At 43.2% G+C, this 144,179-nt stretch overlaps 7 protein-coding genes, 3 long non-coding RNA genes and 3 pseudogenes across 16 annotated transcripts; 5 read left to right on the plus strand and 8 right to left on the minus strand.

Moving 5' to 3' along the window:
- The first annotated feature begins 4,292 nt into the window (after window positions 1–4,292).
- Window positions 4,293–8,207, plus strand: LOC133917146 (uncharacterized). 4 transcript variants are annotated; one of them, XM_062361145.1, is made up of 5 exons: window positions 4,293–4,486; window positions 4,641–4,770; window positions 4,959–5,075; window positions 5,167–5,524; window positions 6,507–8,207. In XM_062361145.1, exons 2-5 carry the CDS (start codon window positions 4,651–4,653, stop codon window positions 7,886–7,888), a joined length of 1,977 nt encoding a protein of 658 aa, XP_062217129.1. In that variant the 5' UTR covers window positions 4,293–4,486; window positions 4,641–4,650; the 3' UTR covers window positions 7,889–8,207. The 4 variants fall into 4 exon arrangements, with proteins under 4 accessions (XP_062217129.1, XP_062217131.1, XP_062217130.1 ...); XM_062361147.1 differs by having other exon boundaries at window positions 4,294–4,486; window positions 4,641–4,764; XM_062361146.1 differs by lacking the exon at window positions 4,293–4,486 and having other exon boundaries at window positions 4,493–4,770.
- Window positions 8,208–24,270: 16,063 nt separating this feature from the next.
- On the plus strand, window positions 24,271–30,702 carry LOC133917147 (oxysterol-binding protein-related protein 2A-like). The gene is made up of 10 exons (XM_062361149.1): window positions 24,271–24,838; window positions 26,440–26,790; window positions 27,461–27,554; window positions 27,837–28,273; window positions 28,385–28,540; window positions 28,868–29,035; window positions 29,214–29,354; window positions 29,439–29,675; window positions 29,759–29,872; window positions 30,182–30,702. The coding sequence occupies exons 1-10, from the start codon at window positions 24,557–24,559 to the stop codon at window positions 30,362–30,364; spliced, it is 2,163 nt and encodes a 720-aa protein (XP_062217133.1). The 5' UTR covers window positions 24,271–24,556; the 3' UTR covers window positions 30,365–30,702.
- Window positions 30,703–42,691: 11,989 nt separating this feature from the next.
- LOC133914926 (uncharacterized) lies at window positions 42,692–54,531 on the minus strand (annotated as a pseudogene).
- A 2,475-nt stretch (window positions 54,532–57,006) lies between these two features.
- On the minus strand, window positions 57,007–58,644 carry LOC133914546 (GATA transcription factor 4-like). Its single transcript, XM_062357640.1, has 2 exons — window positions 58,000–58,644; window positions 57,007–57,807 (listed from the first exon to the last, which is right to left on the minus strand). Exons 1-2 carry the CDS (start codon window positions 58,291–58,293, stop codon window positions 57,343–57,345), a joined length of 759 nt encoding a protein of 252 aa, XP_062213624.1. The 5' UTR covers window positions 58,294–58,644; the 3' UTR covers window positions 57,007–57,342.
- A 9,663-nt stretch (window positions 58,645–68,307) lies between these two features.
- LOC133917149 (S-norcoclaurine synthase 1-like) lies at window positions 68,308–70,810 on the minus strand (annotated as a pseudogene).
- Window positions 70,811–70,964: 154 nt separating this feature from the next.
- Window positions 70,965–72,448, minus strand: LOC133917150 (DNA-directed RNA polymerases II, IV and V subunit 9A-like). The gene is made up of 4 exons (XM_062361150.1): window positions 72,271–72,448; window positions 72,059–72,134; window positions 71,610–71,768; window positions 70,965–71,246 (listed from the first exon to the last, which is right to left on the minus strand). The coding sequence occupies exons 1-4, from the start codon at window positions 72,297–72,299 to the stop codon at window positions 71,166–71,168; spliced, it is 345 nt and encodes a 114-aa protein (XP_062217134.1). The 5' UTR covers window positions 72,300–72,448; the 3' UTR covers window positions 70,965–71,165.
- Window positions 72,449–72,802: 354 nt separating this feature from the next.
- LOC133917148 (coatomer subunit alpha-3-like) lies at window positions 72,803–80,023 on the minus strand (annotated as a pseudogene).
- Window positions 74,732–75,222, plus strand: LOC133917152 (uncharacterized). 2 transcript variants are annotated; one of them, XM_062361152.1, is made up of 2 exons: window positions 74,732–74,902; window positions 75,004–75,222. In XM_062361152.1, exon 1 carries the CDS (start codon window positions 74,732–74,734, stop codon window positions 74,900–74,902), a length of 171 nt encoding a protein of 56 aa, XP_062217136.1. In that variant the 3' UTR covers window positions 75,004–75,222. The 2 variants fall into 2 exon arrangements, with proteins under 2 accessions (XP_062217136.1, XP_062217135.1); XM_062361151.1 differs by having other exon boundaries at window positions 74,732–74,898.
- Window positions 80,024–86,428: 6,405 nt separating the features above from the next.
- LOC133917153 (uncharacterized) lies at window positions 86,429–88,595 on the plus strand. Of its 2 annotated transcripts, none has more exons than XM_062361155.1 (4): window positions 86,429–86,870; window positions 87,018–87,244; window positions 87,616–87,873; window positions 87,943–88,175. In XM_062361155.1, exons 1-4 carry the CDS (start codon window positions 86,507–86,509, stop codon window positions 88,027–88,029), a joined length of 936 nt encoding a protein of 311 aa, XP_062217139.1. In that variant the 5' UTR covers window positions 86,429–86,506; the 3' UTR covers window positions 88,030–88,175. The 2 variants fall into 2 exon arrangements, with proteins under 2 accessions (XP_062217139.1, XP_062217137.1); XM_062361153.1 differs by having other exon boundaries at window positions 86,434–86,870; window positions 87,948–88,595.
- Window positions 88,596–108,293: 19,698 nt separating this feature from the next.
- Window positions 108,294–109,905, minus strand: LOC133914547 (uncharacterized). Its single transcript, XR_009909267.1, has 3 exons — window positions 108,826–109,905; window positions 108,408–108,747; window positions 108,294–108,332 (listed from the first exon to the last, which is right to left on the minus strand). It is a non-coding gene; the product is annotated as an uncharacterized LOC133914547 (long non-coding RNA).
- Window positions 109,906–111,842: 1,937 nt separating this feature from the next.
- On the minus strand, window positions 111,843–114,490 carry LOC133917156 (uncharacterized). Of its 2 annotated transcripts, none has more exons than XR_009909575.1 (3): window positions 114,351–114,490; window positions 113,130–113,450; window positions 111,843–112,398 (listed from the first exon to the last, which is right to left on the minus strand). It is a non-coding gene; the product is annotated as an uncharacterized LOC133917156 (long non-coding RNA). The 2 variants fall into 2 exon arrangements; XR_009909576.1 differs by lacking the exon at window positions 114,351–114,490 and adding an exon at window positions 114,204–114,340.
- Window positions 112,250–115,640, plus strand: LOC133917155 (hexose carrier protein HEX6-like). The gene is made up of 3 exons (XM_062361156.1): window positions 112,250–112,387; window positions 113,120–113,442; window positions 114,336–115,640. Exons 1-3 carry the CDS (start codon window positions 112,255–112,257, stop codon window positions 115,422–115,424), a joined length of 1,545 nt encoding a protein of 514 aa, XP_062217140.1. The 5' UTR covers window positions 112,250–112,254; the 3' UTR covers window positions 115,425–115,640.
- A 5,448-nt stretch (window positions 115,641–121,088) lies between these two features.
- Window positions 121,089–122,180, minus strand: LOC133914548 (uncharacterized). Its single transcript, XR_009909268.1, has 2 exons — window positions 121,932–122,180; window positions 121,089–121,814 (listed from the first exon to the last, which is right to left on the minus strand). It is a non-coding gene; the product is annotated as an uncharacterized LOC133914548 (long non-coding RNA).
- Between the last annotated feature and the right edge of the window lie 21,999 nt (window positions 122,181–144,179).

Below are 144,179 nucleotides of genomic sequence, written 5' to 3' on the forward strand. Positions count from 1 at the left end.
GTTAGTTATTTGTGAATTAGCGACGCGACTAAGCAGGACCCTATATGTTCACGGTTATCCTCCACTTGTGTGAACTGTCTATAGGTTTTTCAATAATGTTTGATAAGACATGTGGTGGAAGCTGTTTTATTGAACAGGAAGGAAGCATGTTGAAGTTATTCATTACATTTTGTATTTCAGTGTTTATTTGCTAGTGTGCAGGGACTCTGGAGTATGCCGACTTCCTTCGTGGTGACGACGATGCAATCCCTTGGGACGACGTTGTGCCGAACACCCAAGAAGGCATCATCGGCACATAGCCTCTGTCGGTGTATCAGGAACCAGGGGTCCCTGAGTCCCGAGACCAGGCCGGCCGTCCGCCACGTGTCACCATCCTGTGAGGTCCACCCTGCAGGATGAGAAGAAACTAAAGTTCCGGGAGAAGGCGCTCGGGGCCGCAGCCTCTGGTTCCCGAGCACCCCAGTTCCCCGATGACCCGCAGGGTCCCAGGACCGGGAAGAAAGTTCGCGCAAGATCGTCCGACGACCCGAAGGGTCCCATCGGCGAGGTGTCAGCCAGTCAAAAAACCCCAATGCCGCATTCAATAGGCACGCGCGGCCTGACATCCTGACATTTTCAGCTGCCCACGCCCTAGTGTCAGACCCTGCCATGCTTTGGCAGGGGGGCGTGGGTCCATTAAATGCACGGGTCCCGTCCCGTTTCATCCGGGTGCCTAGGGATAACGTTGCCAGAATCGAAGCGCTCCGCCTGCCACCCTGCCCCGGCAGAAGAACAAGACAGGGTGGGCGCACCGGGCACCTCTATGGCTGCCCGGTGGGCCCTCTTAATGGCGCCGGAGGACATCCACAGTGGCGGGTGGTCGGATGCACGACGCATTATTCCACCGCCCCTGTCACTTCGCCAAAACGGAATGATGGCACCTTTCTCCGTGGCACCTTGGCACTCGCGCCCCCTCTTTCCCATTCAGGATAAGTCGAGGTCGGCGCGCCTATAAAAGGAAAGGATGGAGAACACATAAAAAGAGAGCCCCAGTCGATGATTCAAGATTAGAAGCCAGTCCAGATCAGACGAGACAGCATAAACAGGAGACATAGAAGAAGTGCGACGGGCACGATAGAACAAGAACATCGCAAACAAGCTCGAGCAGAGCTAGAACACAGGAGCCTCAAGCTCTCTGTAGACAGCACACCCTTGTAACCAGATACATCCTTGAAGAATTCCCTTCAAGGAAAGATATAGCGCTCACACAGGAGTAGGGTGTTACGCCCCCGTGCGGCCCGAACCTGTCTAAACCCCGGTGCATCCATCTTTTTTGCACTAGGTCGATCATCCCCCACCACCAGCCGCTGCATTTATTTCCGTTCCCATTTATTTCCCCGACGAGCTCGTTCAGGATCATCCCCCCGGCCGAATCTTTAAAAAGGGGTCTCTCGGGATCCCTGCGACAGGAGTTCATCCTCCGACAGCCTCCTTTGGTTGAGCTGCAGTCTCAAGAAGCACCGGCAGAGATGGCAACTGGGGGTGGCTATGGACAAAGCTATACCATGAAGGAAGATCTACTACTTGTGGCGTCATAGCTGAATATGAGCATGGATCCCGTGGTGGGGTCGAACCAGAGTTTAGGAGCTTTCTGGCAGAGGATCGAGTCGTACATCCACGAGAACAAAGACTTCCCATCTACCCGCAATAAGAAGTCGCTGTAGGGGAGGTGGACCTTCATCAACGTTATGGTGTAGAAGTTCTGCATTCACTACGCTAGGGCCATGCGTTCTAGGAGGAGTGGGATGACCGAGGGCGAGACTGTATGATGTTTTTATGGTTGTGATTTATAGGATATCTTGCTTTGTGATATTATGATCTTGCTTATGTTAAGGATACCCTTACTAACATAGAACTAGAGGAGACTGCAAGTACTCACCCCCCGTGTATCTACCAAAGATGTTCAACTAGGTCGTCCCGGAGGTGCTGATGCCCATGCCTGCTTCGTATAGCATTGTACTGTTGGCTCAATGCCACCAAGGGAGGGGTTAGGTCGTGCGACGGCTGCACGTTCTCACCAGTACCCTTGTACATGTATTCGACTTTGTCATCATGTCACTCATCTTCGATTATCATGTTGTGCATGATAATGCAGGTGGTCATGATGAAGCTAAGGATGTCCTCATCCCATAACCTCATTGCCCCCCTGACTATGGGAAACCGGGACTGCAGGACTCCGAATGTGTGCTCCACATCCTTGCGTGCAACCGTCTAATGAAGCACGAAGTGTTGCCGCTTCCTGCTAACTGGCGATGGAATGGGCTTCACAAACGTGGTCCATTCCGGATATATGCCGTCTGCAAGGTAGTAGCCCATGATGTAATGGTGCCCATTAATGCAGTATTATACCTTTGGGGCCTCGCTTGCGGTAAGGTCGTCGAGGAGATGTGACCGGTGCAGAACATTAATGTCGTTTAGCGAACCTAGCATACCAGATCCACAGGTCCTGCGATGCAACCGCCTCAAGAATGATCGTCGAAGCGTTGACATGGCCGGTAAAAGAACCCGACCACGTCGTCGGATAGTTCTTCCACCTCCAATGCATACAATGAATGCTTCACAGCATCCCTAGAAACCCTCTGCGCTCATTGGTAGCAAGCAAACGAGTAGTGTCCTCATCATTCGGAGAACGAAAGTACTCATCGCCAAACACATCGACGACGGCACGGACATACCGTCTCATGCTTTCAATGATGGTGCTCTCCCCTAGACGGAGGCACTCATCCTCTACAAGCTCGCAAAAAAACATGCCAACAAGTTTGGTCCCGCTACACTAAATGACTGTCAAAATTTGTCATGCAACAGTCCCTACGGAAAAACAAATATTTATTTCTGAAAAAATAAAAAGTAATTAACGTCCAACCGAATTTTTACGGTACCATTCAATCGTCGTTGCAACAGGAACATGTAAAAAACAATGCTGCATTGGCGGTTATGTCGGTTGGAGAAAAAACCATTTACTATAGGAGAGAGAAAATAGTGAATGAGATATAAGGTTTCTGCTGTAGATGGAATGAATAAGGTATGCTGTAATAGTGATAGGGAATACTGTAATAATATTTTAGAGTAGCTGCCGAAGATGCCTAAGGAGAGAAGAAAAGTGTGCATGGCAGCCCTTTCTATCATTCAAAGGGCACCCTGGACTGGAGCATCAAGAAAGAATATAATCCACCAAAAACAAAACAAAAGAAACAAATGATGAAGTTCACCAAGAGGGAAAGAAAAACTGATGAGAAGGGAAATGGAAAAGGACTTGCTCACCTTTGTTTTGCTTGTGGATCCCTGAATCCAGATAGAGAGGCAGACAGGATCTTGTACAGGTTCTATCATTCAAATGACGCAGGCAGTCGTGACTTACAAAGTTGCCAATCTAAAAGCAGAAATTAAGAAAAAGACAGCTACCATGAAATACTTTGGTTATTCATTCCACCTTTAATTTAGTTACCAAAACAGCTTGCGGTAAGTCCGATGGCGATGACATGCATGGTCGGCTTTCTTTCTCGACAGCTTCGACAGGTGACAGGCAAACACACAAGCAGAGATAAGGACTGTCTAATGATTGAGCTAGCTATTAGTTTTTATTTTATAAATGTAGAGAGAAAAATAAATGAATACGAAGATAAGAGCTAGCTGCTAGTTTTTATTTTATAGATATGAAGAAAAATCTTATAAAAATATCTCTTGCTAATTAAGAAATACTCTAAGCACGAAACAGATCTCATCTTAACACCTCTTACGCTATAAGTATGAGTAAATAGAAATGATAGAACTTATATAATTTAAACATATACTCTACTAATTAAAACTAGTAGTTAGATCTAACTATTAAAGATGTCTTAGGCAGAGAGCCAGAGAGAAGATAGTATCTAATGGAGTATAGTATTGTTTACATGGAATCAATCCCAATTCCTTATGTAAGACTTCACTAGATTGGTAAAAAAGCGAGTGAGACAGACAGCAGTAGTTGAGGGCTGAGGGAGACAGACAGCAGCCAAAACAACCACATCCCCTTCCCAGTCCAGATCGAGCCGAGAGAGAGAGCGAAGAAAAGAAAACAGTAGTCCTTAATGCTTTAAAATTCATCTTTTATAATATTATTATAATACGTATTTTCTATTTTTTATCTAATCATTGTCTTATTTTCTACTTCTATTATTTTTTAGTTTTTCTAGTACCGTGATCCAAAAATGCTACAGTGATTCCACAATGCGGATGGGAGGAGGAAACAAATTCACGACACAGTGATAACAGGGCTTTTGCGGTGTCCGCTGGAGACGGCTGCAGAGGAGAGAAGAAGGGATCAAGGGAAGAAGAAAATTGTGCCAAGGAAAAGGAAAGAAAAACAACAACCATCCCAAAAAAAAAACAGTATACAAAAAGGAGAGCAGCAGCCCCTGCCCCTCCCCTCCCCCCCATAGGACTCCAATTATTTCCTCCCTTCCTTCCTGTATGTTCTCCCATCAATTTCCTTTTCTTTTTTATGTTTCTTTCTTGCACCTATGCTGTTTACTTCTCCAATCACTTGTTTTTTCTTTGTTCCCTGATTTGTTTGTTCTCAACTTGTTCTTCTGTCGGGTGGTTTGGGGATATGACGGGCACAGTACAAAAGTCATGACGGCGGTGATGGATTTGGATCTCAACTGCTTGCCGCCGTCGCCGGAGCACACCGCCCAGGAGGACCTCAGGCGGTCAATGCTCCGTCAAGAACACGCCTTCCGCGATCAGGTTCGGGTACAAACTGTTCTCTTGCTCTTGCGCTCCCACCACTAGTCCATGAAATAGTTAATTACTTTACGTTTTTTGGGGGCATTTACTTAACTATTATTATTTAGCTGAGATGCAGATTAGATTAGTTTTCCTTTTCCAGGTTGTTGTATTGCGTTCGTTATGATGAGGGATTGCGTCGGTGTTTGTTGCAGGTGAAGGACTTGCACAGGCTGTATTGGGCTCAGAAGAATCTCACGGATGTGCCGCCATTCTGGAAACAGTCCGATGATGTGCTGTATGCTCACCATCCGCACCATCGTTCTCACATGGTGAGCTCACGCGTTTGTAAAAAAGATCTTATTTATTTATTACCCAAGTCATTCCAAATTTGTGATAGTAAATGAGGTTCTGCTGTCACAGGTGGATTTGGATGACACAGGGAATCCTGGCGTTTTTAGTCATTTTTATGGGCAAGGCGAGCAGGGCTGTGGACGTGATGACGATGAGGTTGCAAGGGAGAATTTTGATGTCAAGGGTTCAATTCGGAGAAAACCTGATCCTCCTAGCGTGCAGGGGAGGTCTCGTTGCCGCTTTGTGATCGATTTAGAGAAACCGGCGACATTGGATGATGATGTGGAGATTGTTTCTTCACCAGGCTTCGTCAACTATGCTACCTGCAGTGGTGTTTCCTCGTGTCATTCCCAACGTGTTCCACTGGAGAGCTCTCCGGTGATGCGTGATCTGTGCAGAGATCACAATACTCCTTATGTTAGTTCTGGTCAGTTCATGAAAATTCCTCCTCGTCCTTGCCCTGCTTAGAGTATTATGCTTGTTAATTGAAGACATACCATCTTCTGTTCATATTATATCTCCTAAATCTGAATGCTCTGACAAAGGTAGCACTAGGATTCGTATATATGTCTATTGATGTTCTTCTGCAAAACAATTTCCACTGAAACTCGTAAATGCAGAATCGATCATTTTATTCAATGACACTTGAATTATACTTTGCAACACCATTGTCTGATTGTAGGCTAAATGGCTATATGGAACAATACTGAATTCTTTCTCCTAACTTGCAACCTTTATATTGGGTTTATGTGCTGTCACATGACACCTTTTCTGTTCTGCTCATTACAACACATGAAAGTATTAATCAGATATGTAATGTGTGCAGAATGAACACTGGGATGTTCCTTGCTCTAACCAAAGATGATCATGAATTCTAAAATGAATATGATTGGATGAGGGGGTTGAGATTACATCTATTGTACTTGACCCTTGTATATAATTTTGGTTTCGTTTCATTTATAATAGTGTACAAGCACAACCAGAATTAATACCCTGATGCTCCTTGGACATCAGTGATTAATACCCTGATGCTCATGTACACCGTCCTAACTTTATGTGTTCTACCATCTTGAATTATACTTGCTTTTTTGTGAGTTATAACTAAAATAACTCTCATTTCCCAGTAAAATTCAAGTAATTTGGTGTCAGAATTGTAGATTTGTTATAATGATGTCTTTTATCCGTAAAACAGTAATGATTGGTTTGATCTCCCTAAAAAGAAGCTTCCTTTAATTCTTAACTCTTAGTTAGTTATTCCATGCTACTTGTCAAACAGGTTATTGCTAGAATGTGTTTTTATGCTTTCATCTGCTTCTCTGCTCTGCATGCTGTTCATTGTTCGCTAGAACTTGATAGTGTGAGCTTCTCATGGGGTATTTGCTCGACTCTTCAAATCTTCTATATGTCAGGTTCAACTGGTTCTAGTGATACTCCAGACAATCATTCACCTGCGAAAGCAAAGACTACTGTATCTGGGCGCATGTTTATTGACCTGAATGTAGCTCAGGAGGATGATTTTAGTATTCGCTCTGATCCCTCTGAAGTGTTGTGTTCTCTTTTGGCTAGTTCTACTAAAGAACAATCTGGAGATTTTTGCAATATTTCCAGCAAAACATTCCACAAGGGAAGTGAATCTAGCATTGGGTCATTGAAAGGATCATCCATCACAGTTGTCACAACCATCTCTGCTCCAGACAGTGCAAGGGAAGGGGTGGCAGCAGGTTTATTTTGTGATTTTCAGAGTCACCAGCCTTACCGTGTGGAAGATAAGATTTTTGGATCGGATTCTCAGGGCTGTATGGAAATACGGTGGAATTTATCCTCAGTTAATTCCAACGGTGGAAATAATTCTTCTTCAGGCTTATCCAAATTGGGGGACACCCAAACTGCTAATTTAATAGGACAACCAGTTCTTGCTGTGCATAGGGAGCCCCAAGAGGAGACTATAGCAGTAATATCTGATGATGAAGTGGAAGGCATTGACTTAAATGTAGCGGTTGAGAGCATTGATCTGCCGTCAAATGTAGCAAGCAATTCTAGAGAGGAACTTGTAAATAATGATGGAAGTGAAGAAAACTCATGCAACAATTGTTTTACTCAAAATGAGGGTCGACAAAATGTTCCTTCCGTTGAATGTCCAGCTATTAGAAACAATCACATGGCTGAGAGTCAGGGTGGTGAGGATGTACAGTCTCCATGTTCTGGAATTGCCATGAACAGGTCTGTTTTTATCCTGGAAAATCCTCAAGGTCACGACTATGCTTGTCCAAGCTTGAGATCATCAAGTAATGGAGTATCAATTCCTCTCGATAGTGTCAGCATTCGTCAAGCTGAGATGGGAGAGGATGAAAAAAGTACCACTACAGCAGCTGAGACGCTTCTTTCCATATTCGCGACCAATTCTGCATGGATGACAGACAGCCATGGAAACAACAGTCAAACAGATGCTCAGGTTGGGAACCACAAACCTACGCTTCCGTTGGATTCTTTCGAAGAAAGTGTATTGAGCCTAGAGGAGATGAAAGATGATGGGGAATCAATCCCAGTGAGGCCACCTGATAAGGATGGGCCTTCCTGTGGGATTAAGCTGAAGAGAGGGAGGGGGCTGAGAGATTTCCAAAGGGAAATATTACCTGGGCTCGTCTCTCTGGCGAGGCACGAGATATGTGATGACTTGCACACCATAGGGTATGAAATCAGAAAAAATCGGTCAAGGAGAACCTCTGGTGACCAGTGTACTCCAACACGAACAAGACTGCCTAGGCGCTGTTCTACTGCATGGAACCTATGAGCGTCTTCAACGTCACAGCTCCAACGTGCAGTGCCAAGAAACATGAAAGGCGGCCGGAACTCTAACAAGCTTTGTGAATATTGCTGTGTACTAAGCATATCCGGAAACCTGGTTCGTGTCAGTAGTCATTTCATTGGAGAGATTAGTTTAGCCATTTAATCGGCGAGCTTGGAGGAAATGTTGAGAATCGTTAGATCGTGCTTTAGCAGATGCATATTTGAATTTAGCAACTGGCGGTAAAGCTAACCATTTCTTTTCCCTTTCCCCCTTATGTACTAAACCCGGGATCTGCGATGAATGGCTCCATAGAATTGAATAAGATTGGCTGTGTGTGTGTGTAACAGTGTGCATCTTTTACTGCAGAATTTTCCTTGAGGTGGCTACTGATTTGCCATGCGAGTTTAACTTGACTGAGTGAATGGATGTATTGCCCCCAAAGATTTACATTCTGCTGTATATGCAAAGCATGCATATTTGACATGTGTGACCCATCCAACCGGAAAGGCTATTAATAACGGTTACATTACGTTAGTGTGAAGTCAGATTACATGGCGTTACATGTCAGTTGGGCACCATGACAAATGCGGAAGCCCTGCCTCTGCCTGGCATAGATAGCTGACTGAGAGACTGAGCAGCTGAGGCCTGCTCTTTTCAGTTCTCTTCATGCCTGCATGCAATGCAATGCAGTGCTGCTGAGTTGCAGAGAGGATGAAGGAAGCAAAAAGGAGACTGTCTGGATTTGATGTTGCAAATGTAGGACCAAGATAGCTGATTAGAAAAGGTGAATAGTCATCTTATAATTATTTTACAATAAATGTTCTATTTCTTGTTAACCTAACGCTTCTAAAGAATATAAAAATAGAAGAAAAATTCTATTCAAGACCATTTCATATATCTTTGTACATAAAAGTTTAAAATTTGAATAAAGAACAAAACAAATAACAATTACCGAAAGAAGTAACTTTCCAAGCTCCAAGTTGATAGTTTAGAGATAAAAGGGATTCAAGATCACCTAACGCTTCTAAAAAATATAAAAATAGAAGCAAAAACTCTATTTAAGACAATTATGTATGTTTTTGTACATAAAAGTTTAAAACTTGAACGAAGAACAAAATAAATGACAATCACTGAAAGAAGTAGCTCTCCAAGTTGATAGTCTATAAATAAAAGGGATTCAAGACATTCTCAAATACATGAGAATATGAACATTTATGACTCTAGCAATAAGAAAAACAACTTTTTAAGGTTGAAAAATTACAGCTCAAAAGAAAAAAAAAATCGGGGTGTACTTTGGGAGGTCGTGACAATGTCGTGCACTGGGATAGAGGGTGGCATGGTGTGATGAGCACGACTATGGCGACGAGTGCGAGCATGGCGGAAGCCATGGTACTGACGATGTTCTTGGTCACGACGTGTGTCATAGCTTCCCAAACCGAGGCGCCGGTTCATGGGGCGTCGTTGAGGAAGGTTCGACAGAGGCATGATGAAGAGTATCGACATCTCTTGCGACATAGGGATGAAAGGTACGGGGCTTCCATAAAGTGGGCAGTGAGGGGAAACCATCATGCTAACCCTAGATGTGGATGTCGAACTTCCTCTGTTGTTGGTCAATTAGCAATGGATGGAGAGCAACTCGTGCTGATAACATATTGCAATAGAATTAGAGGGATAGAGATAGAGTAGAGAGAATGATTGCTTGTATTATTGATAAAAATTAGTTTATAATATATGGTACATGAACAATCTTATTAGTGACCGGTGTATTAGTAACTGCTAATTAGTTACTTCTTTAATTGATCACATGACTAACACCTAAAATGTGTATATTCGTAACATCCCTATCTCACCTACTAGAGTCAGAGTTAGAGTCGTCTTGGATCTAGATGGAGGCGGAGGCAGCATAGCATGTGTGTGGATGGGCCTCCCTCCATCCCGAGCCAGAGGGAAGGGGATAACGGGCCTCTATTGTTGCTACTCCATGGGTCATGACACTTCTCAATAGACCTGGCCAACTGAGCCTGATGGATCGGCCCAACACGAGCATATTTAGGCACAAGCCATCAGGTCTGGCTAACTAAGCAAACCGTGTTGTGCCGGTCTGCGTGTTAGAGGCTCGACCTGTGACACAGTCCGTGAGAGATCGTACCTTGCCGGGCTAGCCTTGGCACGGATGCGACACGAAGGGGTGAGGCAGTAGGGCGGGGTGTGCCTGGCCGTGTCGTCCTTGTGTCAGCACGTCATGCGGAGGCATCATCACAAGCACAACACGGCTAGACTAAAATCGTCATGCCTTGTATTGGTCCAGTTGACCAGCTTTACTTCTCATCCAAATAGATGTATATCGCACAAGGAATTTTTTAAAAAAGACTATTTTTTCTTATAAAATTTGGCCCTGTTTGCAAATTTTACGCATATACACCCCTATTGCCCAATCACGAGGCGACAAGACAAAAATTAGAAAAAAAATATATCGTGTTCTTTTGCTCAGCTTTGAAATATCATCCAAGTAGTCACAAAAATTCTAAAGCTGTTTGGTAGTGCAGAGTATTCTACCTTCAAGTGCTACACAAAATTTCATCCCAATCATTGAATTATATAATGAGAAGCAAAAAGAACAAATTTCAGGAAAACAAAAACTTGTTTTTTTTTTGTTTCTTATTGTACAAGCTATTATTTGGGATGAAATTTTATGGACAATCGGAATATATTATTCTCTACACCACCAATTTTTTTCTCACAAGTTTTCGTGTCTATTTGTATAGTGTTTTGAAGGTCGAGAGCAAATGAAAGTAATATTTTTGTTCTTTGCAAATGCGCACAAAAAGTAGGGATTTTTGCCAAAAAAACAACCCGTTGGTTGGGCGATAGGGCCATGTCGTTCATTGGTCAGACAATGGGTCCATTTCTGTAAAGTGTACAAATAGGGACCTAATTTGCAATATTAATAAACAGTAAACATATTTCTGAAAAAATCATCGCATAAGCATGAGTGAACCTGCTTAAAAAGCATCAAAGAATCTCCATGACGAGAATTTGATAATTAATGATTAAGAATTTATTAAAAATATGATATATCTTAGAGATGAATATTCACTGTACATGTGCCCTTAGTCTGATATCGTAGGTTTCATAACTGTCATGAGGTAAATAAGTAATGTACCGATATTCTAAGCAGATCATCATGTTCTACGCAGAAACCATCCTAAATTAGAAATGAGTCCTCCATATATTCCGAAAATAATACAATCCACGAATGTTATACTCGAGACTTCGAGCACCGTATGTCTCTCGGATCCAATTATATAAGGAAGTAAGGAAATACTCATAGAGGAAGGAAAAAAGTGAGATCAAGTCAGCCAAAAAGACCAGCCAGAAGTCGGATAGACAAAACAAAGCATGTCTAGTTAAATAAAAAATAATAATATTTATTAGGATCTATAGCCGATTCGAGTCACAATTAATTTTTTTTAATATCAATTTTTAGATTTAGAATAGGAGAGAACTCACTAAATTTTTTTTTGACTAAACCTAGATACATTTTTATTATAATTGTATTTTTTAATTAATCAAGACGAAACATGAAGTATGACTATTATTTAAAAAAAAGTCTAAACCTATATAAAATTTAACATCCTTCTATTTAATACATACAATTAATAATCATATATATACTTACTTTAAATAAGTATTTAAATAATCAATCTTACCGATCCTCGGAGACTCCCTATTACCAATAGCATACAGCTTGCTTAATTGCTTGGCCCTCCATCTGAAAAAACGAAGAAGCTTAATTGCGTGGCACAAAGCTGAGGGTCGGGAGAAATGCTGATTAACAGCTTGACACTCGTACATGAACATTATATTGTTGAAACCAACCACCATTTTCTGTTCTGTACTTTTCCTTGACGCTGATTATTAAGATTATATAATCGACGTGGCGGTTGCTACAACGCAGAGGCGAAGATTCCCCCCCCCCCCCCCCAGTTCTGTAAGTAGCTGAAATCTCTTAAAAAAGAAGAAGAAAAAGAAGCTGAAGAAATGAGGTGACGCGCTGCCTGCCGGGTTGGCTCTTGGGTGGTTGGTTCACGACTTCACGTGGGACGGAGGCGGACAAGCGCACGGACGGGCGTGAATGCCACGCGGGAGCACGTGTGGTGTGGTCATTCCTTTTCCTCCTCCTCCGACGATTCCTTCCTCCCTTTCAGCAGCAGTGCACTTGTCCTCTGCCAAGCTCAACCTCCAACAGTCGGAGCTGAGCATTCTCTTCCTCATCGATCGCAGATTAACGACCGACGACGACCTGAGCATTATAGGTCCAGAAGTTTCGAATCAGTCGTACGCCTTTGATTCGATGGCAGGCATTGCCTTATAATTTGTGGCTGAGGTAAGGAGGTTGTGCCCTCCCAAATGGCCGGTCAAACAGAGGAAAGAGCTAGCTGACGATGGAGCATGGGGAATCACATGGGGTGCTTTATTTTGCCAATGATATATATATAGGCGTTTAGTTGCATGCATGATGCTTCTTAATCGCAGTAATTTCATTCGTTCCTCTGCCTGTCTATCCAAACCGTTACCATGTGTGAGCAATACTATAATATATATATGCAGCCTCCAATTACTGAATACTCCGGGGTGTAGATGATAAATAAATACTATGCATCGAGAAAGAACAGGAAGAATGTAGCCAATATAATGTACTACTGCATGTGCCGCTTAATACTGTACCTTTTAGCAAGCATGCAATGCAAAAGTACCTACTTGGAAGGGAAAAATTGAAAAATAGATAATATACGTCACCCGTATTTACTAAAAGAGACAATATATCAGTGTATTTATAAATCTAGCACTAGTATTCGATACCTCAATTTCCGAAAAAACCTTGTAACAGTGGGCCCAGGCTTCGGCACCTCAGGCGCTGAATACGGTCTAGCCTGCTGCGCGGTCACGTCTTGTCTATGCTTTCGACGTGCGGTCACGTCGAGTCCTCTCGCCGTCACTTCGTGTCTCTGCTGTCCCAGATAATTAGTGATCCTCATGCTATCATTTTTCGCTATAAATGATAACGCGCTTATGAGGAGTAGCATCAGCACATGCACAAGCCGCAGCATAAGAGGAGAGTAGAAGCGCAAGTAAAAGAGGAGAGGAGAAGCAGCAGTGCAGCGTGTGGAGAGGAGAGGAGAAGCAGCGCGGGATGAGGAGGAGCAGCAGTGTGAGGAGAGGAGAATCAGCCCGAGGTGAGAAAGAGCAACAGCGCGATATACAATAAGTACTTAAATTATATTTTTAATTAGTACTTGCAGCAATAATAGTAATTAAAGTAGCAGAATGTTTAATCAGTTTAATTACATTTGCTTAGTTTTATTATATGAATATGATTATTTGCTTAGTTAGTGTAATAGTAATTAGCATGAATTTGTATAATAGTAATTAGCGTGATGTTGTGTAATAGTAATTATTTGATTAGGTTAGTAGATTGTATAATAGTAAGTAGCGTGAATTTGATTCGTAAATTTTTTTGGATCGAACAGAAAGATTTGATTCAAATCACAATGTGCCGATAAATTGTCAAATTGATATTTTTAATTAATAGTGGTGTGCGTCGGTTTAATTAGTTTTTTTAATGCAATACATTAAAATAGTAATACACATATGAACTCCTAACCTTAGTTAAATAAAAGAAGCAGCTATGAAGTCAAATAGAGAAATATTTTTAGTGTCTTGTACTCACCGTAGACTCCATTACTCCCCTAAGCTCACTCAGCACAAAAAAATCTATAAATAGATTAATAGTGTAGTGTTAATTTATAATGAGATTGAATATTTGCTTAATATAACTTGCATGTTAGTTTAAATAATATTTTAATTCAACATTGAATAATAATTATTTAATTTTTATTCAATAAGAATGATTTAATAGCATTGTTAATTACTTAAATGTTTAGCATGTGTATCGTGCAAACATCTAAGCAGTAATTTTATTAGATAAACCTTTCTTTAGCAGATTCGATATGAATTTCCATATTTATTATAAAGAACGTCCAGCAGTTTTGCACAGGAGGCTCGTAACAATTCAGAACTGCTAGCATATAGAGAGTTCGATTGAGGTACCTAATGACCTAGATGACCTAAAATCATATGTTATGATCCTTTACGTGTAAACCAACAATCTCATATTGTTGTCTTGGAGGGTGTGCAACCACGGGTTATTCCAAACAGCTCGGTCGTTGTCCATACGTTGTTCGAGATGAGAAGGAATAATGCATGGACTTTGTACTCATGCAAGGCATTGGAGGAGAATTTTGATATGGGGGTGTATGTAAACATAGTACCATGGCTGGTGCATGGTGATGCAGTGACTACTACGGAATGGTCAGGTCAGCAGGTGATGCATGAAGAGTATAGAGGGCATGTAGGGGAGGGCAGTTCTGATAGAGAGGGAGCTAGAGTAGACCCTTCTGATGTAGATGTAGGATGTATGGATGATGAAGCCGTGGTAGGGAGATGAAGAAGATGCTGACATTGATAGCCTGGTGCTAGCGATTTAGTACTTTCATGGTGCTGATTTGTTGGATTGTGTCGTCGTTGAGTATAACACCCTATCTAACTGGAGATATCAGAATAGTGACATCCAGGTTGGGCAACAATTTCGTAACAGGGGGAGGTCGTCCACTTTATTAGCAACTATGCTATAATGACAAGAAAGAACCACAAGTACGCTCGATCTAACCCTACGAAGTATGAGGTCAGGTGTATCAAGAACCTGATTTGTCCTTACTTCGTACGAGCACATAAGCTGAAATATGAGAACTATTATGTAATCAGTAGACACACCCCACATACATGCAGCGAAGAGGCTATTAGGAATGTGAGCCATACCATTGATTTTGTTTGTCGCCAAAATCTATTAGGGAGGAGGTGCAGAGTAAGACGGGTATGCTGATCAATTACCACATCGCGTGGCGAGTAAAGCAGAAGGTGTTGAAGATGCTATTTGGAAACTTCGAGGAGTCTTACAACTATGCTCTGATGCTACTACAGAAGATTGCCATGACGAATCCAAGGACTCAGTGGGTGATGGCGAATGAGCCGATCAAACTATAGGATGGGTCATACAACACCATTGACCGATACCTCATTAGATTATTCTGATCCTTTGGATAATACATCGAAGCTTTCAAACATTGAAGGCTGGTTCTTTGCGTTGATGCCACATTTCTGAGTGGCAAGTACCATGGTACCCTTATGATAGCGATGGTGGCTGATGCAAAAAATCAGATAATTCCTCTCACCTTTGCAATAGTTGAGAGTGAGAACAATGATAGCTAGCTGTGGTTCCTCATTTTGTTGAGGACACGTGTCGTGGACAACAGGGAATGAGTTTGCATCATCTCTGGCCGCAGTAAGGGCCTTCTGTATGTGTTGAACGTGCTGCATGATAGCAAAAAGTACTCCATTACATGGCCTGATATGGAGAGAAGGTGGTGCATGCACCACTTGGGAGCGAACCTGTACACAAGATACCACAGCAAGTCTCTTGTAAAGAGATTCAAATGTTTGTGTCTGCAGAACCAGTATGCGAAGTTCAACGAGATATGAAGAGAGTTAAATGAGACCACTCACAAGATGATGGCAGATCAACAAGAACAGGAGGACCATCTGTGAACGCAAATGGTTAGGGGACAAACTATCGTTAGCCGTTCACATGCTACATTTAGGCAGTGGATAGCGGGGAAGCCAACAGAGCGTTGGGCCCTAATCCATGACACTCATGGTGCCATATTAGCACTTAGAATTTAAATGATCATATTGAACCCTATCTTATGCAAATAGGCCTTCTAAATTTTTCATATCCCACGTTAGGTACACCATCATGACAACGAACATAACAGAGGCGTTCAACAATGTCCTAAAGGGAGTACGGAGCCTTCCATTGTGTGCCATCATTGAGCTTATATTCTATAGCATAGCGGACTACTTTCAAGACTGTGGTAATACTGCTATGAATTACAGCACAAGGTTCGCACCTAAGGTGGAGGCAATCTTATACAGAAGAAGGAACAAGGTACACTTTCATCGGACGAAAATCTACGACATGGCCAACAATGACTTCGAGGTCATGTGCCGCCGTAGGTATGCTTCAGGGTATAGCACGGGGGACATCGTGCAACAATATCAACTTGGGCATCATGAGGTGAAATGCACATGCAATAAGCCAAAACCGCACCATATCTCGTGCTCGCATGTTTTAGCCACTTGCAGGGGCATGGGCGTTAATGATGGATCACTACGTACTTCACGATAGATGCATTGAGGAGCACATAGCTTCCAAAGATGCGGTTCTATAACATTAGAAGCAGCTACAAAGCGATTGAGGGGCCTACGTGGGTATCTTATCCTTGAGCACGATGCACGAATCCTGGAAGGCCTAGATCCACAAGGCTGCAAGGTGATATGGATGAAGTAGATACTGTTGATGGCCTACGCAAGTGCAAACTTTGCAAACAATCTGGCCATGACAGGAGGACATGCCCAACCCGGCAGTAAACTATCACGCACTATCAAATTGTAGTATTTTAGAGCTGTTGCATTTGATTGAACCATGAAGCTTGTTTTTCACCTATTTATTGAACCATGAAGCTTGTAACATATTCTAATTTGGTATTCACATACTTATTGAACCATGAAGAGTGTAGTATATTCTTTTTTGTTATTCACATACATATTGGACCATGAAGCTTGTAATATATTCATATTTGTTGTTCACGTACTTATTGAACCATGTAACTTGAAATCATTATCATAGCTCATGCTGGTCTTCCCGAGCTTCTTCAGCAGAGATGCGGCGAGAACCATAGGGGACGGATGATTTTCATAGTGCAGTAGGTACCACGACTATATGTGCTTTTAATTGCCAAGATAATTTTCTATTAACTCAGTACATGTATTGGATATTTTTTGCAGTTGCTTCCGTTGCGAGCCCGGAATGTCTACACGATTAAGGAGTTGGACCCTTGATTCACGAGCCACTCGCACGAGCAGGCTTACTACCTTTCGATCTCATAATGACTGGAGCTCTCATGGCGGGTGATGGCAGGACACCTCTCCTGCCATTTGAGGAATCACCGCTCATGGGTCTCGTCGACCGGTGGCGTCCTGAGACGCACACGTTCCACTTTCCTTTTGGTGAGGTGGTCCTAACATTGAGGGACATGGTCATGATAACCAGGCTGCCACTCAGGGGCGCCCCTTTAGAAGTTTCACGACTAGCGAAGGAGCAGTGGAAGGGTTAAGTTGAGGAAAGGTAATTATTTTTTATGTACTGCACTTCAAATATTATAGTGCTATTGAAGCTTCATTGACCCTCTGCATCTTATAGGTTTGGTGTGCCCTATGACAAGAAGGATGTTGGCCTCTCCATGTTCTGGATTCATGGGCTGCCACGGTTCGGTCTATGCCCATCGGATACGGACGAGGCTACGGTTATATAGCACTATAAAGTGTATTTGTACGTCCTGCTAGGAGACATCATGTTCTGCAACACTACATATGATTATGTCGTTCCCCATATTATATGGTTAACGAGTCAGCTCGTTTCACATCCTTATGAGCCGACATCTTACAGTTGAAGATCTATTGTGCTGGCTGCCACCTACAGAGGATTGTGTGATGCAACCCAGTGATCAAAGAAGAAAGGACTTGTAACATGCTGCCTACACCTCTTACAGCTATGGGAGTACATCCCGATTTGTTGGCCTTAGGTGCTCAAGAGCTACTATTCAGTCCCCATCTTCAATGGCATTGCAGATGATATGAGGACTACGATGGGGTATCGATGAATGCATGCTAGGCTGAGATGGAGTCAGCAATAAGACCATGATAACTACTTCTGGGTGATCAGTGATTTAGACATCCTTAGCGCAGATCTCATGGAGTGGGATCCATGGCGTATGATAAGAGTGGCCGAAATTGCGACTGGCGGCCTTATCGCATCATATTGTTAGCTTGACTTGGGCTTATGGATGACAGATGCTTCTTGTTGTACATGAACAACATGGAAGTATATTCTTCTGAGCGTATACATAGGCAGTTCGGGTAACGACAGGTGGTGCCAGTACCTCCTCCATGGGACGCCGGTCGGGCGCACGAGTAAGTGTGTTATTGTAGGTCACGTTGTATCTTAGGTGATCAAGCATCTTAGTTGATCAATGTTAATATATTATGACAGTGTATGTCACATACAAGAGGAGTGCACAGGGGGGCGGAGGCATGCGGAACTGGACATCCGTGAATATCGAGCACATACAGAGGTGAACGGAGTCAGCCGTGGTAGATGTCATCGTTCCTGCTAGACAATACGACGATGGCACCTACTGGAAGTACCTTTCGTGGTACTGTCCAGGCACGTGTGCCACCTTACTCAACGGACTTATACAGCCAGCCACCAAACCGTTCCCCGAGAATCATGCCCGCCTTCTTCATGTTATGGTAGGTGATGTGGTACTTATAACGATTTCCATTGGTTAAACCTCCGTATTACTAACATGACCCTCATCTTATATAGACCGAAGAGGCGTACGCGATGCATACACAGGCGGAGCAAGCTTGTGGGGAACCAAATGGGTCATCAACGTGGAGGGATTGGAACCCTCTCCGGGAGTACATAAGGACAAGAGGGTCCCGTTTCCTATCCGCTATACGTGGTCTAGGTGGTTGTGACCCGCATTGGAGGGGGTATGACATACCAGTAATGGACGCGTAACGTGCCTCCCATAGCAGGTGCTCGTCCAGTACCCGTGACAAACCAGTTCGCGCACAGTCGTGAGAGGCACCTTTGGCTTCGGAGCATCATGTGTCATGTTCCGGTGCTGAGACCGAGGAGTGCACGTATGCGTCTGAGCCTGAGCAGTGTACATTGGGTTTGCAGTCCCCAGTGGACACAACCTCCTCATACTACGATGACACCTCCACCTGTAGCTTCAATGCATCATGAGGACGTCGTTGATTGTACGCAGTAGATGCCTAACTGGAGCGGTACGCATGATTTTGACTGGGCTGCTGCAATGCAGGCCGCAAGCTTCACCGATCTCCTCAACAGACAGTACCCCCAATATCCCAATGCACCTGGGGGTTCACATTGGTACCAGCAGGGCGAGCCTTCAGAACACCGGACTCCATTGGAGCACGCTCTAAGGGCGTCAACACTTCCTTATGAGGATCCGTCATCATGGTACATGTAGGACCGAGTTAGCGGGTCTGGATCCACGTTTGGTGGGGGTCACACAAGGCAAGATGATGGCGACGACGAGCAAGGGGACATGAGGTAGGGGCCAGCGCAAGCAGCTGGGATGAGGGTCACACACCCGTCAGATGCTTACACTCATGGGGATTGCGTGCGTCGTCGTCGTTGTTATCGTTGAGGAGACAATGCTGTTGTTCGGTGTACTTGTAATTCTTTATGACACATATACTATTCACTATAATGTAGTAGTCAGTCATATTATGTCTTATTCATTGTATTATTGTTGTAATTACTATTCATTGTATTATTTTTGTAATTACTATTTATTTATCTAATGTTTGTCAAATAATTTTGGCACGTAACTTTATTTAGTAGTTATTTCTTAAGCATTGTTATATTTCAATTATGATATTTAATACTAGTTTAATGTTTCTTAAATAATCTGGGATTCGTGCTTTTATGTGGAGTTAGAACTTTGCAGTTAAGAATCAATAAATCTATAGCGGGATCTTCTACTACAGGCTTTCCATGGATACCTACAATGATCGATATAGTACTTAATGCCTCATTGCAGGTTGTGCGTGGAGGGAATGATGATCCCTTCAAGGAGAACAACCAAATCAAAACCGTGTTTAAATTGCATGCAAGATCATTCTACTTTGCATTAACCGGCCCGCTCCAACATGTAACCACCGACGACCTTAGGGCCCTCTTGCACGAGCGCCGTCAAAGGTATCTAAGGGTGTGCGAACTAGCCAACCATCCTTCTGTACTAGGTTTCTCTAGGAGGTAAAGAAGGATGGCGATGTTGCTCGATCAGTATGCATCCCATATTCAGGTTTGCTATTTTCTATTTGATCTCTCTACTTATCTTTTTTTATTGATTTGAATGCTCATCTTTTGCGTTAGGTGTTCCCGGAAGACGCATAGTTAATTAACCAAGAAACTCCAAACTTCTTGGCGATGTATATGCTCTTCGGCGGTGTTGTGATGTCTGGTTCGTGTAGAAGATGACAAGGATCAGCGATCTTAAGGGGTACAGGGCCGCTCTCTACTATTCACGCAGAAAATGATGAGGATGATGATTTTATGCCACTAATGCATCGACGTTCAAGCAACAATATAGAAGAAGGTTCAAGAAACCGTACAAGAGGACGTACGTGCACCTCATCGAGATGGCATACGACCAATATCAAAATGGGACGTGCTCATACATTGATCGCTCAAGATGATGATAACAATGATGATGTCATGCCACAACAACGCCTCCCTCCGAGGCCTACAACTCCGTGGGACACTGATGACCCTGAAGATGATGGTGGATTTGCTTGTACCCGTCCTTGCAACTACCCATCACCACCTCGGAGATGACAACCATCTTACCTTGACAGCATTGACTGACACAATGAGCATTCTTCCACTATTTTTCGTAGGAACTTTCCTCCATCATTTTGAGATGATCTAGGTATTTAACATCTATGCACTATGCACTATGAACTATGCAAGTGCTCATGAAAAGTCACCACTCCGTATATATTATTTCCCCTCTATGCAAATGGACATGTACAAATCAATTATTGCTGCTGAGACCCGTGACCTTATCCTTTCTTCTATAGTACCATGTATCTTTCTCTCTCTGCTGTAACATCGTTCAAAGCATCAAATGCAAACACAAACTTCTGCAACCACACCCTACTGCCAGCACAACACCTCTGTCGTGAGTCTGGCTTTAGACATAAAGTGACCACACGATGCAGCTTGAAGCATGAAATGATAATACCCTGCTGCCAGCACAACATCTCTGCCGTGACTCACACTTTAGCTAGGAAGTGACCATATGACTCACCTTTAACCATGAAATGACAACACCTCAGTTCTGGCTAATGCTTCATACATGAACTGATCACATGACTCAGCTTTAACCATTCACATCGGATTCCATCAAGCATGTCTTGGGTTTGATGATAGTCACAATTCTGACAATTACGAGACTTATCTGCTCCACGAATTGCTTGATCTTGATGTTAGTGACTACTCTGATACTTCTACGTACCAAGTCTGCCACTTATCTGATTGAGCATAATAGTCAAAACATTCGGAGGAATAGATGGTTGCACCATTAAAGTCCTTCAGCGAGGTCATATACACAGAGACAAATCGACCACACGAATCTACTCTTCAAGTAAACCTAGCCATGCTGGGGTACCACACATTCTTTCTTTACATTGTTTTGCAAATTAGATGCAATCAGATGTATACTCAACTTTCTGTAAATATCATTTATCATTGAGTAAAAATGCATCACCGTCAAAGGCTCCAAACAAGAACATGGTGCTTTAGACATTAAGTGACCGCACGTCGTAGCTTTAAGCATGAAGTGATAGCATCCCTGCTAACAACATAGCATCTCTGTCGTAAATTACACTGTACACACGAAGTGACCATACGACACAGCTTTAAACATGAAATAACAACACTTATGTCGTGAGTCAATCTTTAGACAAGAAATGACCACACGTCTTAGCTTTAACTATAAATGATAACACCTCTATCCTGACACAGGCTTTAGACACACCAATGCTTGTGCTAGTGTCCTCTTATGACTAATGTTGCAGCACGAGCACCTTGAGAACTGGCATAGACTGGGGTTGTATTACCAGCACCTCGAGGACTAACATTAATTATAGCTCTAGCATTAACCATGTGATTGTATGAACCATTCAACACATAAGGATTGTTTGCTTTAGGATGAATGCTTAAAGCAGCCTTTGACTTTGGATTAAGATCAAAGGGATATATGTTACTTCCACACCCACTAAAAATCTATTCTCTAAGCAAACGGGCCTCCAAAATCACGCAGTCATAGTCAACTAAAACAAATTCTCAACCTTCAGGGACGAACATTAGTGATAAGAGGACACCAGTACAGTATCTCTGTCTTGAATCAGGCTTTAGACATAAAGTGACCACACGACAGAGCTTTAAGCATTAAATGATAACACCTCTATCGTGAGACAGCAATTAGACATGAAGTGACAGAACGACTCAACTTTAACCATGAAATGATAACACCTCTATCGTGAGTCAATCTTTAGATAAGAAGTGACCACATAACGTATCTTTAACTATAAAATGACAACACATCTCTCATGAGTCATGCAATAGACACAAAGTGACTACACGACTCAGCTTTCATAGGAATCCATACCTCCATGCAGAGGCAACAATAACTCATACTAAACATTTGCAGAATGAAATGACCACATCAAGAAACAGCTTTCGCAAGGAATCTCTGTAAAGCATCAGTGTCACAACTTTTTCAGCTTTTACAGTGAATCCTATACTCCAGCCCCCAGTCAAGCCCATGCACTTAGTCCATGCGCTAGCCCCTAGCCACCATAAATAACCTCACTCTCATCCATGAATAGACCAGTCCTTCTTCAGTTCTCTCAACTGCAATATATTCCTTAGCTCCACCAAGCCCACATAAGAAACATTGAAAGATTTTCATCCCTTAGGGGGTCGAACTGCCGATGTGTTTCTGTAGTGACTCTTGCAGGCTTCGTTAGTCCTAGGACATCTTCTACACATATGGTCTACGCTTTTTCATATGTGCCAACTACCAGTACGACAATTCTCAACACGGACCATATGAGTACCCACCGATACAGCGATATACATCACTCATGTGGCACTTTCCATATGATTTCATGCATTGTCTTACTACTCTCTCATCTTCTTCATTTGTCTAGTCTCCTCCACCTCCCCGTGACTTTATAGAATGGCTGGATATGGAGCAAAGTGACGAACAAAAGCAGTGGATCCAAATGAGCATGCGGTGGAGGAGGAAAGCGTACGAACGCTGGGAGTACGAGCAACAACAGGAGGAACTATGGCTTATGCATCAGAAGGAGGAGTGTATGAGGAAGGCAGCGGGGGAGCGCGCCGTGGCTAAAGCTCGTGAGTATGAGAGGGAAAGGAAGTGGGAGAGGACCCGTCGCGCTAAGGCTTCGGGCCCCGATTCCCTGAGGAAGGGCAAATATCCCAAGTGCACTGAGTAGAGAGCATCTTTTGTAACCTGGTCTATTCCAAGGGTTTTTCAAAATTTGAGGTACCGAATACGAGTGCTAAATTTGTAAATACACCGATATATTATCTATTTTGACAAATACGTCGGTATATGTTGTCTATTTTTCCATCTTTGCCTCTCAAATGATGGCCTTGTGCTAAAAAACAAACATGTGAAGACAAAGCATTTTTATCATTTCATGTTGAGTTATTTTTATTCAAATTGAATTAAAAAGAGAATATCATATGAAATGATAAAAATGAGTATAAATAGAACATTACAAAGGAACTCACTTTTTCACCAAATAACGTAGGGTTGGAAATATTTTTATAAATTAGTACATCACATGAGAAGAATATTAGTGAATTTTTATAGATATTTGAGAATTTATTTGAGGTATTAAATATTGCTAGAATTTATAAAAGTTTACTTATTTGAAGAATTAAAATTAAATATTGGCTCAAGTTTTTTTGATCAAACTAATTATAATGGGTTGCTACTGATCTCTAGTTTGCTCATAAAAACGTTTAAAAATTTTGGACTATTTTTTATAAAAAAAATCATGAGTTAAATAAAAAACTTGCACTTTTTGACTTCTTAGTTTCTACTGTAGCTTCATAGCTTCTCGCAAGCACAGCGCACGACAGAGGTCGTATTCAACACTGTTAATCGTTTTTGGCACCTCAGACTGAATACATGGACTTTTCGGCACCAAATACGATGAATAGTCCTACATTCAGCAACTCAGATGTCGAATACAGTGGGATCGACCTTTTTCGGTGTTTGAGGTTCTGAATTCGGGTTTTTGGATTTTGAGTACCGAATACAGATGCTAGATTTATAAACACATCGATCTGTTGTCTATTTTATTAAATATACCGATATATATTGTCTATTTTTATATTTTCCTATATTGTCTATTTGAAAGGGAGAGGAAGAAAAAGATAAGTACAATCTCGGTCGGTTACACAAGCTATTTGGAAAAGAAAATCCACGTGTATGAACAATATGGTTTCTCTTTCTCAGAAGGGCTGCTGTGCTAGCCTTCAAATGGAAAGTGGGGAGAGAGAAGCACAAGCACAGCAGGGCAGACAGGGACGAGACGAGACGAGACGAATGGATTCCCTCCCTGATTAAGGTGAAGGCGGGGCCTGATCCATGATTAGCAAGACCACTTCCACTTTTGTGTTACGTAATTAACCACTTGCCTACTTGAGTGAGGGCGATGCGCAGCTCAGCTCCGTTCAAAGGAGTGTATAAATAGGATGAGAGGAGGAGGAAGAGGAGGAGGCGGAGGAGAGGAGTTGCGATGGTGCCCAAGCCCAACCCCTAGTTCCGACGACTCCCCTCGCCGACGCGGATGCGGCCCAGGGACTTGCACCCGCTCTGCTGCCTCCCCGTCGGGGACCGATGCTCTCCCCCTCCTCCGCAGCCCGAGGAGCCACCGGCCGTGGCCGGGGTGCTCTACAAGTGGACCAACATCGGCAAGGGCTGGCGCCCGCGCTGGTTCCTGATCCGCAACGACGTCCTCGCCTACTCCAAGATCCGACGCCGCTCCAGGCCCGCCGAGCCCGCCGCCGCCAGGCTCATTGGGCCCGCCGAATGCGGCGACGACCGCCCCATTGGCTTCGTGCATCTCAAGGTCTCGAATCCGTGCCCTTCTCAGCTTCCTTCTACTAGCTCCGCTAAATGCTAATGGCCCAGCACTACATAATTTTCTATGCCAAATTTCGAGTATCATTCACTAGTATGTACATTTCGTCTATACAAACATGGGCACACGGAAAAGCCAAACGATTATTTTTTTCTACCCAATTCGATCGCCCCTCCTCCGCGTGCAATCGAATCGAATCGGAGCAGCTGCAGGCTGCAGCGCGTGGAATGTGGAAGCATGCTACTGGAATAAATCGATCGAGCTGTAAAGTGGGTGAGGTTCACCAGTCACATCACTCACCCTACGCTGCTCAGTTCGCCCGTGTCGGCATCCTACCCTCAACTGTTCTCCTCTCCTCTTCTTCCACACCCCATCAGATTCAGAAGCCACATCTCCACGACGAGTGTTCACAAGTTTCCACATTTACAAAGATTGGCTAATGCCATGGTACCATCATTTTCCTCTTGGATAAATATTAGACATATACTTCTTTTCCTAAAAGATCGAATGATTAGAGAGAGACATGGGAATGACGAGGGGGTGCTTACTGCTTGATAAGGACTAGCTACTTGTGTTTCTCCTGGGAACCCAAAAAAAAAAAACCGATTTTTAGGAACTCTTTCATAGCAAGGAAACGTGATGTTTGCTGCAAATAGTGTGGGGGACCGTGGGTCCAAACACGGGGTTAGGGATGCTGATGGGCACTTCTCTGGAGATCACACACGGGCCAAATATATATAAGGTGTTCAATTTAACTTGCTCGGTGAACACTCTCCGTGGCGGGTTTTACATTTTACAACACGTGCGGTGAAAAATATCTCTCCAGCTGCCCATTCAGTGCTGGGCATGGTAACCAACCAACCAGCTAATTCTAGCTGTATTTCTTCTCTCGGCGTTTAAATGTACTCCTAGTTGCATGTTCTTGAGTAGTTGGGAATGTGAGGTGGTACTGCTCTACCATTTACTGCTGGTGAATCGGTGATGGGGCCTCGGCGTTGCATATTTTTGACTTGTTGGGAATGTGAGGGGCTACAGATCTCTTGGCATCCATTTACTGCTGGGAGACCTCTCTTTTCATATGAGTGTCACAAAAGGGTCTTGTCTGCTAGTATTGCTAGACTTCCTTCCTACAAGTACTAGTAGTATTGCACAATCACATTCGTTGATTTATCTAAGTGGGGTTGCTGATTCAGAAATCTTGCAGCTTTTGACGATAAACTTTGATTCATTCCATCCCATGATTCATCTAAATAATTACTCAATATGTTTTAAAACTGTATAATGGTTATATGAAAATTATATTATTAGATACATCACTGTTTTAAAAACACTTTCATAATATTATAACTTTATTAGGATATATTCATATAAAGTTGCAAAATATAATGGTCACAATCACGTCTGGGAGACCACGAAAAGCCAGTAACATCAAATAAAAAAGAACGTGTGGAGTGCAAAAAAAATATAGGGCTACCTCCCTGCCGGATTATTTTGATAAATTTCATCATTGACGTAGTGTAGAAATTCTGTACATATTTTTTAACCCACGGCTTTTAATTTCTAACATTATCATGTTTAAATATCTATAGAACTCCTCATTCCGTGAAAGTAAGTCAGATGATAGGCGGTTCTACATAATTACTCCGACCAAGACGCTGCAGCTGAGAACGGACTCTGCTAACGACCGAGTGGCTTGGATTGAGGCCCTTGTTTCTACCCGAGCTGAATCTTCTCCTAATGGGGGCTTATTAGACCAGAATGATGCATCATTTTCTGCAGTGAGGTTAAGGAATCGCATGCATGCAGATGGCCTTGGTGAGGAGATTATTAAAGATTGTGAACAGATTGTCCATTCAGAATTCTCTCAGTATTATGCACAGATGAAACAACGCTGTGAAGAATATTTGAGCTTTCTCGGCAGTCTTTCACGACAGCATAAGGTAACTTTCTAGCAGGATATGCCCACTGGTATTTTAGTAAAGTCATGTTGCCCCAGCTCTTTTCATAATTTATCAACTGTTGGATTAATGTGGACTGCAAAAGGAACTTGATGCCTAATTTACCACTTTAAAGTTTCGTTTAAACTTTCTGTGTTGCCCCCTCACCCTTTGGTACTTATGGTACCTTTTCCTCACTGCACAAACTAATGGTTACATCTATAAGATCTGTTTAGAATGGTAGATCCCCGCATTCCTTGTGAGTTATGTGATAACTGCAGTCCTTTGTTCCTACTTTGTTTTCATGATGCTGCTTGTTCAGAAGTTCAAACGTGCCAACTATAAGCCAAACATGGTATCTGCATATCTAGGAAAAAAAAAAAAAGAACTACTTTGACCTCACTGCAAGTTTCCTTCTACAAACGACAAGGCAGTGATTTCAACTTTCTATCTGTGCAAGATGTCTACTGACTTATTATTAAGCAGTATAGAGACCTTTTGATTTCTGTTAAGGATTTTCAGTAACATATTTCTTTCGGCCATATTCTCATCGTAGAACATGCATTTATGCCCTATCAACCAACTTGAAACTGACTGCTACATGTACACATTAACCTTGTTGATTATGTCACAATTTATCTTCATGGCTTCATGCTGATATACTGTTTTTCAGGCACTTAATGCAGATGATACTGCTAATGTCAGTGAGCCTCATCCACACTTGATAAAACCTGAGTACTCCTGCTCTGGACATGGAAAATGTAGTGGTACTCGATTTTTTAATTCTCTATTTTCCTTTATTGGTTATGCTTACTTTATTATCCCTTTTTATGTTCATGATGCATCTTTTCCCTGTATACTATCCTGCCAAAATGCAGTATGCCATATTTTTCAGTTGAGCATTAATGTTGAATAACATGTGAGCTTAAAATTAAAATTAGCTCTGTCTTCAAAAGATGCATGGTCGCTGCTCTTTGTATTTTCTGATTTGTTTCGTCAAGGTTTTATTTTCCCTTAAGCTTTAATATGTGTGCTCAACTTTTCATCAGAGAGCAGCAACACAGAATCTTCTGATGATGTTGGGCGACAAGAGTCAGATGAATTGTCGGATGAAGATGACTATCATTTCTATGATACAAGGCAAAGTTTCAGTGATTCAGCTGCAAGTCCTGATTTGAAGATGAAAATTTCAAATTCTAGCAAGGATGACTGTCTCTATGGTGATAAATTTGTAGAACCAAGGTCTGATATGGGAAATAGTGGGTGTTTGTTGCTGTCTTCAAAACACCGCACAAAGTTGCCCAAGCCAGTTGAGACGGAAAAGGGTGTTAGTCTTTGGTCAATGATCAAGGACAACGTTGGAAAAGATCTGACACGAGTATGTCTGCCTGTTTACTTTAATGAACCATTATCATCTCTTCAAAAATGCTTTGAAGACTTGGAATATTCTTATTTGTTGGATCGTGCATATGAATATGGCCTAAAGGTATTATTCTTCCCACCTGACAACTTATTAATTGAAGTTTGGACCTTTATTCTAAGTTTTCTTTAGCAGTTTTGACTTGGGCAGTAATCTCTATTGTGCTTCTGAATTCAGGGGAACAGTTTGATGAGAATTCTATATGTTGCTGCATTTGCTGTCTCTGGGTATGCTTCCTCGGATGGCCGCCCTTGCAAACCTTTCAATCCATTGTTAGGGGAAACCTACGAAGCTGAGTACCCTGAAAATGGAATCCGTTTCTTCTCTGAAAAGGTCAATTTGCCCTGCCTTTCTGTTAAATCGTAAGAGTTATGTTTGGTATCCTGGCACAAAGCAATGAACTGGCACTATTTAAATGAACAATGCAGATGTGTCGATTAGTAAGAAGTGACAAGAACATGCGCAAAACAAGTCAGTTTAAACATGCAGACCCTGTGACTAGTTTCTGAATCAGCATTTCTATTGAAAAGAATTCAGTGAGAATTGAAAGTGTTCTTGGCAACTAATTGTTGTAATTACATCAGTACAAATATCTGATTTTAGACCTGCAGTTATGAACTATACCTGGTGTTAATTATGTTGCTCCATTTCTGGTACCAGGTTAGTCATCATCCAATGGTCATGGCTTGTCATTGTGAAGGAAAAGGTTGGAAATTTTGGGGAGATAGCAATGTAAAGAGCAAATTCTGGGGGCAGACAATCCAGCTGGATCCTGTTGGTGTTTTAACTCTAGAATTTGATGATGGAGAAACTTTCCAATGGAGTAAGGTAAATATATGTTACTCAATTGTTGATGGCATGACTAGCAGACTGCTCAATAGATTCACCCATTTCCAATATCTAGTGTTCCATCTTTGTGCATATGCTATGACCTATATAATACTACCTTCAATTGGTAATGAGCTTCTTTAAAAACAAATAGTTCATCTTTTAATCTCTATACCAGGTTACAACAACAATTAATAACCTTATCATCGGTCGAGTTTATTGCCATCATCATGGCACGATGAACATAAGTGGGAACAGGGAATATTCATGCAAGCTGACGTTCAAACAGCTGTCTTTCCTTGAGCGCAACCCTCGCCAGGTAACATATCATAAGACCAGTTCCCATAACATTCCCATATCATATTGTCTGTGCGGATCTTACTAAAATATAGTTCTATGCAAGGTTCACGGATTTGTTAAGGATGTTAATGGTGCCAAGGTTGCAACCCTAATGGGAAAGTGGGATGAGAGCTTGTACTGCATCACTACTGATGATGCCTCCAGAGTAAACTTCAGTGCATTAGGTCCGAATGCAGATGCCACTCTGTTGTGGGAGAAAAATGAACCTTCAACTAATCCCACTCGATATAACTTATCATCATTTGCAATAACTCTTAACGAGCTGACACCAGAACTCAAGGTAGACCTGGTCACCTAGCATATTTAGATAATTATTAATTTTTTCTAAGCTCCACTCAAAATCATGAAATTTCAATTCTTTAGGAGAAACTTCCACCGACAGATTCAAGACTCAGACCAGATCAGCGACATCTAGAGAATGGGGAGTATGATAAAGCCAATGCTGAGAAGTTGCGGCTGGAGACAAGGCAACGGATGGTATATATTTCTTAACATTTTCGTACACATGTTCGTGAAGTATATGTCTTCCGATTTCCTAGTTCTTTAGTGTGTCAAGAGAGAGATTTAGTTTACATCTAAAATATACTAACTGAGACCCGCCCACCACTCTGCAATCGTTGGGAACATTGAATTGGATCAAATGTCTTATAACTCGCAAGTCTAAGTTACGCGGTTGGTGTGGTTTCGCATTGCTGGGAGCCAAGTAACTCATTGTAGGCAGGCTAGTTGCTTGCTCTTTCTGATGTTTGTCTGCTCTAACTGGAGCCGCTTTGTATACGTTTTCAGTCACGGAAGATGCAAGAATTCGGCTGGAAACCAAGATGGTTCCAAAGGGACACCGAAGATGGGACATTCCGCTATACAGGAGGGTACTGGGAGGCTAGAGAACAGGGGAAATGGGATGACTGTCATGATATATTTGGTGAATTCTCCGACAACCGAAAGTTGCAAGCTTCTCAGCCTGTTTAGCTTAAATATGTAGCTAATCTAGTACTCCCTCCTGTCATAAATACATATCGATATAGATAAGACACGGTCTTCAATATATAGCTTTAACCACTATTTTTTATTAAAATATATTTATAAAACCTATTGAATTTGTGATATTATGGAAGCATTTTTTAAAATAAATATATATATATATTTTAAGGTTTTCAAAATAAATATTTTGAAAGTTACTGTTAGTTAAAGTTTTAAAAGTTTGACCGAATCTTTTTCAAAATGATATGTATTTATTATCGGAGGGAGTAAATGTTATCATGAAAGAAATGAATCACTAGAAAATAAAATATATCTTATTACCGTCATATTGTTTCCTCATTTATGCAAATAGGAGCTCCCCCATGTTCTTCTTTCATATAGAACCAGGCGATATATGACTGAATGCGTATTTGTGTGCAAATTCTCCGGAGGTGCTAGCATTGTTGTTAAAGTTGTCAATAATATACATCTTTTTTTTCTTCCTCATGAGAATACTTCCCACTGTGCTCTTTTCCAATCCGTTCAATTCCTCTTTAGTATTGGATTACTAACTGTAGTTAACCTAACTTGTAGTGACTCTGTGACGATATCTTAATCAAGGCACATAAGAGCAAATAATCATCTCCGAGATGATATCATCATAAGATTCATTTGGTTTTTTTAAAGAAAAATGATATCATAATATTAATCGTAACTAAATAAGTTGAGGTGTTGGGAAACCAAACAGAGAAGTGGTTTGGTTTGTATGTGATGAGGTATTGATAACAGTCAATGTGTTTTGAACTTGGTTTGCATGTGTTTATGTATGTTTGTTCTTGTTCATGTTTAACTCGAGTCGGTGGTGTTTAGAATTGGTGAATTCTTCTCTGTACATAGAAGAATTACACGTATCGAAAGTTTCTGTGTGAACGTTAGATGTTCTGATGTTCATCGGAAGTTTCGGTGTGGGTAGTGTATACTCGTCGGATTATTTCTTGCAGAGAGTAATTTTCAGACGAAATTAGAGATCAATGCACCGGAAGGTGTGGTCAATGTGTTCGCTACACCGAAAGGTATTACCGGAGCATTTTTAGTGCCGAAGTAGAAATAAAAGCAAATATCGAATGGTCTGGTGATGGATTTTGAGAGTGCCGAAGTATTTTCTACATAGAGGAGATTTTTGGCATCAAGTTTTATTATATATGCTGGATAGTCCGATGCTGAGATTATGAACACTGGAGAATGCATCAGAACTTTTGTTGCAGAGATGTTGCAGAAGGGTGGTTCGATGGATTAGCACACACCGGATTATCTGGTGATAAACATGATATCACTGTAAACTTTCACCGGACTTTTTTTGAGCAAAGTTTTCCTGAAACAGATACTGTTACACTCACCGAATGGTCCGGTGTTCAGAAGCAGAACATACCGGAACATATGGTGTTCACTTTTTTGCAGGATGTGCTCTGAGTTGAAGTTTTTGATTTTATGCTAACCTGGAGATGTTTTGCAGTGTGGAGAAATGTGTTTGCTTGTTTTATGGTGTGCAGGTGACAGATCTAACTTGGTTGTCGACGGCGGGTGATCGGGGCTAAACGGGTGTTTGGTGCCAGATGATCGAAGAGGGCCGAGCAGAGTTAAAGGTGATCCTAGCTGTATACATAAAGGTCAAGCAAACCATTAAACAGAGGATGGAGATTGCGTGTTGACAAAGTCAAGTGAATGGGATACCGGTGCAAGTGACAAGACAACCCGAGAGATCGGGAGCGGGAGAGACTTACCGGCGGTCATGATCGCAAGACAGAGAACACGCGTCATCATCGGAGCACTTGCTTCAGGAGGAAACAAGTGGTGGCTAGTCACGCTTTGAGAAGCGTGTTAGGGGTTTTGTGGTTTGACCTTAAAATTGTGGGAGGACTGGAGGAGTACGTGGCACCATCGCGAAGCTTGCGTCGAGGTGAAGCTAAGTCCTAAAGGTGTCACGGCCGTCTGATGAATTCAGAAGAAAATAGACTAGAATGTCCTCGGTGGTAGTAGAAATATACCATAAGAGAGTGATATTTTAGGAAAAAGTTAGAAAACTTGGGGTTCAAATTTTTTAGGTCTATAAATAGAGGGGTGGGGCTATAGGAGAGGATGAACCATCCTTTGAGCCCCTTGTGCCACTCATATGATGCATCGTGTTAGGGTTTTAGTGGAGAGGAGGATGAGTGCTTAGCCTATGTAATAGTTGAGAGTTTTGAGAGGTAAATTTTTGTAATATATCTAAAATAGGGCTGATCTTTTTAAGTAATGAAGTTTATTTTGTTTCATATGTTTGAACTCTCCCTCTTCTAGTTTTCCTCTCTCGGTTCCCTTGCCTTGTGTGTAAGTTTTTCTTTTTCGGTTTTGATTTTTGTTTTTATTTTTGGGCTGAAATTTCAGCACAGTGTAAGTTTATTCTTCTTGTTGCTAGAGGTATAAAATTTACATACACACACTTATGTGATGAGGTCTTAAATTCTTCTACCTCTAGACAATCAATTTGGAGAGTTTAGTTGCTCAGTGTTCATTTTTTCTTGTTTTTTTTTAGTTATGATCTTTAGAATGCTAAGACATATAGATTGATCTTAAATAAAAGCTATGATTCATATATTATCCGTGTAGTTATATTGTATCGATTTTCTTTTATTAAAACTTCTCTCAATTTATACTTTAGCTTGAATTTTGAGGTGCGTTGGGTGATTCAAATAGGAGAAGGTCATCGATTTTGCAAGAAATTTGTTAAAATGCCTATTCATCCCCTTTATCGTCGTCAATTTAGTTCTTACACTTGGTATCAGAGTCAGTTTGTTCGTTTGTTGATCTTAACCAGCTTTGTGATCCGTAGACGACTGGGAATGTTCTGCTGTTTGATAATCGTGATTTTTTTACTGGAAGGTATGCATAGAGGCTTATCTTATATGCCAAGGAAGTGTAATATGGAAAGTAGTTGATTCCAACTATGAGATTCCTGCTGCTCGCACAACTCATATTCAAAAAGAACAATATGAGGCCAACAAAAAGGTCAAAAATATTTTGTTTACTAGTCTGAGTCGAAATGAGTTTGACAGGGTTCAGCATCTCCGTACTGCTTGGGAGATCTGGAATACTCTAAGTGTCTTTCATGAAGGTACTAATCAGATTAAGATCAGATATCAAAGCACATACAATCAAGAATACCAAATATTTATGCAAGACCCTGGAGAGTCTTTGAATGTGATGTTTGCTTGTTTTGATGGGATTATTAGCAATCTTCGATTAACTGATGTTTTGTCCTATTCTGATCATGAGATCGTCATCAAACTTCTCTATGCTCTTGACCGTAACATATGGAAAGTGAAGATCTCGAGCATTGAAGAGTCTCTAAGTTACGACATATTGACTTATGACGAGCTCTTCAGCAAGCTCAAATCCACCGAGATAGCCAAGGTGGCTCGGATCGGTCTCAGAAATCCCCTATCTCAGAATATGGCGTCGGTTTTTAGATCTGGTGGCAGCAATCAGTCTGCAGCTGGTTTTTCTTGTGCTAACACTTCATCGAGTAGATTTGCTTTGTCTTCCTTGGTTTTTGTCACAGGAGCAAGTGAACGCGCTGGATGATGAGGACCTTGCGCTGATCATGAAGAAGTTCACCCGCTTCTACAACAATCGCCGAGACCGGAGGAGGGTGGTTCTCGTGCCTGCTTTGAGTGCGATGACACTACCCACTTCAACGCGGACTGCCCTAAGCTCAAAAAGAGGGAGAACGGTGAGGACAACTACAACAAGGACAAGGAGAAGAATAAGAAGTTATTCTTCAAGAAGAACCGTGACAAGATGGCCAAGTTGGCTTGTAGGGCGTTCGTGGCGGCTCTCAGCGATATCGATACTTCTTCTAGCGATGTGGAGAGCTCGGAGGAGGATGAACCGCAAGCTCATTTTACTGATTCTGTATTTGTTGCTTTTTTTGAGCCCTATGATATTGGACATGCTTTATCTAATTTGAGTTGGGTCAATGCCATGCATGAAGAGCTTAAATTTTTTGAGAGAGATCAAGTTTGGATTCTTGTAGATCCACTCCTAATGTTCACACTATAGGCACAAAATGAGTTTTCAAAAACAAACAGAGGGAGGATGGGTCTGTAGTGAGAAACAGGACTAGACTAGTGGCTCAGGGTTTCACTCAGGTTAAGGGGATAGACTTTGGAGAGACTTTTACACCCGTAGCTAGGCTAGAAGCCATTATGATCTTTCTTGCATTCGCGGCATCTAAGGGTTTTAAGTTGTTTCAAATAGATGTCAAGAGTGATTTTCTAAATAGTTTCATTCAGGAAGAGATCTATGTTAGGCAACTCCGGGCTTTAAGCACCTCAAATACCCACATAGAGTTTACAAGCTTAGAAAGACTTTGTATGAGCTTAAGTAGGCATCTAGAGCTTGGTATGATAGGTTTAGTTATTTCTTGCTGGAATATGGGTATCTGGTGATGGACATGAGATCACCAGACCTCTTTTTTGAGAGCAAAGTTTTCCTATAATAGGTAGTGTTACACTCACTGGATTATCTGATGTTCAGGAGCAGAGCACACCGGAACATTCAGTGTTCACGTTTTCTAAGTATGGTGAAATATGTTTTCTTGTTTCAAGGTGTGCAGGTGACAAATGCAACTTGGCGGTCGATGTCGAGTGATCGTGGCTAAGCGGGGGCTTAGTGCCAGACGATCAAGGAGGGCCGGACGGAGTCAAGGGTGATACTAGTTGTACACATGAAGGTTAGGCAAAATATGAAACGAAGGATAAAGATGACGTGTTGATAAAATCAAGCGAAAGGGATACCGGTGCAAGTGACAAGGCGGCCCAAGGGGTCAGGAGCGAGACAGACTTGCCGGTGGTCAAGATCGCAAGACAGAGGACATGCGTCATCATCGGAGCACTTGCTTTAGGAGGAAGCAAGTGGTGGTTAGTCACGCTTTAAGAAGCGTGCTAGGATTTCGTAATTTTGTCTCAAAACCGTGGGAGAACTGGAGGAGTATATGGCACCATCGTGAAGCTTGAGTCGAGGCGAAGCTGAGTCGTAAAGGCACCACAGCCGTTCGATAAATGGAGAAAAAAATGGATTAAAATGTCCTTAGTAATAGGTAGAAGTGTACTACAATAGAGTTATTTGAGAAGAAGCTAGTAAACTTAGGTGAGAGTACTTAGCCTACGTAATACATGAGAGTTTTAAGAGGTAAATTTTTGTAATCTATCTAAAATAGGACTGGTCTTTTTGAATAATAAAGTTTATTTTGTTTAATATACTTGAATTCCTCTCTTTCTAGTTTTCCTCTCTTAATTCTCTTGACTTGTGTGCAAGTTTTTCCTTTCCGGTTTTGATTTTGATTTTTGTTTTGGGGCTGAAATTTTAGCATCTCGTGATTTCATTCTTGTTGCTAGAGGCATAAAATTTACAAACACATGTTTATATGATGGGGTCTTGAATTCTCTTGTCTCTAGACAGTCAATTCAGAGAGTTTCGTTGCTAAGTGTTCTTCTTTTCTTGTGTTCTTTGGTAGTTGTGATCTTTCGAGTGCTAATACATATGGATTGATCTTAATAGAACATACAGTTCATATGTCATATGTGGAGTCGTGTTGCCTTGATTTTCTCTTGTTAATTTTTTTTTAATTTTTGCTTTCGTTTGAGTTTTGAGGTACGTTGGGTGATCTAAATAGGAGAAGATCATTGATTTCGTAAGAAATTTATTATAGCGTCTATTCATCCTCCCCATCTAGTCGTTAATCTCGTTTCTATAATTAGTATCAGAGTCAATTTGATCACTTGTTGACCTTAACCAGCTTTGTGATCCGTAGGCGATATAAAGAGAAGTGGGATGATTCCGCTGTTTGATGGTCATGATTTTTCGTAGTAGAAGGCGCGTATGGAAGTTTATCTTCTAAGCCAATGAAGTGTAATATGGGAAGTAGTTGATTCCAGTTACGAGATCCCTGCTGCTTGTACAACTCAGATTCAAATCGAACAATATGAGGCTAACAACAAGGTCAAAAATATTTTGTTCACTAGTCTGAATTGGAATAATTTTGACAGAGTCTGGCACCCCCTACTGCTCGAGAGATTTGGAATACTCTGAATATCTTTAATGAAGACATTAATCAGCACATACAATTAAGAATATCAAATATTTATGCAAGGCCCCAGAGAGTCTTTGAATACGATGTTTGCTCGCTTTGATGGGATTGTTAGCAATCTCTGATCAACTGCTGTTTTATCATATTCTGACAATGAGAGAGCGATCAAGCTTCTCTATGTTCTTGACTGTAGTATATGAAAAGTGAAGATCTCGAGTATTGAAGAGTCTCTTAGTTACAACAAGTTGACTTGGAATGAGCTCTTCAGTAAGCTCAAATCCACCGAGATAGTTAAGTCGGCTTGAGCTGTTTTTGAAATCCGCTGTCTCAGAACATGGTGTTGATTTCTGGACCTGGTGATGATAATTAGTCTGCAATCGCCTTTTCTTGTACCAACACTTCATCGAGTAAATTTACTTTGTCTTCTTAATTTCTATAAAAAAGCCAATAAACACATTAGATGATGAGAATTTTACGCTTACCCTAAAGAAATTCACTAGCTTCCAAATAAGTTGAGGTGTAGTACCTAACTAGTACATCTATCGCAAGACAGGTTTTAAGTGTGTCGTGTTCTAGCTCCCAGAAGCTAGCTGGCAGATCGATGCGTGCATCCGTAGTAGATGGTTCACGTGAAGCCGTGTGGTGTGGGCAGCCCTTGACTTGGATGCAGTGCAATCGCTAGCACGACATGATTGAGAGAAAATAGAAACTTTCTATCCTCTGCATCTTTCGATGCACATATGACATATATATCATGTATGACATATCACTCAACACAAAGCATATTGCAACTATTTCTGGCGAAGAAATCCATGAAGATAACCTCCCATGCATATTACACCATATTTGTGTCCTTCCTTTCTTTCACCTTCAATAATTATATCTAAATATCTCAGTAAGTAGGTATCTATAAAGATCACTTGCATAAATGATATAATGTTCTTTTTATAAAAAATGATATTATTACGGTACAACCATATAACCTAATACAGAAACCTAATACAGAACGAATAAGATCTTTTTCTTTTATGTAAGACTATTTTCCCATATTAGTCCCCATCATATGAGATATGCTCTAGATCTATTACTCCTAGAGCCATCATCATAATCCGCCAAATATAGCAAACCAGCGGAAAGAGATCCTCTATTGTCAAGTTATCAATATAGGAATTGAACAATGATTTGCATTAAGAGGCCTTCTCAGATGTTACATCACTCGTGGATAGTAGAAATCGTCGGTACAGTAAAACAAATACTATTACCACATGAGTGTGCTACAGTATTACGCCAGAGAACTAGAGACCTCTCACAAATCACTGCAACGTATGCTACAGTGATATGCATTAACTTCGTTACTCCGTGTCCCAAACTAGCCACAAGCTACAGCTAGTTGCTGCTACTTTTTCCTGAATCTTGATTTCTGAGTAGAAAATTTTGCACATCTTACCTACCAACACTTGAACGTCATAAAGTAATTGTCGGTAGAAACTGAAAGCTTATCGATCCGCTTGTATCTTTTCAATTATTAGTGTGTTCTACTTCGTCAAAAAAATATTAATGTCATCTAATTGTTGCTTTTGTCTGCAGAAATGTGCTGTGCTGGAGCTGCATTGGTCATCACCATTATCTGGACTCTGGAGTTGGAGAGATCGGCCACCTGTGGTCTGGTGCCGTGTTGCTAGAATAAAAGTTGTGTGCGATCCGTGGTGATGGTGTGTCTGTGTCTGTTTAGTTTCAGTCGAGTCGGTCCTGCTTCTGTAAGCGAGAGGAAACAGGTTTATCTGCCTTTTGGTGAGCTACCTGATTGAGCATTCGCCATCTGTGCATGTTCTTCAGATGGGAATGGAGTGTACCTCTGTACTGTACTGGGATCCTTTCTTCAATCCGAGTGGCTTTTATATATCATCCATATATACGCTCTTGCTCTGCATGCGTGCATCTTTTGCGGGCGTTCCTCTTTGCTCCACAGCACACAAGGTGTCATATATCTGCAGGATATCTCGCATCAAATGGCCACATGAACATTTAGGCCTCTTTTTAGAACACAGAATTTTTTTCTCAAATTCTGTGTTTAATTAAATTGATTCTTGTAAAATTTATGTACGATTTATGTGAAATTTCTACGTTTCAAATGAGCCCTTAGTTTAGTTGAGCTTGCTCAATAATAACATGTCTAGTCTCACTGTAATTTTTTTTGTTAATTTTAATTATTATTTATTTTATTTTATTTGGACTTTTTATTTAGATATTTTTCTTCTCATACTGTATGGAAATCGAACCGCTAATTTCTCATAATTTTTAATTTCAAATTAGCTATTTATTAATCATATTTGATATAGACTCTTTAGTTTAATCTAGACCGTTACATGTTCATAACAATAAGTGGTCTAGATCTTTTTCTTTTTTTATTAACGTGGTAATTTTATGATTTTGAGAGAGAATGTCGAGGCTTCTTTTAACACTCAAATAATAATATAATATCGGCATAAAAAAAGAGATCACTACTGCGAAAAAAATATCATCACTGCCAGTTCAAAATTGGCATTACTGCTGGTTCAAAATTAGCATCACTGCCTGTTTTTGAACTAACAGTAATTAGTGGTAGTAATAATAAGTATCACTATCGGTTCTAGCCTTGAATCGTTAGTGACAATACAACGATCACTGTCGGTTCAACACTACAATCAACAGTGATAATCTATCCACATGTGCAAAAATACTTTAACGTGAACTTTTTCAGTATGAGGATCCGCATAAGTTTGATCTCAAACTTAGACAGAGATCTCATTCCAAAATGGTCGATATAGAGTATTTTATATGGCAAAATGTCAATTTTACATCTTGCGGTATTCGAGTGATAACAATATATCTAAATGAATGACAAAAACAAAATTAACTTGAAGAAAATGTATTTTATATCACTCATTTAAATATGTCTATTGCCACAATCTAGCTTGAACAAATGATAATATCTAAATATGCATTCGTAGTGATAATAGTAAGCCTAAATAAATGGCAAAAACAGAATCCATCTTCAACACATATATGTTTTTTGCCATTCTTTTAGATCTATCTATTACCACAATCATCTTCACACAATATTCGTGCTCGCAACGGAGACGGGGAGAGGTGATGAGGAAACAGGGAGGGTGTGTAGCCGCATGTTGACTCAAGCGAGGCCAGGCCTAAGGGGTAGAGTCGGCCGCAGTGGAGACGGTGAGCTGCAATGGAGGCTTCACTTCAGTCACCACTACCCCTTGGGAGCGGCATGTTGAGATTGGGAGCACAATGGAGGCCTAGGCGGTCACGAGGTGGCTACGACGACTAGCTCGGAGGATGTATGGAAGCCAGGCACAAGAGGTAGAGGCGGCTGAAGTGGCGATGGTGATAGCCGGACCACTTTGACCACCACTACCCCTTGGGAGCAGCTTCGATCGGGATATTGGAAGCGAAGTGAGATGGGGGTTGCGCGCTGAGGGAGAGGTGCTCTCAGTGGCGGACCCAGGATTTAGCGATTGGGTATTCAGTATTAAAAAAAATGTTCAATCTAAAATACGAGAAGTCCATAGTAACGTAAATTTTAAAGTATAAATTGTTCATAGTAGAGAAGTTTCAACTAATTAAAAGAAATTACAAAGCATTTAAACAAAATTACAATTTAACTTTGTGTTCCTTTATGGCTTGGAAGCGTTTAATGATGTCACTATCCTTAACTTGCACAAAAAATTTACGCTCAACTGCTGATTGCCGAACTGGGCAGTCACAACATAAAGATCATAAATACTTGATATTTGTTACTATGTGGGCTCTTTTTAGTTAGGGAAAAATGCAACCCCCCTAAAGTCACTTGGATTTTAACTTTCCCCTCCAAAAATTGTTTTGTTGCAAAAAAAAAACCCCCAAAGGTTTGATTTTGATGCAAAAACACGTCCAAAAATTTAAAAAATTAAAAAAATCACAAAAAATTTTAAAAAAAAACTAGAGACAATTATTAGACCTTTTGTGAAATTTGTTTTCAAAAATAATATCCTTTACATCATATTACATGAAGAGTAAGTTTGAAAAAAAAGAAAAACGTGCAACTCATTTATTAATTCGAGTTAAATGCATAGTTAATTATTTACTAATCCAAAAATTATGAAACAAAATTTTTTAGTCTTCTTACATGATCCTCTATATTGTAAAAATACATGAAATCTTGAAATAGTTATTGTAACGTGCAGGATTGAGTAAATATGTTGCAGATAGATTAATTCATAACTAATCCATAACACCCCCAAAATTAGTGAAATCACTTTTATTAGTTTACTAAAACAATTAGTTTACAATTTGCTAAGTGGTCTGATGAATTGAAGCAGCAAAGATATATATACGTAGTATATGTGCTATATACTTAATTTTTTTGCAAAAAAGTTGAATACCCATGCATCATGGTGGGTCCGCCCATGGGTGCTCTATTTATAGATATATTATCACTGCTGGTTTGGAATATGAACCGACAATGATAATAATTAACAACGTCGGTTCGTCATCGTCAATTATTGCTCTATTGGTGCAACTTACGAACCGATAAAGATAGGTATTATCGCTATTAATTATTAAAGGTATGTCTTTCTATACACATCTTTTGACGAACCGGCAATGATAATTTCAGAACATGACCAAATTTTGACATCAAATTAAATGGGGACCAAATTTTCAAGACAGCCAAAATTTAGCTCCCTTTGACCCCTAACCAAACAGCCCCATGATACTTATCACCTCCGCAAGTGCAGCATGCTCTTATCGGAACAAGATAACAAAATATAACCGAATCTATGTGCATGTTTATTCTACTACGTACACGGTTCAGAAAAGATAAGCCAGAATGTACACTACTTTGTTGGACAAACGGAGCTGTGCAGTAGCTAGCATGCATGCTGCATGCCTATACATTCCACTATCTAGTGCTCTTTTATGGACACTACATATATGTGGCGATTTTTTTTGCTTTGTCGGCCGTCATGTTCTGGAAGCTGAGCGAGTGATCCAATTCAGTACTGCATGCGTGCATTGCATCCCCAGCTCGTCAGTTCACTTGTCTTAGTTAGTTTTATTAATAAGCACGCTCGCGCTCACTCGTAAAGCTAGGAACGAAGCTAGTATATATGTTTATAAGATAGCATATAGAGCAGGGAGTAGTGATTGACAGATTGAGGATGGATATATGGACTCTGTCGAGTGCCCACAGGTAAGGCCCGCACTACTCCCTGCTATATAGAGGAGAGGAGAGGAGAGGAGAGGAGAGGAGAGGCCAACAGCCCGTGAGTGCAATGATCCGATGAAGCAGGCCAACGCAAAAGACCAAATAAAGCGCCGCAGCAAGGCACGGGCTGAATAAGGAAAGAGCAACAATATATATGCATGTGGCCTAAAAGTCAAGTTGGCAATGGCTGCAGCAGTAGTAACAAGACAAGATGAGACCTGGTATATAGCATGAGCCGCATCCTTTGCTGTCCTTGAAAAGTGGCTCATTGCCGCAGGATGTCATGGCGGAGAAAGGAGGCAGGTTCACGTTCTTGAACCCGCAAGCGCCACCTACATCATCATGCATCGATTTATTAATTCGACGGTAAGCTAGCCGGCGAATTACATCATGGACGTACTGGCCCGGGCATTGAGTGGGGTGGGGACTGCAGGAGCCGGAGGAGTGGGGGCCTTATGCTTGTGCTTGCCGCAGCAGCCATGGCTACGTACTAGCAAGCAGCAGGAGGCACAGCAGAGCAGCCGCAACAGCGCGGGAGGACATATCCTGATGAATGGATGGATGATCGATCGACTGTGCTGTGCTGCTCTGCTGGGTGATAGATCGATAGCTTATAGACGGCAGGGCAGTTGAACTGGGTGGGAGGGTGCCTTGCATCGGGGTCACCAGAGCACTAGCAGCAGTCTTATGCCACGGAAAAGATGAGCATGCATTTTTATCTTATCGATTCTCCACCTTTTATTCCTGACAGGATGCACATCACAATTCACAACTATACATACAACTTTTTTAACTGAACATACAGACCAGACATTCCTACAGCTACGCAACATTCAGAACTATTTCATACACTTTTTGTAACTGAACAAGGACATTAGTATCAGGTAAATACAACAACATTTACAGACAATAGCACCGGACCAAGAAAAGATCGAAAAACGACAATTTAACACACCAATTTACATTAGTGGCTGCCATCCGGAACGCTGATTCCTTCATCTAAAGCTTTTCCACCACAGGACCTTGCAACGGACTCAAACAGTTTCTCAATCTCGGGTGCACAGCGCGTAAAAGATCGGTTCCAAAAGTTGTAGCGCGGGTTCTAACGAAAGAGGCATGTTGCGTTAGAAGTTTAGAGTACCAATGTTTGCAATATACTAATTAAGCACACAACACCCATGCCGCATACCTGTATCAACTCAATCAAAGTAATAAGTAGTCCCCAAGGATGAGGACGGCTCACTATTAAACGTTCCAAAAGAACCCTCGTTATCTGCTCCAGCTGGTTAACTTCCTGCAAGTTCACATTGCGCAGACATCAAAGAATGTGTTAGAATCTTACTCCCTCCGTTTCGCAATATTTGTTCATGACCTCAGAAGTATTTGTCTCAAATTATTTGTTCATTGCGGTAACTAAGTATGCTTTATGATTTATTTCTCTGCTATGTCCTTAAGTGTATGTATGCATTTACTCGAACGTTGGTGAATTATTTGCTCTCATCTTTGCATTGATTAGATGTAGTATGGTCATCTTTATATATTTTTTTATTCGATTTCAGTATTCCTTGATTTGTACGTAATGATGGGCGTGAATAAATATTGCGAAACAGAGGTAGTAACTAATAATTCCGCCAAAAAACTTAACCAATAACACAGATGGTAGACACCAAGAAAAATATCCAGTGCTACAAAGGGATGTGAAAGTTGCTACAAAGGGATGTTAGGAGCACAATACAACACTGAATAAAAAGTGCCGAAGATAGGAATGAAAAATTAAGATAAAGATGTACTAAACGAGAATCACATGTAATCATAAAAGGAAAGTCATGAAACACCTGGGTAGCCTCGACAAATAGATACAGAATGATGAAGGAGAAGTAGTGTGTATGATTATTTGGGTAGCGCAGTTGGTTAGCGATTGCATTCAAAAGAAGGTAGCGGCCCTCTGTATCCAAGCTTGTTATAAGCTTTCTGAAAAGCTCAGTAGCTGTTTCAATCTGGAAAATATCCATCAGGGGAGTATGATTAATCTGCTGTACTGATGCAGATGCATTAGCCTTGTTGTGTTGCAGTTGTTGCACAGCCTAAATGTTCATCCAAATACGAGGTTAGAATTACTGATAATATAAAAAAACAAATAAGAATTGCAGAACATATCAAAGAAACAACAAAATAAACTGCATTTCTAATGCAATTTCCAGGAAAGAAACAGAACGAATGAATAAAGGTTCTACAGTCTATATGTTGTAAGAAGCATTTAAGGGTTTCTTAGGGAAAGCTAAATTAGGAAGATGTTGCAAATATAGTGGCTGGCAGGAGAGGTGCTCACTAGGTACTCAGAGCTAAAGGCGAATTTGGATCTTTTCTTCTCAGGCAAACTATATCCACAAGATGAGGTAATGCATTTGGATTTATCTCCTCATGGGCAGCATTGGAATGGTGATCTCATTGTATATTGGAGACTTGCCTTCATAAGTGCCAACACTAATAACATGATGAAGAGAATAATTCAGGGGATGCTTACGAAAGGTGATGTAAAATGCATAACTTTACCCGACCTCAAGAGTTTGGTAGGACCAACCGGGTTCTCATAATTTGTTGTAGATTTTCATTGGCTGTCTAGTTTAGATTGTTGTCTAGAAAGTACTCTTTTTAAAATCACATCAAACGCCCCCCATGAAGGTGATTATTTTTGTTTCCTAACTGGGGCAGAGGATCTAAGATAACTTTATTAGACTGATCCATTAGGCCTACGTTTCTCACATGATTCAAAGTATGATCCACCTTTGGACAAAATATGAGCAAGGAGTATTATGGTTCAACAATCTTGATCTTTTTACAGAAACTTTCGGAATTGCCATCAGCACATACTTGACAATACTTACTAACGATGCGTATTCGATCTGATGAGAAAACTGAAGTGAAAATCGAACTCACTTGGATGCCAACATAGAAAACAAGCGAATCGATCAGATGCACATTGTAGCGCGGCCCAGCAACAGTTGCTTCATTCTGAGGCAGCAGCAATTTTTGCTTCGCATATCATCCATCTATACCAGAGATGTGGAATAAGGTTAAAATTCACACACAAGACAACAGCAAGGACAATTATTTAACCTTATGAGAAACTAAGTTAAAATATGTCTTGATTTACTTATAATAAGTGATTGATATTATCATTTATTTGGTATGATGATCTTCGGTTTTACATAAGTTTTGATATGATTTGAATTGATTTGGGATTTTATTTGAACATATTTATTATGGCCTAATTGGAATTGAAGTTGGAGATATATGTTTGTTTGTCTCATGGTGTGCAGGTGATGGATGCAACGGCGGGATGATCGGAGCCAAGTGGAGTGCTTGGTGATAGACGATCAAGGAGGCCAGACGGAGTCAACGGTGATCCTAGCTGAACACGTGGAGGTCAAGCAAAACATTGAAGACGGATGGAGACAACATGTTAACAAAGTCAAGCGAAGGGGATGCCGGTGCAAGTGACAAGGCGGCCCAAAGGATCGGGAGTGAGAGAGACTTGCTGATGGTCAGGATTGCATGACGAAGTATATGCATCGATATTGAAGCGCTTGCTTAAGGTGTAAGTAAGACAGTGAGCCTCAAAACATGCAGATGGTTTCGCTGTTTGGCCTATAAAATCATGGGAGGATTGGAGGAGTACGTGGCACCATCGTGAAGCTTGTGTCGAGGCGAAACTAAGTCGTGAAGGCGCCGTGATCGTCCGATGAATAGAGAAAAAATTAGACCAAAATACAGTCGGTGGTAGGTATGAGCGTACTACAAGAGAGGAGTATTTTGAGAAAAAACTAAAAAAATTAAGGGTCAAATTTTCTAGACCTATAAATAGAGGGATAGTGCTATATGAGAGTTTGAACCAGCCACTGCCCTTTTGTGCCACCTATTTGAGAGTTATGGTTTTAGAGGAGAGAAGGATGAGTGTTTAGCCTATGTAATAGGTGAGAATTTTGAGAGATAATTTTTTGCAATCCGTTTAAAATAGGGCTGACCACTTTGAGTAATGATGTTTATGTTTTTGCATATACTTGAATTCTTCTTCTTCTTCTAGTTTTTCTCTATTAGTTCCCTTGCAAGTTTGCAAGTTTTTTGGTTTTCGGTTTTGATTTTTGTTTTGGTTTTTGACTGAAATTTCAGTATCTTGTGATGTCATTCCTCTTGTGTGATGGGGTGTTAAATTCCTTTACCTCTAGACAATTAACTTTGAGAGTTTCGTTGCTTCGTGTTCATCTTTTCTTGTTTCTTTGCAACTTGTGATCTTTCGAGTGCTAAGGCACATAGATTATCTTAAATAGAACTTACAGTTCATAAACCATCCGTAGAGTCGTGTTGCCTGGACTGTCTCTTGTTAAAATTTCTCTCTATTTTTATTCCACTTGAGTTTTAAGTTGCGTTGGGTGATCTAAATATGAGAAGATTATCGATTTTGTAAGAAATTTGTTGAGACGTCTATTCACCCCCTCTAGTCGATAATCTTGTTCATACTCGTCAATACCATTCTTCATCTGCTTTGATTTCATAACACCATCAACACCTGACATGATTCGTGGAGCTATTGAAATTTCAGCTAGCAGATCAATCCGTGACAAGAAGAAAAAAAGAAACCAACTTAAATTATGCCATACTGAAGTTTTGGCCAGGGAAAGAAAGCTGTTGCCCCACGGATAGCATGTAGGATATGGAAGTCTCATGTTGCGTGGAAAAGCGCTAAGGATGACATTGCGCATTTGAATGCAACTTGAGGGATCACATCACAGAAACTGAAGTGATAATCACAGAGAAATTCAGGAAAGTCATGCAGAATTTAGCAAAACATATCATGTGCTCAAATAAAATAGTTTGTCAATATTAAAGCAGTAGCGACGGCAAAGAACCAACTACTTACTACTTTCATACGCCTAGTACAAATCATGCCTCGTGATAAAATAGGATACCGAGTAGAGGAACAGAACAATCACTTCTGACATCATGGTGCAAAATACAGTTCAGAGTAGGGAGGTCTCCAGGTCTTGGTTGGTGACAAAAAAATAAAAATAAATGTTCCTGCCTACAGACATTTTTTAATTGTCATTTTCGAGCACCATTAAATGAAGCAGGCAGCAGAAGCATCCTAGTCATCTCCAAAGATTGCAACATACAGAAACTAGCAGAGGTTCAACAAAATATCCAGTTACCAAATGTTCCCTCTAACACATTACATGCCACACAAGGCTACCAACTGACACAACATAACCAAGCTAGGATGGTTCCTATCTTGATGTAGCTCTTGGCCAAATGTCCTAACCCTCTTTGATTTTGGAATATCCTAAAACTCTTTGATATAAACAAAAAATGTACAACATACACATCCAGATTGAGCTGAATAGGTGAAGCAATTTCCACCCATCACCCAAGCAGTGTGAGTAGTGAAGTTTCTAGGGTTGGACCTCTGCAGACAGGAGTGAAGAAAAGAATTCAATTTATCGGGGCTGAGGGGGATTATCTGGGCGGCGGCAATGGGACAAGGGCGGAGGGAGGATCCGGCGAGGGAAGGTGAGTGCAGATGGAATTGGAATTGGAATTCCAAGTTGAGGGCGGGAAGGAAGGGAGACAGAAAACTCCTCTCCGTTGTCAATCACAAGACGAACGGCTTATCAAGGAATTATATTTTTTTTCTTTAATATTTTCAAAAATACATGTCCATTTAAAAAAATAGCAGGTATAAGCTACGGTTGTCCATTTAAAGGGTGAGAATTTGTGAATCTCGATAGTCAATACATTAAATAATCGGAGACAATCACGTCTCGCTCGTTTAGTGTGCAAGAAGTTGATCTCGATCACTGAACAAGCGAGAACTTCGTGGACACAATGCTGGGTGGGTCCACCTAAAAGGTCTCGCATGTTCAGTGAGAGATCTTTAGTATATATTTCTATTACGCCGGCCCTACCGACATCAATTGTCATTTGATTCCAGTTGAGCCGAGAGGGGGGGGGGGAGGAGAGAGAGAGGAGAGGGAGAAGAGGAGAGGAGAGAGGAAATTTTACGATGAAGTCCTGCTGGAGAAAAGAGGTATGTCTTTTTTCTCTGATTTTATAATAAATCCGGTAGGATAGCCACTAGTGCAAGACTTTGACATATGTTAGATGTAGGATTCTTTTACAAACCTATTAGGATAGTCACTAGATGTAGTTAGAATATAGATCTAGTTTTAGAATCAGGGTTAGATATAGTTTAGCAGCTAGATCCAGTTTGTACGAATATTTTAACAATTAGATGTAGTATTTAGATATATGTTAGGTATTAGATATAGGATCTAGATATAGTGTAGTCATAACTGATGTGGTAGATGTAGGATCTAGAAGTGTTTGATGTAGCGATTCGAGAATATTTTGTTGTAGTATAGATTACATGTTGGGATATGTTTGTAATGATTTTTTTATTGTACATGTAGTTTTATATAATTATTTCTGTTTTATCGTAATAATGTTAGAACTTGTGTCGATGGTTGCTAAATATGTCGGATATGTGACAGTTTAAGATTTTTTTTATGGGAACACTAAAACAATATATGACCCAAAATGGATAATATTATCCGTATTTCAATCAATAGATAAGGGTATCTCCAGACATGTGTATAAAAGTGTAATGCCCCGAATTTCAACAAACCCGGAACGCTATCAACTCTCAACAAAAACCTAACTAGTCTAAAAATTATTAGAAATTTCGGCAGAGTTTCCACTGTATCTACTGCTTTCCTGGACAGTAAAAACACATTCATCACAGACAAGGGTATTTATAAACGGAAAGTAGACATAACCATCTAAAACTAGTACCTGACATAACTCACGGACCCGTTACAAAACACCAAAAATAGCCACGAGCTGCATACTGACCAAGATAACCAAGTACGGTGCTAAAGAATTATAGATACAACTATAAAGTATTTTAAGTGTGAACACTTGCCCCTAAGTGATGCTATTTCCCTTTCCGAACATGTTGCGACCAGAGGTATCTAAAATCCAAATGAAACACAAGTATGAGTAAAAACACTCAACAAGTATAGATATGAATCCGGAAGAACGGACGCATCAACAACGTCAATGAAGAACGGGAAATATTGGGTTTCCTTTTTCTTGAAAATAGCAAGAAGACAATTATTTCCGTCGATACGAACCGTCCTAAATTTCCTTTGTATTTACCGGTAAAGCCGAGCAAGTGAGACCAACACTCACTCATAGGATCATGAACATAAGAATCAAATTGCTCGGTAACATCGGACCATGAATGATAAATAAAATTGGAACAACTTGAAATTAGAATACTGACATGAACTCATTTTTGAACTTGAATCATATGAATATAGGAAAAATTTAAATATTGAATAAACACAATTAAAAGGGATCAGAAAAAAATTTGTCAAGCAAAGCAAGCCAATTATGGGTTTGACATGCACTTACCTTAACCGTGGCGAGAAGTCGGTCTCACATCGTTAGCACTGACGCTTCCAAAACTTGAGGAACAAGATAGTACTCAGAAGTTGTCCCAAAGACCATGTGACTAAACGTTGGATGTTGGAACTTCTCTCTCTAGCCGAACCCCAAAATCTCGATTCTACCTTTTTCTCGGGAATTCAACTAGAACACAGGGTTGCTTGCTGACCGAGTCGTAATGCTCGTTCCGCTTAACCAACGATAGCAAGAGATTACAACTGAAGCATCTTCAGGGAATTTCCTACAACTTTGCGTTCACGACTTGGGCGACATCTTACTCTAAGTTGGTCAAAAGCCAATAATTGAGTTACTGCGTCGAGCAAAACCTACTAGATAGCACACTGCTTTGAATGTTTCCTAAATCGATTCTCCAAATCGAACAAGATCACGCCACTAGAACGATATCGACGAGACCTACAACCGTCGCTTTAAACACAAGGTCGGAACTGGCTCCACTCATTGCCAACCTTCAAATTACTCTCGCGGATAGATGGTCAAGCTTCCACTCTCGCGTCCAATGACAAAATTAACTACCATGCTATCGATAAGCATCTAGGGATTACAAAGACATTACCCTCGCTGCGTGAATCATGAACTAACGACAGATCTAGTGAAATCCCCAGAAAAATCCCCTTCTCCCTCCTTTTTCTTCTTTATCTTTTTTCTTTCTTTTCTTCTTTCTCTTTTCTTCTGTTCTGCGCCTCCAACTCGGCAGCACGACTCGACACTGGCAGAGAGGTTTGGACGGTGTTGAGTGGCAGCGACAATGGTGGGGGAAAAGGTGGCCGGTGGCCACGCGTGACGGTAACAACACGGCGGAAAAGACGGTGTAGTAGGGTGACCGAGTGACGGTACTAAGCAGCGCAGGCGGGGCTGTGACCGGCGATTGGCGAAGCAGCGATGGCCGATTGGCGCGACGGGAGGCGGCGCAGCGAAGCCGAGCCACAACAAGAACGGCGGTGTCCTGCTACGTGATTCATCGGGCGAAGCACGACGCGATGACGGTGGCACAGATGACGGCGATGGCATCACAGCGATGGGTAGCGGCACGACATATGCAGAGACGACGCGGTTAGCACTGGTGACAGGCATGGAGCACTGGTGACAGCGGCGATCGGCGCGGAGGATGGCGGGCGTAGAGCAAAGAGTGGCAGCGGTCTAGGGTTAGAGTTATGGTTTGGCAGGTTTGGGCTCGGGCTTCCAAAGGGTCAGGCCTGAGGCCCTTTTTATGCGTCGGTCGACCACTCGGTTGGTTGTGATTTTTTTGGGATATTACAAAAAGTGTCGGACACTTATACACCTGGTTGATGCGGAGTTTCAAAATAGACCCCGAGGTTCAAGAGCTGACCATTAGCATTGTGGGCAACTGAGTAAGAGATGGTGTGTACTGAGAGGTATACCCGCTCAGGGAAGATAAAGTGTGAAAGAGGTATCTGCAGGATGTTATGTATAGAGGTTGGTCTCCTATGTTACTTATGCAATGGAAGAATAAGGAGCCAGTTGAGGAGATGCAGGGTGGGGGTATGTGGAGGAGGAGGGTGATGAAGAAGAGTATGATGAGGATGTCGATTCGGATGGTGTGCATTCATTGAATTATTTGACTGAATCGACCGGTGAGGCAGACAAGAGGGAACAAATCTCTTATCTAATTGAACAGATTGAGCGGGATGATCTTAAGGCTAACGAATCTCCTGAGTATGACATCTCAGATGATGAAGACGATGTTTTTGTTCCCGCGGACTGGAACAATCCTAACTTTAACAATTTTGTGGTCTATCGGAGTATTGAGTAAGAGGGCATCCTAGTTAACGGTCCCCATGAGAGATATAGTGTCCAGGGGGGGTATCCCCTGAACCTTGGCCCATCACACGACCATGCCTTGACTCGCACGACCAGCACGAGGTTTGCGTGACCAACCTCCTTATGATTTAATGTGATCCCGCGACCAGCTCTTGCTGGCTGCAGAGCGTCCATACCTAACTTGTCTAGTCATATTTATCGATATCTACTCAATTATTTTTCCTCCCAAGGCTCCTTCTCTAGTGAAAAGTTATAGTCAGTGCAGATAGGCAATGCCCCATTTTGTAGCATTAATTGCTACTGAGTGAGGTGTTGTGGACCAACTTACCAACACTTTTCATCTATAGGCAGCAAATCACATCCAACCACCAACCGGGGTGTGTGCATTTCATCAGTGGATTGATGACTTCATATCCCCCAAGGACCAGGAATGGGTGGGTCAAAGGAAGAAGTGGGATGAGAACGACCTGAATGGAGGCATCAGAAAGAAGCCCGCGCATAAGCACGTAAGAAAGAAGCATCAAGTGACGAGGATTGATTCTAGTGCGACTCCACTGTAGGTCGATTATTTACTTTCTCTAAGACGTGTCTACATGTTATGCTTACGATTTTTATTGACCATGATACCTAACACCATAAAAGTTATAAATTTCTTATGTATGTGCCTTATGGCAGTGTAACTGTGTTATATAACCGTACTCGAATGAAATTATCACCGGCCGTTATTCTACAAATCGTACTCCATGTTTTTAGAGAAGATGTTTATGACAGTATTACCCCCTTGTGTAAATAACGGTAACCCATCCATAACTACTTCATCTCTAACACAGTCCAACACAATCCTTTCCATAGCAAGAGGATCCATGTCTGGGTCCAACAAGGGTAAGAGCAAGATGGTGCATATTGCCTTATGTACCATAGCCACAGACATGTAATAAATACTTATGATGACCTTTATATGTGATGTATTTTACTTTCATCAATGAAATAATCAGGATTTATCATTCTATCAATATAATTTATAAGCCTAATGCATTTATAGGATTCCCTACCTTCTTTTCAGAGGCAACAATAACTCTTTACTGAACTTTTGCAGAATGAAATGACCACACCAAACAACAGCTTTCACAGGGAATCTCTGTCAACTATCATTGTCATAACTTTTCCAACTTTTACAGAGAATTCCTGCTCATTTGTCCTTATGCACAATAGTTCCATGCTCCAGCCCCCAGCCACCGTAAATAACCTCACCCTTAACCATAGATAAACTACTCCTTTTTTAGCTCTCTCAGTGCAACATCTTCTTCAACTCCACCATTGGGAGATTTTCATCCCCTAGGGGTCGAACCACTGATGTATTTCTGTGGCGACCCTTGTAGGCTACACAAGTCCCAGGACATCTCTTACACCTATGGCAGACGCTTCTTCGTGTGCGCCAACTACCAATACGACCCACCTCAATATGGACCATATGAGTACCCATTGGTATAACGACATAGATCACTCATGTGACACTTTCTATACGATCTCATGTGTTGTCTTACTAATCTCACTTATTGTTTCATTTCTCCAGTCTCCTCCACTTATCTTTGACTTCATGGGATGACTGGACATGGAGTAAACTGAGGACCAGATACGGTGGGTCGACATGAGCATGTGGTGAAGGAGGTAAACTTACGAACATCGGGAGTATGAGCAACAACAGGAGAAAATTATACTCAAGTGTCAGGAGGAGGAGAGCATGAGGAAGGCGGCGAAGAAGGACGCCGCGGCTGAAGCACGTGGAGCAGAGAGGGAAAAGAAGCTGGAGAAAGCCCTGATGCCTTGCGAAAGGGCAAATATCCTAGGTGCACTCAGTAAAGAACATCTATTATAACCTGGTCTATTTTTATTCCCTAAGACATGTTAGGTTTAGCAGCGGTACGCAATTAGGTTAGTCTTTAGGCGTACCGTACATGTCAACCTTTGTTGTCGTAATCTTTTTATGGTTAGGGTCCATTTATGCAGCGACGATAAACCACATGTTCCATATAATATTTATCAGCGTATGTAAGCTCTGTGTAAGATTATATGATAATTGTGCTTCACAAATACTATTGTTCGACAAATTAGATTTTATATCCTCCCGACGTTACATCATTAAAAAAATAACTCACACACTTTTACATCAACTAAATAAAAAATATCAATAAAATTACATTAAACCAAAATTAAGGATAAAATAAAACACTCCATGAAACCGTTTGGATAACTATTTACACAACCGACACTTTTCACCGATATAATGTGCAATATTTTTCAAATTGCCATATACAAAAGTTATATTAGAAAAAAATTCTACATATACCTAATCTGTCATAAGTGAATTAATTCGAACGTGTCACCCATTCACCAGACGAGATGAAGTTCTCGCCCACTGAACATACGAGACGTGACTTTCTCCGGTTATCTAATGCACTAAGCATTGAGGACCACAAGGTCTCGCCTGTTCAATGGGCTAGATCTTGCTCTCACTCATTGTACGGACGACAGTAGCCTATACCTGCTATTTTTTCAAACGGACATGTATTCTTGAAAATTTTAAATAAAAATATATAAAACAGTGAACGTGCGATGATAGCCTATACCTGCCATTTTTTCAAACGGACATGTATTCTTAAAAATATTAAATAAAAATATATAAAAAATTCCTTATCAAGGGCCTTAGGATATCATGTGGGCTTAGCCCAAGTTGAGGATTGATAAGCCCGTTTTATTTACTTACTTCTATTCTATGGACTGGGCTAAAGAGCCGAGGCTCTCTCTCTCCACGAAGCATTCATGTATCTTAGAGAATTTTTAAAAAAATAATATTATTTTATTAAAAATTACAAAAATGTTAGCTAAATTTATAAAATTGCAGATATAGTGCCTTAGGAGGCAATCGGGCTCGGGGCTTGTCGGCACTATGGTTGGCTGATGGGGTCTGTTGGCATACCATATGCCGATAGGTCTCCTGCCACCTATACACAGGTCTGTCAGCAGCAAATATCTGGCCAATAGGCATGTCGACAATCGGTGAGCCGATAGGTCTATCCACACATAGAGCGCTGACAATCATTTTTTTATTTAATGTACTTTGAATTTGTTCATAAAAAAATAAGAACATTTGATTATGAAAATTTGATTCGCGCAACAATAGATGGGCCACATACCGACTCTAACAATCATAATGTCATGTATGGTACAATTTTCATTCTAACCTAATCATGTACTGATTGTAAATCTAACATGCCTTAAAGAATTTAAATGAGACCATTACTACTTGAGTGCAGTGGGGTATTTTACCTTCCTCGACGCCTTTGGTCCAGCTTCACGTGACCGACGTGTCCTCTCGTGCTTTCTCTCCCTATCCACCTCACGTGCCTCTTCCTTCCGCCGGTTCTCCTCCTCTTTTAGCTTTTGTTGCTCCTCCCTGTATGCATTTGCATCCATCCCCTCTCCTCTCATCCGCTTCCACATGATGGAATCGTCTCCATGTTGCATGGTGTTGCTTGTGCAGGAGAAGCACATCTGCTAGACTCTGCTAATATCTAGCCATTTTACGAAGTCATATAGTGGTGGCAAAGGCTAGCAACGAAGAACAAAATCATTAGTGTAAATGACAGATAGTTGTGATATAATCTGGGCAGATATATGTACCTAGCCACGGTAGCTGCTGTCGGAGGGTGAACTCCTTAAGCAGGGATCCGGAGGGACCCCCTTTGAGATTCGGCCGGGGGGATGATTCTGAATCTGTTTTGCGGGTGAAATAAATGGGCGTAAATGCGATACAAGTGGGATGGAAGGTTCGGATGCAGAATGCAGTAAATGCTCAGGAGGTTTTTAGACAGGTTCGGACCGCACTGAGCATAACACCCTACTCCTGTGTGTATGCTATAAATGCTCTGAGAATGTCTCTCAGAGATGTTGCTGGTCACAAGAATTTTTGTCTAGCCTAGAGCTTCGGGCTCCTTGTTCTTCGGTGATCTGAGCTTCTGTGCTTCAACTTGTCCTGGCGGTTGCTTCGTGTCCACCGGGTTTTTTTTCTCCGGGGAGCCCGCCCCGCCTTAAATAACCGCCGGGGCGGTAGCGTGCCCAGAAAGAGAGTGCGTGAATTCCGAGATGCCATAAATGGAAAGCGACCATCATGGGCTGCTGCGCGAAGTGATGGGGAGGGTCGAAAACGTGCCCCCGTCCGGTCTCGTTCGTCATCATGCCGTTCTGCAACGGGCGCCGCGGAGAGGGCCCACCGGGCAGCCACTGAACAGCTCGGCGTGCCCGCTTGGTCTTGCACACCTGACACAGCAGAGCGGCAGGCGGGGTGCCTGGGCTTCGCGATGTTATCCCGAGGCGCACCGAATATCCCGCGATGGGACCCGTGCATTAAATATCCCCATGCCTCCCTGCCAGGCCATGACAGGGACTGATAACGAGCATGGCAGGAGCAGTTGGAAGTGACAGGCCACGCGCCCTCTTAAATACGGTATCGAGCCTTTCACTGGTTGACACCTCACCGCTGGACCACTGTGGGGGCCACCAGCGAAGGACTTCTAAGGCCGTCGGGGAACCGAGTGCTCGGGGGTCACTGTTCACAGCCCCGAGCACTCTCTCCCGGATATACACTTTCTTGGTCCTCGGGGAACCGAGTACTCGGGGGTTACTGTTCGCGGCCCCGAGCACTCTCTCCCGAAATTAGCTGTTCGGGTCCTCGGGGAACCGAGTGCTCGGGGGGCCACTGTTCACGACCCCGAGCACTCTCTCCCGAAACTGACTTCCTTTTGGTCCTCGGGGAACTCGGGCGCTCGGGGGCCACTGTTCACGGCCCCGAGCACCCCCTTCTCGGCACTTGGCTTTTCTGGTCGTCGGGGGACTTGAGTGCCCGAGGGCCACTGTTCACAGCCCCGAGCACTCTCTTCTCGGCACTTGGTCTTCTCGGGTCATCGGGGAACTCGGGTACTCGGGGACCACTGTTCATAGTCCCGAGCACCCTCTCCCGGGACTTAGTCTTCTCGTACCTCGCGGAGATGATCCCCGCGGGAGGACACCACGTGGCATACTGCTGATCTGGCCTCGGGACTCGGGGACCTCTGGTTCCTGTGTCACCGACAGCTGCCGTGGTTTCTATCCGGTGGGTTGTACTTGTAGTTGGAGCATATGAAGAATCTCCTGCCATAGGTGTCTAAGAAGTCGTTGGACTTTCTAACCCTATAAATATCTCCACACTAGTACATCGAAACTTCAATCCCAACAGGGTAGCATCCGATAGAGACTTCTTTGAGAAATGGTCAAAGGCTATTTTAGTATAAATAGAAGACTTAATTTGTTTGAATAAGTTGCCTCCTAGACTATTATTCATATAAAAAACAGTACTAATTTATGGACTGAGTCTGTTGAAAAAAGTTAGTGCAGAGAATTAATTTCTCAGCAAGTCCATCTCTGAAAAGTCTAGGTCGAAAAAACATACCTCTAAAATAATATTATTTAAAAAATTATATCTTGGATTCCTGGTGTGACCCTATCGTATTCGATTCTATTATATTTTATTCTATGTGTAACAAACAGAAAGAGATAGGCAAGAGCATCCCAGGCTAACAATTGGCCCTGGTGTGGTCCAGTGCGACTGTGCATTGTCAGACGGGTGGGCCTGTGCAGGTGGTAGACCCGTTGTTTGGCACTGCATAGTGGGCCCAGCAGAGAGACAAGGGTGTCGCTGCCACTTAGATTTGCAGGTTGCTCACTCGTCGAGGTAGATACTTACTCCAACAAACAATAATAACTGAGCTGGGCTACCTACTAGACAAAAAGTGGAGATGGATGTTTATATTTACGATTTCAGAGAGTACAAATTAAATTAAACGGAGACAAAATTAACTTCAAAGCTCCAGCGCACGATGAACAAACGAACCGTGCACCCAAATAAGATTCTTCTGCCAAAATAAATAAACAAACGGGCCCAATTTTTAACCAACTTCTGAAACATACATCGTCAATATCATTGCGTTTTTTACATATTATTTTGATACAAGAATCGAAGATGAAAGAGATTTGAGGTGGCATGCATGGGGATACAAACAAAATAATATAATCATAATGGCTGCAGGATACACGCAGTGGACTAATTGAATACCCAAATTAAAATTGTAGAGAGAGAGAGAGAGAGAGAGAGAGAGAGAGAGAGAGAGAGTAGCTAGGGATCGATGCGATATGATCGAGCTGGGAAGGGATCGAAATTGCAAAATCTAGGTAGCTTCATCGTGAGGTAGCGCATGCATGCATGCGTATGCTCAACAGTCAACACACGCCGTAGTCTCGGAACATGAGCTCCGCGCCGCCGGATCCCGAGGCAGCAGCTGCGTTGCCACGGAGGACGAGGAGCTCCTTCTGCCGCCGCAGCTCCATCACCTTGCGGTGCGAGTTCGAATGCTGCGTCAGCACGAACGTCGGGCTCGCCGCCGGACGGTACTCCGGCACCAGACGCCCGGACTTGTACCGCACGCCGCACGCGTTGCACAGGGTCTTGGGCCCCAGGGGCCCCGTCCGCCACTGCGGCGTCTTCTCCGACGCGCAGTGGGTGCACCGCCGCACGCCGCACGCCTCCTCCCCGCCACCGCTTCCGCTCCCGCCGGCCCCGGGGTTGTTATTTTTTCCTGCCGCGGCCGCAATCTCTGCTTGCACCTCCGGCGGGTAATTGGGTATGTCGGGGTAGGAGTCGTCGACGAAATTGGACAGCCACTCCAGCTCCGCGGCTTCCTCACTCTGCACATCAATTAAAGCTAATTACTACTCCGTACGTAGCTGAATAATGATTGATACAACAATTAATCTAGCTAGCGCGCATGCATGCATTCAATATAATTATATATTTAACGTAACTGATGAATTTTGATTGGTAGTGGTAGCAGCTAAATGAATTGAAGAAGAATTGGATCGATATGATATGATGCTTACCGGCACTGGAAGGTACAACTCGTCGGTGAAGGAGAGGTTCAAGGACCCGTGCTGATCCGGAGTCGCCGCGGCAGAAGGTTCACTACTCCCGGCGCTGGCAGCATGGAAGAAGTCGTGCGCGGCGCCGGCGTTGGAGAGGTCAGGCAGTTGCTGGTCGGCCCCGTAGAAATGGTGGGCTGCAGCAGATGCGTGGGAGGAGAAGCTCATCGGAGCAGCAGCAGCCATACTGTTATGGCGTATTGATCCCATGCCGGGGTCGATGCCCATGGCCGCTGCTTCCCACTCCGGCGCCATGCCGACTGCCGTGACCAGCTGAGTAATTAAGCAACCGATCGAATCACGCACTGCTTACTACCTGTAGCTATTAGGATCGGAGCAGGAAGGAATGAAGTGCAGCTAGCTAGCTTTATCGATCATATCGATAGTACCTTACTAATTAACAGCTAGTGTGTGGTAGCTTATTAGCTAGGCCGACCGAAGGCACGACGCGAGGCGAGCACATGAAGGAGAGAGGATATCGATCTCGGTAGATGCAGGCAGCTGGGGCTAGGTGGGCAGGAAGCATGCAGCTGCAGGATTGAACACAACATGTACAGATGAACAGGGAAGGCAGGCCCCATGCAGTAGTAGTCGCCCCACCCCCACACTGATCGCCGATCCATCATGCGATGCAGTCGCCCCACCACTCACTCACTCACTCACACTCACTCACCATGCTAGCTAGCTTTAACTCCATATATGCGCGCGTTTGCATTACTAGTGGAGTATTATTGTTTGTTTTCACTTTCACCGCGTCCGTGCATGTGCATGCGCAGCTGTTAATTTTAGAACCACCCCGTGTTTTCACAGCGCTAGCTAGCTTTTGTTGCACATCGATCTGGTGGGAACTGGCAGCGAAGCAAATACTATAATGCATGCACCAAATCGTCCATGCATCCACGTGGAAATAAACTAATGCAGCTGAGAGCAGCTAGAGCTAGCTAGCTAGATCATGAGCTGACCGTATCTCTAATGGCTAGAACATACTTCTCAAAATTTATACAGGTTTTGTTATTCTCAATTTCTTATAGAGAAGATATAGGTTGGATAAGGCATGCTTCATGTTTAGAGTTATCTTTTTATCAAAAGATAGCTCTTCAAAATTTACTTTTATATCTACAAAATAAGAACTAGCTCTTACCTTCGCTACACTCACTTCTCTCCGTATTAGAACTGCCCTGAGCACTCAGCCGGAGTTACTCCAGCATCGAATCACGTGATCGAGGGGAGGCGAGAATCCCGAGGCGTGAGGGTGGCCGGATTCATCCTCGCACGTGCGCACTCGTGCTCCATGCACGTGATGACCACGTCGATCCATCGAATCTATTCTTAACCAAACCAAATCGCATCTATATATTCTTAACCATAGCTATATATATTACCGCTTTGATTTCATGTGACCGCTCTGACCATAAAACGTTTTCTAACGGGGACGTGCCAGCCACTCTTTCTTCTTCAAAACTTAATTTACACTTGATCACTGTGAGCCGGCCGTTGGATATATATATGGACATCTGACGACTCACAGGCCGTCTTCTACCTCCCGCTGCGCTACGTCTTAAATTCTCACGCCTAATCAATACTCCTCCTCCACGTCACCATATAAAGTACGTAATTGAACTCTGACTAGCTACATGAATGGTCGATCTGCTGCCTGCGAATCATATCGATGCACGGAGTACGTGTTTCTACTCCTACTTTTTGAAACTAACTCTGACTGCGATAGATATGGTGCAGTAGTTACCGCGCGCGCGAATGCATGCAGATGCAGGTAGGGAGACGGAGGAGCGTCAACAGAACGTGGAGTGTCGGCGCGCGCGCGTGGCCGTGGCGTGCATGCCTGCATGGGCCGGCCGCCGGGCATGCACCTCTCGTCTCGTGTCTTCATTCGTCATGTCCGGCCCCCACTCACCACGCGCGCACCTTAGCTTGATTAAGGGTGCCTTTGGCAGCAACAACCGTTTAGAATTCTAGTTAGAATCAGTGTAATCTCTGCCAAACAGTGTTTTTAGCAAGTGATTCGAATCCAAATTAGAACAAGTATTTCTCTTTTTATACTGCGAGGGAGAAACATTCAAAAGCGTATTGTCTATCACGACTTCTTTGGAACCGTCACTACTACAAAACATATCATCAGTGGTGGTTCAAAATTGCCACCGATTACGTGGCACTGATAGTCAGTGACTATCAGTATCAGTTCTAAAACCGGCACTGAAAGTTCCCATCATTGATGGTTCGTAGTTCCAACCGGCAGTGAAGCCTTTTTCCAGCAAATAAAAATAATAAAAGAAAAAAGCGACTCCACATCGCCATGCCGCTCCTAGATCACACCATCGCGGTTCCTAGGACCTCGCTGTACTCGCCACTGTGGATCCCGCCATCGCGACCCCTACACACAGAAATGTGGTGGCACGAAGGGCACCACCACAGCACAAACACCCACGCATAGCCGGTGGACGACCTTGGAGGTGACGGTGTACCTTGCAGAGCCGTTGACCCACCAACGCGTGAGCTCCTTGAGCCCTCCTCCACCACGCCCCATGCCACTGCGACCGCCCAGGCGCCGTCGCTCCGCGCAGATTAGCAGTTGACTTAGGGCGCTGACGACCCCACAGAGGACGGGGAAACCACATCCTACCGTGGACGTCATCGTGCCTTGCGTGGCGGCCCGTGCAGACCCAGTAGCCACCGACGACACGGTCCCCGCCCCACGCGGCACCCGCGACAACGGATGCGGGTGCAGGTGGCGACGGGCTCCAGGTCGTTGCAACGGGATGTCGCGGCCATCTCCGCTATGGCGGCTTCAGTGGCGGAGGAGAGTGGAGGGGATGGGCCTAGTTCTTTGGAAGATGGGTGAGAGGCGGCACACTCGAGAGGAGAGAGAGAAGGGTGCAAGAGGAGAGACGACAGATGAGTGTGGAGGACTTAGATTTTTTTAGAGCCTCGGGATCGGACGTAATCACGTTCGTTGCGGAATTGAAACATAAATTCGAGTCTGGCTCTTGGTTCACTGCCGATTCATAAAAAAAATCTTTTTTTATGAACCGACACTGATAGTTGGTTTTAGTGTCGGTTCTTAGCGGCTCCAGCATGGTTCGAGCGCAGGAGATTAAGAACCGGCAGTGATATATTTGCACTGCCGGTTCTTGCACAACTGGCAGTGATGAGCCGCCATCTATGGATAGTTCTGTAGTAGTACATGTGAGATAAATTACCACTCATGGTTTGAAGCTGGAGGTTTGTTGGTTGCCCGTTTGGTTGTAGTCAGATATCTAGAACCATGGTAGATATGTGCTTATCCGGGACGGTTGCAGCCCTAAACTGTGAGATATGATTTCCCTTATTATCTTCCACGGTCCCGTTAGGAACCATCTTAGATATAACTTCCCCCATTACATCTACAACCCTAACCACCACTCTTCTTATTGTCTGAAATACAACGGTAGCGGCTGCTTCCGGAGGTGGAGGTGACGATTTTAACAAAACTGGTGCAATCGAACTTCAAGATTGAGTGGGATTTGGTGTATGTTCTTTCTCCAAGGTGAGTGCTTACTTGCACATTTGTTGTAGATAGCTTTGATTTGGTGATTATATCTATAGATGTCTTTTTGTGAATTTAGCTCTATTTTAGCTAAATTTGTCAAGGTGGATGGATCAATAAGCTAGCGTTAGGTGGTTAGCTTAGATTTTAGCTCAATTTCTCTTGATGGATGAAATATATGACTTAGGATATCGTGGATGGATGAAATATATCATCTTATAGTTAGATATATATTGCTCTGTGTAATATCTTCAATATATAAGGGGTTCTATGCATATTATCGTGTGTACATATGTATATATGCTGGTTCATGACCTTCAGCAAATATAAGTTGCTATTTCTAATATGGTATTAGAGCTAGATTAGATCTCATCCACCCACCGTTCTTCCCGTCGGTCAGCTATTTCTTTGTTTGGTCGGCTCCATCTCTAGCTTTCCCTCCTGCTGAATCCAAATATGTTCATAGTCTGACATTCGTCCTCATGTGTCGCCGTTCGTGTTGGTTGGTGTGGGCTTATACTCCCGCTGCCCACTGCATGTCTCTGTCTGCATGGGGTCATCCAAGTAGCTTGGTTGCTTCGCCTGATCCGTCTGGCCCGACCATTCCCACCCGGGCTACCGGTCACTGTCCTGCTCCCCATCCCCAAGCCGTTGATCTGCCCCATCGGACCACCCCGACCTCTCGCGCCTACCTCCTGCCCTGTGCTGCCTCCCGCTTTCGCTGCCCTCAGATCCTGTCCCGATCTGGACGGATCTCAGTGCTGCCACAACCGCTCTGCTCTGGATTGCACCGCTATGCTCATGACACGCACAGACTTCATGCTTAGTCCCAAGTTTGAGAGTTTGAGTAGTTTGATCCTCCCTTGATTCGAAAAAAAAAAGAAAAAAAAAGTAACAAAATTACAGCAGTTGTCACTTTATTTACTCTCTCGCCGTCGATCGCCGCTTCTCTTTTACGCTCCAGTTGTCTCTTGTTACTAGTTGGTTGCACTCTCACTATTGCTCGCCATTACTTTTGCATTCTTGTTGTCGTCCGCTGCTTCTCCTTCTCGCCATCGTTCATCATTTCTTCAGGAGGTCGTCGAGCACCATTTTAGTTCAGCAGTGCTTGGTGATCTTTGATGGTGCTAACTACCAGAACTTCATGCAGCATATGCGCATTCACATGCATGGGCTTCGTCTTTAGGGTGTTCTCTCCAGCGATGTTACTTGTCCACCTTTCCCTGAGCTTTTGACAGAACCCGTGCAACCATCTGTCGACAAAAGGAGACAAAGTAGCTATTGACATCGCCACCGCTGCCTATGAGAAGGTTATCTCTGCCTATCACGATGCTTTGCTATACTGTGATCAGTTATCTGATTGTGCTCAGTGCATGGATGATGATGTTCATGCTGTGTCTATTCTGGTTTCTAGTGTGGAGCTCAGGATTTCTTTTGAGATTGTTGAGTTTATTACTATATTTCAGGTATGGACTTATCTTTGTTAGACATGTGAGCCTTCTGGGGATGCTCTATATCTATCTATTGTTCACCAGGAGAAGACTCTTCAGCAGGGTGATGCCACAACTGATGTATTCTATGCTCAGATATCGGCTGTGTCGTGTTAGTTAGACTCCCTTTGTGTTGTTGGTTGTTGCTCCTACCAGTGCTACTTAGATCTTCATGCTGAACGGGATTTTTGACGTCTCTATGAGTTCATGACTCGCCTTCGTCCGGAGTTTAAGCACCATCACACTTAGCTTCTTGCACGACATCCCCGTGTCACTCTTGTGGAGGCTCTTACAGAGCTGCGCTCGTAGAAGACTCAGTTGTGTGGTTCTAGATTAATGTTGCTTCCATCAGTGTTGGCTACTCATCCACCTGTTGCGCCTATGTCTTCGTTTACTCCGCCGCCTGCTCCTCATGTGACTTCATCAGCTTCTGTGGCCTCTTTGTGGCCAAACATTACATCTTTCTCACCTGCAAAACCTGTAGAACAACTGAGTATGAAAGGTACTCGCAAGACTTAATCCATATAAGATACATATAAATAATCCTGCTCCAAAGATCATGCATTGAGCCATTAGTAAGAAAAAGATCATAAGGTTAAGTATATTAATATGCTTAAGTAACCTAGACACATACGTATGATTACCTATTCTTAACCAACATACCCTGTAACCAACAACTTGCGCATAAATGTAAATGGAAACATAGAAAAACATCAATAGCCAACATCAACATTTCCCAACAGACCATCCATACCATCGTCCCACACTCGCAACTCTACGACCGATGCGGATGGAAAGAAGCATGCTCATGACCGAGAGCGTGGCAATTCGAATTGTTTTTACACCCTGCAGGGGTACTCCTTTACCTAAACGACTTGAGGATCATATGGCTCATGTGCCCACATAGACCGACGCAAGGGGTACTCAAGTCAACCTTTCCCAATAAACCTCAACCGTTTGCTCATACACCGATAGGTGCGGGGGTCATTCAGAACTACTCCCAGAGCAAACTAGATACCCCTACAAACCCGCCTGCTCACACCATCGACTTGTACGCGAAAAGGCTACAGTTACAAAGGTATTCGGCTTGTTGTTCCCATAATGCGATATGTAGTAAGTACGAAAAGTGCTAAAGCCAACGACACCAACAGACGGTGCTTAAAAGATGTAAAGCGATCTATGGTGACCGGGCTCCTCACCCGAACTACCCCGAGGAACTCCTCCGAGGCAGAAGACACCCATAACACCGCCCACATCTCATCTCATCCTTACAACTCACCCAACCAACATCATCAATATTATCATAGTAAACCATAATTAAACATATAGCTCGCGAGCGATAGAACACTACACCACTTTACTTCTACCGGTAACCTATGCATCGCTAAGCATTTCGAATGACCTTGTAAGTTAGAAATCAACAATATCACCAAGGCTACAATAATGTGGATATTCAACAACTCAAGATAGAGGTAATGCAATCAATATAGGTTCTACCCATATAAACCCGACATTGACTCACTACATATACAAACATACATAGAGCATATCTTATCAATTTTAAACTCCACACTTCAATTCAAAGGGTGCAATATGCTTAGATGCTTGCCTTGCTGCTCTGGTGGTTGCTTGATACTCCCCGTACAACACTCACAGAACTCCGGGAGATTGGCATCTCCTCAAACCATGATCACGTCATGCTCGGGTTCTTCATTCACTAAAGAAGAACGTATGCAATGATGAGCATGAATGAAGTACAACAATACATGCTACAAAATATATGTGATAAAATACCATAAAATATGTGTTATAATGCATGAAAATATTTTTCCTAGCTAGAACAAGTCATAATAAGAATAGCAAAATTGATTTCATAATTTTTGGACTTGTAAAGAATTAACGGTGAATTAATGAAGCCTCAATCTAATTAATTTATCTTAGAAATTTAATAAATTATTTCATGGCTGGGGATATTTTTAATAGGTATATTAGGGTATTATGAAACAAAAAAAATTAGTATCATAAGTTTTGGAGCTACGGAGAATTTATTATAAATTTTACAAGTTTAGACAAATAGTGAACTCCGCTGAAATGGTACTGTCTGAGTTGACTGCGGTCAAACCGCCAATAGGGGCGGTCAGACCGTAGGGAGTGGCGGCCAGACCGTGGGAAAATGTGGTTAGATCGTTGGTGTGTAGAGAAAATTGGGGTCTGGCGGTCAGACCGGCCCGGGGGGGGGGGGGGGGGGAGGAGGCGGTCCGACCTTTGGAATGGCGGTTTGACCGCTAAAAAACACGGTCAAACCGCTGTGCTCGGCTGGGAGCACTTGGTGAGCTCACCGGTGATGATTCTAGTGGCTTTTGGGTGGAGATTTTGGACCTAAAGCATCATCTTGACCTCCTCTACCGCGTAGGATAACAAGCACACGCCAAAAATAACCGAAACTCAACTATTACCTCTAATGGCGGTGAAGGCCATTGTTGAGCTCGATGAGCTCAAATTCGGTCGATCTAGCCATGGGGAAGGAATGAGAGGGGGTCTAGGGTGCTCACCATGTCCTAGCAAGCTCGTGGTCTGGTTGTGGAGGTTGGGGAATGGTCGGAGCTCAAAATCACTGTTAGGGAGGTGGTGGACGGCTTGAAGAGAAAGAATACGCTGCCGAGGAGCTCGGGCTCGATAGAGAAAACCACCTCCAGTGGGGGAGCTCGTCGGAGACCTCCTCCTTGGCCTCCCCTCCTTGCTCCTCCTCCCCACCAACTCTCTTAACTGGTTGGGGAAAAATGAGAGAGAGGGTATGAGAGAGAGTGCACGTGGGAGGAGAGAGAGCAAAAGAAAGTGATCGATCTACTTAATCCAAGCCTCTGCGTACTGGCGGTCAGATCGCAACTAGCTCCGGTCAGACTGCGGGAAATCTATGTGGCAGCCCACGTGGCAATGTACCTGGCAGTTAGACCGCGGGTGACCCCGGTCAGACCGTGAGGGGGTTCTTTTGCTGAAATTTTTTCAAGTCTCTCCTCATCAACCTCCTTCTATTCTTTTCCTTCTCCAAGGTATTTAGGGATTCTCCAAAGCGCTCTAAACCATCTCTAAGGTATTTAAAACATGTTTAACTAGTCTTTGATACCTTTACGCATGCTTAATTATGAAATTAGCATTTTTTGGGATGCGACAATTATTCACTTAGATGTATGGGGTCTGGCTATATTCATTTTGAAAGGGGTCATAGCTACTATATTATCTTTATAAATGATTTGTCTTACCACATTTGGATTTATTTTATGTCTTCTTATAGTGATGTGTTATCTATATAAGCATTTTCCCACTATGATTCACACTTAGTTTGACACTATTCGTGTTTTTCACGTTGATTCTGCTGGTGAATTTCTTTCTATGCATTTTTGTTCTTTTCTTGCTAAACAAGATACGTTATCTTAGTTCTCTTATCCTGGAGCTCAGATAATGGTGTTGCTGAGCGTAAGTATCGTCATCTTCTTGAGACAGCTCACGTGTTTATGATTGTCTATTCTGTTCCATCTTATTTTTAGATTGATGCGGTCAACACTGCCATATACTTATTCAACATCTAACCCTCTTCTACTCTTAAGGATAGGATTCCCTTTGATTGTCTATATGAACGTTTTTCTGACTACTCATCTCTTCGTCTTTTTGGCTTGTTATGTTCTTCTCACCCCCATGAACGTACCAAACTGTTTACTCAATCTGTTGAGTATGTCTTTCTTGTTTACAGTGTTGAGCATAAGGGTTATACGTGTTGTGACCCTGTTGTTCGTTGGGTGCACATTTCTCGAGATATTACTTTTGATGAGTCTCTTGAGCACTACAAGGCTCGTCTTGTTGCTCGTGGTTTTCAACGGGAGTATGATCTTGACTATGATGAGACTTTTGCTCCAATGACCCACATGACCATAATGCAGACTTTCTTAATGTTGCATCTGGCATCAGTAGTCTATTTCTCAAATTGATGTCATGAATGTCTTTTCTTAATGATGAGTTGCATGAGTAGATCTACATATATGCACTATCAAGGTATTCTGTTTCTGAAAGTATGGTTTGTCATCTCCATCACTCTTTATATGGCCTTAAGCAAACCTATCGAGTTTGGTTTGAGCACTTTTCTTCTATGATCATTGCTACTGATTTTTCTGCTAGTGCTCATGATCTTGCGTTCTTCGTTCACGTTTTCTCTTGTGATCAAGCTCTTCTTCTCTTGTATATTGATGACATGATCATTACAGGGGGTAATTTTAAGTACATTACTTTTGTAAAGGCTCGTCTCGATGAGTATTTTCTTATATCCAATCTCAGTCCTCTTTATTATTTTCTTGGGACTAAGATCTTTTCTACTTATCAGAGTTTCTTTCTATCCTAAGAGAAATATATTCAAGATCTTTTTCATCATACTTCTCTCACTGATAAACATACTGTTGAGACAATTATAAAACTTAATCTTTAGCTTCAGTCCACTAATAGTGAATCTCTTGCAGATTCTACTTACTACCATCATCTAGTTAGGAGCCTTATTTACCTTGGTGAATTACGGGTGCAAATACGGTTTTGACACACGCACGATACGGGTAAATTAATGAATTAGGCAGATATGCGTTCAAAAATGTTGCAAAAGCAGGCAGGCGGGGCTTTCTTCCCTCGATTAGCTGCTGCTCTCGAGCTTCATCCGTTCTAAAAACTTCTGACCCAAGCTCTGATAACCTCTTGCATTCAATCCACCAAGAGGTCTATTACCAGCATGGATCTCCTCAACAGCAAGCTTACAAAAAATTGTGGTACTACGGGGATCCCAATCTGCTTTTGCAACATTCTTGTCCTTCTTGTCCATCTAAATTTCTCAAATTGAATTAATAGTATAAACAAATTGAACATGGAACAATCTCACTGAACAGGCCATTATGCCAATGTATACATGGCATGTTAAGTATGCATATCTACTCCTTGTATATCAATACCACTATCGGCCAACCTGCCATTGACATACACCTAAAGTAGCATGTCTATTGCAAACAAATAGAAAGGAACAGGATAGCGAATCAGCATAAAAATTAAGTAATATACCTTCTTGACAAATATGTACAATTAGCTAATTAGGAGAACAACATATTGTCAGCACATAATTGAGCGATATATGTCCAATTAGCTAATTAGGAGAACAACATAGCGTGAGACATTACAATTATTCATTGCAGATAACAATACAATTATCCAAAGGCTCAAATTTTGGTTCACAACATCCATTGCAGATGACCATACAAATTACTGAAAAATTAAACAAAGGTGTCATCAATCAATTGGGGATGGCAAGCTTCTGTTACCTCGTAGCAAAACCGGACGGAGGAGCTCTTGACAGAGGAAGATCGAGGGCTCGTCGGAGGGATGCCAACTCGTCGGAGGAATGGATCTCGCCGGAGGAAGGGCACCCGCCGCAGACGAGGACCGAGGCCGTGGACCTGGAGACGCGTACCTGGCCGTGGGGCTGGAGATGAGCACCTCGCCGTGGAGCTGGAGACAAGGACCAAGGCCGTGAAGCTGGAGACGCGGACCGAGGCCGTGGAGCTGGAGACGAGCACCTCACCGTGGGGTTGTAGGGTCGCGGTTTTGTCGGCGGGCCGAGAGTGCGTCGGAGGGAGGAGGCGAAACCCTAGCCACCACCGTTGCCTATCCTGCGGAGAGCGCCTGACTCGAGTTCGATGAGAGAGGCCGGAAAAAAAACGAACCGGCTGCCCAATATAAGCGATGGCAGAGGCGGGTAAATAACCTGGAACTTGATGGGGAGGTTCATATCTCAACCCGCAGAAGCCCGCAGAAGCACCCGCCGAGCTGCTTTGAGAAAATACACTGCGTGTTGGGCTTCTCCGTGCTTTTGCTTCTGCAAGTGTGGGTTCAGAAATAGTGGTGTTTGTTTGGGCTTCTTGCTTTTGGAGGCTAGAAGCTAACTAGAAGCTCAAACAAACACAGCCTTACCCTCCAATCTCGCGGAGAAGAGCCTCGTGAAGTTCCCATGGTCCACCGTCTTACAACAGTATACCTCTTCTCCGTGCTGCGCAATCACTTTGAGAGGACCTATCATGGCGTGGAATTTGGAGAGTGAAATGCTGCAACGGACAGCAGTTCTTTCTCAGTGTTAATGACGGCGCGGTGCTCAATACTCATGCACCTTCCATTTGTGAATATCTGTGCTCAACAACAAAGGCAAGCAACAACATTAACATTTCAGTCCAACTCCCCTCACCAATGCAATAATAGTATTTGACAGGGGCTTGTCACTGAGAATACCTGAAAAATGTCTCCAAGGTTGACGACGAAAGCGCCCTCCAGAGGCTTGACGGGAACCCAACTACTATTTCTCTTTATCTGCAGACCTTGAACCTCATTCACTTGGAGGACAAGAGTCAAGAAGATCAGCATCGGAGTGTGGAGAGAAGCTAACAACCTTGTGTGCTTCTTCCACCTATGCATTTGCCAGCAATCACATCTGGTTCTAACCCCAAGTTCTTCGACATGATAGCCAACAGGCTATATTCTTCACAGCAGCCGAATATTTACCCAGTGTCGATCTGAAATACACAGTTAAACTCTCACCGGTAAGAAATCCAAATCTTATTTGTCCCCGCCATGTTTAACAACCTCTATGTTCCCTTCAACACCAACACTTGCCTCAACAGAAAATAAACATAGACAGCAACGACTGATGATTTTTTCAGCGAGTACAGCAACACTTAAAACTGCAGGCATGCAGTTTGATAGCCAAGCCTAGAGAAGAATCAGACCTTTTGCCCCTCTGAATACAGATTAAAACTATCAAATCTAAGGTGAAGATGACACGAAGAAAAATCGGAACTAAATTCGAATGTGTGAGCAAGTGATGCCAAGTTCTGACTGTTACTTGACTTTCAATAGAAGCAGGGTAATCCTATTGTCTAAAAGTTCTGACTGTTACTTATCACCGACAGATCAAACCTGATAGAAATATATCAACAACTAAATGTGAATCCCTCTTCGACCGTTTATTCACCACTGGTGTTCTCATAGTTATCAGCTGGTTGTCTCCAGATTCAGATGGAAGGAAAAGGAAACTCCAACAACTTATGGAAAAACATTTTACTATAACCAAGTTGAGAAGTACTGTCACAGCTATAAAACAGGCAAGGGTAGCAGTCACACCTTAAGTTAACAGGTTTGTCAGGCCAGAATCTCGTGTTTCTGTCCTGAGGCAGCTGTGTATTTAGGTAAAGGATGTCAGACCAGTCTAACTTACTGATCCTCTGAGACAACAAATAGCTGACCATAACCCTCCAACTGCCCTCGTTCCTGAGCAAACTGCTGCTTTGTTTCTGCAGGTGATTGAAAGAATCCTTCAATTTTGGTCTTCATTCCCTCGACAGCATCATCTGGAACACCGTAATTTATTAGCTGCAGACACCAATTACATTGCAGCTTCTGGAAGTCAATGATGGGGATCTCGACCTCACCTTTGCCAGCGGCAGCATCTGCAGACGTCTTTGGCCGGAGATACCTTGGCGGCGCACTGGCTCCACCGGTGGCTGCCACCATTGCCTGCATGCTCGGCACAGGGAGAGATTCCATCTCTTCCTCCCTTGAGTGCTGAAATGCCAACTCCTTGGATAATGGAGCCTTTGGTACACTTGAGCTTTGGAATATGTGGATGGTGACGTGGTCAGTGATTTATCTAACCCTTTGAAGCTCAGACAATCACATGACAGTGCCAACTTGGTTGGATTTTTTTTTTCAGTACATCGCACAGGATTCAACACATGGCCTGAAGTACCAGCACAAGACGTTACTACCAGGCATGCAACTACGCAGTGCAGCTATTGCTCAGACAGAAAAATTAACCAAGGATGGGCTAGAAGCATTCTCTCATTGTTATTACGAAGCATCAAGACTTTCAAATACACGGTTCAAATCAAGTGGCGAAATCACTAGACAAGTTTGACAAGACCAGTTCTGAGCTCTAATGAGACACTATCAAAAGCTAAGTTTCAGGACAGCGTGCTCGGTTTGGTTAAGGCAAGCGGAAGGTATCCTCTTGAAGGAGATCTGAATCATTCCCTCCACCGATGACCACAGTCAGGGCTGCAGCACACGAAGAACAGGGTCATCCCTTCCTCCCCTCTTGCTGTGGCCTGCAAATTGTAAAGGAACAGCAATGGGTTCAGAAATCAGAACTGTTGTCAGGTTGTTGTGTTGTGGATGCTGTGTAACTCAAAACATTCAAGTTTGACCAGTGGATTTGTGTGCAATTTGGGAGGCAAATAAGTAACTACCGGCCAGCTTTCTTATGATCAATTAGGTAGCACTACAGCAAAATAGAGGCTAAACATGGCAAAAGACAGGAATCCAGCAGGAACATTGACAAGGTGCATCATTCCAACATAGTCCATACGCATGCCGTGATATTCAAGTCAACATATAGGAGTAGAAGAAAAACAACAGGTAGTAATTCAGATGGCATCAGATGCAAGCCATGAAAATGAGGCAAAATAAACCTGGAAGAAAACAGCCTCGCCATGACCACAGGCTGAGCAGCGGACAGTCTTGGTTCTGGGAAGAGTTGGGTCAGAAGTTACATCCTGCAGAACCTGCGTGCGCTCCCCAGCAGAGTGGTGCACCTCATTCCGATAGACACAGTTGTTGTCAGAGATCTCCTGAATGGGGCAATGATTAACGTTGTTAAGGAGGATGAGGACGGACATCTGGCATTGGCATGTATGTCCCAAGGAAAACCCTAGAATCTCTTTGTTCAAAAAAGAAAGAAAAAGAAAACCCTAGAATTTGGGGCACGGGGAACAGGCAGCTAGGACCGCCAGAGCACCAACACCTATTCTTTGTTGCTGTGATCGATGGGAGTATCAGACTGGATTGGATTGGATTGGATGGGATTGGTTGGGGTAGGGGAGAGAGGCGAGTCCCCAGGGGCAAGGGGTTACCAACGAACCTGGTGCTCGCAATTGCGGCATGCGAAGAGGAGGGTGCGCCTGTCCCTCTCCTCCTTGGGGTACAGGATGTTGTTGCTGAAACAGACAAAAATCAATTCATTATTCGATTCGATTCCCAGCAACGAGAGCGAGAGAGAGTGAGGAGGGGAGACGAGGTGGAAGAAGGATGTAAGAGGAGGAGGAGGAGGAAGAGATGGACGTATGCACCTACCACTCGCGGCAAAACTTCATGGCGCTCATGGCGGCGTCGAGGTCGTCGTCTCGAAGGCGTCCTCCCTCCCTCACGGCGGCGGAGTGGGTTTTGCTCTTCGTGTCCTGCGCCTGCGCTGTAAAAAAAAATTAAAAAACGAAAACAAAGAGAGTGGGTGGGCCTAGCAGATCACCGCCTTCCCTTCAATTAGGGCCTGGGCCTGAGACTGGGCCTGGGCCATCTTTTTAGGGTTGGGCTGGGCTTACATAATCACACACAGCTAAGCAGCGATTAATATTGACAGAGAAAATGAATGAATCACTTATTGCTTGTTTTGGACAAATAATAATACACATCACAACAATCCACAAGAAAAATTAGACCTCAGAATACAACAGTTTTCTTCACTTCATATGGTCGGACACGTCTGTGAGTACGATCTTCACTACACAGCAGAATGGTGCAACAGTTCTGATTTGAAAGTGGTCTAGCATATGATAGTAGTGCTAAAGAATAAAAGTGATCTCAACAACTGTTTGCCAAGGACAGCAAAAGAAACCAACTGAGAATTATTCCACATTAACATAGGCAAAGGCAGGCATATATCATACATTTTAGCACCAATTTCAACTAAAGATGTGATACATCAATTTGATACTTAGGTTAGCTGTTATGTAAAAGTATGAATATCATCTGCACAATGATTGGCCCAGCATCAAGTTCCGGAGTAACGAAATGGCTAGTTGCCCCAATCAACTTCACCCCAGCATTAGCATTTTTTTAATAAAAGCAGAGATCATATTAGGTTCACAAATGTACTCCACAATTTCGATACCTGTCTTGAAGGATGCCCTCCCTTAAACGAGGGAAGAAGCCCATGATGAATATTAATAATATCTTTACCATATGCTTTGAGAAAGCTTTCAGACAGTATCTATAAGGAAAAATGATACGTCACAGAAATAAAGTCTATGCACCTAATGGCGACCAGATAAGATAATCGCACACCCCATCGAGATGACAAGAACAATGATATAAGCTTAAATATGCATGACTTGTCAGCTCATTCCAGAACTCTTTTATAGCTCTAGAGAATATTCAAGTGGCAGTCTCAGTCTTGTATGCTTTACGCGATGCTAGCACTGGCTCCCCTCCCCATCTTTCCAATTCTTATGAAAAGAAGAGATAATGAACAAGAAAAGGAAAAACAACATAGTGACAAACTATATTTACCTGCATGTATCTTGCCAGCACAACAAAATCTGTACCTTGAATCAACCCTAATATCTCTTGCTCTCGTTTATTCCCGGGAGTTGTCGGTAAGTAGTGATTGGGAATTCTGTGTCTATCTATATTCAAGAAAACGTCTTACATGATTGATTATCTGCCGGTCGATCATGGTTGCTGCATGGAAAAGAAAAACTTAGCTGATCGAGGAATGACATGTTTTTGGAAAGCACAAAACAGGCCCAGAGAGTTTTCCTCACCTTATCACGCAATTAATGTCAACTGGAAGCCTGCCTTCTTGCCATCTATACAGCAAGTGTCCTGGAAGAAGAGGGGAGCATACAAACTTATCAAAATAGAAGCATGCACAAGGGAAAATATGCATAACTTGGAATGTGGTATCGAGGCCTGATCAGTTTGTCCCCTCAAAAAAGCTGTACTGTACCAAAGGCAGTGGGCAGAGATAAGGCGAAATTGACAAACCTGCTTTGAAGCGAGGATCGAAATCTTGTATTTGGGGTCAAGATCAGGTACTCGTACAGTTGACCTTTGTGCGTTGAAGCAGTTTGACAGATTCTGGAAATCGGTGTGAAGCACATCGCGCGGCCAGAGCCTTGGGTTGTATGTAAATTCACTGCAAAGCTAGGCCAGCTTCAGATAACTGAAGAACACACAACTGTAGCGCAAGAAAGATGAATTTGCTTAATATATATAGTCGACAGTAGGGGAAACGTAAGATCTCTGGAAACCACAATTAGTTTCATGATTTTATTATTCTTTTGGATAAAAGCGAGTGAAATGGCAATTTGGAATCAGATTCTAGAATGTTTCGGTCGTCAATCACTCAGGAGCTCTTGCAAGATCATTGGAGTGTCAGTACAGTAATCATATATTGATGTGGTGGAGAGATAAGATGTCTGGGCAGAAGCGAACCAAACAACATAGCCCATTAAATACCCACTGGCATCCATAGTCACAGCTAAATTAACTTGGCTTGGCACTATGGAGTGGTAAACCAAACCACCAATTTTAGACCGAAAGCGGCCTTGAGCGTTTGACGTGACCTCCACAGCGAAGGTGTACTAGAATAAGAGTCCGCCTTCGCCTTCGTTTTGCGCAGACGGCCGGCCATAACCTGGCTCCTCTTCCTTTCTTCCTTTCCTTTCTTTCTTTCTAGTCGCATAACCTCGCTCCTCTCTCCAGATCCAGATCCAAGTCCAGATCCAAGTCCAAATCCAGAGAGAGACAGAGAGAGATGGAGCTGGAGGCGCCGTCGCCGGCGAGGTACCTGGTGGGCGCGGCGATCATGATGGCCGGCGTGGTGCTCCCGCTGGCCTATATGATCTTCCGCAGCAAGCGGTCCCCGTCTTCCTCCTCCGCCGCCGCCGCCGCAGCTGGGCCCTCTTCCTTCTCCAAGCAGACGTAGGTGTGCTCTGCCTCTCCTCCTACTCCTCTTATTGTGATGTATGAACCGCGATCTGCGCGCTTTAATCTGCTGGGATGGGATGCGCTTTGATCTGGTTGCAGGAACAAGGGGCTCTTCTGATCTGGTCCTCCTCCTCGTCTTGTCTTGTCACACCGATCGAGATTCAGCAACCGCCTTCAGGATGGGATGGGAGTAGCTGATTGTTTCGCTAGCTAGCTCGCTCTTGTATCTTGTCTTGCACATCAGATTGCTTGTTTGATGATTTGATCCTATCCATTTCGTCTCGTTACAGTATAGAGGATCCAACCGTTAAGGAACTTTTGAATCGAGTTTGCAATCCCCTTTCAATTTAGCGCAACAAGATCGTCCAACGGGTTAAGTAAGAATCAAGAACCTTTTGAATTGAGTTTGTATTCCCCTTCCAATTTAGATCACTTGCAACAAGCAGAAGCAGAATCTTGTGTATAGCACGCTACAAACGGGTTGATTTGATTCATGCCTCAACAGTCACCCTGTCGGATCCATGATCGACTAGCAGAAAACTCAAAATGCCGCTGCCGCTGGAGTATGTTTCTTTCAACATCTCCTGCCTCTGCTCTCCACTCTTGTTTCTATTGAAGCCCTCAGCTCAGCATTTGCAGGAGGAGGAATTCCCATCTGAAATAACTAGCTCCACATACGTACATGCGCGGGAGGGAGAGCAGAAAAAGAGAGAATTATCCGTCCAGTCCAACATGGTACGTCACATTATGAATTCGCAAGACCCAACTAAATACATAAGATGACCACAGCTGTATGAGGAGACAAATGGAATGGATTACAAAAAGGGAAAAAGGCAAGACTCATGAAAACCAAGTGCTACAGCTACACTTAATATTCCGGACAGCAAAGAGCAGGAGGAAAACGCTATGCCGCCACTTATCTCGACCGTGTAGGAGAGCACAGCAGGCCTGAAGCATCTGCTCCAACCACCGAGGGTTCACATATGGATATGGTACACAGCTGACCTTGGACCAAAGGTTGCTCCACACACCACCAACGGATTTCTCGCCGACAGCCATCTTTCCTATCCCCACAAGGCTGCAGGACTTGCCGAGCCTTCTTCGCTTGGGCCTCATTGGGCAAAGCTTGCTGCAGTAGCCTAGTTTCCGCCCTTGAAGCAGAGGCCCATACCACTGGTGAGGACAAGGCGCATATGAACCTTCTGCAGCTTGCAGTTAGTGAAGCACGCAGCCAGCTCCTGTTGCCGGATGGGGCCATCTTTCAGTTCCTTCCTTTTCACTTCCATCCTAAGACCAACAACATACTCTCTCACTATCTCGATCAGCTCCTTTACTTCGTCGACTTCTCTTCGCGAGTCCACAATAAGGAGCGGGATGGTGTGTAGGATGTTCAGGAACTGCCTCGGTGCTTCTGGGAATTTACCCTCGGTTGTGGCTTTATATGCAGTCTTAAGCTTGTCATCCATTTGTGAGAAGCTAAACACAAGTGCAGGTGGGCCCCTCACATTAGGTCTAGCAGATTCAGTCCAGCCTTTCTCAACAGCAACAGGTATAACCGGAGCACTTGCAAATGCACGCAGAAAGCTACGACTGCCCACGTGTGCATCAAGAAACAAAGGCTTCAGAGGAGCAAAATTCTTGATACCCAACTGGCGGCTAAGCAATCGCATTGCAGTGTCAAAGTTGCCGGCTGCAGCATGCTCCCCAGCAAGGGATGACTTCTGCGTCCAAATTTGGCTGACAGGCATGCCTGGCGTGGGAGCTACAAATAAAGTGGAACGACCTGGACCAGCAGCTTTTGGCGTCTCTGTCTCTGCTGGCAATTCCAGATCTTCAAGGTCCCAGCCACCTTCCTCTTCGTTTGTCTCATCTTCCTCATTGTGGTCAACAATATCTCCATTTTCCATCACACTATTTACCTCAACAATTTCTAGGTCTTCATCACCCCAATCACCACCAGCATCTTCATATTCTTCATCCTGATCTGCCCTCCCAGTAGCATCTAGTCCAGCATCAAAGATACCACGCATCACCCTCAATAAAGGCCAGTCACCACAAGATGTAAGTGGAGCAGGAGGAATCAACAGCGAGCTAGCTTTCCCTTCGGGTACAGAAGGGACATTCTCCCCCAACTCAGCAGCAAGCCTCTCGGCAATTTCAGTGAGCCCATGAGTGGCAGCAGTTACATATGCAAGAGGTAGCTGCCCTGCATTCTCCAAGATCTCAACTCGCTTCCGTACATCCCCGAGATACAGTGCATTGTGGAACAGGCCCATCAAATTGTCATTCTGCCCAGCAATCTTACACATAAAGCCCACCTTGTCCAAGTAACCAGTTATAAGATAGAGAAAATCAAGCCTGTCAAAATTCTTTGTCCGCTGGTATGCATATTCAACGATACCAACGTTTTCCTGCCTCAGAGCCTCAATCCCCAACCTGTACCAGTGGTCCTTGTCATCAAGCTCCTTCGCAGAAGCAACAGCAATCTGGATGTTTCCACTCTCAAGAGCCAGGTTAAATCTGGTCTTCTCATCTTTCACAAAGTGGAGAGCGACTTCTGGAAACCCCTTCTGTTGTAAATAAGAAATCACAGCCTGCCCACACAGCTGCGAGTCCTTAATCATACTCATGACATGGTCATAGCGTTTTCGGAAAAGGGCGAGCTTGAAAATATATTCAGAAGCATCCATTATTATCAACTTGTTCTTTCCATCACGATCTAGGCAGAACATGTTGTTGCCGATAACTGTGGTTATGTAAATTGGGACATCAAGTGTTCTGATGATGTCACTGTCTCCATTAGGAAGGCAAAACTTGATATGGTTCAAAGTGGAGTATATGGATACACCATTTTCATCTCAGGCACCACTCTTTACACGTATGGTTTCATGAAGCGTGGAGCAATGGACAAGCTTCTTGTTTGCAATGACTATAGCATTCTTGCTAAGCAGTGCAACAGACTCCATATCACTGGACCAAACTACATACTTGACAGCAGGTGCCTGGAGTTCGCCGAGAACAAGCCTCTGCTGAAGATCGAAGATCGCCACCTTGTCTTCAGCTTTGCACAATATTTTGCCGGTCCCAGCATAATAAATTGCATCCGTCGCAATAGGAAGAGGGCTTTTCTTCACAATCTCATTCTTAAGATTCTTAACCAAAACATTGTTGCTGCTCTTCTCCAGCACTGCAAACCGATTGCAGGCTATGAAAACTGCACAACCGCCAGTTCCCTTCCTTGCCTCCTGCAAATAATCAGACCTGCCAGCAGAGTCCTTGGGAACGATGTATAGCTCATATGAGCCCCCATCCACATCGGAGCAGATCAAGATTGCATTCTCAGTTGGACTATATGATAATGTTCTTGGTTACTGATTCAAGCTGACTGTTCCAGGCCTTCTAATCGGAGCTACCCGGACCTCCTTCTGTGTGGAGTATTCATAATACTGGAGGAATCGGCCCTTCACATAGAAAACTGTATTACTACTCACGCTGAAAGCCGGGGCGTTCCCTCTCCAACTTAAACACAATCATGCCACTGTCATGACCTGCAGCAAGAAGATCCATCTCAGGGTGAGCGGCATGAATCCAGAAGCGGTCATGCTCCCTCCTGAATGTCTGGATACCGGTTCTCTTTGTGGCATCCCAGATGTGGATGCTTTTGTCTTCTGAGTTGGACACGATGATGTCCTGCTTCGCATGGAACATTACACAAGAACCATTATTCATGTGGCCTCCCAAAGTATCAACCTCCCATGCCTTCGTGTCTGTCCATAATTTCAGGAAGCGGCAAGATAAAGCATGCACATCTGGATCTAATAGGATTAAGTAAAATATGCATACCAAAACACTTGTCATCATATGAAACTCTTAGTGTTTATTTTTCATGTAAAAAGAGGTAGAAATCTCAGAAGGGATTCGCATCGCAGCATTACCGTTCATTCTCCACAGTTTCACTTGACGGTCATCAGCCCCAAAAACAATAAGTGGTAACGTGGGATGGAATGATGCCCAGTTTACCCCACGGTCATGACCCTCCAAGACATACTTGACCACGGCATCGATGCCTCCAAAGGTCAGTGTTCATCTGAGTGAGACGCATAATGTCATCTGCTGGCGAGACCGATTTCTTCCTGAGTGCCCCAATATCCCATACCCGAACAGTCTGGTCCAGAGACGCTGACACAACAAGGTCCTCCTTGGGATGGAAGGAAGCACACATGACGTAGTGATTATGCCCTGTCAACACGGAGACACAGGTACGTGACTGCCAATTCCAGATCCGGATCGTCTGATCGTCGCTAGCACTGACGATCCATGGATACATGTTGTGGAACTGCACCGTGCGAATGTAGTCGAGGTGGCCAAGGAGTGTGAAAAGGCAGCGGTGAGTCTTGTAGTTCCACACCTTAATCTTGTAATCATCGCCTGTAACGCATCAAAAGATCCAACATTTTGAAAAGAATCCACAAATGAACCACAAGAAACATATGCACTCACAGCCAGCCAAATGTTAGCTATAGGATGAACATCTGGCACTTGATGACACCAAATGTGTCAAGTTAATTTTCACAGGCCGTATTTAGAGTATGGGTTTCATTACAACACTTGATTTTACTTTATATGCGTGAGGATAGGTCAGGTTCGTTTAGCAGTACGTGTGTAACCCAGGCAGGAGGACCCTGACTAGAGTAGAATTTTGGGATGAAACTAGCATTGTAGCTACTGCAATTCAAGTGTTTGTGCATTCAAGCGGTCTATGTATCAGTTGCAGAATTGCAGTTGCAGCGCACGACAAGGATGCTGGATTGGGTGCACGATCCAAGTGAAGTGAAGAGCAGAGCAGAGAAGGAGAGGAGTAGCGCTAGTAAGTGAGCGAGGCCCAGATCTGGGGGAATGAAGGAGGGCGGAGAGAGAGAGAGAGAGGACCTCCGGATACGAAGAGTGGCTGGGTGGCGTGGAAGTGGACGCCGCGGACGGGGCCGTCGTGCTCGTCGAAGCGGTCGAGGAGGGTGCCCATGCAGTAGTCCCACATCTGGATGACGCCGCTGTGGAGGGTGGAGAGGATCCATGGGCGGCGCGGGTGGAAGGCCAGCCCCTTCACCTGGGGTTGCTCTTGGGCGCCCGCCGCGCTTTCCTCTCCTTTTCCTTGGGATCTCGTCGCCGCCCTTGCTCCCTCCTCTTTTGGGGATCTCGTTCTTGTCGTTCCCGCCGTTGGATCTGCCTGTTTCTTTCTCTCCCATAGTGACCATTACATTACACTCACTACTCCCATTTTGAGGTACGACAACTAGTTTCAGATGATCATCTTAAACTAGCTTTGTCAAGAGAAGAGAAGAGAAGAGAGAGCTCTTCCCAGCTCACACCACAAGGAAGGAAATAGATAGAATGCTCGCAGTCACAAATACTAGATGCAAGAAATGGAAAACCGATCCATGCTATGCTACGATTCACTCCACCGCCCAATAGGCAATAGCTTCTTCTCCTACCCTGGCCTAATCTTATCGCCAGCCCTGACGCAGAAATTCTACTCTGGCGAAACCCCCTTGCCTTGGACACAGGTGCTTCAAACACCACCACAACGCCTTGAGAGGAGGAGGCTGGGACTGAAGCATCCTTGACACTGCCCTATTCGTCCTCAGCTCCCGTTCAATAAACACCTGCAAAATAGCATCTATTACAACTTTACAAATTCATATACCAGAAATTTCAGAAATATGTTATGCAACGTCCATGGACCATGGATGAAAATCAGAGAACAATGAAGTGAAAACTGCAAAAGCTCATTCGTTTGAACGCTACTAATGCTTCAATTTAATCTCGAGAATTTCAGCCCTGGAATCGACGACAATATCAATCTTAAACAATTATGAAAAAAAAAAATTGCACCGCAAACACCACCACAAGAAAGTCAGCTTAGTTCTACTGGCTGATATAAAATTCCAACTTTAACCTATCCAACCAACATGCCAACGAGCTAGTGGATTCTATCTAACAGCTAAACTCCTCAAGGGAATTGAGCCATATAGTATGTCAACACAACATAAGAAAAACAGAAGATGAGTTCCAAGTTCCGTTCAAGATATAGCTTCCGGATAACAAAATTGCTTGCTACCGATCCCCTGTCAGTTATCTTCATTTTGTATCGCATTTCAAATATAATAGCTTCGTAATGCCTCCATAAATACAAAACACCGCTGACAAGCATTTAATTTCAGCAAGTGTCATAATATATGAAGAATCGTATGCATAAAAACTGGTATACACTGTCCACAGGTAAGCAAGAGCGAGGAAGAGCGTACTTTGATAGAGCCAACATTAGTAGCACCAACTTCAGCAAAGCCCTCTTTCTATCTGCCTTCAAGTACTACCACTTATGGTCAACCTTAATGTCCTATGGCTCCTGTCAGCCTTGCTCACTTATGGTTGTTAATCACTGCCACTGAAACACGAGAAGCTGGTATTGGTGTATAAAATAGAGGTCTTATGTTTGGAGGGTTCACATTGGTTAATATTAGTTGGTAGAAGATTTTTTCTCAGACCGGAGCACTACTGTGCGACTAGTCTGTATTTTCGCGATCAGGATCCTTATCATATAAGAGATTCCCGCGATCAGCAAAAATCAAGATCCTTATCACATAAGAGATTCCCGCGACCAACCTTCGCTGATCGCAGGACAGATACTCATCAAACCAGACTATTCTTATAAAATGCATTTCACTCAAGTGTTTTCCTTCCCTAATCACTCCTCCTCAGCAGACAGGTCATGGCCGATGCAATGGTGCTATACCCCGTCCCGTAGCATTAAACGTTATGGAACGGACTCGCAGACATGTCAGACTGCTTCGCAGGCACGCGTGCGTGACTGGTGATGGGACAAGGCAGATTGGCTGACCAGTGTGACGTAGGCGTAGAGGTGTCCAATAGATGGGATGAGCTTGACAGCTTTATCAGAACAAAAAAGGGCACGTGTGCCGCCCATTTTAAAGAAGCCTAGGGGTGGAAAGGTTGGCTAAGATATGAGTCAGCGGAATAGGGTTTACTTGTAAGTTCTCTTTTTCTATAATATATAAAGAGAGTAGATCCAGTTTGTAGAGGGGGCATGAGTCAAGAAAACTCATCTATAACTAGTTCATAAATACTCATAATAAAATACACAGGACGTAGAGTTATTATCCTTAGGGAGGCCTGAACCTATATAATCCATGTGTTTTTTGGTTCATCACAAACACACGTACACCGTAAGTATTGTTCACGCGTCCATTGACTAGTATACCGAAATAATTGTCAGGGATTAACCCTCGATAGCTTGTTTGGTGTGTCGGTTTACTGTTTAGTTTGTGAGTAAGAATTATGTTGAGTTCATTGTAACGTGCTTGTGTACTACTGAGGAGTGTTTGATGTCTCCAACAAAGTATATAGGGCATAAGATGGTCCTACGGGAGATAGACATATGTTGAAATGCTTATGATATATTTGGTAGAGCTTTTTTATCTAAATTATCTAAGCTATGTGGCTGAAAGTGATTCTCTAGAAAACATTTTACAGATGAAATAATTTTATGAACAAAGTGAATCGAGAAAAACTAGTTTTTTCAACTCTTAACATCTAGTTTATTTATAAGAATCACTCACATGAAATTACTCTGAAAGTTAAAAACTACAAATTATTATTTGATAGAGCTCCTCTTGATTCTATTTTAGAGCTGGTACGGGAGATTAACAACCGGGCCCTTATATGTGTGAATTTATTTCTCGGTCCCTAAAGGTTTGAAATGGTAAATACGGTCCATAAATTACCAGTGCCACTTAGGATATACTTTATCGTCTTGATGCCTGAAGATATGATTTGGAGTATGAGGAAACTGGAACTTAAAAGTAGCACCCTTGGTAGTTTGCCCTTGTGTTAGTTAACGTTCCGTAGTAATTTCCGTGTAATCTATTAGCTTTCTAGTTCGCTATTTGAAGTCTATGACCTGTGAAACTGTACTCCTGGTATGTTTTCTTCAATTGTTTGAGTATCCATTCTATCCTGCGCTTAAGTTTCTAAAAACGTAAGTTATTTTGCTATGCCTAACATGCCTCGGAACTATTGAACTTATAAGATCAATTTTTTTTAACTGTACAGTAAGGAAATCCTCTACTATATTAATATATTAAACCAGATAAAAAATAGAACAAACTGTACAAATAGACAGCAACAAACAACTGTATAGGAAGCAACCGAAGGAGAAGAGGGGGGCTAGGAGAGGGAATCTATCCAGAGGAGACTGCTAGATTTATAACATTGCTCATTTTATACATATAACTTATAAGATCATTGGTTGGATATAACCTATAAAATCCATCTATTGAAGGTCTTGAGGTTTTCTTGCCCAATATATGACGTGCTTGCTGAAGGACTTGGCAGTTCCATCATTAAGCGCACATTTTTGTGCTGCGTAAGTTTATTTGCCTTTTAAGATGTGATTGTTCCGGCAAGAATCACCTTATGCTTAGTGTAGCTATGTGTAATATCTGGTCCTTCTTCCAAGAAAACTAGTCAGATGGGTTTATCAAACAAACCAATGAATGGATGAATTAAATAAAAAATGTCAGCTATTCTTAATGACCTATACTTAATTACTGTTCTGCGTATTACATAATTGTTTGGGTTATTCAGGTATTGGAAGTCTTGAGTTCCTCCCCAGAGCTATTAGATCTTCTACACAAAGTGGACGCTGCTTATCATTCTATTCAGGTTCCTTCATCCCCAGCGTCGGATGATGTGTTGAAGTATGTGGCTTCAATCCGTGAACAGCTAAAGGTAGGACATGCATTATTACTTAATCAATTGTCGTTTCATTTTTGTTCTATAAATGTTGAAAATTAGAAGTAGTACATTGTGAAGTTGTCATACCAATTGTTGGTATAACTTGTGCACCTCTATCAGGACTGGGATGAGGTTTATCAAAAACTGATGCAGATGGGTCATTCTTGCAGGGTTAATTAACTATTTACCACTTTAGTGAATGACACATGCCAAAAACCACCCACTTGAGATCATGTGCCATAATATCATCTGGGCTCCATAAAACACTCTTGTTTGCCACTTTGACCTATTTTTTACTGCCACCTGACATTTTTATTTTTTCTACCCTTACTGACGTGGAATGTCACAAAAAATGTCCACTATATCCCCCTCTCTCTCAGTTCTCCCTCACATCTTCTCTCTCGGCCGTGCCACCGAGCTCCACACTGCTGCCGCCAAATCTTGTGCCATCGAGCACAGATCTGCTAGGGTCGAGCCAAGAGAAGCGCTAGGAATGTTGTTAGGGTCTTCTTCAACCGATTCCCATACAAATCCCATCGTCTTCCGGCCGAATCGAGCTCTACACCTGTCTTCTTCCCCAGCGCCGACGAGCCTCTCCGACGCTTCATCAACACGATGCTATGTCCCAGGTTCTTCTTCCGATTCCAAGCCACGATGAGCTTCCTCTTATGTCCAGCATGGTTTTGCGCACTCTACCTTGGTCTCGGCCCATTGCCAGTGTAGCCCTATGCGAGGGCAGAGCGGCCTCGAGCCATGCGTGTGCTGCAGATCGAGTTTTGACTGGGCCCGCGGACCGAGACCCACCCAAACGAGTTCCCCATCGCGTGCTGATTTTGTTGATGCCCTCGGTTGGCCGTTTCATCACTGCAATTGTCGTCGGCGAGGTTAGACCAGGCCGGGATGGGCTGAGCAGGCAATTCTTGGTGTCGCTAGCGAGGGCGTCCACGAGGCCACACCTAGGGTCAGATGAAAAGCTCGAAGCTCACTAGCTAGCTCAGCTCCTGTCTGGCTCGTTCAAAAATCTAATGAGCCGAGCTAGAGTTTTAGCTCGTTTAGATAATGAGCTGGCTCGAGCTAGCTAATGAGTAGCTCGCAAGACAAACGAGCTAGGAGGCAGCCCATATAACATTGTGCAGTCCTGTAGCCCATTTGCATAACCAAATATATACCCCCACTCCTAGGAATCCTAACGCAATATCCTATTTATATTCTCCCACAGCCACCGCAACTGGTGCTCACGGGATGATGGCTCGACTGCTCGAGGCATGGGTGCGAGGGCTGCGAGGACCAGGCGGTGAGCCACCAGTTGTCGACAACTCGATGAGTGGTGAATCGGCAATGTCATTCTCCGTCCATAGCAGTCCTCAGTCCCCATCCATGACGTTCGTGTCGTCAGCTGCTCAAATCCCCATCCACCTCAGCTTCTCGGCATCATCGCGGGCCTATGTTCATGTCACTAATAGTCCTCTGACAGCTAGGCCATGTTGTCCTCCATCTTAAGATACCCTTTAACCCTTTTTGTCCCTTCTCCTATGCTAGTCCCGCTAGATCTAGTGCAACTATTGTACTTATTTGAGATGCATATGGCTGTAGAAAATCATGACCCTGACTACTAGTTAGTAGTAAGCTACAACAACATCAACATGTAACCAAGTCCAAGTTGAAGCTCATGGATCAGAACTTATAGTTTGATACAATCAATTATGTATGAATCAAATTCTGAACACTCATATACATGTGTGAATATAGACATATGATGTATGTCGGTGTACTGAGACGATTGACTTGCAGAATGATAAGTCTGTTATAGAGAAATGAGTATGAGTGAATTGTCATTAATTGGCTCGCAAGCCAAAGGATCTAGTTCGAGCTTTCAAAGAACTGAGCCGAGCTGGCATTTTTGCTTGTTATGTTAACGAGCCGAGCCGAGCTGGTTCGTTATCCAGCCCTAGCCGCACCCCATTGGCTCCGTGTCCCAGGTCCTCAACGAGTGCGACGGTCGGAGCAGGAGCGCCTTGTGGTCCAGCGGAGACGTTCGGCTCCGCGATGACTCACCGTTTGACGCGCGCTTTGGGGCGAGCCTGATGAACAGTCGTGGCACGACGAACAACGCGCCGCCGCGCGCGGGGCCTGGTCTCCGTGTCCCTACCAGAGGAGTCTGGGGCCAGGTCGAACACCATCCTCCTTAGCATCACCGGCCGCTGGGGAGCTGCACTGCACCAAATCTCCTAAGACCGGGAGTGAACGAGCCCGAGGGTAGAGTGGACATTTCCCGTGAGATTCCACGTCGGCAAGGGAAAAAAAAAGAAAAAAAAATACCAGATGTAGGTGGGAGAAGGATCAAAGTGGCAAACAAGAGTATTTTTGTGAAACTCAGGTGGCATTTCAGCTCATGATCTCAAGTGGGTGGCTTTTGGGCATGTGTCATCTGCTAGAGTGGTAAATAGTTAACTGTGAACTGTGCTTGCTTCTTCGGTGGAGAGGAACCTCCTTGTTAAACACGGAGTACTTATCTCGGTAGCTAACTATAGAGATGGCCGTAGCTCGTTTGGTAAAGTCGCCAGATGAGCAATCGAACCCACTGACGTTTGAAGCCTGGTTTCTATGTGGGTGCTCACCAAGGGTTTTTAACCTTCGGTTGCTCCTGGGACAGGTTCAAGTAGAATATGTGTACTCACATACTTAGAAATTTAAGACCCTCCGATCGGTCATTAGAGTTTGTTACTCACTCCGTTATTACATCAATCAATCAGAAACAAGGTGTCAGCGGTGGGCGAGGTTGACGTCGGCGATGACCCTGTTCCTCTCCTCCTCTTCCTTGTCCACCGGAGGATGCACCAACGGATGGATGGTCAAGGACCCAAGGCCTCCTCCTCCTCCTCTCCGCCAACAACCAAAACAAACCCCACCCCGTTCCCCTTCTTCTCGCCTCCTCACATCCTTCTCCCCCAAGGCCGACATCCACATCGACATGGTCAAGGCCATCAGGATCCATGACCTCGGCGGCCCCGAGGTGATGCAGTGGGAGGAGGTGCAGCTCGGGAACCCCAAGGAAGGGGAGATCCGCATCAGGACCACCGCCATCGGCGTCAACTTCATCGACGTCTACTTCCGCAAGGGGGTCTACTCCGCGCCGGCCCTCCCCTTCACCCCAGGTACCTACCTACCTTCGTCCTCCGATTCCTCTTCAACTTCAACCGCAACTTATTATCGATATGCCATTCCAAGTCACAAATTCCTTCCTAGTACTACTAGTATTGCCATTTCAAACATACTCCCCAACTGAATTACTGAACCTCCAGGAATGGAAGCTGTTGGTGTGGTCACTGCAGTAGGGCCTGGTCTCACTGGCAGAAAAGTTGGGGATGTTGTTGCATATGCTGGCAACCCCATGGGATCATATTCTGAGGAGCAAATCCTTCCAGCCAGTGTCGCTGTTACTGTTCCGCCTTCAGTTGATCATAAGGCAGCGGCTTCTGTAATGCTCAAGGGCATGACTGCACATGTTTTGGTTCGCCGTGTGTTCCAGGTACTCTAAATTGTATCTTTCCTCTTGACTTCATAGTTGAATTTATTTGTTGCTTTGTTTTCAAGATTGCCTAGTTCATGCAGCATGCATACCCGACCCTTGCGCAAATTCTGGAGCATGTGCACATGTATGTATGATACCTAATTCAGCACAAACTCAGAGGTCTCTTTCATCTACTAAATGAATGAGCATGAGCTTTTCTTCTTCCTTGGATGATCTGTCAGACTACACAACAAATGTGGAATTGCTTGGCTCCACGCTTCCTGTTGTTAGTGTGCATATATGTTAGATGTGCTCAGGGCTAAATGTTCCTGGACTCACCTGATTGCCATGACATGGAGATTGACTGCGTTTTGATTATTACCGTGCAGGTTGAGAGTGGCCATACTGTCCTGGTACATGCTGCTGCTGGAGGAGTTGGCTCACTCCTTTGTCAATGGGCAAATGCGCTTGGTGCCACTGTCATTGGGACTGTTTCAAATGAAGAGAAAGCTGCGCAGGCAACTCAGGATGGATGCCACCATGTGATAATTTACACAAAGGAAGATGTTGTGACAAGAGTCAAGGAGATTACAGCTGGAAATGGTGTAAATGTGGTCTATGATTCTGTTGGGAAGGATACATACAAGGTACAGTTGTTATAACAGCTCTCAACTCACAAATTTAATTCACTGTGACTAGACTTTTTATCTTATCAGTGCAGGCTTCTGTGGAATGCTTGGCCTCCCGAGGTTTCCTGGTGTCGTTTGGGCAGTCCTCGGGTATACCTGATCCAATTCCGCTGAGTGACCTGGCTTCCAAGTCTTTGTTCGTGACTAGGCCTAGCCTGCTGCATTACACTGCTACTCGTGATGAATTGCTGGAATCAGCTGGCGAGGTGTTTGCAAATGTTGCTAACGGGGTGCTGCGCGTCCGTGTGAACCACACGTATCCGTTGTCTGAAGCTGCTCGTGCTCATGCAGACCTGGAAGGCAGGATGACCTCAGGGTCCATAGTTCTGATCCCGGATAGCTAGCTAGACTCTGACTGACACAAGTGGCTGGCGGCTTGAATGAATAAATGGATACATTTCTCTGGGTAGGGGAATGGGATGATGATGTCCATAGTGCTGAGAGTGATTACTCTTCTCTTGTTGAACTTGAAGCCTCCCTTATCATAATCATGGGTTCGTTTGTTGAGAGTTTATTTTATGTTGAAGCAATCTGTCTGTAAATAGAACAAGTCGTGTCCTTGTTGGTTCAGAGCTCGAGATGATGTGCTAAACTAGGAATATGAGTCCCTTGTGGTGTTACTGAATTGATGAAGTACCGCTGGATTAAATATCTGTGGCTTGCCTGCCATTTCTCTTTTTGGGTTCAGTAAATGTTGTTGAGCTGCAATGGTCCATTGTCTGATGTCATCCATTGTGGATGATACACAAGTGGCAAATGATGTCTCATCGTATATCCAATCCGATTTGGATTCGGGCTGGTACATAGGCTGCAGCTAGAAAAGCAGTGTCGTGTATCGAATAAGGGTTCTCTGCTAAGGGGAGTTCCTATAATGAAGTGTTAGCAAGGGTTCTCTGCTAAGGGGAGTTCCTATAATGAAGTGTTAGCAGATGGTAGATATTTTTTTAAAGATCATGGTCCTATCGTACGATTAGGTAAGGCTCTCGCGATCAGCTCTTTGATCGCGGAGGTAAGTCCTGTGACCAGTCTCACTGGTTGCAACGTAGATATTTCATCTTAACCTATCAAGTTGCATTAAATGCTATCTACTTATGTGTTTTTCTTCTTAAGCACCTCCTCCAACGAACAAAGTCTTGGTCAGTGCAGATAGGCAGTGTCCTGTCTCGTAGCATTAAATACTATAGGATGACGTTATAGACAGGTGTGGTGCCACATGACAAATGAGACGACGTCGCTGGCGAGCATGCGACGTGGGGCGATGGGACAGAGCAGGCCGGTCGACCAATGTAGTGTCTGCATACCTACCCTAGCTAGGGGTAGTTGGTTTCATCAGGATTAGACTGGTCACGTTAGCACAGTCTGTTTGTATATACACCACTCCTGCTATATAAATAGGGGAGGACTGGGCTTGTAAGAAGAGAGAAACACATATGTAAACAATTTCATACTATCCATAAAAGAATATACATGATATATGGTTGTTATCCCACAGGAGGCATGAATCTGGATAATCCTGGTGTTCTTGAGTTCATACACACATCGAGCACGTCGATCACGCACCCATCGTTTGGTATAGTCCGAAAGTATTGTTAGGGATTAACTCTCAATAGTTGGTGCGCTAGGTAGGGGTGCGTTTTCGTGTTTCAGTATGTGCTGATAACGAGATTGGGCTACCCATGGCCGGATCCACGATAACCGCTGAGTCCAGCTCTGAGAACTTTGGTCGTCGCTAGGTGTTCATCATGAGGTACGACCCAGATGAACCTGGTGTGCTCCAACCATGGGACATCGAATCGAAGTCTGAATGCTTCGAGACTCAACATGAAGTTTGCATGGCTGACCATGCAGCAGGGGGCAATGGAAGCCCTCGTGCTTCGGGTACTATTAATGAGCCCTAGGCCTTGCACCCAAAGGGAAATCAATCCGGCACCGAATAGGAAGGCGCTCCGATATAGCCCCAGCAACTATAGTGTCGTCCAGAGGAATTCCCGCATAGGACGCAGTCTATAGCGTCGTCATCACCTAGGCCATCACACCATGTGGGCGTTGGGGGCTCCCCTCCTCGTGATATATCGTCGCTCCGCGCTCGGCAACTTGACTATGAGGTCATGACACCCGTTTAGAATTTGCAAACCGTGCGAATGTTTCTTAGCCACCTGCCGGTAGTAGTATCGAAGGATTTGCCAGTAGCCCCCTGGCTACGCAACCTCGCCCTCCTGGTTGAGACTACCCGATGCCAAACCATGGCAGTAAACGCCACGTCCGTCGCAAGGGCTGGTGAAGGTCACGATCACCAAGACTCGTAGCAGGCCCCGCGGCGGGAAAGATCCCATGCTCCCTCCACGGTAGGAAATGCTCGGAGACACCATCACGTTGGGACAACCAACCCACCAAGCTGCGTGACTCTCTTCGCCAAAGCGACCTCCGCAGCGTAATCCAGGGTCAAAGAGCTGACCGAGAGCAAGGAGATCACGCTCTACGTGAGCTGGAAAAAGGAAAGCAACCCTATCACTCACCTTCACCTTGCAGGGAGGCATCAGATTCCTCCAACCCATCGTCCGGGCCGCGAGACCGCCATCTCTCTCCCAGAGCATGTGCCGCCGCCCATCAGCGAGTGACCCCTGTTATGGGACGGGGTGCAACACCTATCCTCTCGGCTCCTAGAGGTGTGCAAGTCGGACAAGTTCTGACCGGTCCTAGCCAAAAAAATATGACCGCTCAACCAATACGAGGAGTTTCTGCAGGTCTATACCACTATGGTGCAGGCTGCGAGAGACCATGGGAAAGTCATGGCTAACTATTTCCCGATTGCCTTGACTGGCTTAGCCCAATCCTGGCTTATGAACCTCCCCCGTGGGTTGTTTCATGTAACACCCTAAATTTTAATTTTTGCAAAAATTTAAAATTTTGTTAGAAATTTAATAGGTGTTGCAATTTTGTTCTATAGAAGAAATTGATTTCTAAATTTAAATTGACATAGGTTATATAAGTTTGTTGCATTCATGCCGTTATAGATGCAATAGGGTTTTTATGCGTGGAAAAAGTTTGCAAGAAAAAAATCGCTAGATGTCGCTCGTTCAAACCCCTTTTGAATTTTGGTTCAAAATCTAAAAAGGAAAAGGCTTTCAAAAACGGAAATGCTATCGGTCCGATTTCTTTCTCCTCGGCCCAGTTCCTCCCTCCTCTCTCTTCTTTCTCCACCCGAGCGGGCCGTCCTTACTTTCCCCGCGCTGGGTCGCGCGTGCCCAAGCCGGCCTGCACTGCTGACCGAGCCACCCCCTCCTGCCTCTCTCTCCGCCAGGTGGGCCCGGTAAGAGTCGAGCCGCCCACGCCCGAGCCGGCTCCCTCTCTTCCACCTCTTGCTGCCGAATGAACCGCCCCCAAAATCACGCACCCTCTTCAAAATCCTGCCTCCCCGAGCCTTTATTTGCTAATTAAACCACACCACCGTGATCCCCTCCCTTCCTTCCCCCTTCCCGGCCGTTTCCCCCTTCTATTGCCCTCTCTTCTTTTGGAAACTGAAGCTTTTTTGGAATTAAGGGCTCCGACCAAATCGCTTCAAATCCGCCCGTTTCTCCTCTTGCCTCGGGTATTTAAGCCGTCCATTGACTTCGTTGCGATGTTATTCACCCCTTTCATTTCCCCCCTCTTTTTCCCACGTGGAATCGACCTCGGCGCCGTTGTCCTCTTCACTGCTGGTGAAATGCGCTGCCGCCCTCTCTCTTCTATTCCAAGCCGACTCCGGCCATTCTAACGTGCTCACCAATCTCGCAGGACCCCAAGGAGTCGATCCCGGAGCTCACCGTCGTCGTTGATCCGCTGAAACGCCGTCTTCGCCGTGACCGAGCACTGCTGCCCGCCATTCTCCGTCGCCGGCCGCCCTCTGACCTCCTCCGCCGACGTGAAGCCCACCGTGAGAACTCCCGTGGTCCCCCTCTCTCTTTTGCGCCATTCCCCAACACGACCCGAGCCCATTTGCGCCATTCCAGCGAAGGTCCGGCGACTGCCGCCGTCGGCCGGCCGCTTTTTTTTCCCATCCAGCGCCGCACGGCTGAGTCCGACCATGCCCCTTTGAACCCCAGTCGTTGGATTTCCATCCGACGGCCAAGATTAGATAACCCTTCCCCCCTCATAATCGGTCCACCATGGGCATGGACTGGCCCGTCGGGCCATGGTCCATGAGCCCGTGGATTATTCCATAAGTTTTCTTTTGAAGAATAAATTCAAATAATTTTTTTTTGATGTCATAAATCCATTTTCCTGTATAAAATTAATTCGGTATTTGTCTGAAAATCAAGTCAAACCTGCAGATTAGCCCATAGAACTTCAAAAGCTCAATACTTTTTGCTCGTAGCTCCGATTTGGGTGATTTTTACGTCCAAATATTCGTAGCAGTGTGTAGAAACTTTTTATAGGGTATTTACCTAGTTTTAATACTGTATAGTATACTGTTCTTAAAGTTTTTTCTTGTGTGCTTTTTCCAGTTTATCGCTTAGGAGGTGTGCAGTTTGGTAACCTCCAAGATCAAGCTTTCGAGGATTTTGAGCAATCGTCCACTAAAGGCAAGTGCCCTTGAATATTTCACCCCTATTTTAGGATTCATACGTAGATGTTTATCCTTCAACTACATACTTGTCTAATTTGAAATGCTATGTTAGGGTTTACTTGTTTTTGAATGACTATTCGTTGTCACCGTTGTTAAGTCATGATATAAAATGGGTAGAATATGCTAGTGCAGTCGTGGTTGGGAAAAATGTTAATATTGACTAATGATTATGCAACAAGAATCGGGAAGGGTAATTATGTAGCAACATGGTATAGAGATCCCAACAGAATGGTTGTTTGATGATGGTGCGGGAATGGACGTGTGCCGGAAGTGCACAGTTGGTTATGGTTATTCCTGTGTAGGGTCTTAAGGACCCGTTCTTGAACATGTAACCAAGTTATTTTTGCACAACCACAAGGCCTATATGGGTACGTCCTGGCCAACTAATTAGCCACCCTCTGATTCTGTGGGCACCGTTGGACAGTTAAGTGGCACAAGAGAGGGCTTCTGCAACGATGGAATTATCTGTTAGCGGTGAAATCACAGTGGGTGCCTGCAGGTTAGTGGGAGCTTTGTAAAGTCCTTGTAGTGAGACCCCAACTCCACACCCCGGAAGTGTGAAGCAACAGGAATCACGACTCGTGGGGAAAGCTATGCAAACTCTATAGAGTATCAAATTGGTCGATCAGCCGTACTCACGGACAAGAGCGAACTTGGACTTCTTCAGGATTAGTTAGGATCAGGGTTGGTATGGTTGGTCGGGTAATGGAATTACCTGGTGAGTCTTGGTAGTCGGATGGAATCCGATGAGTCAATCCTTTTGTCATAGTTGTGTCTTCACCTAGTAAATAGAATGCCTGATGTTGGAGTCTTAGGTTAAGTTGCTTATTGAAGTTAACCGTGTCAAACCTTTCCTTGTCTTAAGCCCCATAGCATGTTTTCCCTCCACTTGTATAGTACATTTTTTGTACTCACACCCGTTGTCCCTCTTCTTGCATTCTACCGCTGTTCAGAAGCCGTTAATGAAGCTGCAACCTTCGACGAGGATGACTTCGATCCAGAGCTGTTGTTCTAGGCTGGTGTGCCCTCGGTCGACGCCTGTGGAAGATGGAGGCCCCGCTGGCGCTGAAGCCCCTATTTAGTTTCCACTGTTTTTTCTTTTAGACCCTCAGGTCCTTTTGTAATAAGTTTAGTAACGTTATTGTAATAATGATACACTAATGATGTAAGCGCATGTATGAAACTTGATCTTGGTATACATGTGTTGTGCCCGGTTTATTCCTTTAAAACTAGGTGTTACAATTCACTCCTGGGAGGACTTGTGCGACCAGTTTGTCACCAACTTCTAGGGGACTTATGCCCAGCCAGGTGTCGAGGATGACCTGTATTAGGTCAGGCAGCAATAGGGCGAGTCACTGCAACACTTCATCCGGCGTTTCACCGAACACCGGAATATCATTCCAAGGATCACATGTGAGTTCGTGGTCATAGCCTTCCAAAGGGGGTCCGAGACCAGAAGATGGTCGAGAAGCTAGCCGCCAAGGAAGTCTGAAGCACTATCAAGCTCGCCGACAAGTGCTCGTAGGCCGCCGAGGCCCGAGAGTGCCATATCGACGCAAAGCCACAACTGCCATCCGACCAGCCCTCCTCTTCTAAAGGGGTCTGCCGGAAGGAGAAAAAGAAGAACAAATGCAAGGCAGGACCGCCCGGCGTCATGGCGGTCAAGCAGACCGACCAACCGCGCAAGCGCTTCGAGAAAAAGGATGGAAGGAAGGGGCAAGCCTACTGCCCGATACACCTTACCGATGCCCACAACCTGACCGAATGCAAGGTCGTGCGGGCATCGTTGACAAGGAGCTTGGGGAGGCAAGCCCAGGCATGGTGACGATAGTGAGGACAGGGCTAACCCTGACCAGTCAGCATTGGGTTTCCAGCAGGCTGATCACATGGTGCACCATATCTTTGGTGACGCTGCAATGTATTCCTCAAACAGGGAGTATAAGTCGGTAGTCCGTGAGGTGTGGATGACCACTCCAAGCCCAAGCCCACCCCTGAAGTGGTCGGAGGTACCCCTCACTTTCAGCTAGGCCGACCACCCCGCGCAGGTCAAGCACCCTGGTCGCTACCCCCATCGTGGTCGAACCAAAGATGCAGAACATTCGTCTTGGTCGTGTACTGGTCGATGGAGGGAGCTCCATCAACATCCTCTTTGCCGACGCGTTGGATGCCCTGCAGATTCCAAGGAGCGCGTTGAAACCATCTCCTACCTTCTTTGGAATCACCCTTGGCTCCTCAGCAAAACCATTGGGGCAAATTGAGTTGTCCGTGACCTTCGGCTCAATGAGTAACTTCAGGACAAAAAGGTCCTGTTCGATGTGGCGGACTTCAGTACTGCTTACAATGCGATCCGGGGGCGACCAGCGATGGCCCAATTCATGGCCATCGCCCACTACGCTTACCAGGTCATCAAGATTCCTAGTTCGATAGGAGCCATCACTGTCATCAGCAACATAAAGACGGCCTTACACTGTGACAAGAGGAATCTTGACATGGTCGAGGTGACTCCTGAGTCATAGCCGAAGAACACCGTGTCCAGTGGTCGCTCGGCGAAGGTCCACATCGTCGCCAGTCCGAACAGCACAAGGCCATTTGCCTCGACAACTTCGACCCATCCAAGACGGTCAAAATTGGGTCCTGTCTGGACCCCAAATAGGAATGCATTCTTATCACTTTCCTCCAGGCAAACATGGATGTCTTTTCGTGGAATCCGTCCGATATGCTCAGAGTCCCTTGGGACGTGATCGAGCATAAGTTGCTGGTACAACCTGATGTGCAACCAGTAAAACAAAAGGCGTGTCGGTTTGTACCCGACCAAAAAGAAGAACTTCATGAGGAGATAAACAAGCTCCTAGGAGCAGGCTTCATCCAAGAGGTCCAGTACCCGGAGTGGCTGGCTAACCCAGTCGTAGTCCGAAAATACAATGGTAAATGGAGGATGTGCGTCGACTTCACCGAACTCAATAAGGCATGACCAAAGGATCTCTTTCCTCTACCCTAGATTGATCAGCTTGTTGACTCAACTGCCAGCAGCGATCTTCTAAGCTTCTTAGATGCCCGTTTGGGGTACCACCTGATTAGCATGTATAGAGAAGATGAGGAGAAGACTGCTTTTGTAACACCCTTCGGAGTCTTTTGTTATGTAAAAATGCCCTAAACTCTAGACCCTAAACATCTCAGGTCACTCCTCAACCAGACGAGGAGCTCTTACTCTATGCTGTAGCTACCCCATAGGTCACGAGCGTAGCCCTGGTCGTCGAACGAGAAGGTCTTCAGCAACCAGTGTACTTCGTCAGTGAGGTCCTACACAACACAAAGGCTCGATATCCACAAGCTCAGAAGCTACTATACACAAGCTCAGACACTTCTTCCAAGCCCATAAAATCAAGGTATTCTCCTCGCTCCTGATTAGAGAAATTCTCCACAATAGAGATGCAGTAGAAAGAACAACAAAGTGGACAATAGAGCTCAGGGAGTTTGGTATTCAGTTCGTCCCCTGAACGACTATCAAGTCTCAAGCGTTGGTCAATTTTGTGGCTGAGTGGTCGTCCTTTGAGCCCGAGCAGGAACAACGACTAGAGACAGATGAGCACTAGACCATGCACTTTGATGGGTCATTTACGCTAAAGGGAGCGGGGGCTGGAGTGGTCCTGACCTCACCGACCAGTGACATCCTCAGGTATGTAGTTCAATTATGTTTTCCATCCACTAACAATATTGCAGAATACGAGAGCCTCTTATACAGAATGCGAGCTGCTTCCACGCTCAGGATAAAATGCCTGTTAGCGATAGGGGACTCGCTACTGGTCATGAACCAAGTTCAAAAGAAATTTCAGTGATCTAATTTGACAATGATGGCATACCTCTCTGATGTGAGAAAGCTAGAGCGACGCTTTATCGGCTTTGAGGCTAGACATGTCCCTCACAAGAACAACTTTCTAGTTGATGAGCTGGCCCGTCTAGCTTTTTCTCGCGAAACTGTCCCGGTCAAAGTCTTTGAATAAAGACTCACATGACCATCTACCGCGGTCGTGGGCCAATATGAATGGGACGCTCCGCTTGGAAACAGAGCACTAGAGGCAACACCTCTTTTGGTGCTGTCGACATCGGGTGGACATCATGTGGTCGCCTTGGTTGATTTGGGTACGATCTGGATGGATCAGATCTTGGAGTACCTTTTGAAAATGCATCTAGGCCTCATATATGGATTTTGGCTAATTGATTACAAACGATTAAGGGACTATCGTGTTTATTGAGGTTATGAATAGGTTTTAGTCCTAATGGAGAAGTTAAACAACGATGATATCCCTCAAAAGAAAAGAGAAGCAGCATGTAGTTACTCAATAGGTTTTAATTCGCTTTATTTTCGAATTTGAGTTTAGGAATGTTGTTCTATTAAGAGGGACGCATATTGATAGTTTTGATGTTGTCTCGGTGCTCATGATATCCTTCTAGAACCAAAAATTGAGAGACACAATAATCCACTGACACCGGGAAAGTTTTGTCTTTTCTGAACCCAGAATCTCCGGGTTGGGTCGGATACTCCGGATTTTGGACAGCAGCTCGGAGTCTCCGGGTAGAGCTCCGAACCAAGCTCTCAGGATAGATTTATTATTTTAACCTGGAGTTTCCGGGTTGGCCCGGATACTCCGGGTGACCGGAGTTTTCGGACTTTTCTCCGGTAGAGAGTCTCGGTTTGCACCTAAATGTTTAACCCGGAGTCTCCGAGTTGACCCAGATATTTTGGTTTTGTCTTCATCTGAACCCTCCGAGTAGGGTTCCGGACAGGCTTGTGACTGTGCGTTGCGTGCCAACATAGAGTCTCTGGATTGACCCGAATAATCTGGATCAGTTAAAAAGCCTAGTAAAGAATATAGGGGTCCCTTACCGGGATGATCCGTAACGATCAACTTTGGACAGTACTCACTTTCGTTCTTTGACCCATGACCAGGACGTGTTTTTTTTTTTGGTTGAGCAGGAGCTAACTCATGGTGAAACCAGGATGCGTTTTCTTTTTCTTTTTTTGGCTTTACATTCTATTCCTTTTGCTCAGTTTAATTAGTTTGCAATTGACATGATTCCAACGTAGTATGTATACCGAGGGAGCTATCTTGATTGTTTGATACAGGCAGCAAGGAATAAATAAATGAACTGGTAGAATAAGTGGATTGCATGCCTTGAACCATACTACGTATATTTTCAACTGTGAATGCATATACACATAGCATGCCTATATATGAGTGCAAAGAAATTGAGAGTTTTGTCTATCAACCTTTGCATTGGGTTCAGGGACGGATCTAGCCTAAAAATTGGGTGAGAGGATACTAGTGACTCAACATTTGCAACTTAAAAAAAAGGAACTAAGTCTACTGAAATCCACTGAAAACAAAAAATTGATTGAGCGAGGTCTTGAGGTCTTGTGCCCTCGCCCTCTATACGCTAGGTCGGTCCATGATTGGGTTGCTTTACGTGTGTGGATGTTTGTGACGGGCGGGCAGGCATCAAGGGAAAGAGAAAAGAATGATGGATGCCATTGGTATGGTAGCTCTAGTCCTCTATCTTGTATCTAGAATTCTAGATGGAGGAGTGGTGCCATGCCATGCCCATGTATGCATAATATTGCACCGTGAGAAAAGCTATAGATCGATGGAGTCCTTTTTCCATCGATCAGATCACATCATTTTGGAAAGGAAATAATAATGCAAAGGAAAGCAAACTGGGTGTACATCTGCGTCTCTAACTGCTGCGTGACACGTCTTTCTGTTTGCCTTTTTTTCTTCTTTTCTCTATACGATCTCTATCGATCGATCCCATCATCAAGTGGTCGCAGTCCATCCTAGTTTTCTTTGCCTTCGCCTAGCTTTATGAAAAATAACAAAAGCATAGTTGTCGCGATTTTGACGTTGTCCTGGCCAGGACGAAATCAGGATTGGACAATAACAGGGTGTCATGAGAGACAAATTTGAGTCGATTCTATATGCTATTAAATTGATTCTTATAAAAAAGTATAATTTCTCTTAATATTAGTTATTTTTTTATTTTTAGAAAAACAAAATATAGGTCTTACGATAAATCTATATTCCATTATCACTTAAATCATCTTTTTTTCTTATTCATATATAAATTCACTTACAGTAATAAATGTACGATCTTTTCGATAATAGATGATGATATCTATCAATTCAACGTCTTAGTATTGTTTTTTCTAGTTCAACATTGGCTTACCATAGAAGTTGCTAATAAAACATCTATAATTGAAAATAACTAGAGCTCATGTCAATGAAGAGTAGAGCAATGTAACATAAATCATGACTATTAAGGATAAACACTTTAAAATTGATAAAGTTTGACAAGAAAAAATGTTTCGTTTCATGCATTATAATAACCATATGTAGAAAATTATACTTTAACATCTAATACATGAAATGTGTTCCAAAAATATATATAATACTCGAAACATATATAGTAGATAAAATGAGTTTATATACCAATTAGCTCTTTAAGTTATTTAGTTTTTATAGGCTACTAATTATACACTGTGGAACTACATAAGCATAAGGGGCCTGGCCGCCTCCTTGTCTCCGCCCTTTTCTATCCTCTTGGAACCACACTAGGTGCTTTGAGATTCGTGTCTCCGCCGAGCCCCTTTCTTTTTCGGCAAGCTTATAAAACTTGTTGTGGGTAGGGTTAGAGCTTAGGGAGTTAGGACCTAGGGTTTACCGTCTATCTACACCCCAGGAGGATGGTTGGGGTGACAAGTATGTACTCCTTCTAGTCATGTAGGAGTGTTGTTTTGAGTTATGTGCAGTCAAAATTATTAAACTATGATCATTAATATATTTTTGAATACTTTGATTGAACTTTTGAAAATGGTATAGATAGATTTATCTTGAATTGTAGTTTTATAATATTATAATTTTACTATATAATATATATTTAATACTAGCAAATAGTGATCAAAATAGTGTATTGTTAGTTGTGGCAAGTATAAAACAACACTCTTTTATGATTGGAGAGAGTAGTAATTGATAAACGACGAATATGGCAACATGAGCTGCCGAAGACTAGGATCGAGGTGGAGTGGGAGGACACGACGGGTAGATGGAGTAGTAGTGGGGGTGAAAGCGTCGCTGACAAGGGTTTGGCAAGAAGCGGCGCGGGTGAATGGACGATGAGGACGGCGTTGTTAGGAGGTAGGTAGAGCCAACAGAGACGAGGAAGAGAGTGGGCTAGTGTTGTGTAAACACCGCTTATATTTTACTAGTATATATGTTATCCATTTGGGATCCTTGCTAGCTCGCCGGTGGGTGCCATTTAGTACCTAATCATAGGTGCCTGTAGAAAGCCCATTGCTTTGCATGTTCACCATGCATCTCATCTCCATGCATGGACATTGGTATCGTCCTTCCTAGCAGGCAGACCCAGATGCATGCAATTGTCGATCACCTTAATTTGGTGTTTTCCTAACCTAGTTTTAAGCACGATCGATGTGACACCACAATTCACACCTTAAGCACAGTAGCTTTCGTTACCCACAATGCAATGTAATGTAAACGAGAGAAAAGAAAAAGGCTATTGGGATGATTCTTGACAATAAATCTAGGGTATATCAGACGATAGATGTATGATCTGTGTTTCTTATGAGTATGCGTGTGTGGAACTGACTCAAGAACACTAAGATTTATTCAGCTTTAGGCCTCCCGAAGGATAATAGCCCTAAGTCATGTGTATTCTTTAGAGAGTATGAACTAGTTATAGAATGCTTCGCCTTGTTTTGCTCCGAACCTCTCCTTTTCATATACCAGAGGAAAGATATACATACAAATTGACCGTGCCAAAACAGGAGTCAGGTATACACCCGACGATGCCTAGCTAGCCATAGCTCATCATTACAGTGGACGTGCACGCCCGTTGGACCTTGGTCGTCCTACACGCCTCGTCTCATCACTGAACGCCATCACCATCACCTACCAGACCATCCTTTAGCATTAAATGCTATAAGATGGGTCACTAGGACACCACGCCGCTCCACAACCTAGCTTGCTGAAAGGGAGTACCTGGGGAAGAAAAACACACTTGAGTTGATTTTATTAAATGAGGTTTGATCGAGTAGGTGTGTACTTGCTCTACGACCAGCAAGGACTAGTCGCATGTTTCCTTGCTATGACTAGGGGGCTGGTCTCACGAACCCCACCTTGGTCACGTGGTGGGACTGTAGTCTCAGAAATATCTACTGCTAGCTGTGGACGGGTGGAGTGGGCCTCCTTGGTAGGGTATCCCTTACCCATTACATTGATAGTATCTCCCAAGCTTCCTCGTGGATGTGGTCACTGCGAGTTGTGTGGTCGTGGCTGGATCCAGTCGCACCACTTGGGCCCCAGGTGAACATAAGTTCACCCCGGGAGTAGTCGTTGATGCTGCCCGCTTTAATGGTTGATTCAGAACACCACATCACGAGGGGAGGTTAAACGTCTGGAAAGAGAGAGAAAATGTGGGAGAGAGAATGTGGGAGGGAGAAAGATTGATTGCCGCCAGACCCTAGGGAATTTTGGTTCCTTATGCGTGCTCTTCTGAATTTCGTGCGATTTGGACACAAGGACGGTTGAGATGCCGCAACCTTCCTTTAAATTGGTGCGTTGTGGATTCCCCCCACAAACCTTTTTGTTGCTTCCCTCACCCTCTAAGCTTTCGCATTTAGAGCCCTTCATCTCCGCCACCATTCTTGCCCTCGCCGTAACTTTTTCTGTCGTATGATGGTGCACACCGGCTGCGAGCCCGCCTTCCCCAAGTCTAGGTGCGACTTGGCAAAGCTGCAAGAGAAGCACGACACTGGCCTAATCATTCACCGCCTATCCTCCGGGTATCAGGCCGGAGAGAGTGTACCTGCTCCCCGTAAGGGGGAGATCGTGATGTTTGCATCTTTTTTCTTAGTCGGCCTCGTGCTGCCCTTCTTTGAGTTCTTCACCACCATCATTTCATTTTACAACATCTATCACCTTCATCTCAACGCCAACTCTATTCCCATGCTAAGCATCTTTGCTCATATGTGTGAGAATTTCATTGGGGGTGTGCCTGTTGGGATATGGGTAGGCTACGCTATCCTAAAACAAAAAAAAATTACCGCATTCACCCAGAAAATCATGCTAGTAAGAGATCATAGATCGTCATCGCTTGACGCATAGTGCAGCGAAAGAAGAGTTAGAGTAGACCAATCCAACATCGTGCGCGTCAAACTCCTTAAGCAGTTTCTCGATCAGATCCATGACCAGCCCCACGTAGGTGGCCACTCTCCTCGAGCAACTCCGAGCAGGTGGTCGTGCTCCTGGACCAACTCCGAGTAGGTGGTCATGCTCCTCAACCAACTTTGAGCAGAACAGCGCCACAATAGCAGCAACACCTCTACGGTATCCACACATACTCTGAAGGTCGGTTTAGTCATGGATTCGGTCCAGGCATAGTCGCGCACACCTCACGGACTACCGACTTGTACTCTCTATTCAAGGAATACATCGTGGCTCCTCTGAAGATGTGGTGGGCCATGTGCTCGGCCTACTAGAAACCCAGAGCCGATGGGTCAGGGTTGGCCTCGTCCCAACCTTCGTCATCGTGCCCAAGCTTGTGGTCCTTCAGCTCCTGGTCGATGATGCCCCGTAAGACCTTGCATTCCTCCAGGACATGCGCGTCAGTGTGATGGAACGGGCAGTAGCTCCTGCCTTTCTTGTCGTCCTTCTTGAAGCATCGGCGCAGCTGGCTAGCCTTGTGCTTGTTCTTCTTGTTCTCCTTCCAGCTGGCACCTTTGGAAAAGGCAGGCTATTCGAAGGTCGGTTGCGGCTTTGGCCTAGCACCGCTCTGGCGCTCTCGAGCCTCAGTGGCCTATGCACACTTATCCGCAAGATCAAAAAGCTCGGTAGTGCTCCGAACCTCCTTGGTGGCCAGCTTTTAACCATCTTCTGGTTGCTGACCTCCCTCTAAAATGCTATGACCATGGGCTCTCCCATGATCTTTGGAATGGTATTCCAACGCTCAGTGAAGCGTCGAATGTAATCACGCAGTGACTCACCTTGTCGCTGCCTGACCTGGTATAGGTCATCCTTGACCCTTATTCGGGTGTAGGTTCCCTGAAAGTTAGTGACGAACTAGTTACATAAGTCCTCCCAGGAATAAACCGGCCCGCTGGGAGGTTCATTAGCTAAGATCGAGCTGAACCGGTCATATTTCATGGTTGGTAGAATTTTTAACATGTAGAGCATGATCATACAAAGCTAAAACATTGGTTTCATGATTTTTGGAGCTATATTTAATTTCCTATGCATTTTGCAAATTTCAGCCAATTTAATCATTGAACAATAAATCAATTTTGCATTTTCTGCAATAACCGAATTAAAATGGCTCAGAATGCTTTTTGCACCCGGGCTTGAACTAGCTTTAGACATGGAAGTGGGGCTCGGTACTTGACCTTCAGTCAAAATGGCAAGAGGCCATGGTGTGCATAGCGCCACGACCGGTTGACGGCTCGGCCTAGCTTCGCTGACGGCAAATGACGGCGGGACCCGGCCAAGCAAGAGAACCCATGGAATCAGTGCAACGTGGGGATCATGATTGGTCCACACGTGGTGGATGGTGATGACCGAAAAGCAGCCAGTGGCAGAGCACGACGACAACAGCTCTGCAGCGGCTCGGTCCTGCACACTAGCGGGAAAAGGGCAATGTAAACCACCCGGCTGAGGGCACCTAAAGATTCTACGTGGGGTGTGTGGATCCAATGGCGTGGCTACTAGCCGATGGGCTCAGCCAGAACCAGGCCAGCGGTGAGCATAGAGGCGACAGCGGTGGGCGATCCACACAGACAGCTGCGCCGGTGATGGGCCAAGACAAAATGAGTGTGCACAAAAGCCTTACGGGGGAACATGGAAGCTCACCGAGTGCTCAGTTGGTGTGAAGAGGTGACAATGAGATGGCTCGACGGTGAGGGGTAGAATTGACTGGCTGACATCGAGGAAGAAGGCGCCTGCATAGGGAATCTGGCAGGGGAAGAAGGGAATCCGGTGGTGGAAGGACTCGATGACCTTCCTCCGTGCTCCTGGGCGCTCAAGCTGGGCTATACGAGGCTCGACATGGTGGATTCGGTGACAGTGGTGCCATGTTGTTCTATGCTCTGCTCTGTGGAGTTCGGTCGAGTGAGAGAGAGAAGGGAGAGACTGAGCAGAGAGAGAGAGAGAGAGAGAGAGAGAGAGAGAGAGAGAGAGAGAGAGAGAGGATAAGGGCGGCGGCTGACATGCTCAAAGTCAAGGAAGTTGGCACCAATGTCGTGTCTTAGTGGTTGGCTGTGTGGCTCGGTGGCCTGGCCTCTCTCGAAGCTGCTCAGCCGAGACAGGGGAGGGAGGGGATGACTGGTGGGCCGTGATGAACAGTAATTGACAAAATGAAAAATATCCGTTTTCATCTCTTTGAAAAGTATGTCATCCGAAGCCCCAAAAATTGTGGGATAAATTTTGTGTGAAACTATAATGCATGTGCAACCTATTTTAACTTGTTTGACCCAAAAGGCATGAGCCAAAATTGAATTAAATTCTTCAAATTTGCAACCTTTTACAAATTGCACAGATTTTTAAGGCCTCAATTTGAATCCCAAAAATTTGGGAAAATTCACTAATATTTTTCATTTGACATGGATTAATTTCTAAAATTATTTCTAACCCTATGTTGTATAGAAATTGTGTGAGTTCCTTCAGAATGCATCATTTTGTATTAAATTTATCAATTTATTTTTCAATTTTAATTGAATTAATTACTTGCTCAAAACTTCAATTATGATGCTAATGATGCTCATTAATGCTTAATGACATATCTAAGAATTTTGGACTGTCACACGCGGGTGTCGTGCTCGACGGGCACGAGCACGGGTTTAGGATTTTGCACATGGGTACAACGGGCCGGGTACCCGTGAAATTGCAGGTCGAGCGTGGGTGTCAAATTTCACCCACGGGTACCCATGGTATACCTGTGAAGATGTAACCCTAGGTTATCCAACCGGGCACTGGCCAACCACATTGTGCAATGCACACTTCTCACTTTCTCAATTCTCACACAATCACACACTCACACCGGACCTCCGCCCATCAGCCCAGGCACCCAGCCCCCAGTTGCCGCCTGCCGCAATCCAGTGCCCAGCTACCAGCCGCCTGCCGCAATCAAGCACCCAGCCACCATCCATCCGCCTAGACACTCAGCCCCTAGCCGCCGCCTGCCACAATCCAGCGTCCAGCCGCCGTTCGTTCGCCGCAGTCTAGCACCCAACCATCGCCCAGTCACCCGAAGGTAGCCGTCGTCCACAACCGACCCGACCCGTCGTGTCCGTTTCCTAAATCTACTGGTTTTCCTTGTTTCCTTGGCCATCCACAACCGAGGTGACCCACCACGACCATTTATGCGGTTGTGTCCTTCTTGCCAGTGAAGTGGCAGGTACACAAGTGAGCAGAGCGAAGTCGTCAGTCCTGTTTCCTCTTCCCTCCATTTTTCTGTTTCTATTTGCTTGTGGAACCTGCAATTTCTAGTTAAAAGTCAATCTTTTTCCTTCTAAGTGTATGCACTGCTCTATGGTCTGTCCTTTGTTTAGTGTTTTGGTGTCTGCTGACGACCTGTGTTCAACTGTTTATCTCTAAGTCGATCTAAAGCTGGACATGTTCAATATTTGTCATTTCATTTCTGTAGTATTGTCGAAGCTCACTCACTTGAACCTAGAGGGCTGCCCAGTGAGTCAGTGACTGTTGCTTGTTTGGAAGCTATTTCAGGTCTTGCATCTTTTCCTGATAGTGTCTCGTGCCACCAAGTCTTGATAGTGTTTACCCTCTGTTAAAGGTTCATATCTTTTCCATTGTTTTCTTGGTTCATCTGCTCTCAGTGTTCTGCCTCGCCTCAGTTGCATTTTATGGAATGTTAAGGTTCTAATTTCCTAGTTTTTAGTTTCTTGTCCTTACTTCAAATTATGTGCTAGAAATTTGGTGGCATGAAATCATCATCAGCTCTTGTACCCCTTAGGTTCGCTGATCTTCATCGTCTTCTACGCGAAGCAGGTATCACACCCCCGCCGAAGAGCATATGCATTGCCAAGAAGTGTGGGATTTCTTTGTTGATTAACTCTGCGTCTTCTGGGAATGCCTAACGCAGAAGAAGAGCATTTGAATCAATAGCAATAAGATAAGTATGATGACCAAATAGAAAATGACGAACCTGTATGTGGAATGCATACTGGTCAGGTAACATCGCCATCCTTCTTTGCCTCATACAAAAACCCAGCACAGAAGGATGGTCGGCTAGTTCGCACACCCAGAGATATATTTGGCGGTGCTCATGCAAGAGGACCCTAAGGTCATCGGTTGTTACATGTAGGAGTGGAACAGTGAACGCATAATATGGAGGTCTTGCATGCAATTTAGACACAGCTTGGATTAGGTTGCTCTCATTGAAGGGATCATCCTTCCCTCCATGCACAACCTGCAAGGAGGCATTTAATGATATATCGATCGTTATAGGTGTCGATGGGAAGCCAGCACTAGAATATCCCGTCATATAGGTATTGATCTTTGGCTGTAACTTTTTTGCTCTGCACCAAAGCACGAATCGCTGGTTATTTAATAAACATTAAACAGGTATGAAATATCATAAATGATATATACAAATGCTTAATAAGTTACTCATAAATAAGTTATGTGTCCTAATTAGTTGACAAAGATTATGTAAATTAAATGTAATTACTTGAACACTGAAGTACAGATGAGTACACAAACAGATGAGTACACAATATATTGCACTGGCTCATTAACGACGCCGATGCCGCAAGCAATCCCCAGGAGTGTAAACGTTTGGCGGGTGTGTGGCCCTCATCCCAGCGGCCTGAGCTAGCCCCTGCCACGTGTGCCCTTGGTCGTCATCTTCATCGTCGTGCTGTGTTCCAACTCCACCGAATGTGTATCCAGAACCATTAACTCGGCCCTGCATGTACCACGATGTAGGATCGTCATGCAGGAGTGTGGATGCCGGTAGTACGTGCTCGGATGGAGTCTGAAATGCTGAAGTCTCAGCTTGCTGGTACCACTGTGAACCCCCATGTGCATCGGGATATTGAGGGTATTGGCCGCTCAGTAGCTTGGTGAAGCTGCCCGCTTGCAATGCAGCAGCCCAGTCAAAATCTTGTGTGTCGCTCCAGGTTAGCGTCTGCTGCATGCAGTCAATGATGTCCTCGTGGTGAGTTGATAATACTGGTGGTTGTTTGCGTAGCATGAGTAGGTTGTGTGAACTGAGGGGGCTGGGAACCCAGTGTACACTACTCGGGAGTAGGAGCCTCCGTGACCTCCTCGGCTCCAGCACAAGAATGTGTCACATGATGGGCCGCAGAAGAAGGTGCCTCATGTGAATGTACCTCATGAGCACTGGACGAGCGCCTGCTGTGGGAGGCACGGGACGGGTCCATAGCGGGTACGTCGTACCCCCTAGAACGCGAGGCACAACCACCTAGACCACGTATCGCGGATAACAAGTGAGACCCTCTCGTCCTCATGTAGTCCCGGAGAGGGTGCCGATCCCTTCGCGTGGATGACCCACTTTCTTCCCCACATGCATGCTCCGCATGCGTATGCATTTCGTACCCCGCTTCGGTCTGTAGTTGTTGAAGGTTATGTCAGTAATACGGATGTGAAACTAATGAAAATCGTTATAAGTACAACATCACTTACCACCACATGAAGAAGCCGGGCACGATCTTCGGGGAAGGGTCTGGGGGCTGGCGGTACGTTGCTGCTAAGTAAGGTGGCACGCGTGCGTGAACGGTAACACGAAAGGTACTCCTAGTACGTGCCGTCATCGTACTATCCCGCAGGAACGACGACATCCACTAGGCCTGACTCCATCCACCTGGTTATGTGCTCTGCATCTCTGACCAGTCATGTGTGCCTGTGTTCCCCTATGCGCTCCTCCTGTACGTGACATAAACAGTTATAATTTCGTAACATAATAATGGTACGTACAATAACACACTTACTCATGCGCCCGACCAGCGTCTCGTGGGGGGAGGTACTGGCACCAACTGTTGATGACCAAACTACCTTTGTACACGGTCAGGAGAATACACTTCCACATTGTTCATGTACAGAAAGAAACATCTGATCATCCATAAGTCTGAGTCACGGAAACAAGAGGATGCGATGAGGCCGCCGGTCGCAATTTCGGCCACTCGTTCCCTACACCATGGATCCTACTCCACAATGTCGGCGCTGAGGACGTCAAGGTCATTGATCACCCGGGAGTAGTTTCCATGGTCTTGCTGGTGAGTCCATTACAGCCTGGTATGAATCCATTGATACCCCATCGTAGGCCTCATGTCGTCGGCAACGCCATCGGAGATGAGAATTGGATAGTTGGTCTTGCTTACCCACGGGCGACAAACCGGGAGATACTTCAGCTCCAAAGCTGTAGAAGGTGTAGGCAGCTAGAAATAGATTCCATCTTCGTTGACCGTTGGGTAGCGGCACACAATCCTTTGTATGTAGCAGCCAAAACAGCAGATCCCCAACTATAAGGTGTCGGCTCGTACGAACGTAACGCGAGCTGACGCACTAACCATACAATATGCGGAAGTACATAATCGCCTGCCGTGTTGCAGAACATAATGCCTCCCAGCAAGATGTACAAGTACACCTCGTAATACTGCATAACTGTAGCCTCGTCCACATCCGGTGGGCAAGGACCAAACTGTGGTAGCCTATGAATCCATGACATGGAGAGCCCAACATCCTTCATGTCATATTGCATATTAAACCTACAAGATGCAGAGACTCAATGAACCACGAACAACACTGCAACATATGAAATGCTTTATGTAACAAATAATTACCTGTCCTGAATATAACTCTTCCATTGCTCCTTTGCTGGTCGTGAAAGTACTAACAGAGTGCCCCTTATCGGGAGCCTGGTCAGCATGGCCACGTCCTGCAAAATTACGGTCATCTCTCCACAAGGAAAGTGGAACGTGTGCATCTCAGGACGCCAGCGGTCGACGAGGCCTGTGAGCAGTGACACCTCGATCGGCGGCAGGGGAGTCCTGCCACCACCCTCCATGGGAGCTCCTGCCATCATACAAGCAAACGGTAGTAGTCCGGCCTATGCGAGTGGCTCATGGAATCGAGGGTCTAACTCCTTAAGCTTGCGCACACTCTGGAACGCAATGAGATCAACTGCAACGGTATGCAATACATTTATTGAGTAAGTACCAAGTTATCAGAGCAATTGAAATTCACATATTATCGTTGTACCTGTTGCCCTGTGAAAATCATCCTTCCCCTATGGTTCTCATCGTACCGTAGTTGAAGAAGCTCGGGAAGGTGAACGTGAGCCATGCCAATGATTTCAAGCCTCATGATTCAATTACAAAACAACGTAAGATAACAACTATTACAAAATAGGTACAACAACTTATAGGTGCATAATAAATTACAATAAAATCCATGTTTCCAATTAACTTCATAAAACAAACTCAATGGCAACAAATCTAATACATTCCAGTTCGATCATAGCCTAATAGTTTACCGCCGGGTCGGACAAGTCCTCCTGTCATAGCCAAATTGTTTGCATATTTTGCTTCTACGTAGTCCATCAACAGCATTTGCTGCATCCATGTCACCTTGCAGCCTCGTGGCTTTAGGCCTTCCAGGATCTGTGCGTCAGGCTCTGGGATAAGGTACCCACTTAAGCCCCTCGATTGCTTTGTAGCTGCTTCCGATGTTGAAGGAACACATCTTTGGAAGTCATGTGCTCCTCAGTGCATCGATCGTGAAATAGGGTGATACGTATTGTGATCCGTCGTTGCCGCCCATGTCCTTGCAAGCAGGCAAGACATGGGAGCAAGGGATATGGTGCAGTTTTGGCTTATTGCATGTACACTTCACCTCGTGAGGACCAATTTGACATTATTGCACGATGTCCCCCGCGCTGTATCCTGAAGTGTACCGACGACGACACATAACCTCAAATTCATTGTTGGCCCGGTCGTAGATCTTAGTTTGATGAAAGTGTGCCTTACTCCTTCTGGATATGATTTCCTCCACCTTATGTGCAAACCGCGTGTTGCACTCCATTGCAGCTATACCACGATCTCGAAAGTAGTCAGCCGTTCTATAGAATGTGAGCTCAATGGTGACACACAACAGGAGGCCGCGTACACCCTCTAGGACATTGTTGAACGCCTCCACTATGTTCGTTGTCATGATCATATACCTAATATGAGAGACAACAATTTTAGATGGGATATTTTCGTAACCAAAAGTAAAATATGATCTTTCAAATGCTATGTTCTAACCTGGAACTGTGAGTGTCATGGATTAGGGCCCAACGCTCCGCCGGCTTTCCCGCTATCCAGTGGCTAAACGTAGCACATGAACGGCTAATGATGGTTTGCCCCCCCCCCCACCATTTGCGTCCGCAGATGGTCCTCCTGTGCTTTCTGCTCTGCCATCATCTTTCGAGTGGTCTCATTTAACTCTCGTCATATCTCGTCGAACTTCACCTGCTGGTTCTGAAGACACAACCCTTTGAACCCCTTTACAAGACCCTTGTTGTGATACCTTGAGTAAAGGTTCGCACCTAAGTGTCGCATGCACCACCTTCTCTCCACATCAGGCCATGCAATGGAGTGGTTTGTGCTATCATGCAGCACTTCCAATGCATACAAGAGACCCTTGTTGCGGTCTGAGATGACGCAGACTCGTTCCCTATTGCCAACGACATGTGTCCTCACCAAGGTGAGGAACCACATCCAACTTACTATTATGGAAGGCTGTCCTCTTCACGCGCTACTGCACTACAGCTCCTCACGCTCGACTGCTGCTTTAAATGTTGCTCGCTCTCGCGCTCACCTGTTGCTCTGCTCACGCAACCAACTCGCTTTGCTCGCCGTCGCTCTGCTCGCGCTCGCTCTGCATGAATGCAGAAGATGGAGGGGAGGGAGCCATTTTATAGTCGTCGCTCTGCCGCGCGCGATGCAAATTGCCACGAATCCAGCCGGCCGACAGCATAAAGCAAAAAGCAAAAAGCAAAAGCGAAAAGAAAAGAAAAAGTAAAGCGTGACACGACATGACGTGACGGCACACGATTACTGAAAAAGTGTATTTCGGCACACCGTGTGCCGAATACACGCTGTTCCTTGTATTCGGCACACGGTGTGCCGAAAATGGATTTTCGGTACACATATTGTATACGGTGTGCTAGATTCGTAAATATAGAAAAATATTGTCTATTTCATTAAATACGTTTAAGTATATTGTACAAATTCGTATTTTTTCCTAGTTGCTGCTGTCTTGCGCGAGACAGCGCCCTAGCTGTTAGCCTATTGCTGTCTTGCCGAAAATTGAAATGTTGACTTAGGCTGGTGGCCTGTGCAGTGGTGCTGGACTGTTGGGTGCAGAGACCATCAGACCATCGTATGATGATGTTATGTTGTGTCTTTGAATTTTGAAGGATGTTTATTTGATGGTGCATGGCTGCATGTTGTTGTGAATTGTGAATGTTGCTGCTGCGATCTGCGGGTATCAGGTACCCAATGGGTACGGGTACAAGCATAATATTGTGTCCGTCACCCTTCCCGGGTACAGGTCGAGTTACCTGAATCGGATCTTAGGTAGGACACGATTCTGCTTCGTCCATACCCGATTCGACCCGTTATCATCCCTACTCAAAATGGAGGGGCAATCTTCTATCCTTACCCCTTTTCCCTGAGAGGTTTCAGAATTTAACACTCAATTCGCGTGCCTCTCCGAATTTAACACCTAATTCGTGTGCCTTGCATAATTTAACACCGAGGTTGCGAACTTCTTGATTTCATACCACCATTAGTTGTGAACTATTTTGCCCCTTTCTTCTTCTCTCACCCCTTCAGGGAAACGGTGAAGAGCCTTGAGTAGACCTCTCTGAGGCTTCACACTGCCGGGCTATGGAGGAACGGGACTCGAGCGTGGCAGATTTTACTTGGAGGCATAGGATTTGGCCGACGGTAGCACATGCTGCTCTGGCAGGCCATGGCAAACTAAGGATAGGAGCTCTGAGCGCCCCTCCCTCCCGGACGCGAGCAAAGGAGCCACTGCCGGTGAGCCCTTGCTCGGCCATGGCAGACAAAGGAGCTTGAAGTCGGAATGGGAGGAGAAAGGAGGGAGAAGAGGGGAAGGAAGAAAAAAGAGTCAAAATAATCCATAGTGGTAGGAAATGAAAAAAATCGTAGTCCCGGTGTTGTATTCTAAAAAGAACATGAATTGAGTGTTAAATTCTAAAAACACGCAAATTGAGTGTTAAATTTTGAAATCTCTCCTTTTCCCCACCATATAGTATAAAGTAATGCAGTGCAAAATTACTAGCAACGGGGCGAAGAGTAGACATGCAAGCAAACTAGACTAGCCTATAGAGTAACAATCACTACCGAAATGGCTCTGAGCTGACGTTCTGCCATCAAATCCAGGATGCCATGGCAGTAGCTGTAGCTCCAAGAGGAAGAGGAAGTGAAGTGAAGAGGCCAGGCCAGTCACACCGTCGGCATTGCCACCAGATAGATAGATCAAAGAAAAAATGGATCAGATCAGACGGCAGAGCAGCCACAGCATAGACAATAAATAGCCCGAATCCCTTGCACCTCCATCCATCCCTGCTCAGCTCTGCTCTGCTTCAAGGAACACCGCTGACAGCTTAAGAAATACTCCATGGCGATAGGAGCCTTCGTCGAAGGCCCCGCCGGCGCCGGCTACAACGGCCGCGTCACGTCCTTTGTCATCCTCTCCTGCATCGTCGCCGGCAGCGGCGGCATCCTCTTTGGATACGACCTCGGCATCTCAGGTACCTACCAACTGCACATACAAAAATACACAATGCGGTTCACTTCCTTCCTTCCCCAGCTAGAGAAGAGAGTAAATACTCCATAGACTAGAGCGAAGTCCTTGCTTGCTTGCTTCAGCTCCCTCCCTCTCCCTCTCCCTCTCCCTCTTGCTGCTGCTGCTGCTGCTGCTCCGGGGGATCCGACCTACCAACCTAGTACCTACATATATCTGTCTGTGCATGTGTGATTTAATTCGTTTCGTTTTCGGTTCAGACATCAAACTAGTTTACAGTCAATCAAAGATGCATCAATTCATGCATCCATGGACCATCATCCGACACTGTGAAGCAACCGACACTTTCTAGTTGGTTACAGACATACACGATAGATGCTGCACTGTACTGCTGCTGTTTTCGATCCTGAATGATTGATATTATCCTGACAACTAACTCTAACTATGTTTCTTGCTTAAACTTAAATCCCCTCGTTTTCGTACAACAATCATACTCTTAATGTAACTGTTTTGCATTAAGTAAGAAGAAAACAATAATTAATATTATGGGCAGTTAGGTTTCTCACCGCTATAATAATTCATTAACTTACTAATTAATATATATAGAGAGAGAGAGAGGGAGAGAGAGGAGGGGTTCTTTGGTTAATTGGTTGATTCATGCAGCCTGCATGGGTGAGTGATAGATTATTATTATAAATTAGAAAGAAAGGTATATAGAGTTGAGATCTGGCGCTGTCAGGTGGGGTTACCTCCATGGAGTCGTTCCTCAAGAAGTTCTTCCCGAACGTGTACCACCAGATGAAAGGGGATAAGAACGTCAGCAACTACTGCCGCTTCGACAGCGAGCTCCTCACCGTCTTCACCTCCTCGCTCTACGTCGCTGGCCTCGTCGCCACCCTCTTCGCCTCCTCCGTCACAAGGAGGTTCGGCCGCCGCACCTCCATACTCATCGGAGGCACCGTCTTCATCGCCGGCTCAGTCTTCGGCGGGGCAGCCGTCAACATCTACATGCTCCTCCTCAACAGGATCCTCCTCGGCATAGGGCTCGGATTCACCAACCAGGTAACATCCTGTAATTTTTCATAATTCACTCAGACACTTGTCATATTCTGATTCTGTCGCATGCAATATAATGCACCCTGTAATGTATATAATTCACACGACCTACAGGACATGAGCATTAATAACAGATAACGATGCAGATAATGATAGTTTGGTAGCTTTGCATGCAAAATTTTCCCATAATAATCCACGCTACCAACAACCAAATAAGTCCTCTTCTGTCATTGTCAAACTTGGCGAGTGGCGCAAATCTACCTTCCAGGGAGTACTCATATGTGCTTCCTTTTATCACCTGATGAAGGGGGGTAAAAAAGAAAGGTTCCATCTGAAAACCTTCAAATGTTGATAACCAAAGTCAAGTGAGCAATCTTCTTCATGGGCATCACTAGCATTGAAAACTCACTCCACTAAGTCGAGGTTCAACCCATCTCTTGTGGCTGGAATGAATTAATTATGGTACTTCAATTTGAGGTGAACAAATATTCCGACTCCTATATGGCTATATGAGACAGGGACCATCATTCATCAGGTATATAGGACAGCAAGAAAGTAGCAAAGTAGACCATGATCTGAACCTGCTACACATATATGCCTAAAGCAAAAACCGTGACTATTCACAGCCGTGCAAATATGGAATTCACTAAATACATTGAACTTTAAAAAAAATCAATAAAGAGATTGTTCACACTGAAAGTAACTCCAGGCACTATGCTTTTGCAAAAAGAAATAAAATATGCCCCTGAAACTTTATGTCATCTAACCTTTTCGAATTCATATTCTAGAATGGATATTCGCATGTTTTCTGAAAGTATATTTGTTCAGGAGGACATATCAGAGTCAGACTAGGAAATTAACACTGTACAATAACTTGATATTGCCGTATCCTTTTGTAGTCAATTCCACTGTACCTATCAGAAATGGCACCACCACAGTACCGTGGTGCCATCAACAATGGCTTTGAGCTCTGCATCAGCATCGGCATCCTCATCGCAAACCTCATCAACTATGGAGTTGAGAAAATTGCAGAAGGATGGGGCTGGCGAATATCTCTATCCCTGGCTGCAGTCCCCGCTGCATTCCTTACCATTGGTGCAATCTTCCTGCCTGAGACACCCAGCTTCATAATCCAACGTGATGGCAACATTGATGAGGCAAAGATCCTCCTCCAGAGGCTACGTGGCACAACTGGAATCCAGAAAGAACTTGATGATTTGGTCTCTGCTAGCAATGCCTCGAGGACAAGAAGACATCCATCCTGGAACATTTTCAAGAGGAAGTACAGGCCGCAGCTTGTCATAGCACTCTTGGTTCCTTTCTTCAACCAGGTCACCGGAATCAACGTGATCAACTTCTATGCACCAGTCATGTTCCGGACCATCGGACTCAAGGAGAGCGCGTCCCTCATGGCAGCGGTCGTCACACGCATCTGTGCAACAGTTGCTAACATTGTAGCAATGGTAGTAGTTGACAGGTTCGGACGTAGGAAGCTCTTCCTAGTAGGTGGTGTTCAGATGATCTTGTCACAGATCACAGTTGGAGCAGTCCTAGCTGCAAAGTTCAAGGACCATGGAGGAATGGAAAAGGAGTATGCGTACTTAGTCTTGATCATCATGTGTGTGTTTGTTGCAGGCTTTGCATGGTCTTGGGGACCTCTGACATACTTGGTGCCGACAGAGATTTGCCCACTGGAGATCAGATCAGCAGGGCAGAGTATTGTGATTGCCGTGATCTTCTTGGTGACATTTGTGATTGGCCAGACATTCCTTGCAATGTTATGTCATCTCAAGTTCGGAACATTCTTCCTCTTTGGCGGATGGGTGTGTGTGATGACACTCTTTGTATACTTCTTCCTGCCAGAGACAAAGCAACTGCCAATGGAGCAAATGGAGCAGGTCTGGAGGAGGCATTGGTTCTGGAAAAGGATTGTAGGGGAGGAAGCGGAAGAGAGAGAGGCAGGAAGCATAGCTTTGCCCAGCACATAGTGACTTTCTTGTGGGGTCAAGCATATTTGGTGAAACCTGTAGAAATGGTAAACCATTTTGATTAGTAAATCTGAATCAAGGTATATAGCCGCACAGTTGTATCCCTAACTAGTAACTGCATTAGTCTTCTAATTTGAAGCTTCTAGCAGTCTGTAACCTATAAATGATCTTTCAGAATTATAACAAATGTAATAAAGAACTTTGCAGCTTCACAAATAGCATGGTCTTTGAGAGTTCTGCATATGCTACAAGACAAGCTGGCACCTGTACATCAAAATCAAACCAGCTTACAACTGCTTTTCTTTTTGCAAAATGAGCTTATGGTTGCTTTTGAAAATATGAAGCGCTATGTTTGTGTTCAGAATTAATCTCTTCACTGTATATAGGAGAAGTGCGAAGATAAAACACAAATATGGACAGTTAATAGACCCACAAGCTTGTCATGAAACAACACTAGGGCCGGCAGTCTGGTATCTAGATTTGAAGCTAAATAGCAAGCTTGGTAGGGACATATAAATTTCACTGATGGTTTATACTAAATTTCATGTCTTATTGAAACTTTGCTTTGCTTGTATAGCAATTTAGCATGTCACTTTCTATAACTAGCAGGAACAGAGAGGACTTGCGATCTTAGCTGCTCACAGAAGGCCTGCAACATGTCTTAGGAACGAAAATAAATGCATAATTGGAGGATTACTCAATTCCTTTCCTTTGGAAAGTTCTCCTCTGCTATGCTTTTATTGGAATCAAAAGAAGAGGCATGAGGTCACGGAAAATTTTATTGTGGCCATGTTTCTCTTGTCTGCGCTGGAAATCTAGCCCGTATAATGATATAGATATGATACCTGATCTTTCCATTCTTGAAAATCATCATCTCAGGAATATATTGGTAGCAGTAGTTGGAGGAGGAGCGGAGTAGCAGTCGTAATGATACTATATAACACATATTTCCCATGTAACAATATTGGCTGCCAGGCGGTTCAAAGATATATACTACGCATGCAGTCCAAGGGAGCAACTTTCCATCTGGAAATCCGGGAAGCATGATTTACCAGCAGACATGGCATGCTTTATGAAGATAGTTGTCGACCACAACAACTTGAGTCAACGAGTGTCTATGGACACTTCACCCATAGACAAAGGGCGAAATCTTGCAACTCACTCTACCCAGCATATGCTTATTTTGGGGGCATTGCTGCTCTTTGGTTGCTTGTTCATGCAACCAACCAAGCCTGCTATATGTCTACAAGGATGTGAAAGGTAACAGGAAAGAAAGGGACTGCTAACGGTATAGGATCGGTTATTAGCAAGAAATAACACAATTAGGTTATGAAAATCCAAAGAAATTAGTAAAAGTAAACCATGTTCATCTGCACCCGGAACTAAACCACACAAATCAACACATGTGTACTAAAAATATCAACTAGTGCTGAATGAAACCATAAAAAGCCACAAGATGCTGACCTTGACAAAACCACCTCATTCAAATTGTAGATGTTGCTAAATCTCATATATTCTCCGTATAGTGCTTTTTTTCTTTTTTAACACACACACACAGCGCAGGGCAGGGCAGGGTAGATGAGAAACCAAACAAAAACATATGCAACCACAGTAGATTGACGGACCCACAAGCCAGATCAAGACAATCAACAGAGATCAAAGGCTCCATTTTGTAAATTTATATACAACACATGTGGCCCCTGGTCACTGATTACCATGGAGATGGACCGGTCCAGGTCTTGACGAGGGGTCTAGCGAAATAAGCTGCAGCAGCAAGATGGACAGGACAGGGACCCCAGGCCGTGCAAATGCAACCCATTGAATAGTTTGGATGACGAATTGGTGAGTGAGATGTACACTCAAAAGGGAGGAGTGGTGGAGTAGATGGATGGCTTGGCTACAGGCTACTCCCAGTCCACTCTACCAGCAACACAAGACAACTTTAGCTAGGACCAAATCCCTACGACGAAAGGCTGCACCATCTCTTTGATGATGGTAGGGGGCCGGGGTGAGAGAAACAAGTCTGAAATTGGATTGGATTGAAGGCCACTTGAAGATTTCATTTCTGCAGACATATAGCGATCGATCTGTGAGCAAGAAGCTAGGAGGGAGGAAGACTCAAAATGCTGGTGTTAGATTTGGGCATCTGGCTCATCCCACTGACCCTCGTCTTCGCCCCGTGCCGCCGGGTCATCCTCCTCCTCAGCAAGCTTCAGGAGCTTCACCAAAGCCTCATGCGGCCACGCTTCGCCTCCGCCGCCATGTCCAGCCGCTTGGCCAGCCTCAACTCCATGTCCTTCGTCCTATGACTGTGAGTGAGCTAGTTACGGTCTACATATGTATCTAGGCTAGCTGCTTCTTAATTTGCTACCTAGTTGGCAAGGAGCCTTTTTTCCTTTCTCAGTTTGCGTGCAGTGGTCTTCTGTTTTCGTTGTGGTACAATAAGATCCAGAAATTGGGATTTAACAATGTAGTTGGCTTTCCTTTGATGCTTGCTGCATGAAGTATGCACATACTGCTAGGTACCAGAGGATCATGAATTCAAATTTACGTTGAAAATTTTCAGTGCTGCAATACTTTGCCTTGCCAATTTGAGAAAGATCCGAGTGCTGGAGTGGAAACTAAACCTTTCAGATATAGTGTAGTGTAAAAACCTCTGCAGATATAGTTTTCTGAATGCCAAAATGAAAAGAAAGAAAATAGTGCTCAAAGAAAAAAAAACTCGACCCAAAAAGAGAAATATAGTGAAGTTATTGCATTAAGGTCGAGAAAATACCCTGAAAGCTGGCTATAACTCGCACGCTATCGCTGAACAACCTTGCGAGGACCACGAGGAACACACAGTGAGAGACTTCTTTTGCGAGAATCAGGGTTCGGGTTCTAATTGTTAACCTCATAGTTGGAGGTCTTACAACAGTGTTATTCGCGCATTCTCAAACAGTAAACACAAATAACATAACCATGATTTAGAATGCAACTAGCATGTACCGACATGGTCCACTCCAGACTCCAATAGTTGACATGGTTGGAACCAGTTGCAAGGATATATGATTATATATGTAGAATTATCTATTTCTGTTTCTACATGAAAGTTTCCTGCAGAAAAAGGCACAATCAACGACGGTAGGTTCTGTCAGTACTAAGCTGACAGCCAGATACGGCTCTACATATATGATCATAGCTCGTGGATCCAACTACAGAGTAGTGCTGTCTTCGGAAGAAATAGATGCAATTGGTTCTATTGTGAAGTGCGGACTATACAATCAATGGGTGCAAAATACGAGTGTGATCCTGTGAAGCCAGCCAGAAACAGAAAGGTAGGCAGCAGGGAATAGACTGAAAAGCAGATGGCAAGAAGAACAGTAACAGATAATTCTAGCAGGGAGGTGCGTGGAGGCGCGGCGCGGAGGATCCGTGCGGCGGGCGCGGCGGCTGCAGAGGAGCGCACGCGCGGCGTGGAGGAGGTGCGGAGGCGCGGCACGGTGTGACGGTGTGGCGCCGTGAAGGGGTGGCAGCCCGGTGGCACAGGGAATAGTCTGACATTTAGAAGATATTTATGATATAGATATTTATGCATATATATATATACGATATTTTTATATTAACTATCATTAAGATAGAGTTGTGGTGCATGACGAGAACCTCTATAAACTTCTCCAATTTTGTGTTATCGAGACTCTTTATGAGAATATCAGAGCCGGCAGCAGTGGAGACGAGGTAGGACGCGAGCTGCCACGCGTCGGGGTACGGTGTGGAGCGGAGGCGGGACAAGAGGTGCAGCGTGGAGCCCCCCTCTGAAACTACCATGATTTCTTTTGACCTGGTAAGTATGCTGAACTAAAGACCGGATGCATAGCATATCTTGACAATGATAGAGACTCAAATAAATACTGTAATGTCACGTTGAGCTCTTAATAAGCATGTCAGGTTGTCAGTGCAGAGAGGTGCAGGTGCTCCAAGCAGGCAGACCATTGTACCACGGCTAATCGATCCTTGGAAGGCACAAACATGAAACATGGCAACGACCAACGAGAAACTCGTCAAGAAAAGAAAGGGCAAAATAAAAAGGAAAATTCATGCGTCAGGGAGCTCAGAGTACCCTGTTCCAAAGGGGGTGCATGCAGCAGCAGGCCATCGAAATCCGAGCTCGCGGACAAGATAAGGCTCTGATAGGGCTCGGGATAGCTAGCTAGCTAGCTAGCCACCGCATTCACTCCCCCCCCCCCCCGCTGCTGGGCTGCCTGCTGTCTCTCTCGGCATGGGAGCGACGGAAAGAATGGCAGGGGAGCTGAACGAACGGAAGGACGGAACGGATCACGCACGGATGGTGAGGAGGAAGATATGGTGAGATGTGAAGGATTCGCGTGAGAACATTATTCCAGACAGGACATGTGCTGTGCTGGGGAGAAAAGATTGGATTTTTTTTTCTCTCCAGAGAATTTGTTTGCAGTTTTCTTCTGACCTTTTTTTTTAGATTACAACACACTCCCTACGCTAGCCAGGCGCACCTGCGAGTCTTAAATGCGATTCGAACATGGGCGGGCAGCGTCGTGCCACGCGACGGTGCCAACCGAGCTTAGTTTTCTTCTGACTGAGAGCGGCTCAATGGAACAGAGTGGAGTGAGGAGAAAATTGGAAGATTTGTCGCTATTTGGTTAGTCGATGTCATGGCATTAAGCATTTTTAAATTAAACCACCATGTTTTGAAGCTGTCATGGTGTCTAATGATGATGTTAGCTGCAACAATACCTGTTGGCGTGGAATTATGCACCACCTCGTTAACACAGGTCCGTCAAGAATACTTATTGTTTTTCATAGCGATGTACGACTTGTTTATAAGCAAACAAGAAAAGGTTTTGACCGTCAACCTTTGGGATCACCGTCAAGATGATTTACGAGCAAATCGACAAAGAACTGCCACCTGAATCACAGAGTTTCGAAGTACCAACGAAGAACTAACCCTAAATTGCAGGAAAGTAAAGGCAAAATAAAAAATAGATGCAATAGATGTGATTGACTGATGGATCTGCAATCGACCTTCACCTCTCGACTATTTATAAGGGGGTATGATCTTGACCCTAGGGAATTAAAGTAGGACTCTATTTCAACCCTAAACACGCCTTGTTTGACCAAAATAGCGAAAGAGATCCGAACAAATCCACGAATCCACTTTGATTCGATTTTGGACTGAACACCGGATGATCAGGTGAGAACAAACTCCAAAACACTAGACCATCCGGCAAATTCACTCAGCCGAAACTCGAAGACTCGGTCTTACACACACTGGATATTCTGACATCATATTTATACTCACCGAAGTATGTCACCAGACCAATATTTGCAGAGAGCAATTTTTTTTTGCAAAGTTTCCTTTTGAACGCACCGAATGATCCGGCGATCATCATAGATCTCACCAAACAATTTTCACCAGAGATTATTTTTTTGGCTAAAAACCTTCTTCTTCTCACCGGATAGTCCGGTGATACCCCGGAATCTCAATAAGCTCCTCATTGGACTATTTTTTTTTTCAGAAAGTATATTTTTCTAGATAAAATCAAACTATAAGCACCGAATAGTCCGACAGTGATATGGTATTGATTACCGGACTATCGGTGTCTTAAAAAAATGTGGCCGTGCCATTTTTTACCAACAACAATACCGATCTAGTCAAGTATAGAATTGGTAAGCTAGGAGCTGCATGATTGCAAGACATCACTAGAATATTACATTATGAGCTACCGCTCTCAGCTAGAAGAAAACTAAGCTCGGTTGGCAGCATCGCGTGGCACGATGTTGCCTGCCCGCGTTCGAATCGCGTTTAAGACTTGCGGGTGCGCACGTGTAGCGTAGGGAGTGTGTTGTAACCTAAAAAAGTCAGAAGAAAATTACGAACAAATTCTCTAGAGAGAAAAAAAAATCCAATCTTTTCTCCCCAGCACACGTCCCCGTCCGGAATAATGTTCTCACGTGAATTCTTCACATCTCAGCATCTCCTCCTCCTCGCCATCTGTGATCCGTCCCGTCCGTCCGTTCGTTCATCTCCCCTGCCGTTCTTTCCGTTGCTCCCTTGCCAAGAGAGACAGCAGGCAGCCCAGCAGCGAGGGGGAGTGAACGCGGCGGCTTTATTTCTCCCACCAAGTGCACGGCGGCTAGCTAGCTAGCTCAAGTCCCTATCAGAGCCTTATCTTGTCCCCGAGCTTGGATTCCAATGGCCTGCTGCTGCATGCGCCCCCTTTGGAACATGGTACTCCTGAGCTCCCTGACGCATGAATTTTCCTTTTTGTTTTGCCCTTTCTTTTCTTGGCAAGTTTCTCGTTGCCATGTTTGTGCCTTCCAAGGATCGATTAGCCGTGGTACAGTGATCTGCCTGCTTGGAGCACCTGTACCTCTCTGCAGTGACAAACTGACATGCTTATTAAGAGCTCAAAGTGATATTACAGTATTTATTTAAGTCTCTGTCATTGTCAAGATATGCTATACATCCAGTCTTCAGTTCAGCATACTTACTAGGTCAAAGAAAAGCATGGTAGTTTCAGAGGGGACTCCACACTGCATCTCTTGTCCCGCCTCCACTCCACACCGTACCCTGACGCGTGGCAGCTCGCGTCCTACATCGCCTCCACTGCTGCCGGCGTTGACATTCTCACAAAGAGTCTCGATAACACAAAATTCGAGAAGCTTCTAGAGGTTCTCGGTATGCACGACAACTCTATCTCGATGATGGGTAGTATAAAAATATCGTGTGTATATATATATATATATATAGGAAAACTAGTATGTACTCCTGGGTGTATGTACTCCCATCTCTCATATACCACTTTTACACATATGTTATACTTCTTTATCACTTTAAATATACTTCATTAGTAATTATAAGATACCACGATACAAATCCCACGAAATTTTTTATGAAATTCCATGATTTTTATCTTAATTTGCGTATATACTTCTTTTATGTGTAAAAAAAGAGTATATAGCAAAAATGAAAGGCTAACATTGAATTTTTTTTCATACAACTCATATTGGAGTATCTTAGAATTAGTATTAGAGTATACTAAAAATGATAAAAGAGTATAAAGTGTTTGTTTAGGTGGTATATTGCATGTGGGAGTACATACTCCTAGGAGTATAGAATAGGTGTCCTATATATATATATATATATATATATAGGACACCTATTCTATACTCCTAGGAGTATGTACTCCCACATGCAATATACCACCTAAACAAACACTTTATACTCTTTTATCATTTTTAGTATACTCTAATACTAATTCTAAGATACTCCAATATGAGTTGTATGAAAAAAAATTCAATGTTAGCCTTTCATTTTTGCTATATACTCTTTTTTTACACATAAAAGAAGTATATACGCAAATTATGATAAAAATCATGGAATTTCATAAAAAATTTCGTGGGATTTGTATCGTGGTATCTTATAATTACTAATGAAGTATATTTAAAGTGATAAAGAAGTATAACACACGTGTAAAAGTGGTATATGAGAGGTGGGAGTACATACACCCAGGAGTACATACTAGTTTTCCTATATACCACGATACAAATCCCACGAAATTTTTTATGAAATTCCATGATTTTTATCATAATTTGCGTATATACTTCTTTTATGTATAAAAAAGAGTATATAGCAAAAATGAAAGGCTAACATTGAATTTTTTTCATACAACTCATATTGGAGTATCTTAGAATTAGTATTAGAGTATACTAAAAATGATAAAAGAGTATAAAGTGTTTGTTTAGTGGTATATTGTATGTGGGAGTACATACTCCTAGGAGTATAGAATAGGTGTCCTATATATATATATATATATATATATATATATATATATATATATATATATATATATATATATATATATATATATATATATCATAAGTACCTTCTAGATGTCGGACATCTATTGTTCATATCTAAAATGGTATCTGTTGCAGTAGCTTCCATTCCGTTGCACCAGCCCACTCCGGCTTCGTTTGGCAGCCTTGGAATACTAACAAGGGAGAATCAAACCACTACGGAATTAGGTTGATCCCCTTTCACCACCTAATCCCCTCCTATGTGGGAGGTTTAATCTTTTGGTTTCTATAGATCATTTGGAATATGCTTGGATAACCTTGGATTGGCTTGGAATTGCTTCAGTGCAATACATATACGTGCATGTACTAACTATGAGCTTTACATTACATGTAGCATGGGAAATTACCGTTACATGTCTTTAATATCACTAATAAACAAACCATAAATTCAAAAATAAACAGTACAAAAAATTCAAACAGGAAAAAAAGTCCAAAAAACTGAAGTACGTACTAAGATATAAGTGCTAGCTTTCAAACATATAAATTCATTACATAGTATGATACTAAATCCAAAGTGCAACAATTTGTAAGAAAATGTTCCAAATCTACATTCTCAAATCTCACACTTCTTTTGAAGAACACTTGTTTAGAAAAAAAAAGCCCAAAATTTCTTTAGCCACCATCTTGCAGAGAAGAATCAGCTTAACACTTCAATATAAAACTAAAATGATGAGATTTCAGTAATGGAAAACAGATAAAAAAAAACATTCTAAAGTATGCACTAAGGTTCACCAGAATAAGACATATTTTTCTCATAATGCTTAAAAAATGACTGATGCAGGCATCTGCTACTGGTAGGCATGAGCGATCAAAAACAAAGTAGATAAAAAGCTTTGATGACAGTGACCATTTAGAAAGTACTATTACATTAAGCATCCTCCAGACACTAGAACACAAGTAAGAAAACGTTAATTCACTTTCTACTCATAATAGAAAAACCAGCAGCAAGTCAGATTAAGAAAAAGAGTAGAAGAAGGTTAAAAAAAACAGAGCAAAAAGTATTACTAAACAGAAGAGAGAATTAGCATATACACAACACTTTTTGTCACTTAAAATTGTACTACCAATAGGTAGTAATCTAACAATTATCATGAAGGCTTGACTACCGAATGAATCAATGAAATATATATGTCATTGGCCAGGTTATGTAGCCTAGGAGAGGAAACCTTTTTTTCATCACTAGCTCAAGGAGATATACAAGTATACACGACCAGGTTAGTATATTAGTATATTTATCTAAAAAATGTTTACATATACTAACCAAATTGTGAAGTATAATAGCTAACATGACTATATTAGCCCCCCCAACTAACCACTAGACAACTGAACAAAATTGACAGAATTGATAAGTACTATTGAGGGTGCAACACAAGCTTGATAAGATATCTCTATTGGCTATATTACATGCACAACATTAAGCCCTGCTACTTAGTTTAATTCTGATGCGGAAAACCTGGGACAAACCACAAGCTTTATATGCACTACAAGCACAAACCTGGCTATATTACCTTTTAGTTTTTTTTCTTAGCCATAATAAGCGTGCGATAGGTTCAGTAGTCATGAATATTTCCCTGTTCTGGACATCCTTGAAAACCTCGACTATATTTTTGGCTGCCACACCATTTTCTACCAAAGACTGGCATGCTATTTCTATCAAATATTTAACATGACAAATAGTTTTCTAGAAAGATTGTAAACAAGATCATCTTTTGCACATAGTGCTGACCATCTAAGATGTTCAAACAAAACTGAAAAAAGAAAAGATTTTTTGGAAAGACTGTAAATAAGACAGTCTTTTGCACATAGCAGTGACCATCTAAGATGTTCAAACGGAACTGAAAAAGGAAAAGATTTCTAGAAAGACTGCAAAAAGGGAATATAAATATCATAGAACTGAATAAATACGATAACAAATTAGTAAAATTTCTATAAACCACGTATTTCTAAATTGAAACCTCAAATTTCTAAATTTGAAACCATAGCGCACACAACCAATGGATAACTTAATAACTATAGCCATATGGAGCAGTAATTACACGTTAGCGGTCCCATGGATCCCAACTTCTGGAACCATCTGATTTCTAGCTGACCTGCAATTAACATATACAGCAGCAACATCTCCTGATCTACCAATGAAATCACCAACCCGAACTAACACCCCAATTGATGCCATCGCCGAATGCACCACCACCACCCATATACAAACAACCGGTGGTGGAGGTGTTGTGCAAATTAAAAGAAATGCGAGGAGAAGAGGCGAGAGGAGGGGAGTACTAGAGTGAGGCACGGTGGCTTACACGATGTAGACCGGTAAAGGATGGAGGAGGAGGGGGGAAGAGGAAGTACCAGCCGTCGGGAGGAGAACTCTAGAGTTGAGCTACAAAGGAGTTGAGCGCCGCTGAAGTCACTTGCGAGGTGCATCGTGCGCGAGGAGAGCGAGCTCTATTCCCAGCCTCAACTGGGGATGCATCTTTCTCCCGTAGATCCGGCGTGGGTGGCTTTAATCCATGGTCCAGCTAAATGCGGTTTTGGTCCATTACGAGGATTTGGCCCACGCGTGTATCTTGTTCCACAGGTGGCTGGGATCAGGCCTCCATCCACGGGCTGCCAAACGAGGCCTCCGTGGAGTGAAATTCTCTTCCATTCAAGCCATCCCCTCCCCCACCAGTCACTAGTATAATGTCCATGCTAACACTACGACGATATTTAGTAATATAAATAAAATAATCAAAATATAATATATGTTTTGGTAATCAAGTATAGAATAAGATAGATTTAAGATTCATGAAAAAAGGAATGATACAGAGAGTTATTATATTGTTGAATACATAGCCACATGCGTAAAATAATATCACAATTTTTATATCTTTCGAAACCATCTAAATTCTGATGTGCTTAAAATTTCTGTATAACTTCATAATATCTATCAAGAACTTAATCCTCAGCATATTCCTATCTTGTACATGCATTATTACGGATCATTATCAAAAAACATTGATTATGCAATAGTATGGACTAAGTACTAAATAAATGAGAGTACTCACAATGCAAATCGATGATAATTTTGTTCCCGAAGTTTCATCCTGACATACAGTAAGATTCTGAAGGAATAGAAAGTTGCAAAATCAAATTTATTTGACAGCACATCAGGTCATTGATGCCAAATAACCTCAAGTTGAAGAAGGATTGGAAGGTCAAGTGCACTATCACTAATATTTCACACCTTAGTCATATGGTCATCAATCTCACTCATAGGCATGCAAAAAAAAAAAATGCATGTTGAAAAAGGAAAACTCCTGACATTATGACATCACGAGTAAGATCTTTTGCATTTTGAACACAGAGTAATTCTCTTTCCTTTAGCTAGAATTTCACCACCATGCTTCAACTGATAAAAAAGAAGGCATTTTTAGCTCACATAAGTGTAAAAAAATTACCAGTCAGACTTTTTTTTACGAAAAAGATCCAGGTAAGTCACTTGAAGTGACCTCTGAGTTGCGATAACAACATATCACATGTTGTCGCCATAATAGTCACCTCCCAGAAATATGGGATTTGTAAACAAAGTCAAGGATCAAATAATTAAGCAGGAGTAAGAAATCACTAAAAAGTTTTGTGCCCTTCATTTCAATATAAAAAAGATTTGTGTTCTTCTTTTAAAAAAGAAACATTATGAGCCCATATTCAGAAACTCAGTCAAAGGGTTACAGCTACGGTGTAGGCTCCCTATGAGTTGATGAGCCCCTGTCAGCATATGCGATAAACATGATAAAGCCATGCTACTTTAAATGGTGTAAAGCCATAAACCATCCAAAAAAAGACACGTGTGTTTTATTTATTGTCCAATATAATCCTATCCCAAACTAATAATGTACTAGTTCAAATGTGAAAAACCATACTTAAATCTAATAGCACCTGTAGATCTTACTAAAACAGCCTGGGTTGGCCATATCATATGAATATCACTGACTTTGATATACACCTGGACTCAACCTCTTGATAATGGCATGGAATTGATCACACACAGTTATAACATATCTTTTTGAGTCTTCCTTTTTCAGATTCAATGGAATTGATCACACAAAAAAACAAGTGTAACAAAGATACTACATATAATCCAGTCCTGAGCTTGATCACACAAATAATTAAGTGTAAACAAAAATATGCTTGATAAAATAAGGCAGAAATGCTCACATCGGTCAAAGAATTGTTTTGTGCACACTGCTACTATAGAAGTCCAGAAATAAGTACTAATCTCTTATAGATAATATAGTAGGAGAAAAAAAAAAGTAATAGCATATTTCAATTAAACCATCAACACCAAGTGTTGAGTTGCAGGTATTTAAACTTGGTGTATTTCAGGTTAATGCAATTGATTTCTTCTCGTATAGAGGCATCCAAAACCTAAGAGAAAATTTGGGTTAAATAGGAGGAAGACAAATAATACGCAATAATTTCTTGAAAAGAAGATAATCAAACTGATTAAGATCATACCAAGTCTTTTACGCTGCCAATCAGATAACTTTTTGCTAAGTGAATGTTGTTTCAGCTGTCAATCATGCATCAAAAAGTCAAAGCAGCTCAAGCTGAAATTCGTACTTGACTAAATTTGAAACGTCTTCAGGATCAACCTCCTCACAGCTTGCAGACTTAAAGAGAGAAAAGTTAAAAGTGGTAACTAAAAACGACCATAAATGACGTTTCAATTTACCAAAGTGCTAATCCACATATTAGAATTTTACTTAACCTGTTGCTATCTCAACTACTTTAGAGTTACAAAACCAATTTCACTAATTAGTTCATGTAAGCTAACCCAGGAAAAAAAAATACACACCTTATCAATTCTTTATGATACCTAAAAGTTTGTAAATGTATCATATTCAAGGAAATCTAAGTGACTATGAGTGAGTAAATCACTTAAAATAGAACCAAAATATTAGGAAAATCTATATAAATACTATACATGCAAGGTTAATGATTTAGTCCTCCGGCTGTCGTAGTAAAAAAGAGATGGAGATCCATTTATCTGCAACGACACCTCCAAGGAGGGAAGTGACATTAATATGACGATGTCGCCTGATCTACTCGTAACCAAATCAAGAGTTTTCACCCTAGATATGTCATAGGGCCCTGCATAGGGATGATGCCATTATCCCAAACGACGCCTCTAAGGAGGGGAATGGCGCCCATGAGTGCAATCATTGTCTGATCTGATTGGACACATATCGAGGGATTTCTCCCAAGGTTGGTACCACATCACACCTCAAATGTGTGGCAAGCCGGCACAACCAGCCTAACCCTTTCCACAATGTCGGTTGCACCGTTGTGGCCAAACGAGGCAACACAAACAGACAGAGCCACACATCCATTCCGCCACCCCATTGCTGCCATTGGTCAAGTCGCCAACCACCATACACCAACCCCCTCCCCGCGCGATGACCTTGGGTACCACTGCCATGCGTGCGGATCTCATCATGCACGAGGAAGGGAGGAGGTCAAATTGGCAAGGTTGCGATGAACAGTTGAAGTATTTAGGCCCTTAATTCGTGTTTTGGTAATTAATGAAAATATGTCTTTGTGGACTAACATGTTTGAATGAGTTATGAAAAGGTCAGTCACAAAGATGTTGCGGAGCTCGAAGATGCATATGTCGGTGTTATGTCATCCAGGGGTTCCCAAGTCCCGAGGCCAGGACAGCACGATGCCACATGGCGCCTTCCCTCGGGGACCACCTCCCCGAGGGCCCGAAGAAAGCAAGGTCCGGGGGCGGGTGCTCGGGGTCAATGACCGGTGGCCCCCGAGTACCCAGAGAGCCTCGAGGACCCGAGGAAAGTAATGTCCGGGAGTGGGTGCTCAGGGTCAATGATAGGTGGCCCCCGAGTACCCAGAGAGCCCCGAGGACCCGAGGAAAGTAAGGTTCGGAAGTGGGTGCTCGGGGTCAAGAACAGTTGGTCCCTAAGTACCCAAAGAGTCCCGAGGACCCGAGGGAAGCAAGGTCCGGGAGTGGGTGCTCGGGGCCAAGAACAGTTGGTCCCTGAGTACCCAGAGAGCCCCGAGCACCCATCAAGCCCCATGCCGGTGGACTCCGTAGAGACTCCACGATGAGGTGTCGGTCAGTGGGAGGCCCGATGCCGTATTTAATGGGGAGCGTGGACGGTCACATCCAACCATTTTCCCCCACGCCTACCGTACTTAATACGCCAGTCCCTGCCACCGCCTGGCAGGAAGGCGTGGGCACAATTAATACGGCGGGTCCCATTGAATGTCCCCTCGTGGGGCCCATGAAGGGATACGGTTTGAAGATATCTCTGATGGGCACGAGGCTTATCGCCCTATCACATCGGACCGCGTCAGACCTACTCTGCCCAAACGGGCATGAGAGAGTACTCAGAGGCTGGCCGGTAGGCGCCCTTGCGTCTGCTATAGCTGGAACGCGAAGACCAATGGAACCATCCGAGGGATATTTTTTTAACCCTCTGTAACATCAACTGTAGACCAATAATGGTCACACCATGTAACACAGATCGAAGGGGGCAAAAAACAGATCGAGCTAGAGACATCCGAAGAGCATTGATAAGATACATAACACACATGAGTAGGGTATTACGCCTCCATACGGCCTGAACCTATCTAAATCCTTGGTGCATTCATTTCTACTAGCTGACGATGATCCACACGTATTAACCCCACGTACGAGGTAGTTCCAGGACCAGCCCCCCGGCCGAATCTCGAAGGGAATCCCTCAGGATCCTTGTTCGTGGTGTTCATCCACCGACAGCATGAGTGAAAAATATGAAAATGGCTAGCTCAAGGCAAATGTATAATTGTATGGCATTTTCTTTTGTCGGTCAAAGGAGATTAGAGAAGAGAAATTGAACAGATTAATAGGATGAGTGCCGTACTATTAAGAAGGATTGATGTGCGTTTACTTGAGATATCTATAGTGCCACAATTTCTCAAACTTGTATTTTATATAGAGTGAGAAATTCAGTTTGGGAGAAACCAAGGAAAGGCTATCTTTGGGATTTTTCTGACTTGTGGCGCTCTGATCACCAGAGAGGCCAATCTGACCACTATATAAACTTGGTCGATGCTTAGTAGAACTCAGTTCTAGTCTGACCAAAGAGTGTGTTGGTTTGACCGCCAAATGAATAGAGGGTTTCAGACCCTCTGGTCTGGCTGGCGGTCATACCACCGGTATGGCCGGTCTGACCACGCTGGGAACAGAGAGTTTTGACACTTTGTTCCCTGCTCGCGGTCTGACTATGAGGGGTCACAGTCTGACCGCCAGACGTGTGTTAAAGTCATCATCATGCCTTTTGTAGCCGTTGTATTTACGGCGGTCCAACCGTCGATTGAGCTACGATCTGACCGTCCAGTGCGTAGAGGTGTCAAATTAATATCAACGGCCATATTCTTGAGTGTGGGCTATAAATAAGAGCTTGGCTGGTTTAAGGAATGGCTCTAGCACTTCACTACAACTCATTAGAGCTCTTGCCTTCCTCCTCTCCCTATCTTTGCTTAGTGGTTGCATTTTTGAGAGTGTGAGAGCATCTCGTGCATAACTTGTAAGAGTTTCAGCATTGGGGCACCAGTGATCCTTCAAGCAAGCGTCATCGACTTTGTTACCCTTGGAGGTTGCCGTCTCCTAGACGGCTTGGAGATTGTTGCATTATTGAGCCTGTAACACCCTAAGTTTTAGCATTTTAGAAAATAGCAAAATTCGATCTAAATTAAAACTTTTTCTAATTATTTAACTAGTATAAAATCAAGGGAATATATATTTGAATATGTATATACTTGTATGTATGTATTCAAATATATTATTTTGGCTAAGTATTCCAACGAGCACTAAATTAATTTCTAAATAAATTATTGCATTGAATTGATCATATGCATTTTGGTTTAATTGTTTTTATGGTTCTTTGAGTGAAGATTGGAATTTAACCTCTCTCAAATTCAAATCTATTTCTTAGATTCTTTCATCTGAAACTCAATCGAATCCAAATCCTAATTCAAATAAGCTTATTTAGAATCAAATCCTATCTCGAATCCAAATTCAAATCTGAATTCAAATACTCCTATTTGAATTTAATCTCAAATATCTCAAATCCGGTTTAAATTAAATCTTTGCCGAATTCGTCGATTTCGTGTTGAAATGCAATTCGAATCATTCGAGTTATATTCGAATACTTTCCAGTTCAATCGCTTCGCCAATTCAATCGAGTTCATTTCCATTCGATTCAATTTCTAAATTCGAGTTCGAATCTCTTAACTCGAATTCTCATTCTAAGGTACTTTCAATTTCTAATTTAAACCCTTGTTCTAAATCAATTCGAATCCAAGTCATTCATTGATTCGTTCATTCCAATTCAATTCAAACCATTCAATTTGAATCATTACAAATCCAATTACAATTTCAAGTCATTCATTGAATCATCATACATTTGATTTCATATTCAAATACATTCCTTTGAATAATCCAATTTCAAATCCAATCCAATTCAATTGAATCATCACGTATTCGAATTCAAAATTTGGGTACATTCATTCAATCATCATATATCTCAATTCAAATACATATATTGAATTATCACACTTCCATTTCACAAAAATCTCACACTCTCTCTCTTCTATCCTTCTCTCTCACATCTCTTTCTCTATTCTCTCATCTACACCAGCCACCTCGCTGTGCCCATGCTATGCCCTGATCTTTTCACCACCAGTAAAATCCAACCTTGCTTCATCCTCTCTTCCTCCACATGCAAAAGATCTCCCACACGCCATATTCAGCAGCTCAAACACAGCAACAGCAGCACTGGCACCCTCCTCAGCTCTCCTCTCCTTGCAAGCCTCCACACACATACATGCATACATACGCACAAGCACAACACACAAACACAGAGCTCCACATCCTCTGCTCCTTCTCTCGCTTCGCATACAAATGAGCAACACCGAACACCCCCGGAAAGCATCACAAACACACAAGCAACAGTGTCGTTGTGCCCTTCGCAGCCGCGCGTGCCACATCGCCGCTGGCACGCATGTCACCAACCTTCAACTGCCGTGCAGCTGGCCCGGGCACTATCCTCCGCATCGTCGAGCCGCTGAGCCGAGCTCTGCCACGGTACAAGGTCGCTGCTCACAGCCGTCGTCATCATGGCGGCTACTGCCGCGCCGCTGACCCGTGTGCATTGCGTTGCGCTGCCGCCCTAGCCTTCCCTCCGTCACCGGTGAGCCTCCCTCCGCGCTCCCTTCCTCCTCCCCGTGCTACGTTGCGCCAGCCGCACGCTCTGCGCCTGCCGCTCGGCCCACACCGCGCCGCCAGACAGAGCTCTGCCCTGTCTCGCCGCCGCTCCACCTCTCGCTCGGCCGTGCGCAAACTCCGGCACCGCCGCGCCCTTCGCTGTCCCGCGCGCTGTTCCGCGAGTGTGCTGTCGTAGAGCCATCTCCGTAGGCTCCCTCCCTCTATTCTGTGCACCACTATTGTCTCTCTGACGCCCCTTCTCCCCGGTGAGGCCCGGCCGCCTTAATCCGAGCCGTCGCCGGCCCCTTTCTTCCCCGTCCGGCCACTTCCCTCCGGCTAGCTCCCTTCCTCTGGTCTTCACCTCTCCTGGTGCCGCCTTCTCTTGCGCCGCTCTCGCCACCTCCTTCCCTCCGGCGCTCTCCCTCACGCTGAGCCCCCTCCACTCTGCTCTCTCCCTCTCCGGTGAGCCCCATCCTCTCCGGGTGGCCTCTCCCTTAGCTGGACTTCTTCCCGGTCGACCTCCCTTTTCACCGGCGCCGCCACCATCTCCTGGTGTCCCTCCTTGTCCTCTGCTGTCTTGGTGAGCCAACCGTGAGCCACCTGTGAAGCAAGCCCCCCTCCCTTACTCTTGGCCACACACTGACAGGTGGGCCCCGGGCCGGTCCGGCCAGTCCACTAACCCGGGTCCATAGTGGACTGTTCCTCTTAGTCGGAACCGGTCCACAAAAGCCACGTGCTAAGTCCACCTCACAGCTCACCCCGGCCCACGGCTTCAGTCCACGGTGAACTCCACTCACAAGCCCTCGGTTCAAGTCTCGTGGACCAAGTTTGCCAAGTAGTAGACTTTTCCAATTTCTTGAAGTTCCATTCCGGCAAATCTTTCGAGCATCATAACTCCTCTGTTTCAACTCCAATTTAGGCGATTCTTTCGCTGATATTCCTCTAAAATCGTAATATATCTCCATGCCAAATATTGTAATTTTTGGAGCTTATTTAATTTTCTCGTTCAATAATTATTTCGTGTCGCGGCGTTTAATCTAGATTTAGATTCTGTCTTTTAATAAATAAGGTGAGTTAGATAATTCCATAAATATGATTAGGATATAATCACGTATAAATTGCTTATGTTAATTAAAGAATGGTTTTTAAATAAACTAAAGACTGCTTTTATTTTAATTGGAGTGGATCGTTATTTCATGCGTTAAGCTATATGATTAATCTTAGTATACTTAATGATAAGTTAACCAGTGTAGCGGTTAAATAAATAAATACATGTTAATAGAATATGATAGAATACTTTAACATTGGTAATTAATTAATTGAATACTATTTTAGTAATTAATTAATTAGATTAAAAGAATAGATTAATCTAATTAATTAATTACATGCATGCTTTTATGATAGCAATAAGTATATAGCTTAAATTATGTGGAAATTAAACAACACTAGGTAATTAAGATTAATTACTAAATGACCATATTTAGTGCTATAGATTAGAATGTTTAATCCAACACTTAAGCACATATAATCTCCTATGTCTATATGTATGTGAGCATACATTCATGCCTGTACACGTGCACTCACCTCCACGTAGAATCTCCACGTAGAATCTCTAGCTGTCGCCTCCCAGCAGTTAATCTAATAAGCATTCACCTAGTTAATCGTGATTTGTTTAGGTTTTCTCTTAAGTTGATAAAATAACTAGGTTAATAGCTTAACCTAGCTTCGCTAGATGATCCTGTTATTCTCTGTGTATTAGCTTTGTATTGCTTAGAGTTGCTGATCGTCTTCCGCTAGGTTTAGCTTTCGTTGTTTTTCCTCGGTTGTTTTTCTTCCGTTTTGGTATTTCTTGGTTTTATTCTGGTGTTCATTTGCTTAGTCGTTGTGCGCTTTTTGTCGTTAATATGCGTAGACTCGAAGTCAAGGTTCTAAGCAAGGGCGTGAGGAAGGAATTGAAGGCAAGGTCCAACGATGAAGAAGAACCCCGGATGACTCAAGCAACAAAACCAATCGTGAATTGACCCTTCAGGAAGGCAAGTCCTATCTCCTTGATCATACTAAACCTATGGTTTTCAAATAATATACATGATCAACTAAAACCGGACTTATTATCACATGTGCTATATATATTACGTTTTCTTTCAAACTACTTGTAGTAGTTAATCCTATCAACACTGCCATGCCTTACAAGTCATCATCCAGAATACATATCACCCTAGGAATACCTGTTGTTAAAATATATTAACGATGGATGACGCCTTGATATCTAGCATGCTTAGGATGGAATACGTCTCCTCGAAGACGTCGCTTTTAAAACACTTCTCCTCGAAGATAAGATTTACTGTTATCAATGTTAACTCATATAGCATGAATCCTTGATGGTTATGAATTCTGTGATGGCTGTGAAATCTTTGACATCATGTGGGATATGGTGAGAGATGTGTAAAAATAGGTGAAAACTGTTTTGCCGGGGGCAGGTGGACTAGTACTCCGGATGAGGATGCTCCTGGGGGATTGAGTCACCTTTGTGGTGTTCATTGCCAGAAGATACCTGCTCTGGCCGATTAAGGACCGAGTCATTGCGCCATCATGCTTAGCCACCCCCGTGCAACCATGCATCCTAAATGGGCAGGACTTGACTTTTCTTTCACGAGACTGGGCTAGGCATCATACTAGGTGTCTAGGGAGCAGCGAGAAACCAAGTGTCCATCTGGCCCTTTGTTGAATATTTCAAGAGATGGTATAGCCAATCTGGTATTTTGAACATGGTCTCTAGTACTTGGGGTGTCTCGTGGAAAAGCTCGGCAGGAAAGGTGTTTGAAGGGTCTCGGTATGATTTGCTTATCCGCTTGCAACGGTTGGAGGCTGAGCATATCGCATGAGTAAAGTTGTACAACCTTTGCAGAGTCTAAACCTATTCCAGTAGCCATGTCCATGATCATGGACATGCGAAAGCAGTAACCCTGATGACTAGACTCTGGGTGCGTGTGTATTGATGAGTGAGTGTGTGGACTAGATGTCCGTGTGATGAGGTTCCTGGCTCGATCCGTCAGAAGCTGTGTGGTACTAGAGGTACACCAGATGTGATAAAAGGGACAACGGAGTGAGGTATAGCCCCTCCCAGGACCGAAAACCCCCAGATATAACTTGTTACCCTAGTTCTGGTTTTAAAACTCTTTTGACAGCTTTGCTACCAGGTCACCTTCTCATATGTTAGGGACTTGAGGTGATACTCAGTACCAACAGAAGATGCCTACAGTTGTTTTCAAAATCTTTGTTATATTTATTTTAAAAGGATAACAGTGGAGAATATAACTGGATACCTGCATAAAACCTACTTTACGCTTAAAACTATGCTGTAAAGCCTTATCCTTGAATTATCCATTATGCCTCTATTAACCCCTTGAAATAGTATAGGACTTGTTGAGTACCTTCCGTACTCAGTCTTGTTGCTTTCAGATTGTTGAGTTGGAGATCAGACTTAAACAGATAAAGTCAAAGAGAAGAAGTCTAAGGTTGCGTCCGCACCTGAGTTGCCTGTGGCATTGGGCTGCATCGTCGTTTCGCTCTGCTGTGCTGTAGGCTCTTCTGCATGGCTGGTCTGCTGTGGATTCTTGTACACCAGATCATTTTTTCACTTTTCAGGTATTTATTTTACTTATTTGTATTCGAAGTATGTATTTGATATCATTATGTTGAATTCTGTACGTATCAGCTACTTGATCCAGGGACTGATACAGGAGGCATAGGGGAACCCAGGTTCGGGGTCCTGACAGAGCCCTTTAAAGAAGATTGTGAATGAGCCACTGCGGTGATTGTGAGAGGCTTTGAGCATGCCATGCCAGAGAGGCTAAGTGCTACTCTAGTGGAATCGAGGTATTGAGTAGTTCTTATTCTATTCCGATTTAAGATCAAGTTGCTCAGTGTGAGCCATTTCTCATGTGAGAATTGAATACTTGGTAGAGAAGTGCTTAGAAGCTTGAAATCACCTCAACATGGATTAGAGGTGATCAGCTAATCACCGATACCACAGGATAAATTTCGTGTGTCATCCTTTGAGCAATTTACTTTATGCAATTTATCTTTTTAGAATATAAATTGTTACATGTCACCCTAGGATTGCAAACCTTGACATAGCTCTTAGTTGTTTTCATATTACTCTAGTGATCTTTAGTTTGTTTCCATAAGTTCTGCTGATCGATTAGAAATTAGTTTTAAAAACCGTCTATTCACTCCATCTAGTCGATATCCTAGATCCTACAAGTGGTATCAGAGCATAAGACTCCTTTTTATAGCGGATTTAACCATCCCAGAGTAGAATTATGGCTAGTGACGCTTATGTCAATGTGGGAAAGCCTCCACTTTTTGACGGGTCAAACTATGCCTATTGGAAGGTTAGAATGACTATCTATCTTAAGTCTATGAGCGATAAATTATGAGACATAGTGGATAAGGATCAAGTAACTCTTGATCCTACTAATCTTACTGTTGAAGATATGGATAATTCTCTTGCAAATTCTCAAGCTATGAATATTCTTTATAGTACTTTAGATCTTAGTGAGTTTAATCACATTTGCAAACTTGAGACCGCTCATAAAATTTAAAAAAGGCTCAAAAAATTCATGAAAGCACAACCATGATTAAGGATGCAAATCTTTTTGTAAATAAAGGTAAACTTGAGAAATTTACTATGTCGCCAAATGAAAGTATTGAAGAAATATTCAATCATTTAAACAACAAAATAAATAAGCTCAAGGGGCTTGGTATGGATGTTTTCGATGTTAATTTCTCTCATAAATTTTTTAGAGCTTTGCATAACAAATATGACACTATTGTGACTTTGCTTGTGAGGTCAAATTTGAAGGATATAACTCCAATGAAAATCTTAAGTGAAATTCTCACTCATGAAATTTTCAAAAAGTCACAAAAAGATCTTCATGATAATACTATTGATGCAAAGAAGAAAAATATTGCATTCAAGGCTTAATCATCAAGAGATAAAAATGATCATGAAGAGAGTGATAATGAAGAGGAAGATGATGAAGAAATTTCTTTGTGAGAGAGCCATTTCTAAGTTAAGATCAGTCTTGCATCCCGCGGAATAGTAGCGGCACTCCAAATCTCCCTAAGCAAGAGATCCACCGCTACCGGATCAAATAAAATGTGGAGATTTATACATAATAAGGCACAATATCCATCTAGATCTCAAATATGAGTATCTTATGGAAAAAAAATCTGAGCACTCTATAACTTGCTCTCAAAACCAGATATGACCAACAATAGGCAATCATTCTATCCGATACATGTTATGAATTGACACATCTCCGACTCCAGGACTTTAAGTCTGTTAGATATTACATTCATGCTGTTCATAAAATCTGCTCAAAATTATGTTTATTTTTTTACGAAAAAAAGAACTTACAAATGCGGAAAAGATAAACAAAACTTTATCTATTATGCTTCCCACAGATAGGATCTTACAGTAACAATACCATGCAAGAATACCAAGTTTATTCTAATTTAATCCATGTATTACTTCAGACCGAAAAACATGATAAACTCCTTCTAAAGAATCATCATTAGTGTCTAATTAGCGCTGCTCATTTACCTGAAGTACATACTAATATCCAGAATATCAATTTGTTCGATGACAATTTTAGACGCTATCAAAAAACTTTAATGGTAAATAAAAACACAACAAAAATCAGAAGACATATGCACCGGATCAGGAAAAAGACATTTCTGGACCCAAAATTGACAAATCTATTGTTTGTTGCAAGTGTGAATGCTACAAGTACTCTACTAAGAAACACCGTAACCTGAGATATTAATCTGTTTTTACAATCCATGGGACGTAACCGACCTGCTCAAGGATAAAGATTTTAAGCACACTTTAACCTTCAAACTGACTCTATTAAGGAGGCTAGTTGTTCACAACAATTTCTACAAGAACCAAGTAACAATCAGACTCTTCTGTAACTAGAAGAACCTATGAGCACGGAAAACATGTTTGTTAAATTTGCTTTGCATGACATGTTTGGAGATCTTAACTAGTCTCCTAATTCCTTAGATACCATATTATCTACGTCTCATTAAATGCTGTAATACAATATTATATAAGCACTATGATACTACAATAAAGTATATTATATTTATATATATATATATATGCTAAAGAATTTTATCAAATTCTTCGATTCTATATATAGATTTCTACGGGAATCAATCCGATGAAAAAAATGTGCCTTGTGGACAACTATACCACAAATTCTATACCTAGAGAAATTAAAATATTTATAAACTCTTACTGATAGATAATAAAATATTTTGATAATCACTAGAAACGATGTAGTGATTATTGGCTCTGATCGTGCCATAATTACTGCTCCCTATAGGTATACAAGTCATAATCGTTGATACTCTATTGTATCCCGATTTAACTCGTACCTTATTAAGTTATAGAGATATCCGTTTGAATGGTTTTCATATTGAAACCTATGATGACAACAAAGAGAAATTTCTCCTCTTAATCAAAATAACGGATATGACAATCTTCCCAAAATATCATATGGATTGTATTATACATACATCAAATCTCGTATCATATATTACGTACAAAATAATTTTTCTATCTTGATTAAATCAACACTTGACATGATTGCCTTGATCACTCTACCTTAGAGGATGATAAAAAAAATTATTAACAATTCTATTGATCACAATATTCCTAAAATCTTCATATTTTTGTGCACCATATGTGCAGTAGGGAACTTAATTTTAAGGACCTCTTATCTTAAAATTCGAAATGTGCCACCTAATTTTTTTTAACACGTTCAAGAACATATATGTGGCTCTATTCAGTAATATTATAGACCATCTAGGTATTCTATAATACTGATTAATGCATCTATAAAATAGTCACATATGTGTCCTTATACATAAGACACCACAATTATGCCAAACTTATTGCTCACATAATTAAAATTAGAGTAAATTATACTGGATGCAGGATCAATTCCACTCACATGGATAATACCATTCCTTAACATGCATTCAATTATTGTTTGGCTTTAGGTATTATTGCATGAAGTACCCTATGTGCACATTCGTAATGGCCTAGCTGAATATCTCATCAAGAGAATCAATTCATTTGCATAACCAACTATAGAATTGCAATTTGCTAACATCTTGTTGGTAGCATACGGCTTTACACACCATATCATTAAACCAAATTCATTCAACTACAATCATATGACTCCTTACGTTGTAGTTAATACGTGAAAATTTGTCCCCGGCTAAGTATTTCCCATCTGCGAATCAATTACATTCTGCACGTACTAATATCACCATTGTACAACATACATCAAAGGGCATTGGGGATCCATATGAGATATAATTATCCCTCAATCATATAATACATCGAGTCCCTTACATGGGACATATTCATTGCTCATATACTCATAACATTTTAGGACAATTTCTGGCATTAGAGGGAGATTAATACCATAAAGAATGCCAAAAATCATAAGAGAACGTCATACACATTCACATTTAGTCCTCATATCCACGTACCTGATATCTAAATCCTTATTCAAAACATCTTGTATTTACAACATATTACAAATAACCTGCCAAGATGCATTTACTGACAACAAAGGTGTCATCAAATCCTATATTCCTACTAGGAATATGCCGGAGAGAGTGGATGTATTAAACAAAACTACTCAACTCCTAAATCTAAATAAGAGGGGGAGAAGTACAATCACAAAGGATAAGCCTCTTGCAAGCTACCACAAAAACAGAAGAATCTCTCCTCCAATACAGTAAATGTAAATCAACATCAAGTTGATAGACACCTTATGGATATTCACTATCCAAACGCCTATGGATGTTCAGCATCCAAATGCTCGGCACAAATGTGTACACAAATTCAGACGTTGGGTCATTTGAACACCCTAACTCCATTTGTTTTGGGAAATACACGGAGTTAAATGGGATAATATTTCCACAAACTATAGTAATTCCATAGAATCAAATAATACTAAAGACTACAAATTATCGACATAAATTTCTCCTCAAAATGGCCATACACCTTCAATTGGATTCTGACCAAAAGTCCTACGCAAAGTGCTTCAGCACTCAAATTGGTCAAACCAAAGGTGGTAATTAAGGATAATTGCTTTCGCTCAACAACACACTAATGGATTATCATTCCATAAAGTAGTGAAGTAGTGAAGCTTGTAGCACAAGGGTTCAAGTAGAGACCCGCATCAATTAATATGCTAGATACACCATGGTATGTGTGGAAAGTATGTTCCCATATTCAATATCATTGTCAGATCAAATGAATTGGATAGATTCAAACATATAAGTCCCTAATGGACTTCGTATTCTGAATCTAAATACAAATCGCAATATAAATTGTGTACAGCTTAAAGTCATTCTATGACTTCAAGCAGTTAAGTTGATTATCGTACAACTGACTAAATCAGTTCCTTCCATAAAAGGGTTACTCCAACCACAACGATTGCATACATGTGTTTATAATGAAATACCAATTAGATTTTGTATCATCTCCAAATCACACACTGAAAGTGTATCTATCCCTTATGTGTGGTTTTAGTAATTAATGACAATACCTATAAACTAATAATGATGGTGAGAATTGTTAGTAGGCTCTTCCATATGTGATACATGGATAAGGGATATGCATCAAGATGAATGAGCTCTAAGTGACGCTCGGGTAAGTTAATAAAAATATCTATAGACTAAAAATTATGTAGAGAATTGTTATTAGTTTATTCCATAGGAGATGCATAGGTAATGAAGCATGGATTCATTGAGAAATGCTATGAGTTTAAAGAATTGCATCAAAGTCATTGAGATCTTAGTGATGCTCATGAGAAGAAGGAAAAGCTCAAAGAAGAAGCTTGAAGCATGAAGGTTAAGTTACATTTGGAGATCAAGTAACTAAAGGTATGAAATTATCAATTAAGTTTTATAGACTAACCGATGTGCTTGGTACTTGAGAGTGAGTTGGGGTTAGGATCTATAAGAAGGCATAAGTTGAATTGAAATCATATATGTTAAGAGTGAAGAACAAGACTGGACTCCATATTTGATAAAGTAAATTTCTTAAATATGTCAAATACAAAGTGGTTTTCTATAGCAAGAAGGTGAAGGGCAAGCAAGACTCAGCTGCGATGGACTATCTGTGGTGAAGGGCAAGCAAATGGCTAGGCGTCGAAGGACCAAGGTGATGGTGAAGAGCGAGTGAAGGCTTTGCGCCAATAGACCATGTGATGCCATGGAAAGCTATGAATGATTCATATCAATCATATGAAGAATCAAGAAGAAATAGAGTAAAGATTATATGTAAGTTGGCAACCCTCAAGTTTTGAAAGAAAGAAGCGGTACTTGAAGGTATTCAAAGACTCAAATTGGTTCAAACAAATTTTACATTTGAATTTGAGTATAGGTATGCCGCACTATTAAGAGGGATACAATGTAAAGCTAATTGTCATGTCTTAGTGCTCAAGAGTTTCTAACCAAACCCAAGTGAGAGTTCTTTTTAGAAATCTAGAACGAAAAGTGTGGAAGTATTCGAATTGGGTTTTGGAGTGTTCCTAATTTTATCAAACATGTTTGAGATCATGAATTCAGTTGGGATGTGTAGCACTCTGAATAAGTTTTCTATAGAGTCTAAAATCATCAAAATCGGACTTTAGGATAAAAAATTATCGCCATTTTTTAGGGGTCAGCTGTGCTGAACTCGGATACTCCGGGTTGTCTGGAGTCTCCGGGTGAGGTTCCGAGTCGAGTGGTATGTTAGGGCCTTTTTGGTTTACTTTGGATACTCCGGATTGATCCGGAGATTCCGGGTCAGTACAAATAAGTGTTGTAACGGCTAGTTTTTAGGGGTTAGGTATTTATACCCCCTCATCCCCATCCTTTGGAGATGCTATAAGAGCATGAAAGAGAACATTTTTTAGAGCTAAAAGAACTCCTTCACACTTATTTTAGTAAGAGATTTGAGAAGAAAAGTGAGTTGGGTTAAGAGATTGAAAGATTGAGTGCAAATGAGCTAAAATTCATTATTGAGCACTTGAGCTCATCGGTAAGAAGTTTGTGAAGTATTTGTTACTCTTGAAGTTGAAGCCTCCTAGATGGCTAGACATTGCCCGGTGAGCTACCGTGCTTGTGGTGAGCCGCAGGAAAGTTTGTGAAGTTCTATCTCGCCTCCTCAAGAAAAGAGATAAAGCTAGTGGATCGAGAAAAGCGGTTGAAAGAGACCCCAGCTCTTTGAAGTTTCCTCAATGCAGACATAGGATTCATGGTGGTAAATTCGAACTTTGGGAAACAAATCTTTGTGTCTCCACTTCGGTTTTTTATTTTTGAGTTCTTACCCAATATTTGTGCATATTGCTTGATCTACTTGATCGTGTGAAATTGATTGTAGGTTCTTCGTGTATCTACTTGGAATCATCACTTGGAACATACGATTTCATTTTGGTTTGAGTTAGAACTCTTTAGCCGTACTTTAATTTCAGTTTTGAGAACATTCTGTAAAGAACCCGAAGGTTTCGGATTTAACCCAGAGACTCCGGATACTGTACAATCTGTTCTCAACCTGGATACTCCGGGTTGATCCGGATACTCTGGCTAACAGTGTTTTCAGGGTGTTTTAATTAATGCTTTCTTGCATATCTTTTGCTAGAATTGAATAATTTTTGTCATATAGAATTGTAACTTTCACACTTATTTAGGGTGATTGTACACTAGTTAAGCGTATCATATTTAGGTTTTTTATTTGTAAAAAATCTGTTAGTTTATATTTCACTGCAAGTTTAGCCCAACGGCAAAAGAGGACGAATTTTTTAGAAAAAGCATATCCTTCCCCTTCTAGGCGACATCATTGTCCTTTTACATACGACAAAGTATGTAATGATCTTATGACGGAATTTGAGATGAATGATTTGGTTAAAACCAAATTTCACTTAAATCTATAACTTGAGCATATTCCATCAGAAATATTTATCTATCAATTCACCAATATCCAAATGATATTGGAAAATCATATCTATCAAAACACTTATGGTCATTCAATCCCTAAATATGAATCAAGATCAGTTCATACATTGGGTCGACGATGAAAAGATATTGAACCTATAGTTCTATATCTTAGTGTCATCAAAGCACTTATGTATCTTGCAAATCGCAACAGGCCTGATATTGCATTTGTAGATAACTTGCTAACTTAAAGAGTGTGGCTCTAACAACGCTATTAGACGGAAGTCAAAGAAGGTATCCACATATATCTTTATAGTATCAAAGATCTAGATTTTTCTATCAGAAAAATCAATATATGGTCATTGTGGGATATCCAAATTTTAGCTATATAACTGATCCCTAGAACACTAGATCACATACTGATTTCATAGTGGTATAGCCATCTCGTAGGAGTCATCAAAGCCGATTCCAATGGCTACTTTCATCTATTATTCTGAAACATCACATACATGTGTATAACTTCACAGAATGATCAACCACATACAACGATCATGTGGTATTGGTTCCATTGAATCACCAACAATTATCTATAAAAATAATTCTACATGCATTGCTGAAATACA

Source organism: Phragmites australis, chromosome 4 (genome assembly GCF_958298935.1).
Source record: "Phragmites australis chromosome 4, lpPhrAust1.1, whole genome shotgun sequence".
NCBI lineage: Eukaryota > Viridiplantae > Streptophyta > Magnoliopsida > Poales > Poaceae > Phragmites > Phragmites australis.

Excerpts from the sequence above, each read along its gene's own strand:
- LOC133917150 (XM_062361150.1), bottom strand. The coding sequence starts at position 72,299 with ATGAGCGCCATGAAGTTTTGCCGCGAGTG. Across the intron at positions 72,135-72,270 it reads ATGAAGTTTTGCCGCGAGTG|CAACAACATCCTGTACCCCA; the intron begins GTAGGTGCATAC and ends TGTCTGTTTCAG. Across the intron at positions 71,769-72,058 it reads GCCGCAATTGCGAGCACCAG|GAGATCTCTGACAACAACTG; the intron begins GTTCGTTGGTAA and ends TGCCCCATTCAG.
- LOC133917146 (XM_062361145.1), top strand. The coding sequence starts at position 4,651 with ATGACGGCGGTGATGGATTTGGATCTCAACTGCTTGCCGCCGTCGCCG. Across the intron at positions 4,771-4,958 it reads CCTTCCGCGATCAGGTTCGG|GTGAAGGACTTGCACAGGCT; the intron begins GTACAAACTGTT and ends TGTTTGTTGCAG. Across the intron at positions 5,076-5,166 it reads CGCACCATCGTTCTCACATG|GTGGATTTGGATGACACAGG; the intron begins GTGAGCTCACGC and ends CTGCTGTCACAG.
- LOC133917155 (XM_062361156.1), top strand. The coding sequence starts at position 112,255 with ATGGCGATAGGAGCCTTCGTCGAAGGCCCCGCCGGCGCCGGCTACAAC. Across the intron at positions 112,388-113,119 it reads ATACGACCTCGGCATCTCAG|GTGGGGTTACCTCCATGGAG; the intron begins GTACCTACCAAC and ends TGGCGCTGTCAG. Across the intron at positions 113,443-114,335 it reads GGCTCGGATTCACCAACCAG|TCAATTCCACTGTACCTATC; the intron begins GTAACATCCTGT and ends ATCCTTTTGTAG.
- LOC133917153 (XM_062361153.1), top strand. The coding sequence starts at position 86,507 with ATGACCCTGTTCCTCTCCTCCTCTTCCTTGTCCACCGGAGGATGCACC. Across the intron at positions 86,871-87,017 it reads GGCCCTCCCCTTCACCCCAG|GAATGGAAGCTGTTGGTGTG; the intron begins GTACCTACCTAC and ends CTGAACCTCCAG. Across the intron at positions 87,874-87,947 it reads TTGGGAAGGATACATACAAG|GCTTCTGTGGAATGCTTGGC; the intron begins GTACAGTTGTTA and ends TTATCAGTGCAG.
- LOC133917147 (XM_062361149.1), top strand. The coding sequence starts at position 24,557 with ATGCGGCCCAGGGACTTGCACCCGCTCTGCTGCCTCCCCGTCGGGGAC. Across the intron at positions 24,839-26,439 it reads TTGGCTTCGTGCATCTCAAG|AACTCCTCATTCCGTGAAAG; the intron begins GTCTCGAATCCG and ends AAATATCTATAG. Across the intron at positions 27,555-27,836 it reads TGGACATGGAAAATGTAGTG|AGAGCAGCAACACAGAATCT; the intron begins GTACTCGATTTT and ends ACTTTTCATCAG.
- LOC133917152 (XM_062361151.1), top strand. The coding sequence starts at position 74,732 with ATGGAGCTGGAGGCGCCGTCGCCGGCGAGGTACCTGGTGGGCGCGGCG.
- LOC133914546 (XM_062357640.1), bottom strand. The coding sequence starts at position 58,293 with ATGGCGCCGGAGTGGGAAGCAGCGGCCATGGGCATCGACCCCGGCATG. Across the intron at positions 57,808-57,999 it reads AGTTGTACCTTCCAGTGCCG|AGTGAGGAAGCCGCGGAGCT; the intron begins GTAAGCATCATA and ends ATTGATGTGCAG.